We start from the raw sequence: 144,179 nt of genomic DNA, 5'->3' as shown, positions 1-144,179 counted from the left end.
AAAAAGAAAAGATAAGCGAATAATTGTGTTAATAAGTATTGTGATTGGTTTGAGAAACTTGTGGTTAAGGAAGAAGTTTAATCGAGATTTTGTTGTTTGAATCTTTGGTGGATTGATCACTCCCTTATGTTTAGGCAAGTTTTTGTTTCGATTAGCCTTAGGACATATCCCTTGTTTGTTAACCAAGCCACATTACAACCTTGAAAAGTCCTTGTGATTCTTGCTTTTGTATCTTCAATGTGATTTTTGGATGAATGCATAATTTAATCTTTTGTTTGCAAGATTGTTGGATGAGTGTTAAAAGTCATTCACCTTTGTGTGTTCTTCATCCATTGATGAAATTTTGCTAGGTGTGATTCATGAGATAACATGTATTGGTTTAGAATGTTTTGTATGATTTTTGTACTTAGGATTAGTTTCATTTACATGTTGTCGTTGTAGTATAGTGGTAAGTATTTACTTTGTATATACGTTTTTGTGTTGAGCCATACAATTGTTTTTGGTTTTTCTAAAATTGTTGATTCACAATTCTTTGGTTTATTACTTTCAATTCTTTGATTTATTAGACATTGTTTGAGGACAAACAAAGTTTCAAGTTGGGGAGAGTTTGATAAGTGCCAAAATGTACTTATTTTGTGTATGTAAATAGTGGCACTTATCGATACTTTTGTTAATACCGTTTGAATAATTCCCCGTTTTGTGTATAAATACGTATACTTTGTGAATAATTGTATTTTCATATACTTTTATACCATTTGATAGTTTTTCCTTTGTTTTTATAGGTATTCATGCTTATTGGAGTCTTGAGGAATAAAGTGTCAAAGGCACGGCTTCGATTTCGCAGTTTTGGTGCAAGCCCGCTTAGCCACCATCAAGCGGACTTCCAAAGACTCAAAATAAGGATGATCAAAATCATCAATTTGGTTTCCATTCATTCATTATTGGATAGAGCATTGAATAAGCTTTCCAACGCTTCGAACCGGGCGCAATTCGGAGTTACGGTTCTCAACTTATGGCGAAAACAAGATTTCACTTTTGCTGTCAGTCCGCTAAGCGGAGGGGGTCCGCTGAGCGGAGCTCCAGCGGAGAAAATCAGAGTCTGGATGCAATTTTGAGTCCGCTGAGCGGAGGGGGTCCGCTAAGCGGACCTGCTAAGACAGCAGCTCATTAAAAGGGGCAAAAATCACATTTTTAGGTTATGGGTTGGGTATTTTTGAGTCCCAACTCCATCATTTTCATTCTTAGATCAAAATTAGCTTAGAAAACAACTTCGGAGGTTGCATAAGGATGATCAGGGTGGACTGAGCGTCGAACGGAGCTGACAAATCGGGAGATTTTCGGTTCATTTCTCTTCTTCTTTGTGTATTTCTCTTTGGTTGGGTTTTGTTTGTATATTTACTTGAATCTTATGTATATTTACCGATTATAATGTTATGTTTAACTTGCTTTACAAATCTGTGTTGATATTATCCTGGATTTTTGCTCTATGCTGGGGATTTGGGGTGCTTTAGAGGTAAACTTCTTGAATCCTTATCTAGGATGATAATCTGTTGGTTCTGAACTCTAGAGATAGATTTAGAGCTAGCATTCACTGTGGGTATTTGTACGTAATGCTTTCGTGTTTGAGCGGCGCGCAAGAGATCGCCGACGCGAGAACACGGATGTTCTCGTGACTTTGCGTTAGAGATAACCTTAGTTGTGAGATGATCTCGTTTGTGCTCCAGAGATGGACGCTTATGTGAGAGATACGTGATGACATAGACGAGTATCGTAGGTTGAATATAATGGGTTGGTAAGTGTATGTTTGTGAAGAGTGAATATATTTACATTCCTGATAAGTTCTTTCTCTTCTAAGAATGTGTTTGTTATTCTTTCCTGTCTATATCTTTGTTTACTTTTTGCTCATTCAAACCCAAGCTCGAAACCGTAGAAACTGTTGAATGGCATCTCTCCATCTCTGTGGACAATAATTCCTGGATCAATATTTCCAAATCTTGTTTGTTGCTTGCCCTATACTGCATTCAACAGAAGGAAAGTCTCGACTTATCAAGTCAAAGGCCCTCCTAAAATAAGAATGGACTAAGATTCAAATTGGATAGAAAACCTAGTAGAGATGAAGATCATAAGAAAATAATTGTCCATTTTATAAATGCACACAATGTAGAAGATTTAGTCATTTAGAGCCTTTCTGTTTTGAAAAATTAAAAAAGTCTAAAGGAGATAACATTAAATCTTCTAGAAAAACTAATGTGTTAGAACAAGGTTTGGTTCTGCATTTAATCTTTAACTTTTGATGATGACAATACATATATTTGTATGAAACAATATTGTACTCTTATAGTTTCTTAAGTGTGCATATTCACTATTTTGGTTGATTAGCATTGTTGTCCAGATAATAATCAGAATCAGTGTCATCACACATTAGAAGAACTATTCATCTCAATTCTGACATCACCAGTTTTGAAGAATGTTCAGTTCGTTAATGATAAAAATAGAAAAATAATGTTTCAAAACCCTTTGATGTGTAATATGATATAAAGTGCACCACCAAGTAGCACCACAGAAAAATAATGTTTCAAAACCCTTTGATGTGTTTCAAGTAGCACCACCAAATCGCACCATACTGCAATGCCATAAAAAAGATCAATAAAACTTTCAATATGATAATGATAATAATATGATATAAAGTGCAAGTAAAGCACCGAATTTTACTTTCTCTTTTAATAATGGAATTAAAGTAGGGCACAACAAATTAACTAGCTACTATACTATAACCCTACTATTATTTGAGTAAGAATAAGGAATTTATATAGAAAGTAGGAATTGAGGAATAAATATGTTTTTCAAAAACTATTTTTTCACTTCATAAAAAATTAGGATACTTATCAAAATACTTTGGCTACTTTCTGTGCCAATTGTATAATCATTTAAGAGTTTAAAGGAAAATCAACTACTCGAATTTTTCCATAAGATAAAAAGTTTGGATATAACATGTAAGAAAAACATTTATTCTTATAAAATGTGTCATGGTAGCTGCCATGCATGATTGCATGACAAAAGGTTAGTATATAACATATCAGAGACAACTACTACAAGATTTAGTTTCTTTGGTACTCTCTAATTTGTGGTCCTTGATTCTCATTATGAGCTATTAAAATCTTGCACTAGTTATCCACACTTAACAAGCGTGCCATTTGCTTATATGAATAGACTTTACAATTTGTACTATTTTACAGGACCAATATATTTTTGAACAGTCACAAATTAGCAAGGGAGATCATTTGATAATGAATGCATTTAACATGATAACCTTATCACAAGGGTTGAAACTTTCACAACTATTTGACAAGCATCAGGTTTTTTTCTTTGCGTGTCTCTGGCTGTCATGTAACTTTTAGTGCTTCCACCGGCCTATCAGAAGACAACTGATTTCAAGTTAGGCTTGAGTCCCAGTACTGGAACATAATTCATTATAATATTAATATTTAGCTTTTGCAAATTGGTTCAAATTCTTTGATTTTTCAAGATCGTCTGATGTATTTCCCCTAATGATATTCTTTTGCTGTTTGAATAGGATTATGTAAAACGGAAGACTCGTTTTGTAAATATCTACCAAGTCTATAACATCAAACCAACAACATATGGACAAATAAAATCCTAAGTAGTTGTTTAACAGTGACTTCACTGAACAACATAAACAACAACAACCTCATGTTGAAACCATGCAACAATCTTACAATGCATCACAACTGTAATACCCCAATTCTACCCCGAAAATATACAGGAAAATCAGAGTGCAAAATCTCAAAACATACATCACATTTGAGGCGTCACAATTACATCGTAAAACAAATCATAAACATGCTCACACACACACACACACACACACACACACACACACACACACACACACACACACACATATATATATATATATATATATATATACATAGCAAGTAATATAGGGGAAACTCACATCTCTTCAACATCAATGCTCAAATAGTCATAATATCGCAGCGGAACAACATCAACAACATAATCCAATTCATACATGCCAAACATGGGCAACTAAAAATCCAACATATCTCTATAGGACATAACAACATAATCCAATGAGAGATAACAATATCCAAATATAATAACAAAAACGACAAGACAACAAGACATAGTCAAAACAAGCTAGACGTCCCCCGAGTGCTATGTATCAGAGCCTAGACACACTGACACGAGCTAAAAGGTAAACGACTACTCCACGTCGTTACCTGCATGTTACCAACAAAGGGTAACATTCAAACAGAAGGGGTGAGATATCGCTCATTATAAAGAAACGTATGATAATATTCAAAGCATGGTAAAGATCATACATATATCACCACTTCTCACAATATAACATGTTACCAATAATTCACATCATTCAAACATCTTACAAAACGGTAACCATGTCAATAAACAAGTATGACACCTATCCATTCACAGTTATGAGTTCAATACATCACAATAACATTTTATCATCACATCACAACAATATCTCATCATCACATCACAACAAACACACATTCAAAGCAACATCAAATGTAATTCAAATGTGACTCGACTTATGCAAATGCATGTGGTACCATTCGGAGTAAAACTCTCATCGTCTCAAAAATTGCCATTGGGCACATAGTCGCTATTTGCCATTAAGGTCGTCGTGGTTACCATAGTTTTCAGGCCGTCGTGTTTGCCACACGTTTCAGGCATGCAATATGAAATGGACGCGACTTAAAGATGCGCATCCACAAATACAACATAACAATACGTGACAGCATCGTCTAAACAACCATCGAACATCATCAATATAATATCAAACTTCAACAACAACAAAATCACCATCATTCATAAGAATGCATCATGTCATTATCACATCACCATGTTGTATTATCATACAACAACAATTCATCTCACAACAAAAATTACATCATACAACAATCAAATTCAAGAAAAGGATTCAAAATAGTTTCCAAAGATATTCAAAACATATACAATGGAAAGACATCAATTAGAGCTTCATAGAGGTTCAAATGACACATAGAAAGGAGTTACGGTTCAAAAGATACATCATTTCAAAGTTTAAACAAGTTTTGTAAAATAGGGTCCGCTTAGCGACCTTCAAGCGCGCTTATTCTCATTAAATTCAACAAGCACGCTTCAAGCGGCGTGTAGCAAAAGCTTTTTGCGAAATAGGCTCCGCTTAGCGAGCCTCTTTATTTTTCCAGATGAAACAACATCCGCTTAGCGAACCCACGTCCGCTTAGCGGGAGCGCGATTTTGCATAAAAACAATAGCAGCAACAGCCCTGCGTAATCACCCTTTTCCCACCCAAAACTCATTCTAAACAGCAATTACACATGTATAAACACGAAATCTACCATCATCTATCATCAAACATCAATCAAAACACATTTTTAATCACAAATTCATGCATTTTGTTCATAAATCCTAACATTTCTACACAAAGATAATCCATGGTTCAATCATATAATCCAACCCACCCTAAACATCATCATACATCCCTTTAGCATGAAAGAATCCCACCCTTACCTTAGGTTTTAGATTGAAGCCAACTCTATCTTCAACCTTGAGATTCTCCTCTTCTCTTCTCTCTTCTCTTCTCTCTTCTCTTCTTTCACCAAAATCCCCAAAAATGAGTTCTAATTCTATTCTTCTCTAAAACCCTTGTTTTGCTAAAACCCTCACTACTTCTCAATTGCTAATGGGCTCTAATTAACACTCCCCACTTACTAATGCTAACTTAGGCTCAATAATTCATCTAACTCATTAACTCATGTTATTTACTATTAAAACTCAATAAATAACACAAATATCACATAAGCACTTAATTAATACATAATCATTAAATAAATCACATAGCACACAATTAAACAAAATACGAAAGTAAAACAGGCGTTACAAGTTACAACAACATGCCTCTATCGATCCTATAATTGCAGTTCTTGTAATGATAATTGTGTTGGGTATAATTATTGTAAAGATTCAAAGACTATGCTCAAGAAGAAGAATTATGAGTCATGGAAAATATGATAAATTTTTTAGTTCTTGAATTTGTTATAAATTAACTACGACTTTAACTGCGGATTACTACGACTTTTTATGGGCTCAAATATGTTCTTGATCTTAATCATGTGTCATGCCATGTTAGCATATTTGACAGTTGGTACTGCCAATGTCGTGTCACATCAATTTCTATTAACAAACGAGAATAAAAAATGTAGACAAAAAATTATAGAAGAATTATTCTTAAAAAAAAAAATTTGAAGGACTAGAAACAAAATTTGAAATATCTACATCGACCATTATATTTTTCTTAAATAAAAAAGAAACCTAGTGTCAAATAAGCAAACACAACGCAAGCAGTTTTGTCTTCCATTTCCAAGTTCCTTCTCGCTTTGTTCTCCCAAATTTCTAGGGCTCCGTTGCTTCTTCGCTCGGTGAATCCACAATTCGGAACCAATTAAGCATCAACGATGTTTAGATTCTGGTAATTCTCCGTTTCAGTTCCAAAACTTCAATCATATTTCACAAATTATACTTCTCTTTAACCTTTTGAATTTTCCAAATTTCGATAAAAATTTTACTCTACCCTAGGTTCGATCCCATAATACTTTCAATACTATAATAACAATACGCAAAAATTTGTGATTTATTGCTAAGATTTGATGATAATCAACAGAAAATATGAATTTAGGGAAGAACGTTGATGTTGATGTTGATGTTGATGTTGTTGTTATTGTTGTTTATTTGCAGGGGATCACAAGATCAACAATCGCAGCAGCAGGGTTCATCGCAGTCGTGGTATCCGCCATCTGTGATGAGCTCGTCGAGTTCTTCAAGACCCGCTACACCCGCTTCCTCTTCCGGTTCGCCGAGGCCTTCTTCGCATGTTCCACCAGCTGAAGCCGCCGGGACAATTGCTTCTCTGAAGGACAAGAGGTTTAACACCAATTACATATTGATTATTGAGTTTTCTTAGTTTTTAAGGCATGACGATGATGATCTTAATGATGTGTTTTTGTACTTTATAACTTGAGCAGTGTTGATGAGTTAAGGAAGCTTTTATCTGATAAAGATGCGTATCAACAGTTTCTTCAATCACTTGAGCAGGTCAAGATTCAATCCAATGTAAGTTTATTATCTTGACTATCCAATTTATGGTGGTTTATTACCTTGGAATTTTTTTCTTTATTACTGTGCTGAGACCTAACTATAACTAGCTAGTAGTAGGTTCAATTGATGGTGGTTTATTACCTTGGAATTTTTTTCATTACTACTGTGCTGAGACCTAACTATAGCTAGCTAGTAGTAGGTGATTGGTCCTGTCAGTGTCCATATCCAGCCTAGGGAAATGCCCCTATTTAGATGGTTGGCAAAGCTATATCATTAGCTAGTAAGTGTTGTCGATGGAGGAGAGCCAAAATCCCGCTATTCCGACTGCTTTGCAGCACTGTTATAGCGGATTATAGTGGAAAAACCGGTAATATCGGCCAATATTTACCATAGTGGCCATTAGAGGTGGACAAACGGCTGGTTTTAGGCGGTTGCGGACCCAAAAGCTTAATCGAGCTAAACTACGATTGTCATCGGAAGATCCAATTTCGTCCGTCTGTAAATCGGTTTTTGTGGATTATGTTTTTTCAGATAAGTCGGTTGGTTCGGTCGGCTAGTTCGGTTTATTGGAGAGATTATCGTTTTCATCTTCTGTTCTTAGTTGCAATTCTGACCTCCACATCGAGTTTGGCATAAAACACACTTAAGGTTCATCTTCCTTGTGTCCCTCTTGGTGGTGCATTAGATCTGGTAGAGTGATGGTGGTGTAGTGAGGATGTGACCCACAATGGAGGAACAATCGTATTACATAACTGAGATTATGATTATGCACTATTGTTGGGATGGTATGTGTTGATTGATTGGTTGCTTACATACCTTGTTGTAGGAAAAGTCAAGAGAGAAAGAAAAGTTCATTTGTCTCCTTGTTTTTAGAAAACATCAATGGAACACAAAATTGATAAGATGAAATATGCTTCAAAGAACTCAGTTTCAATTTGATTTTATCTAATAGGAAATTTTTTATGTGATGATGTGTAGAAGAAAGTGAAAAAACAGGAAGTGAAAAGTGTGGGGGACCGAAAAATGTGAACCGCGGTTATACCGGTTCCTTTTTTTATCATCATCTGTTTCTTGTTTTCATTCACCGGTTAAACCAGTTTGGGTTAGATTTGGTTTTTTTGTCCACCCCTAGCAGCCATGGTGCCGCAATTTGATAACACTTACAAAGAAATTATAATTATGATTTTATTGCCCTGCTTATGAGAAATTTGGAGAGTAGAAACAGGACTTCTGCCATAGTTGGAGCAAATAGAGCTTATAAGTTTAGTTAGAAACTCACAAATACTAACTTAAATGTGAAAATTAGAAATTTGCAGAGTAGAAACAGGACTTCTGCTATTTTTGGAGCAAATAGAGCTTATAAGTTTAGTAAAAAGACACAAATACTAGCTTAAAGGTGAAAATCAGAGACTACATTATACCTCAAGTTTAATATTTTAAGAGCAACGAGTCCATCATGCTAAATAGAGGGGGTTGTCAACTACAGGATCCAGGCTAACGGATGACATGAGGGAATTCTTCAGATGTAATTTATGATAGAAAAGTACCACTGAAGCTTAAAGGAAAGTTAACTGCACAACTATGAAAGCTGTATTATTGTATAAAATTAAATGTTGGACTAATGGTAACAAGAAATTAAAGATTAGTGTTGTTGAGATGAGAATGTTACTATGGGTTCATGATCATGCAAGATAAAATATGATTAGAAGTTATATCACTTGAGAAACTTAGAGCTAGCTCCTATTATAAGAAAGATGGTAAAACCTTGCCTTTAGTAGTTTGAACATGTCTGTAGCTAGTCCATAGAAGCACTATTGAGGAGGGTTGTAGAATGGAGGATAATCCCTATTTTGAGGTAAAAGCCTTAATAGGTGACCAAGGAAATCTGTAGATCAAATCATTAAAAGGTATTTATAGTTAAAATCTATCTTTAAATATGACTCATGACAGGACATCATGGTGTCATTTGTTTCATGTACTCAACCCAACATAGTGTGGGAAAAGACTTTGGTTGTTATTGTTATAATGATAGAAGAACTAGCTCAGAATATAACCTGGTTCTTTCCTTTTATCATCTTTCAACTGATCTTAACTAACAAACTTGTTATCTTCACATCTCCTCTTATTTTTCATTATGCATGTGACTATGATAACAAACTTGGCCTATTGATATGTTCATTTGAAAGATATGTTTAATGACACAACTCAAATTGTCACAAGTAATTGTCTCTGTTCAACTGCACAGTTAGTCTCATACTAGTACGCTGGCAATTTTTTTTTTTTTTTTTGTTGTTATGCTCCAACTTTTTCAGCAGTGTTTTGCTTTTGTTACTGATAGTGGAAGTTGTATCTGCTTGTATTTTAATTATTGTATGGCCTATTGATATGTTCAGCTGAAAGATGAACTTAGCAAGGAGAATTTGCAACTTGCAGGTGAGTGAATGAATTTCATTTATTTGCAGTGCCGGTATTAAATGATTTTGCCATTAGTTAAGTATTGTAGAACTTCTCAAACTTTTGTCTTTAATACAGAGGAAAATCTACAAAAGGAACCTCGTATCATGGAACTTAGGAATCAGGTAAGATAACAACCTTAGGATTAGTTATTTTATTTGAGAAAGGAATTCTTGAAAACCGAATTATCTGCAGTTAAGGATCATCTGCATTCACATTGTCAGCCGATCGCCGAATTTAAAAATATTTAAATAGCTTGCTCAAAATCTGGTGATCAAGATTGGACAGTGCGGGACTGCTGACTGTGAATGCAGTTCACTAGCTGCCTGAAGTTAATATCCAAAATCTTATGCTGATTACAAAACTTTTCTCCTTCTTCCTATGGAAACAGTGTAGAATAATTCGCACAACCGAGTTAGCTACTGCCAGTGAGAAACTAAATGAGCTTGAGAAGCAGAAAGAGGAAATGTTAAAGTTGAATTCTCCTGCATCCCTTATCCAAAGGATTCAAGGTATGACTTGGACTGACAATTCGATACAATAGTTCTGGTAGTAACATTTTTTCACTGCTGTGACGACAACTAGGTCATACATATGATGAACTTGTAATTTGCAGAGTCCGTGAACCAGACAGATGAGGAATCTGAAAACCTGCACCAGCAACTCCTTGACAAAGAGATTGACCTTGCAGCTTTTTTGCAGAAATACAAGAAGCTACGCACCACTTATCACAAGAGAACTCTTGTACATCTTGCTGCTAAAACATCAAATATATGAGCCTTGACATAGACTTATGAACAACATTGAACTAAACCAATTATATTAGTTGTACCTGTGTGGATAGAGCTTTGGTGAATAAGAAACATTTATATGTACAGCTTGAAAATTAAGATTATTCTCTGTAGCTACTTGTATTGGTTTCAATATGGATTAGTTAAACCAATTATGTTATGCTTCATCTTTTGAAGAGGTAGAGGTACGGACTTATCTGTACATTCTTTCAGGACTTTACTACCTTCAACAGTATTTTTCTGAATTATATGTTTATCTGTGGTATCATATTTTTATGGATTTGATTGTTTAGTAAAATGTATATTCAATTCTTTACTCTTTTTTTTTTTTTCAAAAATGATGTTTGAGCATTAAAATAAGACATCAAATAGTTTGTCTGTGAGCTGTGAGCTGTTTTTGTAGTTTGTGTACGGTGCGCATGATTTGAAAATTAAGTTTGAGATAGAGATTTATAGAATCGCTTGCAATTTCAAATTAGATGTTTAACATAATTTGTATTTATTTTTAGTTAATTAAAAATTGAATACTGCTAATTTCTCAGAGCTTTGTGGACCATTGATCTTTACCAAATGTCTAGGGTAGACAGTCTGTATAGTGGTGTCCTATATGTCCCTGTCAAATACATTACAAGCAAATTCTTCAGTTTTGAAACATTCTTCTATGTTTCTCAATCCAATAAGTCCCAAATACCTTTTTTGCCCGAATCTCTACCAACCACACCCTCTTTCTCATCATCACTCACCATCACACCAATACCAAACTCTTTTCCTTGGTTGATCCCTTTATGACAATGTTTACTTTTACAAGGGGTGATGGTGCCTTCAGGTCTTTGGTGGCAACCAGAATTGTGACTTTAAGATGGTTTCTTTTGCGGTTAAATGCCGTGGAAGGGAGTTCGGTGTTTAAATTTGGACCATGGCCTGATTTCAAATTTGTCTGATTGTCCTGATTAGCATTAGTTGTTCTGCTGCCTGATTTCAACTTTGTCTGAATGTCCTGGTTAGCATTAGTTGTTATGCCCACCCACAGATAGGTGACTTTGTTTTTTCATAGCTTTATTTATGTTTTAGGAGAAAGTAAAAAAAAATTAGAGGAAAAATAGATGAATGAGAGTGATTTAGGAGAGATAGAGAGAAATTTATGGTGATCTTTTCTCTCTAAAGAGACAAAAACCCTACCCCCTCTAGAGTAGGGATGAGATGACAGTGCGTAGGGGTAGGGTTTGAGCAGGGTATTATAATACAAGTCTTTTATAAATATCTCGGAACCTATACATGTAGCTTATGTATATATAAGTATCCATATTGCATCTGTTATTTATTTTTTTAATAAAAATAAATTGATTAACTCTAAAATAATTTATCATTTTAAGTTTTTAACAATGTTAAGAAAATTCAAAAAATTTATTTTTGTACTATGAATAACAAACACTTAAATTAAAATTAAAATGTGTAATAACTTAATAATAATATATGTTTTTTAAAATTGACAGACTTAAATTTTTATATAATAATATAAATGATTATTTATAAATATGTATTGTACAATCATATCCACTTATTTTAGGAGATAATTATCAATTTTCATGCCCGTACTCATTTTACGAGTAGAGGGTGTGAAACTGCATAATTATTGATGTTTGGTTCTGCGGTGAAGAAAATTGATCTTGGATAATTGATTTATGGTGAGGAAAATTGATTTTGTTTAATTGATTCCGGTTAAAAGTGAGTTATATGTAAAATAATTTATATTTGGATACATTTATGTAAAGTGAGTTAAAAAATAAATTTCAGTGTAAAAATCACGTAACTCAAAAGTTACAAATTGTAGCTTCAAGTTGAATAAATTTAGGAAAAAAATCAAACATCTTAAAATCATTTTTGAATCAATTCTAAACCTATAAAATTGTTTTTTCCTCTTTCAAAAGCTAAACATAATTAAGAGAAACTATTTATCTGATACTACCAAATACCACTTCCCATTTCAAATTACTGGTAACAAGGAAAAACTACATGTAAACATTTTTTCTCAAATTTTAAGTAGATCCACTTTCTTGCAAAATTTCATAAATGAAAAGAAGAATAATCATAATCATTAACATTAAAGCAAGCCAACCATGAAAACATCCCATTAATAATAGCCTCCTTGTCTTTGTCCCTGACTATCTTTAGCTTCAGAACCATTAGAATTATCAGTCTCAGGCATATCACACATAGGAGTAGTATAATAAAAAGTAGCAGCCTCATATTTGATCAAACTACGATAAACTGATGTCGGGTTGCTGAGCTTGAAACCAGACTTTCCACCACCAAAATCAGTGAGAATGTTGCAAACATCATCCGGAGATGACACTAACCTCAAATAACATCCTTTTACATCCAGTTCTTTGCCGTTGACATACTTGTCCACTGTCATGTCGTATAATCCTAACACATCAGTTGTATCACTTGTATAATATACAGCCCGGTTTCTCTTGTCCCAACAAGTTAGAGACACTTTAGCTCCTGTAAGTGTTTTCATAATCATAGAAAAATTATATTCAGATGTCTCTGCACAACTATCAACTGAATTGGTTTGATTTGACAGAAGAAAAGATAATATTATTTGAAAATGTAACAAAATCATAATATAGCGTACCTTTGATTGGCTTATCACCCTTGACCCATTCATTCCAGCCCTGGCTACAATCTTGGCACATCACTTTTCCTCCCACATGAATGACTTCTTCTGCTGGTTCTTTCCAAGCTGAGACTAGTATGTTATTGGTGCAACATACTAGCATTCCGATGAACAACAATGTTATTGCGTTTGCCATTTTTTTTTCCAATTCACAAGGATATATGGCTATATTGACTTGAAAGGAGCAAATATATATGACACATAAGTGGGGAATTGGGAACAAACGTGGAGGAGCACTACTATAGCTATTGGTTCCTAACGTGCAAACCATTATTCAATTCTTTATAATAATAATAATAATAATAATAATAATAATAATAATAATAATAATAATAATAATAATAATAATAATAATAATAATAATAATAATAATAATAACAATAATAATAATAATAATAATAATAATAATAATAATAATAATAATAATAATCAATTGTGGTTAGAAAATTAATTTTAATTAAATAGAAGGAGACTTGAATCGTAACAAATCAACTTTTTTTATTGTATTTCAAATACTCTTAAATTGTCTTAGAGTTTGTACTTAAGAATACTCAGGATAATTCAGCCTATACTCGAGTTTACGCTAGATTGGTGAAAATTCGAATGTAAGAAAGATGAAACACACATAGTTGCGACCTTTGATAAAATACACTTTCTGCAACACTTTTATTAAATAGTGCACTATTTTACCTACAACAACACTTTTATCAAACAGTATACTGTTTCGCCTACAATAATGGTTCAAAAATGTTTTCTATTTCCGAATTCAAAATATAAACTGCCTACTAAAATACATCAAAAGTGTTGTCTAATTCTGATTTTAAAAAATAATCTTCACTTATTTTCTTATTTTAGAACACACCCATAATATTTTATTATTAATTACAACAATTACGAATTACAGAATTAATTTATCTCTATTTTTTAGTTATTCATGTGTAGTATATTCTTACAAGTTCATCCAGGAAAATTTTGCATCCCGCTCCCAAGCCCCAGAAAATTAAACTCTCTCTCAAATTTACATCTGATATTTAAAAAAAGGGTTAAATACTACTGTTGAGGTGGCACTGAATCTTCATTGCTTGCTTAGGTGGCGTGGATAGGTTGAAAAATCCCAATTAATTGATTTGCAAAACCTGGGATTTGAACCCAAGTCTTAATGCATATAGGGGGAGCCTCCAATCATTGCACCATTCACATTTTCTTATATATGTGTTTATTATTACTATTTATATATTATTTTATTTATTTATTAATATACTTTATTTATTTATTATTAATAGTTATATATTACTTTATTTATTTATTATTATTAATATTTAAATTTAATTTATTTATTAAATGGTTTATTATTAATATTTATATATTACTTTATTTATTATTAATAACCATATATATAAACATATATTAATAATAAAGTATATTATTAATAAATATAAAAAAATGTAATATATAAAAAAATGTAACATATATATATTACTTTTTTTAATTTACGTTTTTTTAATAATTTTTTTTAATTTACGTTTTTTTAATAATTTTTTTTAATTTACGTTTTTTAATAATTTTATTTAGTTATTTATTTATTTTTTTATTTATTTATTATTAATATTATTAATATTTATATATTATATTTATTTAATATTTTATATATTACTTTATTTATTTATTTTATTTATTTATTATTAATATTAGTTATGTATTAATTAGATATTATTAATATTATTAATATTTATTTATTACTTAATTATTTATTATTAATATTAATTTATTACTTAATTAATTTATTTATTTATGTACTTAATTATTTATTAAAAAAACGTAAATTAAATAAAATTATTAAAAAAAACATTTAAAAAAAATTATTAAAAAAACTTTTATATAAATTAAAAAAACTGAATAAAAATGTTTATGAAAATTATTAAAAAAATGTTTATATAAATTATTAAATATTACATTTAAATAAAATTATTAAAAAAACGTTTATATAAATTAAAAAAACTGAATAAAAATGTTTATGAAAATTATTAAAAAATTTTTTATATAAATTATTAAATATTACATTTAAATAAAATTATTAAAAAAACGTTTATATAAATTAAAAAAACTGAATAAAAAAAACATTTAAATAAAATTATTAAAAAAACGTTTATGTAAAATAAATAAATAAATAAATAAATAAATAATTAATACATAAAGTAATATATACATATTCATAATAAATTTATAAATAAATAATACATTATAAATATGAATATATACTTTTATTGAAAAAAAAGTAGAAAAGTAGAAAATATGTTACATATCCAGATCCTTCCATATGTAAAACATGAAAGCTTCTATAACCTGGTGGTAGAGGGAATGCATGTGAACCCCTTGGAGCTGGGTTTAAATCCTGGGTTGTGCAACTTATTTATTTCCAGCCTTTTCAAAGGAAGCCACGTCAGCAGCCAAACAAAGAAATCAGACGCCCAGTCAGCAAGATTCCACATGCCCAGTCAGCATGAATCTCGCTACTTTGTCGGGGGGTGAATAGTATTTAACCCTTATAAAAAAAGTCCCCTCACCCTTACACCCATAATATTTTTGTAAAACTCAAAATTGTTTGAAAAAAATAATTCCAAAAAATGTTCAATTTTTCAAAAGGATTTAATTCATATTTCCACCATGAATCAATCACACCTGTTAGATTATTCGGATCAAGGCAAAAATTTATCCGACTCAAATATAAATTTACTTGTAGTTCGGTAGGGTTTTAAATGATATATTAAAAAAATATAATTCGATCCGATCTAATTTAATGCGGTTTAATTTGAATTGGTTTTTAAATATCCAAATTACAAATTATATTTTTATTAATATATAACATATAGTATTATGGTTGAAATAATAAAAATAAATAGATTAAATAAAGTTATAAAATATTATTAAAAAAAATAATTATCACCTAATAATAAATTCACGTCACATATCATAATAATAAAAAATAAATAAGTATAAAAATATATACATGTGGTTCGGTTTAGTTTGAATTGGTTTTGAAAAATCAATCTAAAATCTGATCCGAACCGAACGGTTTTCACAAAATAACATCTAAACATATCTAAAAAAATTCGTTTTTTTATGGTTTTTCGATTGTTTGAATCTATTTGCGACTTTTATTTGAATTAATTTGGATTTGAACACTCCTATATATAAAATCACAATTAAAAATAATTTAACTCTTTAAAAAGATACTCAATTCTTGAGAGGAAAAAAAATCCAATTAGGTAGTTTAATTTGGATTACCTACCGTTGATCCATGACTAGTTCAAAAATTATTACGAAGTGGGCCTCAGCTTGGTCAAACACATTATAAAAGAATAAACAAATTGATCAATCCACCTCCCATAATTACTCACTCACCCCTACAAACTTTTAAAAAAAATTCAAAATTAAGATCTTAAAATCCAGGCGCACTTAATACACAACAAACTCTCTCTGAACACGCCAAATCAAAAGATAAAAAATTAAGACTTTGAAATATGTATTTGTAAGTTATTAAGATTGAACTCCGGACGCGTCTCAACCTATCACATATACTTAATATCATGACCACACAATTAAAAAATTCTCTGATTTTCTATGAAAACTTTACACCTTTTTTCTCTCCATTCCTCTTTTTATTTATGCAGATAGAGCAAAATAGAGTTTCTACTTATTTGCATTCTCAGAACTTGTTTCACAATTTTCAAGCATTCTTAGAGCTTCTACTCCATTGCACCAAAGCTTAGCACATCTTCGAAGTTCTACTCCAATGCATTGGTAAGTTGCTCATTTTTTTTATTTGACATTCATGTATTACTTAAATAGTTTATAGATATTGATACATTAGAGCTTAGGGTTCGCGCCTTATTTTTCCGAAACTGCCTGGTTTCTCTATTTTCTTCATTGGAGCTTAGGGTTCGTGCTTTGTTTCTTTGCTTCGTTCCTAATGGTTTAGTGCAGTCCAAAATTTGAAATCCGAACCTTTAGTCCGAAGAATCAAATACAAAATTACCTATTATTTATTTTTTGAATTAGTTTGTTTCTGTGCTGATTCTACTTGTTTCTATACTATGTTATGACAAGATTTTTCTTGTATTATTGTAAAAAAAAGACTAACAATTAAGTTTTTTTTCTTTAAAAAACTCAAAATTATAAAAATTACAATTAGCTAGTTTAATGTGGATTACCTCATTCATGATTAATTCTAAATTTAAAAAAACACACACACACACACACACACTCTCTCTCTCTCTCTCTCTCTCTCTCTCTCTCTCATAACACTCAATAAATGAAGAAGAAGTCAAAAAATTAATTTGAGTCTCAAGTGCCCACTTTATAGATATGAAGAGCGCAAATTAAAACGCTTGTGATTTGTTGAAATATTAAAGATCACATCCAACGAATTAGATGAATTTTCGAGATTATAATTGCATTTGAGTGCCTAAAGTAGGCTTAGGCGCTTTGCCTCCACACCACATGTGTGAGGGTGTATGTGGGGGCTTCACTCTTAGCAAGTTTTGTCTGTACGAAGTGCACAAAATGCGCATTTCTTCATGCTAACTACCCCAACTTAGTGCGACCATAAAGCTCCCTCTTCCCGGGACACGTTTTCAACGACCAATCTCCTTAGCGATCCATATTTCAAGGCCAACCTTGTTACTTCATGCATAAACAATCTTCGTTTCAAAGCTTAGAATAAAAATTTGTGGACAATTGTTCTGAGTTGGGCAAATGCCCATCATGTCCAACCTAATCTCTAGGCCCAATTTAGTAAGTGTGCGTTAACTACTATCGTACATGTGGACCCTCATTCTTTGACACCACAAAGGAGCACACCCTTTCCATCTCAACTACTGATTCCCATCCAATAGCTGCCCACACATCACGCCAGACAAACCATTGACAATTATAACCGTCTCCACCATATAAGTTTTATCTTGAGTCACACCAAATTATTCTTTTATTCATACTATTTATTTGAATATGAGAGTGCTAACTATTTTGCAGATATCCCTATGATCAAAGGAAAACAATATCCACTCCACCAAAAATCTTATCAGGGTGGTCATCCTCAATCTTACAAACTATTCAATGTTCCAATTCAAAATAATTTTGATTGTTAATTTTGGATGTTGTTTATCATCAAAAATATATGTTCGGGATGAGCAGAACAAGTGGCAGAAACGAACGGCTTGATCTTCGGTGATAGTTGAGAATAAAGGGGGTTGTACTTGTAAGATACTCCGATGCCAAAGTAAGAGAGAGAACAAATGTACCACAAAAAGTATAGTTTTTGGGCAAAGTTTGGATTACCTTGTCCTCTAGGAATAGAGGGCTATTTATAATGTTCTCCTCGAGGTGGACTAGGTCATCCAATTTTTTTTAAGCTTGGGCGTGATTTTCGGGCCCAGAATATAGGAAACAGTGGAAAAGGTCGTGATTAGCCGAGCAAGGGGAATTATTCGTTGGCGAGGACGGAGGTCCAGCGTGCTCGAATAGTCATATGTTGTGGGAGACCTGTTGATGAGTCATGCTCAGTCGAAGGGGAGGTTCATCCTTTCCTTGCTCCAAGGAGTGGGCTAACGCTTATTGGGCCTCTTTACACTAATAAGTGGATTGGGTCAATTTAGGTCAATTGGGCTAGTCCATAACAATATACATTATTATTTTTTTTGGTATAATCTACACATCTCTACATATAATTATAAAGACTAATCCATAGAATATTTAATGAAAAATGTTTTACTCAAAATATTTAATAGTGCTGCATTCGCAGGGACAATTTAAACACAAAACATTTAACTAACCTCGAAGAAATCCCTGCATTATCGAGAATATATGATGAGTGAAAATTAATCTAACATAATATAGTAGCGATTAGGGGTGGCAAAACGGGCGGTGGCTCACCGGGACGGCCCGCGCACCCGCCAAGAAATGGCGGGTTGGGTTGGCATTTTGGGCCCGCCGTCCACCAAAGCCCGCCCCCCGCCTAGGCTCGCCCTGACAAAGCTCGCCGCCCGCTAAAGTTCGCCTCACCTATTCGTTAAGCTCGTTTCGCCTTAAACCCGTCATTTTTTAGTTAATTCTAGTAATTCAAATTCTTGATGAGTTTATTTTATACATTTATTCGTAAATATATGCAATATTTTTTTAAGGTAAAATTTGTTTAAAAGATACTTTATAAAAAATTGTTCTAAAAAATAAATGAAAAATTTAATTGAAAGTTAAAAATAGACTATTAATTTATTAAAAAACTGAAAGAAAAAAAAATAGGCGGGCAAGCCTACCGGCCGCCAACCCGCCACCCTGTCTAGGAGAGCATGATTTTTATGTCCATTTTATTAGGCGGATTTGTCCGTCCCACTCTCTTTTTGACGGGTTTAAGGCGGGGTGGACGCGAGACAGGACGAACGACCCGTTTTGCTAGGGGCTCCTATTAACTCAAATCTTTTGTCAAAAAATAAATACTTTCTCCAAACTCCAAACTAAGTAAACATATAATTGAGGGACGAATCTAGCAAATGCATTCTCTAGCTTATACCCAAAATAAGGAATTGTTTTCACAATAAAATAGCACACCATCTTAATCAAAGTTAAAACAAGAACCCCAAGACTTCCATTAGGAACACAACACGCAACATCAAAGCACACACAATGTCCCATAAAAATCTTGTGAAACACCAAAATCTTCGGAACATCTCATTCTCATTTCTCACCACACTTTTCGAAATTTACTACTTTTTAAATCAATTATTAAATTAACATGAAACTCTTGGAAAAAGATTTTGCTCTAAACCAAACAGGGACCGTTAAAATAATCGCAGAAGAACCCGACGATGTGTGGCTCCTTTACAACCTCATCACCGTCGGCGACGTCGTCACCGCCGAAACCACCCGCAAAATCCACCTCGAATCAAACAAAAACACCGCAACACGTGTCAAACTCACCCTTCATCTCAAAGTCACAAGCCGCGACTTTCACAAAGACTCTTCCACCCTCCGCGTCCATGGCCGCAACCTTGAACCAAACCAACATGTAGCTGCTGGTTCGTTCCACACTTTAACTCTTGAGATAAACAAGCCCTTTGAACTTAGGAAAAAGATATGGGGTTCAACCGCCGTTGAAGCCTTATCGGATGCCACCGAGAATGAGAATTCTTCGTCTTCTTCTGAGGCCAATCTTGCTGTTGTTGTTCTTCAACAACATCAAGCTGAGATTCACTTGCTTGGAAAAGGGGTCACCACTCGTTGTTCCAAGATTGAACCCTCTTCACATTCACGTAAAAAGTCATCATCTTCTTCCTCTAGCGTGTTTCTTCGTGATGTTTTTTCAGTTTTTGTGAAGCACGTGGATTTCAAAGTTGTGAAAACCGTGGTGATAGCCGGAGATAGAGATAGAGACAGCAATGATAATACATCGATATCTCCAACTATTTTCCGTAGGTTTCTTCTGTCGGAAGCGAGGAGGTTAAGAATGAGGTGGATCGAAGAGAACAAGTCTCGTATTGTTGTTGTAGGATCACGGTGTAATACTAATAACAAGAAAGGTGATTATGACTTTGATTTGAGGGAAGTTTTCAACGACGTAGCAGTGATGAATTTAATAAAGGATAGCAATTTAGGGTTAGAGATTAGGGTTTTTAAGGAACTATGGGACATGGTGTGCAACAATTCGGATCGTGTATGTTATGGACCAAAGCATGTGGAGAGTGCACATGAGATGAAAGCAATTGAAACGCTTTTGATAAGTGATGATCTTTATAGGAATGAAGAGATTGATATGCGGAGGAAATATGTTGGTTTGGTGAAATCAGTGAAAGAGGGTGGTGGGAAGGCTTTGGTGTATTCTTCTATGCATGTTTCGACACCACAGTTGGATCAGTTGACTGGTGTTGCTGCCATACTCAGATTTCCATTGCCTGGTTTCCAAGATATGGATGATGATGATGATCATGTTTAGAATTATGATTAGAATAGTCCTCTTCTCAATTAAGTTAAATATATTACATGTCTGTTTAGTTTTATTTCTTAGTGACTAGTGACTACCATTGTTCATATGTGAAAAGTGAATCATCATTTGTACATATACAATAATGATTGTGTTATGGTAGTGATGTATATAATGTACATGTTTAGAATTGTTGAAGATTCCTGATTAATTGATCATTCACATAAACCAATATGATAAGTAAAATGTACAATAAGTTGGGATTCTTATCATAAATTCTCGTAAAACAAGTTAATAAATACTCTTATCATAAAAAATCACATAATTTAGGCACTTATCATCCACCTTCTCCAAGGATACAAGCCCTAATGAAATATATGAATAATTTTTAAAGAGAAACGCACAAAAGAGTTAACGAGTTGTTGAAAATCTTAGCAAAAGAATTACTTTGGTTGAAGATATAACAATGTCAATGCATTGCTTACATCTCATTTTGTTAATATATTTTAAACTATTTTTTAGTTATTTTTAACTATATTTACGGTAAAAGAATAAAAATAAAAATGATCTCTTTTAGGTGAAATTCAAAGCCAATAGTCATTAAGTAGACAAAATTTTTTAGTATTTATTTTATTTTTACATTTTACATTTTAGAATGTCGATGGGAGGCTGAACATGTATTCAAAAAATTACAATGAGCGATAAGAGCAAGTAAAATATCATTAAAAGAAAGAAATGATATTTTACAATAAGCTGATCACTCAACAAGCACTAAGCGCACGACCATGCGAGCTTTTACACTTCTCTATTTTGCAACTTCAAATCTTCAAGTTTCTTTGCTTATTTCATCCTTGACCAGCACTTGAATTGGAACTTGAAACGTCTAACCAATGAGCATTTGGATATCTTTGTCCATAAATGTGACCATCAGAAATGACTAGAGGTTACAAAATATTTCCCTTTTGTCAGTTTTCACCAAGGACTTCTTGAATGAACACCACATTCTTGAGAAACAGGTGTGAGTCGTATGAGTCCCACATTACATGGAAAAATGCAGGTTGAGCACTTAATAAGTGAGACGACTCATACACTCATTGCCTTAATATTTTGGCTGATTATATGGTGTCTCTATCAGTTGTTTAAGTGAGTCTTTGACTTTTAGGTTATTCTTTGACCCAATGTGGAAGCTTCCCTCTCATGATGTCTCATAAATTGTATTAGTGTATGGTTCGTGTAAGGGATTGACTTCTTGTATCTAAAGTATTCTTGACATGGTGATGGTCAGGTGGTGTGTCATGTTAAAGTGCTCATGACAAGGTGAAGATGTCAGTCAATGGCACTACAAGTATATGGATGAAAAAGCTTCCGCTTGAGGAGGGAGCATAGTGAGTAGACTCACAATTAAGGGAGAGATTGTTGAAAAACAAGTATGAGTTGTGTATATCTCACATTGCTTGAAAAAATGATGAAGGTCCTTGTGGATTAGCTCTTTGGATTGACTGCATTTTTGTAAAATAACATGGAGAAATGTACAGAGTGTTCAAGATTAATATATCTTGCTTAAGCTATATGGAGGTGTAGAAGGGAAACATGTTGGACAAGATGACCCAACATGTTGCTAAGACATTGGGACCTTGTGTAGTAGGTTATTGCTACTACGTTTTGGGAAGATTCTCTGGTAAAAAATTGGATCAAATTTTATTTCTATTGGTGTAGCAATATGTCTAGCTGATTTATTTGACAGCTGAAAAAATATTGATTCAGATTTAATTTAAATGGAGATTTAAATTTGAATTCAAATTGAATAAAATCATATCTTGTTGGAGAGATTTATGGAATAAGTAATATCCAACCGATTCTGCATTATTTTTAGACGAAATCAAATCAAATATCCATGAAGAAAAGCCTAGAATAATTATGCTATATTAGGAGCTCAAACCTGCATTAGAATTCAAGCATTTATATTGAAGATTTTAGAGTAGCAGGTTTACAAGATTCCTTGTTATTTTATGTACACCACACTATGTTTCAATAACATGACATCATTGTAGACTTTTCTAGTTTAGTTGTAAGATTCAACCTCCCTCATAGTTTTGATTGAAGTTGATCACTAGGATTTTATGGTTGAAGTCCAAACACTAGGGGTTAGTGTTTGAAATAAAGTTAGAGGGTATCTCATATTTAGGGTGAGTCCTAAATAGAAAGTTATTAGGTAGTATTAGAAAAAAGCGTTGAACAACACATGGTATATTGTTGCTTGTAAGTTTTATTGTGCTAAGCTGCTAATAGTAGATTTCCTTTCTTGGGTTGGAAGCCAACCCCCAGACGTAGGTGTAGGTTGCATCAAACTGGATTACTAGTTGATTATGTTATTTATTGTTTTTCTGCTTCATCATATTGTACAAGTAAATTATGATATTCTAGTTTAACTTGTCAAACCAGTTGGCAGGACATCCTGTGCGATATCAATCCCCTGAGGAACATAATTTTTAATTGGAATCAGAGCAGGTACCCTAGCCTGCTGGGTGAGCTCTAGGGAAGTCAAATTTTGCTCAAATATACATAATGAATGATAAAGGATCAACCAACAAACCACCTATTTTGGATTACACTAATTATGATTATTGGAAGTCAAAGAGGATTTTCTTTCTCAAATCCATGGGCAATAAAGTATTGAAATTTATGCTAAAAGGATGGAAACATCAAGTGGTTACTTCTGAATATGGTATAACTATGTTGAAACTAGAAGCTGATTGGAATGATGCTGAAGATGATGAAACTCTTGAAAATTCCAAGGCTTTGAATCCTATTTTTAATGGTGTGGACAAGAACATGTTAAGATTAATTAACACATGTTCATAGGCTAAAGAAGCATGTGAGACTCTCAAAACTACACATGAAGGCACATCCATAGTTCGTATGTCAAGGTTTCAACTCCTTACCACCAAGTTTGAGAATTTGAGGATGAATGAAGATGACTCTATCATTGAATTCCACATCAGGTTATGTGATATTGCCAACACCTTTTTTCCTTAGGAGAGAAGATGCCTAAAGAAAAGCTTGCCAAAAAAATTCTTAGATCATTACCTAAGAGGTTTGATATAAAAGTGACTGTTATTGAAGAAGCTCAAGACCTGAGCAACATCAAATTCTATGAACTTGTTGGTTTAACCTTTGAGATATCCATCAATGATAGGACTAAAAAGTAGAATAAAGGTATAACTTTTAACTCCAACACTGGGAAAAAGGAAGTCAAGATGATAAAGAAGATACTTTTTCATATGCTATAGATATTCTTGGGATAAAGTTCAATAATTCCTTAAAGTATATGGACAGAAAGTGGAGGAAAAATGTCCAAGATAAGAGATCAAACATCAGTCCCCGGAATACAAGCATGAGTGAAGAAAAATCAAATGATGGCAATGGTACTCAATTCTTTGAATGTGAAGGCTATAGACACATTAAAGTAGAATGTCCTACTTTCCTTAAGAGATAGAAAAAGGGATTACCCATCACTTGGTCTGATTTTGATAATGAAAGTGAGAGAGAAACTGCCAACATTGTGATGGCTTATTCTGGTAAATTTGAGTTTGAAGGTGAATTCAGTTGTGAAGACCTTTCTAAAGAAAAATGTGATGCATCATTCAGGTTACTTCACACTAAGTAGGAAGAAGCATACTTAACATTAGACTGCCAAAATAAAACCGTAGAAGTTCTTCAGAAGAAAATAGAGGAGCCTTAACTATCACAGGTGTAGAAAAAGAAGTTTCTTCACTAAACTCCAAACTATAAAATTTGATACAAACTAAAATTAATTTGAAAAATAGTTCAAATTTAGTTACTGGAATGATGGAGTTTATAGAGGTGGCCAAAGATTTGAAGAGAATAGGCTCTCGAACAAGCATGAAAGAGATGAAGATTCCCTCAGAGAAGTTTGTTCTACCTAAGAAGAATAGTGAGATTCTTAGGTTAAACCATGTGTCACAGCATCATGCTCAACATGTGTCACCTCATCATAGTAGTAACAATAAATAACCTCTAAAATGTCCCCATTGTGGTAAGTTTGGACATATACGACCTTATTGTTATGAACTATTATAGCTGAAGATCAGAGGACGCAAGGAATTTTATGCTAAGAAGAAATGGAAACCCAATGCTACATCAACTGGCTTCATGGCTCATACGGAACATAAAGGTTCTTCAAATAAAGGTTGGTATTGTAATAATGTGGGTACCGGGCACATGGATGGAGATAATACAACTCATGGAAATAGATCAAAGGGAAGAATCAAGGGCTCAAGGAAATTGGTTAATCCTGGTCAAGAAAAGGTTCCACTAAGAAAAGGTTTAACTACCAAAGTGAACTAAGTGTATGATCAACAGAGGAGTATGAACTTCAATAATACTAAACATTATGTCACCAACAAAGGTGGAGAAGTTCTAATGAAGAAGGTCATATCTGAATAAGACATAAGGGGTTTGAAAGACCTCAGAATCGATGAAGCTAATATGTATGAAGAGGAAATTCCAACCAATGTTTCAGAATAGATGTTCCAACATCTGTCTCAGGAGACTGGATCATCTCTTGAGAATGAGTTTAGACTTAAACAAGAAGGGTTCATTGAAGGGAATGTTGATGGTCTGGTTGGAGGTCCTTCCAAATTTGAACAACCTACCTTAGTTTAAAAGAATAAGCCAAATAAGAATGGTAGAATATCTTCTTACATGTTTGGAAGGATGTTTGGAGAAGCAGAAGTTGATGTGTAGAAGTCCAACCATGATATATATGTATTAGATAATTCTCTCAACATTCCAATTGTTCATGAGTCTGATCTTGCTGTTGGTGGAAGTATGAGTGTTGTTCCACTTAGGTTAGGGTCTGTGAGAAATCATCATGATGAAGATTCCTAGGAAACAAACTTGATAAATCTTGATGGTGATAGGGATGTGGCAGACATCGTATGCAACATGTTGACAGAGCTTAAAATGCACAAGGACCACGATGATCATGATCATGAAGATGTTGTTGCTGATACTGCTAAATTTGATGGTGGTGTTGTTAATAACCATGATCAAGCATTTGAAGATGTAAAGACACTGGGTGAAGGCTTGAATAAAAGAAATTGTAATACCAATGATGGGAGTCTCTATGATTCTATTTCCCATCTGAAGTCATCAAATTTAGGGGTGGCAAAACGGGCCGCCCTCCCCGCCCCGCCTTAACACCGCAAAAAAAAGGGTGAGTAAGCCTTCCAAATCGAAATGGAGTCCTTTTTATCGCTTGTTTAGAATAAAAGGAGTCTTGCTCTGATACTTAACATTGGGGTCGGGATCATGTTTTCGGGACTATATGTTCATTTTGAATTGTTTTAACATGATGAAGTACTTTTAAAAGTATTATGACGTTTTGATTTATGAAGTATGAACGGTGAAGTCATGAATGATGTTTTATGAAGTTTTTAATAAAGTTTTTAAACAATGAAATCCACTGCGAGAAAATTGATGATATTACTGTTGTGTTTAACGAGCAATTAAATTATAAACCTTTGAGAACCCGTGTTACGGAGCAAGACTTGTTAATATGATGCTTTTATGAAAATGTGACATCCTTGTTGGTGATTTTATTTTTATTTAATTCGTATTATATTGTGAATATTTTATGGGGGTTAGAAGGGTGTTACATCTGAGCCTTGTGAAATATATCATGACATATGCATTTTGGAAGATTCTCTGGTTAAAGATTGGATCGGATTTTATTGATATTGGTGTAGCAATATGTTTAGGTGACTTGTTAGACAGCTAGAAGAAGATTTATTCAAATTTAAATGGAGATTTGAATTCAAATTTAAATAAATCATGTCTTGTTGGAGATATTTATGAAACAAATAATATTCAACTGATTCTGCATTATTTCTGGATGAAATCAAATAAAATATCTATGAAGAAAAGTCCAAAATAATTATGCTAAATAAGGAGTTCAAACCTACATAATTCAAGCATTCACATTGAAGATTTTAGAGTGTTAGGTTCACAAGTTTCCTTGTTATTTTATGTACACCACACTATATTTCAGTAACTTGGCATAGTTGTAGGTTTATCTAGTTGAGTTGTAAGATTTAACATCACTCATCGTTTTAATTGAATTTTATCACTAGAGTTTAGTGGTTGAAGTCCAAACATTAGGGGTTAGTGTTTGAGAGAAAGTGAGAGGGTGTCTCATATTTAGGGGTGTCCTTAATAGAAAGTCATTGGGTAGTGTTGGGAAAAGGCATTGAACAATATATGGTTTGTTGTTGCTTGTAAGACTAATTGTACTAAGCTACTAATAGTGAATTTCCTTTCTTGGGTTAGAAGCAAACCCTCCAGACGTAGGTGCAGGTTACATCGAACTGTGTTACCAATTGATTGTGTTATTTATTACTTTTCTCCTTCATCATCTTGTGCAAGTAAATTATGGAGATTCCGGTTTAACTTGTCGAAGCATTTTCCAAGATATCATGTACGACATCTTTCCTCTGAGGAACAAAATTTCAAATGGAAGTTGAAAACTTTATAAGTGAGAGGACTCATACGCTCAATGCTTTAAGGTTTTGGTTTCATAAGTGATGTCTCTCTCACTTGTTTGTGCGAGCTTTTGACTTTTAGGTGAATCTTTGAACCAATATGGACGCTTCTTCCTCATGATGCTCCATCACACATGTCGATTGACTAACACATAAAATTAAAAACGTAGATCTAATCCTTGAAGTTAACCTATAAAATTTAAATTAAGAATAAAAAATTACTTCACAATTTTTTTGGTTACAAATATTTATTAACTAGATACCTAAATTGAATATTAACTTTGTTAAAGATAATGAAGAGATTGATGTAAACTAACTAGTTCATAAGATATATTAACTGAAGTGTAACTAATTTTTTCGTTAGTTATCAAGTAGTTAAATGAATGTTCAAGTTAGTTAGACATTACTTTCTATATAAGTAAGCTCCTTCCCCTGTATACAAGCAAGATGATGAGTGATAGAATTCTGCAACAATCTTTCTTCTTCATTCAGTTTTTCTACATTTCCACATGCTCAACTTGATTCTTAACATGGTATCATCGACCTATGATCAAACCTCCACCGATGCACTCAATTAACTCATATCATCCACCTTTTTTTCTTCTCATCTTTCCATTCTCTCTTTATCGATTATCTTCAGTTTTTTTTTTCTAGTTAAGCATGTGTGTTGCAAGCTCTAGAAGCAACATCAATGGAGGACCTCCATCAAATTCTAGTAACAAAGGTTATCAAACTGATACCCTCAATCCTTATTTCATGCCCCCCCAATAAAAATACAAAGTTGGTTCTTGATTCTCCTTCACATGCCCTAGTACCTACACCACAACTTGTTTCTAATCCTCGTACTTCAAACAATAATCTTTTTGATAACAATCCTGCTTATTACCTATCAGAAAATCTACCAGACATACTAAACCTCCTACATATCTACAATATTACCATTGTAATCTTGTATCCAATACAATCCCCATTTCAGAAGTAGCTCATCCCAATTCATCTTCTCAATGTAAGTACCCTTTATCATCCTTCTTATCATATAATGCCCTTTCTCTTGCACACAAACATTTCACTTTAAATTTATTTTCCATAAGTATACCTCAATCATATGAGTCAGCAATTTGTGATGCCAATTGGAAGGATTCCATCCAAACTGAGTTAACTACTCTGATTAAAACCAATAATTGGTCTTTTGTCCCTTTACATTCATGCAAGAAAGACATTGGATGTAAGTGGGTTTTTAAGTTGAAAATGCATGCCAGTGGAACTTTTAAGAGGTACAAGGCATGTTTTGTTGCCAAGGCTTTTACACAAACTAAAGGTTTAGATTACATGGATACCTTTAGCCCTGTGGTTAAAATGACAATAATTCTAGTGCTAATGGACATTGTTGCTATTCATGATTGGCCACTATTTGAACTTGAAGTAAATGCACCATTTCTTCATGGAGACCTCAATGAATTAGTCTACATAAGGCCCCCTCCTGGTATGGAATTATCACATCGTAATCTTGTGTGCAAACTGCAAAGATCCTTGTATAGACTGAAATAGGCAAGTCGACAATCAAATATCAAACTTACTGATACACTCATTTCCACTAGTTACACCAAATCAAAGGCTGATTATTCTCTCTTCACTTAGACTTCCTCAACAGGTTTGCCAATCATCCTTGTATATGTGGATGATTTATTTCTAGGAGGAACTTGTCTTGAAGAAATAAACCAGCGAAAAGCACTTCTGAACACCAAGTTTAGTATCAAAGCCCTAGGAGTTTTGAAATACTTATTAGGATTTGAAGTTGCTCGAAATGCACAAGGTATTTCTCTTTGTCAAAGGAAATATGCCTTAGATATTATACAAGATGCATACCTCCTTGGTGCAAAGCTCTGCAATACACCAATGCACCCTCACTTACAACTTTACAAGACACTTGGTACTCCTATTTCAAATCCCACTGCATACCGCAGACTCATTGGTAGACTTTTGTATATTACTTATTCGAGGCCTGAGATTGTTTATGAAGTAAGTAACCTAAGCCAATTTATTGATGCTTTAGCTAATAAACATATGTTAGTTGGCTTTCATGTCCTATGATTCCTCAAACACAATCCTGGCCAGGGATTATTCTCCAGCTCATCTTCCAATTTATACCTCAAGGGATTCTCTGATTCTGACTAGGGAGCTTGCCTAGACACACTCAGATCCACCACTGGTATTTGTTTCTTCCTCGGGAAATCACTCATAATCTGGAAAAGTAAGAATCAAGCAGTTGTGTCTTGATCATCTTCAGAGGTTGAATATCGAGCATTGGCTCATGCTACTTGTGAAGGCATCTGGCTCCTATCTCTGCTTGATAACTTCAACATTCCACATCAATCTTCAATCATTATCTACTGTGACAACAAATTGGCAATGCATATAGCTGCCAACTCAGTTTTCCATGAAATAACCAAACACATAGAAATCGATTGTCATGTGGTGCGCGACAAGGTCTTGGCTGGAGTTGTTCATCTCATGTCTATCACATCCAAAGAGCAAGTTGCTGACATACTCACCAAATCATTATACTTGGATCCTTTCTACAACCTTTAAGCCAATATAGGAATGATTGACATACATTCTAACTTAAGGGGAGTTGTTAAAGATAATGAAAAGATTAATGTAAACTAACTATGTTTATAAGATAGATTAACTTAATTGTAACTAACTTTTAGTTAATTATCAAGTAGTTAGATGATTGTTCAAGTTAATTAGACATTGCTTGCTATAATAAGTAAGCGTCTTCACTTATATATATGGATGATGCTAAATAATAGAATTCTGCAACAATCTTCTTCTTCATTCGGTTTTTCAACATTTTCACATGCTTAATTTGATTTTTAACAAACTTAACTATCTTAATAAATTCTAAACTTTTGATCCATAATTAATTAAATTACAATTAAGTTCTATAAATGACTGAAATATAATAGAAGTTTTATGTCGATTTAAAGGGACAGTTTTTAGGGACTATGGTATGTAGTGACTCATTCTAAAGAGATAAGAAATATTTTTTCATACATTGATGAACTTTATTAACACGTTTAGTATTTATTAAGAATATTATTATTGTTGTGATTTCACTTTTCTATCATGAAAGGTTATTAAATGATCAAAGTTCGAATTAGTAAAACAAAATTAACCTTTATTATTAATAAAATGTTTTTGCTTGACCTCCTTACTAAGTATTCTAAAAGGACAACCATAATATAATGATATAATTAAAAAATATTTAGTAACTGTTTACTATGTTATTATTGATTTGTGATCTTCTCTTTTTTATCACGAAAGGATTTTGGTGGTGAAAGGCTTTTCAAATGCGGATATCGTCCTTTGGTACATAAAGTCTCGTTGGCGCTATTGTTGTGCTTTTACTCTTCAAATTGAGTTCTTAATTTCGCACACTTTTCGTGAGGCTGATTTTTGTGCTGACTTATTGACTAATATAGGGTTCAAAACCAAGACTTTCACTTGGTTTAATAGTATACACCATGAAATATTTAAGGACTTTTTACTTGACAAATAAGACATTCTTAGATTTAGACTTTGTAATTAATGGGCCTTGTAGTTGATTGTTGTCCTTGTTTCCTTTTGTAATCTTTTCTTTTTATTAATGAAGTCCCTTTTTGTTAAAAAAAAAGAAGTAAAAAAATCATGAAATAACACATTAATGTATTTAACAGACATTTAAAATTATTAAAATTTTAGGAAGTTGTTTTACAATTCTACAAGTTCTGTGTAAAAAAATCTATTAATAATAAAAATCTGTTAAAAAAATTGAACCGGTGGTCAAATAGAGACCTTCAATTTAAATTAACCAGTTAAATATATGGTTATTAAATAAATTAATAATATAGAGCTACATTAGTGTATAAATAATATATAATTATAAATTCACAATTTAATAAAATATAAAAAAAAATTGACTAAAAATAAATAATATTCATCTCATTCAAATTGATAGAATACATCATTGCAATATAAATTCATAATCATCAAAAATAAAAAGAATGAATCTGCAAACAAACTCGCAGGCATTCATGTTAATAACATAAAATGACAAATTGCATAAGCCTACAAATATAATTGTATTAAAATGTCTGAAATATTGATTCTTCAAATTTGTAGTGTTAATGACATCAAAGTCATAGTTGGATATGCACTAAATTGAAACTAATCTTTCAACCTGAAACAAATGAACATCATACAAAGAAACACACTGAAATCAAAACAAACAGAACAGACACACTAAAATGACAAAATCACAAAATATTAGGAAGATCCTAAAGTTTCACATTGGTTGGAGATAGAGCATTGTAAGAGTATATATAGAGGGACACTCCTCACCTTAACAACCAGTTTTGTAAGGATGACTTAGGTCAAACTTTAATATGGTATAAGAGCCTATCGATCGGACCATGGGCCGTCCACCGCTAATATCCACTCAACAAGCCAAAAAGAGTGTTGAGCATGAGGGGTGTATTAGAAAGATCCTAAAGTATCACATTGGTTGGAGGTAAAGCTTTGAAAGAGTATATATAGAGGGACACTCCTCACCTTACCAACTAGTTTTATAAGGATGAGTTAGGTCAAACTCTAATAAAAAATACAAAAGAAATACTAAATATATGTGAAAATTACTTATTTAACTAATAGGGAAACAAAAATTGCTTCCAAAAATACCCTCCTTCCGGAGATACACATGAGGAAGTTATTCTTACTAGCGCATGGAAAAAACTAAATTTAAAAAAAAAATTTAAATATGTATCTCTGAAAATAGGGCATAAATAGACTTGTACTATCATCGGATAGATTGAGATATTGTCTAAAATATAAATTTAAAAAATTCATTTAAAGCTTAATAAAAAAAGCTGAATGGTAGAAATGATGACACAATAAAAAGGTAAAATTAATTTCTATCTAAATCAAAATTAATTTAAATATTGTCAAACATAAAATTTGATATAATCAAGATAAAATATTTAAAATAAAATTTACACAAAAAATAAGATAAAATACAAAAAAATAAACCGATTAATATATTTAATTTAAGAATAAATCAAAATATTTTAAAAATAAATAAAGATAAAATAAGAATACAAATTTAAAAGAGGAAGAAACAAAAGACTATGATGAGTAAATGTAAAGGGAAGGTCGCTTTTTTTATTAGAGATAGAGGGCCGAAGTAAAAAAAGAAAAAACTACAAAGCAATATTATTGAATCTAAGGGCGTTTTGATCCTTCGATATGATTTTTTTTATTTGAACAGTGACAAATTATTATCAGTATTGAATTGAACGATAACAAAAGAGTTATAATTGAATGATGACTCAAGGTGAATGATGACCAATATTTTAAAAATCAAACGGGTCATCAAATCGAGGATGATACTAGGTCACTGGTTCATTAATCGAACCACTAAGTTATTGGTCGAACTGCAAGGATTAAATCAAATAACTTGTTTGAATAAATCGGTCTCTATAACAAAAAATATATTTATTAAATCGGTCAACCCAGATGACTCGGTCTCCAAACAACGACACCTACAAAATTTCAAAATAGCATAATTTTACAACTTTATTCTTTAAATTTAAATGTGTAACGTAGCATCACACACAACAAACTAATATAAATATAAATCCAAATAAATTTTGAACAAAGTTTAATTATAACCGAGCGTAAATTGTTCAATAAATTTTGAATAAAGTTTACTTATATTTTAATTTATTTTATTTTTAAAATTATCAAAATAACGTCGTTTTATGTGAAAAAAATATGTATTTAATCTGTCTATTTTTTAAAAATTGTTGGTTCATCCGTTTTTATCAGTTTTGATCGATTTTTACAAGCTCAATAGCAAATTTGACCCAACAATCAGACCAAACGATAATTTTCTTTTGGTTCTCAATTCGATCGATTCGACCGATTCAGTCTAACTTTTAAAACACTGACTATGACAACTAATATTGTTTTTAAACCGAAAAAGAAATGGACAATGTGATAATATTTGAAAGAGATAGCGTGATGGTTATGGAGCATGGTTGAGAAAGACAAATTTTATATATTAACAGTTCATTCTAGTTTTGCACTGGATTTGACTCCTCAATGCTTTTGAAAGGCATGCTAACCTTACTTCAGCCCACGTTTTCGGTTGGTTGAACCGTTCAATCTGGTTTAATTTTAAAACATTATTAAAAACTATTTAATTGATGTAAGAAAAACATAATACTTATAAATATTATAAATCATAGAGTGATAAAATCATACCCTATTAGATACATATAGAGGGTGTAAAGTATGGCAAAATTTATTAACTTTGTTTATCTTATGTTAATCTTTCAAACTTTCTTTCTTTTTACACCGATCGTCAATGGTAAGCTATTTTTGTCCTTTTTAAATTTCATTCTTTGCTTAATGCATGAAACTTTTTCTCATTTTATTAACTTTCTATTTAATTTGATTTTTTAATTACAACAGGGGTTTTTAAATGTGCTACAATTGACGATTGTTCAATACATATGTGCGGACGTGGTTTAAAACCGATGTGTTATTTTGATGTTTGTATATGTGTTGGACTAAATACTCGCATATGAGTAAAAAAAATATTATTCCAATATATTTTATGAATTGTCATATAGTTATTATGTCGACAATCAATAATTTCTTTTTCTTTTAGTTTTTTTAATTTCACATATCTTGCTTTGATTTTGTACCTTAAGGTGATATTAATAAAGTAAATTAAAGAATACAAATAGTTCCCTTCTCTCTTAACTTCAAGGTATGTTGTTAATCACCATATGCTCTATGATATCAATGTACTCCCTTTATTTTACAATAGATGTCATTTTTTCTACTTTTATTTGTCTTAAATTATTTGTCTATTTTGAATATCAATATGATATTTATTATTTCTTTCCACTTACTTATCCTTATTTATTGTATTTTAATTCATTTAAGTACTATACTACCTACTATTAATAAAGTTATTATAGTAAAAGAGACTCATTTTATCATTGAAATTAACATAATTAATTATTTTCTTAAAAAATGTGAAAATCTAAAAAAAAAAACACTTATTGTGAGACGGAGGGAGTATTATTCTCTCTCTCTGCATATTCGAACTAGAGTGGACAAAACAATTCATTTATGCAGGCCATTAACAATTCATTAAAACTTCTTTAAATATATTTAATCTAATCCAATTCATCCATAAATTAAAAAATTCATTCAATCCATCAATTAACATTATTTTAATGGATAGATATTCATCTATCCAAAAAATTAATTTAAATATTTTCAATATTTTGCATAGTTTCTTTTCTTAAAAAAAAATCGTTTTTTTTATTTTTGAAAAAAAATCGATTTTTTGATTTCTAAAACAACTTGATTTTTGTATTTCTGAACAACTTGATTCTTAGAAGAAAAAAACTCGTTTTTTCTAGTTTTTAGAAAAACTCGATTTTTTAATTTTTTCAAAAAAAAATTAATTTTTTGTATTTCCGAAAAAATTCAATTTTTTTTATATTTTTGAAAAACTCGATTTTTTGTATATCTGAAAAACTCAATTTTTCATTTTTCAGAAAAAATCGACTATTGTATTTTTGAAAAACAATTTTTCGTATTTCTGAAAAACTCGATTTTTTGTATTTTTGAAAAAACTCGATTTTTAGTATTTCTAAAAATAATTTTATGGATTTAAAGTATAAGAAATAATAATTAATTAGATCATCAAAATGTGTTGGATGGATTGAATCCTTCCATGTATATAAATAGATGAATTTAATCAAATCTATTAACTTACTTTTTATGTGATGGATGAATTTGATAGATTTTTTGATGAATATACAAAGCTCCCGGTAATATTAGCGAGGATGAATTTGATAGATTTTTTGATGAATATACAAAGCTCCCGGTAATATTAGCGAGGATGAATTAGATAGATTTTTTTATGGATAGATTTGATGAATATACAAAGTCTCCGGTAATATTAGTGAGATTTGACTTTAGCCTTTGCAAAAAAAAAATTCTATTTCCCTTTTATAATGTTAAGATTCCATCAATAAGGCCCCCGAGCGCACTATTTTATTAAAGATTCCTTAATATGTCTAACTAGGACATCCACGTGACATTTTTAAATTATTTTTTTTATTTTTTTAAATCCATGTGGATTATTTTTATTAATATTTTATTTTTTCCAATTATTTTTTAAAATCCACATAAAATATTTATATTTATATTTAATTTATTTAATTATTTATCTATTTGTTTTTTAATTATTTAAAAAAAACGGACTAAAATGCTTTCATCTAAAAGTTTTGTTGAAGCCAAGATTCAAACCTGGCAGTAGTAATATATTCAAAATTCTGTAACTAATTTGAAAAAAATGTACTATTATGTATTAACTACATATTACTATTGTCAAAAAAAAAAAACTACATATTACTAAATATATTAATTTTAATTAATATATTTTTATAAATATTTTTTAGTAATATTTAGTAATACATTTTGTATTACAAATTAAATGCCTAGTAATACTAATTAAATAATTAATAATACATTTAGATCATTCTTAACTCAAAAATAATAAATATATTTATGAATAAATATTTAATTGGTAATAATTATTATTTATTTAATAAAAAAATAAAAAATAAAAGTTAATTCCATTTTTTCATCTAATAACATTCAAAATATAATTAAAAATATATATTATTTGAATAAAAATTACATTCACTAAAATCACATTTATAAATTATTCAAACACATTTAATAAAATTCATATGTATATACACTATATTTTTACGTATAAAAATCATACATTTAATTAATTTTTACATATGTTTGGATGATATTAAAAAATCACTTTTAAATCACACATATAAATAATTTGTATTTTTTAATTTAAATTTTTACTTAATGTATATTTGAATTTAAATATACATTATTATATATATTTAAATTCATATTCATTAATGGGTATATATATATATATATATATATATATATATATATATATATATATATATATATATATATATATATATATATATATATATATATATATATATATATATATATATATATATATATATATATTGTAATAAATATTTAGTATGTGTTAATATTACTAAGAATTATCTATGAAATATAATAAGCATTTAGCAACAATTTAGAAATATAAGTATGTAGTATTTATTATGTGTTAATATTACTGAGAATTATTTATGAAATATAATAAGTATTTAGTATTTATTTTGTGTTAATATATTAACCAATCTAAAATAATATAACATAAATGAGTATAGCCTAGTTGTATGGACGTTGCGCCTGTAGCTTCAGGGTACCAGGTTTGAGACCTGTCTTGCTCAAAATTTTTAAATGAACACATTTTGGTTTATTTATTAGAATAATTGAAAAATAAATAAATAAATAAATAAATAAAAAGTGGATTTAAAATTTTTTAAAATAATTTTAAAATGCCATGTAAGCAGTCAAAGGGAATCTTTGGTGCAATATGACAAATGAGGACTTTGGTATGAGAAGTGAGAACTTTTAATAATAATCATACTATTTAAAATTAATACTCATTTCACCAAAAAAAAAAAAATTTAATGCTCAGATTTATATTTATGTGATATGTATTTAAACCAGAATCTATTTATTAATTATTGTCTCTTAAAATTTAAGTGAAATCTGAGACATTGATTTTAAATCGTATAGTTATTATTAAAAGTTATCAATTCTTATAATAATCAAAGTTCTCATTTGATACGTCTTCATATAGGTGTGATCTATATGATATTGTGTTTCAATCTAACGGTTAATTTAAAAAAATATATTTATTTGAAATAAAGTTACGAACGAGTGTAATTTTTTGGATGTAAAATAGTAAAAAATATTGGTTCCAATTAAATCTTTGTTGAAATTTGTGACAAATTTCTCTCGTCACAATGCTTTTGTTATAGTTTATTTGCGAAGAAATATTACTTTTTATCCTTCATTCTATATCGATTTGGGACAAAGTGATTATTGATTTATATACAATTCTTAGCTTTTTTTTCTCTCATTATTGTGACAAAGAAGTGCATTTTCCCCTAATATGGCAACAAATTTCATATATTTGATTCAATTTAATCACAAATGAAAGGCACGTAACAAATTTCCCATGAAAAACATGAACAAATTTATGCTTCTTACATTTATAAACAAGAGTTTTTTAATTTAAAATGTATTAAAAGTAAATAATAGCCCACAAGAGAGTACAAGTGGTATTTTGGGCAAGTAAAGTTTTTAATATGAAAATTACAATTGATGAATAAAAAACAAAAGAAAAACAATAACAACCGTAAGATGTTTACTTACTGTTGCAGTGGCCAAGGGATGGGAACTTCACCTAATGAATGTAAGCAATGCATTCCTACACGGAGAAGTCATTATATGGTCTTAGGAAGGCCTCGCGCAATTGATACTCAAAAGTGTCCCAAGCATTAGTGAGGTATGGTTTCCAGGAATGTGAAGCTGACCATAGCCTGTTTACATACTCGTGTGAGTATGTTTTCATAGTTGTGCTTATTTATGTTGGTGATCTTATTGTGACTGGGAACGATGCAAAATCATGTATAAAATCTAAACATTATCTCAGTGAGTGTTTTCACATGAAAGACTTGGGAGGGATGAATTACTTCCTCGGTCTAGAACAGGTTTGTGGTTCCTCCAGATTATTCGTGCGTCAAAAAATTATACCTTGGACATCCTAAACAAATAAGGGATGCTAGCTTGCAAACCTGCACCTTTGCCACTTGCACCAAATCATAAATTAGAATTGGATTTGAGTCTTTTATATGAGGATCCTTCACAATACCGTAGATTGGTGGGGACATTGGGACGCAACAATGCTTATCTTGAGATACTTAAAGTCTGCACCAGGGAAGGGCATTATCATTCCCAAAAACAATGATCTCAAGCTGGTTGCATATTGTGATTCAGATTATGCATCATGTCCACTAACCAGGAGGTCAATATCGGGCTACCTAATGAAGTTAGGGCAACTCCAATATCATGGAACACCAAGAAACAGACTATCGTATCGAGATCCTCCAATGAGGCAGAGTATAGAGCAATGGCGCATGCCACAAGTTAAATCATATGGCTGCAAAGATTGCTCGCGCATTTGCAAGTGGAATTTGATTCTCCTATAATTCTACATTGCGACAATCAAGCTGTTATGAATTTAGCTTCCAACCCGGTCTTTCACGAAAGAACAAATCATAGGATTTTCATTTTGTTAGAGAATTCCTCAGCAAAGGAATTATATCAATTGTCCACATACCAACTAGATTTCAGCAAGCAGACATCTTCACAAAATCTTTAGGGACTAAGTAGTTCCAGGAATTATCTATCAAGTTGGGATCTCACAATCCTCAATTTCCAACTTGAGGGGGAGTAATGAAGCTGAATATTCTGTTGAATATTAGTTGATATATTCGATCCTAAATCACCCTTCCCGAAAAGATAATAAAATATGGGAATATCTTACCCAACTCTTTGGAGTTCTTGGGCACCATGTACGCTTCCAAAAATATCCTCCTGCTTTCGGAGATACACATCAAGAAGCATCTTTTTTACTGAAATAGCGTATTTCCAGAGATACACCTCCGAAAAAAATTAAATTTTGGCCAAAAGATACTTTCTGATGTGGATCTCTAGAAGCAGAAGACATAAATGAAAACACGCTATCAAAGGGTGGATAGAGAAATTGTCTAAAGTATTAGTTTAAAATATTCATTTAAAGCTTAATACAAAAAAAAATGGTATAAATCATGACACAATAAGATGGTAAAATTAGTTTCTACCTAAATAAAAATAATTATAACATAAAATTTAATATAATCAAAATAAAATACTTAAAATAATATTTACACAGCTCATACTATCTTATAAATAAAATAAAATACAAAAAATAAACCAAACAATATATTTAATTTAAGAATAAATCAAAATATATTTTTTTTAAATTAAAAATAAAATTAAAGGGGAATTCACATTTGAACAATGACAAATTACAATCAATATTGAATTGAATGATAACAAAAGAGTTACAATTGAACGATGATTCAAGGTGAATGATGAGTAATATTTTAAAAATCAAACGGGTCATCAAATTGAGGAAGATATTGGGTTATTGATTTATTGGTCGAACCACTAAATTATTGATTCATTAACAAAATTATATATTTAAAATCGGTCAAACCAGATAATTCGGTCTCCAAACAACAACACCTACAAAATTTCAAAATAACATAATTTTATATCTTTATTCTTTAAATTTAAATTTGTAACGTAGTCATCACACATAACAAACTAGTATAAATACAAATCTAAATAAATTTTGAAGAAGGTTTATTTGCAAACAAGGATAAACAGTTCAATAAATTTTGAACAAAGTTTACTAATATTTTAATTTAATTTTTAAAAAAATTATTGAAATAACATCGTTTTGTCTGAAGAAAAAAATATGTATTTAATCCGTCTGTTTTTAAAAACCGTCAGTTCACTGGTTTTTGTCAATTTTGATCGATTTCTACAAGTTCAATAGCATATTTGACCTAACATCAAACCAAACGGTAATTTTTTTTTCCGATTCTCGATTCAATCGGTTCGACCGACCGATTCGGTCTAACTTTTAAAACACTGACGAAGACAACTAATATTGTTTTTAAATTAAAAAAGAAATGGACAATGTGATAATATTTGAAGGAGATAGCGTGATGGATATGAAGCATGGTTTGAGAAAGACAAATTTTATATAAACGGTTCATTCTAGTTTTGCACTGGATTTGACTCCTCAATGCTTTTGAAAGGCATGCTAACATGAATTCAGCCCACGTTTTCGGTTGGTTGAACCGTTCAATCCGGTTTAATTTTAAAACATTATTATAAACTATTTAATTGATGTAAGAAGAACATAATACTTATAAGTATTATAAATCATATAGTGATAAAATCATAGCCTATTCGATATATTTAGAGGGTGTAAAATATGGCAAAATTTATTAACTTTGTTTATCTTATGTTAATCTTTCACTCTTTCTTTCTTTTTACACCGATCGTCAACTATGGTAAGCTATTTTTGTCCTTTTTTAATTTCATTCTTTGCTTAATGCATGAAACTTTTTCTCATTTTATTAACATTCTTTTTATTTGATTTTTTAATTACAACAGGGGTTTCTAAATGTGCTACAAATGATGAGTGTTCAATACATATGTGCGAACCTGGTTTAAAACCGATGTGTTATATTAATATTTGTATATGTGTTGGACTAAATGTTCGTATATGAGTACAAAAAATATTATTCCAATATATTCTATGAATTATCATATAGTTATTATGTCGGCAATTAATAATTTCTTTTTCTTTTAGTTTTTTTAATTTCACATATCTTGCTTTGATTTTGTACCTTAAGGTGATATTAATAAAGTGAATTAAAGAATAAAAATATATTACAAATAGTCTCATTTTCTCTCAACACCCTACCCCACCACTTTTTATTTTCATATTCTTATTTAAATTTTATTTTTATTTTTATGATTACATAAAATTACAATTATCGATTAAAATTAAATTAAAATAATAAATACTTAATAATTTATTTTTTAATTTTTTGTAATAAAAACAAAATTTATTTAAATAATTGGATACAATACAAACCATCTTAAATTAATTTAAAATACAACACACAATTAACGTAATTAGTACGTTACAAATAATTTAAAATGCAATACAACACACAAGTAACGTAATTAGTACGATACAAATAATTTAAAATGCAATACAACACACAAATAATTCAATCACGGAACATTCCAAACTTTGTCCATATGTGCTTCACTAGATCGGCTTGCAATTCTTGATGAACATTTGGATCACGGAACTCTGATCTAGCACGCACATGATTTGCAAAAGCGGGTAACACCTCGGTCGAGTATGGTTGTGGTGCACTAGATCCACTTTCCCCAGATTGCTCAAAATCGGTCCAACGTTGAGAATATGAATCTCGTTCATCCTCAACAATCATATTATGTAATATGATGCATGACCTCGTGATGATACCCAAATCAGCTATGTCCCACAAGCGAGCTGGTTCACGGATGATTTTAAATCGAGCTTGGAGCACTCCAAATGCACGTTCGATGTCCTTCCGACATCCCTCCTGAAATTTTGCAAATAATTTATCGGGTTCACTTTGAGGAAGTCTAATCGATTTGACGAAAGTTGGATAAGAAGGGTAGATACCATCAGCTAGATAGTATGCCATATTATATGGACGTTGATTCACAAAGAAATTCACACTTGGAGCCTTTCCCTGTTCCACGTCATCAAACACTGGTGACCGGTCTAGAACGTTTATATCGTTCAACGTTCCCGGACATCCAAAAAAGGCATGCCAGATCCATAGGTCATGAGATGCAACTGCTTCAAGAATAACTGTGGTGGTTCCCTTATCCCCTCTAGTAAATTGTCCTTCCCATGCTTTAGGACAATTTTTCCACTCCCAGTGCATGCAGTCAATACTCCCAATCATCCTTGGGAACCCCCGCATTTCACTAACATGTAGTATTCTTTGCAGGTCATCTTGGGTTGGTGCTCTCAGATACACTTGCTCGTACAAGCGTATGATTCCTTTACAGAATCTACGTAAGCACTCCAATGTTGTAGTACCTCCTATTTTGATGTACTCATCGACCGCATATGCTACCACACCATATGCTAACATTCGCATTGCTGTGGTACATTTTGCTAAGGGTGATATACCTTCTTTATTGGCTGCATCAACTCGCTGGGTGAAGTAGTTATCACTACTTGAAAGGTCCCCAACGATTCGAAGGAAAACATTTTTTTTCATCCGGTACCGACGACGAAACATTGCATCGTCATATGTAGGCTCATTGGCAAAGTAGTCGTCAATTAGTCTTTGGTTTGCCGCTGCATGATCTCTATTGAGATATTTTCTACTACGAGGTGCATTATCTTCCGATATTTTGTTTCTACGCTCTCTAAATCGATTGACTATATAATTTTCTTCAATTTCACGATTTTGATTGTAGGCTGCGATATCAAAATGATATTGTGATGGATCCATTTTTTTGTGATATTGGAGGTAGATTGGATGGGATTTGGGATATTGGTACATAAATGGATGTATGAGTCCCTATATATAAATGGATGTGGGTGGTGGACCACTGACGGATTCGAAATAATTTATTGTATAGAGTTAATTATCAGATAAGGAATAGATTCGAATTGGGTGGTGGACCACTGACGAATTCGAAATAATTTATTGTATAGAGTTAATTATCAGATAAGGAATAGATTCGAATTGGGTGGTGGACCACTGACAAATTCGAAATAATTTATTGTATAGAGTTAATTATCAGATAAGGAATAGATTCGAATTGGGTGGTGGACCACTGACGAATTCGAAATAATTTATTGTATAGAGTTAATTATCAGATAAGGAATAGATTCGACAATAATTAAAGCAAACACTACACTGACATATTGAAACAACAATAATTAAAGCAAACAATACACTGGCATATTGAAACAACAATAATTAAAGCAAACACTACACTGGCATATTGAAACAACAATAATTAAAGCAAACCCTACACTGGCATATTGAAACAACAATAATTAAAGCAAACACTACACTGGCATATTGAAACAACAATAATTAAAGCAAACACTACACTGACAAATACTTCATTGAAATTAATTATCAAACAGTTCTGCCTCCAACTTTTTCAACAGCTGGTTCTTCCGGTCATCTAGATGCTCTTTGGAAGTTAGCTTTAGATACATCTTCATTTTCTTGGTTTTAGTCTTTTCCAAGGCTATATTGTTAGCCTGCTGTTGCATCAAGGCTATGTTGTCCAATCGTTCAAGCTCTTTCGTCTTGAATTCTTTGTATTCAGCCCATTCTTTGTCCACCACCTCCGAGGCATATTCTTTGCTTTTCTTTTTACCCTTTTTTTTAGCTGCCTCCCTTCCTATAGGACGAGCACTGGATTCTACAGTGTTTGAGCCACATGCATCACTCTCGCGAGATCTCTTAGATCCACTACTTCCTGGGCCAATATTTCCTCCTACTTGACTACCATAACGTGGTTGATCACGGAGAGCGTGCCATTCTTCCATTAAAGTGAATCTAACATTCTTCCCACATGCATATAATTCCTGCGCTTTTGCCAAAACATCATTCTCCGACCAACCACTTCCTTGCATATGCTTAGCGCCATCATAAGCGCCAATCCATTTACCCAACACTTTGTTCATATAATTAAAACGGTTTCGGCATGCAGGTCCATCACGCGGAGGATCGAATGAGCAATACTCATTACAATACTCAGCAATTTTACCCCAATATGTTTCACCTTTCTGGTTTCTCCCGACAACACTGCTTGTTCCAAATTTAATCCACCCACTAATTAGCACCAAATTTTGTTCAGTGTTCCATGCTGGTTGCTGAGTTTTCCTGCTCTTAGGAGTTGAATCCTCTGAATTTGGACCGACTTCATTAGAAACCATCATGCCACCAATAGTTAGTTGTGTTGAAAACTCGGGAAATTCAGGTACACCACCACTTGGAAAATTTGCATTCGCCATTGTCACATAACCATTAAACGGGGGTGTTTGAGATGGATTTCTCGGCATAGATCCATAATATGGTTGAAAGTTTGGAACAGAGGATGACTGGTTGAAATTTGGTGGAAAACCAAAATTAGGTATGTTTTGAGGATGTTGGTTGGAAAATTGATTTGGATTTTGATAATAGTTGGGATTTTGAAAATTGTTGGGATTTTGGTTAAATGGAAAATTAGCAGAATTTTGAGTGTTAAAATGATTATTGGGATCCATTTCACTAAAAAAAAGACACTTAACTTCAAAATAAACACTAATAGAAAGATAATAATAAGATTAAGATAGTGAAAAATTTGGTTTTTTTTTCTGTGTCCAAATCAAATGAACCAAGTCTCTATTTATAGAGAAAAAAAAATCATGAATTTTGGTAAAAAAATAAAAAAAATAAAAAAATAATTTGCAACGAAATAATTGAGTCCAAAGTATTAAATGGATAAAAATCTGGCCAGCCAATCACAAACAGCCAAGTGGCATTAATTATCCCTTTTCTCTTTCTCTCTCCGCGTGGGATAAAGCCCACTCTCACTGCCAGCGTGTGAGAGCCACGCGCCTGCTTTGGGCCAATCAGCCACTGCCAGGTCAGCCCCTGCGTCAGTTTACATGGTGTTGAGTTTTCTCAACATCTCTCTCCTTCAACACACACTCAACACTACTTTACACACACCATTGCACATGATTTTCCCATGTTGACTTCAAATAAACCCACCATTGCACATGGTCTAAGGCAATTTATAGTGAACAAAACAAATTAAAGATGGAAAATGAATGGGATATAAGAGTAGTGTATCAGAAAAAAGTTGTCATTTTAAAGTGACGAAAATAAATACTCATTTATATAAGAAAAAGTTTAGCTCAAAGAGTCAACAATTCATTTACTTGATTGATAGTTTAGAAACAATACTCTAATTGGTTAAACCATAGAAAATCTTAATCGGATAGTAAATTACAAAGCTTTCTATTAATAAATTTTGCATTCTTATTTGATTTTTCTATTAATAAATTTTGCATTCTTATTTGATTAGAAATATTTTTTAATAGTTATACATAAATTGCTTTATATATCTAGATATGAGGAGGGAAAATGTATTTAATTTGTTATCCAAACATCTATAATATAAGAAAATTAGATGCTCTGGAAAACACCAATTTAACCTTTTGTGTTTGCCCTCCACCTCATCAATTTAGGGGCATTTTGTGTCTAAAATTTACTTTTTGCAACCAATATGTACTATTAGTTTGAACTCAATTATAGTTACTTTCATTTTAGTAGTTCATGTTGAACAATATGTTAATTGAAAAGGACAGTTTTTTGAAACTCCAAACACTTTTTGGCGTGTACAGTGTTTCGCTACCCCCAAGACCTCAATTTTCTGCTGTGGAAACCCAGCAAATACAGACCACACAATCTCTATTATCTCTCATCAGAACCACCTCTCTCATTCCTCATTCTTCAACTCAACCTTCAACTTTCTTCTTCTTCTTCTACTTTTGATTCTCAAACACCTTAAGCATTTTTGGTTTCTACCATTCTAAAATCATTTCTATTTTACGAAATTGCAACTTTATTTTTCATTCTTGCTTTTTCTTTAGATTGGACTCTACGTGTTTGATTTTAACGAATCACGTTTTTGTTTTTTTAGGTTATTCAAGTGTCATCTGTTGCTTTCTAGCTAGGTTCTTCGTGAACTAAAGATATGAAGGTTTCTAGGAATCTTGATGGAGATAACTTTATGGGTTTCAATCTTCTATTGAAAAATGTGAATAAAGGTATGAATATTGATAAATGTAAGATAATGGGTTCAATAACGGAATTTTTTTGAATGTAAGACATTGGGTTCAAGAACGGGAAAGTTAGGGTTTTGATTTTGTTGGTGTTGATAATGAAAATGAGATAATTTGTGGTTAGGGTTTTTAGAATAGAAAATTGGTTTGATGATTTTGAGTGATAATATATGATTTTCTAGGTATTATGTTTATATTGATTTTATATCTAAAAGTATGTACTGGTTTTAAATTGAAGCATTAGATGTTTTTACAATAATGCTTTAGCTGAGATTGATATTGTACCTATAATCAGTGTTATGCTTTTGTTTTGAACTTACATTGTTTGTAATATATATAATATTTAGGTTGAATATTTATTGGATTCTTTCCATTGTTTTCAGGTTCAACCATTTTGTCAAGGAACTGGTATGCAGTTTTCTAATGTACACTGCTAGATTTGTTTTCCTACAGAAACTTTTCTGGTTTGTGTTGAATGATTACTCCTTTTTTTTTCCAGGTTCAATATTGTTGGTCAGGTATTCTTATGACGATAAATACTATAGAGTATCAGCATCCTTCAGTTTTCACTAAATGGTTACCCTTGATTACCCTTGACTCACTTTAGCAAATGGTTTTCATACTCTTGATGATCCAATTCTAATCCATGTTTAACTTTCTGTGGGGCTGGATTTTCTCATTTCTAGAATTTTACTTCATCATAATATTTTTGAATTTCACTTTTTTATACAGAGACAAATTAAATAGAAACAATGTGGGTTGGTTTAATTCCTAGATAGAGAATTTCTTGTACATTTTGGTCCTCAAGCTGTAGCTTTTAGAGCAAAAGATGAGTGGGGTTCAGAAGAGGTTATTTTGTGGCTAAATCTGGTTCTGAAGCAGCTGCAGCAAGGATTGATAAGGAGAAAATATGGTCAAGACTGACAACATCTGAAATCATTGAGGTTAGTTATGTTTAGTCTTGAAGACATCATAGTTTTGACACTACTAGAAAGGATGATGTTGGATTTATTGTCTAGGAATACATATTCAATTGAAATGACCTCTTCTAAAGTTAAATTGCCAAAGTGAGACATAATCTTTTGCATGATTTGTATCATTTTACAAATTATCATTCATTAATAGGTTATGTTCTTCTGCCTGTGACTGTATAATTTATTGACATCTGAAACATATTACTTCATGAAATTTGTTTTATGGTGGACTCACTTTGAAAAACAAAAGTATTCCACTATATATAAAAATAATTTCTTATTTTATTTTTCCAGCATGGAAGAGTATGATTAAACATTGAGCTAAGTTTACTTTCTATTATAAATTTTCAAGAGAAAGCAGTTCATGTAAATGAGAAAAAAAAAAGAAAGAGATGAGTAGAGTTGAATATGGTACAATAGAGCTCAATCCTTTTCCCTTCATTTTTGTTTTTTGAATCAAAGGATGTTCACCTTAAGGTACAACTTTGACCCTCTAGGTGAAATTGTCTTTGCAACATCTATGCAAACTCATTTAACCTTGATTGTTAGCATACTAAGAAAGTCATTTTTGTTTCAGGTCCATTTGTGAAAGAACTAGGTGGTATGGGAAAAACGATTGTGATTTGCATCAGCCCGGGTCTCAATAATTTTGGAGTCGGGCGGTGTAGAAGGGATAGTTAAATTTGAGCCTTCAGTATTCGTAGATTGTGAGCAGTGTGGAATAGAATAAGACTTGTAGTTTTGCATTGTACCTTTATTTATTTGTTTGTAGATATGTTTCAGTTGTTGTCTAATGTAGAAAACAGGTTGGGGTAGCATTGCAGGAAGTTGGGTCTGATGTGGTCTTTTGGTTATTGGCTTCTAATTCCGGTTCGGATGGTGATTTTATGTCCGGAATTATGTTCGGATGGTGTATACTTTGGAAATGGAAACATCACCTGATTTCACAAGTGGTCATCAAGTCATATACAATATATATAGGTGGTAGCTTGCTTGTCGATTCTAGCGGCTCTACTCGCTGTGGTAGCCAGATTATACAGGTAGTTGGTTCTAATGTAGGAAAATGATTATTAGTGTATCGTAGCTTTGTTGAAAGGGTAGCTAAAACAACTGCATTAGAAAGTTGGTTGGAGTCACTATGTTAGTAATTGGTCTTTTGGTGTCTGTTTGGTCTTAAATTTTTACTGTTGTGATGAATTCATAAAACCAATAAATTTTGTAACTTGCAGATCACGAACGGCTATTTCTCCACTCAAGCGAATGAAAATTTTGCTACAGGTTAATTTGTTTGGTAGTTTAGATTTACATAGGTATCATTTCTTCTTGCTTTTATATGTCAGGACAAAGATTAGACTGTATATCAGCATGCTTGTTTGGATGCATCTTAATTTCTACCAATTGTGTGTCTCTTGGTCTTGCCATATGCAGGTCCAGAATCCTCTTAACATAAAATACAATGGAACAATACAAGGCCTATATATATATATATATATATATATATATATATATATATATATATATATATATATATATATATATATATATATATATATATATATATATATATAGAACTGAATGATTATGTGGACTGTTCAAGGGAAATGGTACTAATTGTGCTCGAATTGTCCCAAATTTTACTGTGGAGTTTTGCAACTCTGAGCAAGTTTCTAAGTAAATTTTACTATATAAATATAAAATGAAACACTAATTTTGTTTTTGTCTAGAATTCTCTTTACTTGTCATTCAGGTGCAGTATTATTTAAGTGATGGCAAATTGGCTTCTACAATACTACTATTTTAACATTTTTCTTTAGGGGTACTCCAGTGGCTATAATTTTTTTCAATCATTCCAAACATCATTCATACATTTATAACCCTCTCTCTCCTCTGTTTATTTGCCTGACAATTCTTTCTTATTTTTACAAATACATTATACTAACTCTATCAGCAACAAACTAGAAATGGTATGTTACCATTTTTACTCTTGGATACATTGTGTTGGCTTGAATTTTTTATTTTAAATTGAGCAAGGGCAATATCAAACTAGATTTGCTCTAGATTTTTAAAAATAGACCTCAACTTCCATGCCAATGTTTTTCATGGCTTTGCGAATTGTGACGGTAATTGCGGCCACATCATCCATTTAACAAAATGATAAATACAATGTTCAAAATTCTTTAACATTTTTCATCGAGCAAGCCAAATGCCTAAAGAGGGCATATGCCAAAGTTCTTGGGAAATAGTAGTTTGTTTCACGAAGTGGTAAATTAAAAATAAGAGAACTTGGTAGCAAGCTTTTGAATTATAGCAAGTTAACAACTTAATACAATGTGTGACTGATCACCCAAGAGTATATATTGTAAAATTTGAAAAGAAAAACAGTATTAGGTACGCAAACGTATGGTACTGTGGACGGTTAGTCACATGGCTTATATATTTAGATGAATGGTGTCCTTGATAAGTTAGTGACATAAATGAACACCAACCAACTATAAGTTTCCTTTAATAAAACTCTTTGGAGCTGGATCATTTTTCTCTTTATGTTTATCTCTTGCCAATGCTAATAATATTCAATCTCTTTCTTGGTTTTCATTTTTAATCTCTTTTGCGAATGGTATAATGCTTGCTTATGGTTTTAGACTTCATATAAACTTTGAATTTGAGTTAGTGATCAAAACAAATTTCATACTTACTATATAAAACATATTTTAATAAAATAGTAACTTATAATTTTTTAAAACACAAAATTAAAATAGTTTTAACGGGAATATAAAGTTAGTGAGCAAGATTTTAAAAAAAATAATGAAACAACTTTACTATTGGTTCAAATATTTTTTTAAATAATACAAAACAAAATTAATATTTATAAACAAAAATATGAAAATAATTATAGACACCATTTTATTATCTCTTTTAAAAATAATAAAATTTTTTGTTGAACAATTTAATTTTTCTTATATTTTATTTTTATTATATTTTAGGAACAAATGCGCGTACCATACAAATACCCGTGCGAATGCACGGTATCCCACTAGTTTATCTAAAGAAAGGTGTCTCTAACGTGGAAGAGGGGTTCATCAGTCATGAGTCAAGACATGTCCCACTCTGAAAAATTAAATAAAACACAGAAAGAAAGAAAAAACAAGAATACCGAAAATTCCATTCGCAATTGACTTGACCCAGCGTCTCTTTAACTCTTCATTCTAGTTCTTCCTTTCTAATTTCTACACTGCGTGACCGTTGCCATTGAAAAATAAAAAACACGAAATACAAAAATGCGGGGCTGTGTTTCCACACTGGCGGCCTTGGCCGCATTGGCGGTGACGGTTACGGTTGTGTACGGCAGTTCTCCGTTGAGTTTTCTTCCTCTTGAACGGACTATCCCTCTCAACCACCATGTCGAACTGGCGACTCTCAGAGCTCGCGACAGAGCTCGTCACGGGCGAATCTTGCAAGATTCTGGCATTCTCGACTTCTCAGTCCAAGGAACCTCCGATCCTTACTTAGTTGGGTAATTCTTTTTCAATCTTCATGCATTCGTGTTCAATCTTTCTTCCATTTTGTTAACATTGATTATTATTATTTTTGAGTTTGAGTGTTTTTTTGTTATGTTGTGATAATCTTGGAATGGTTGTGCAGGCTGTATTTCACGAAAGTGAAGATGGGTTCTCCTGCCAAAGAATTTTACGTTCAGATTGATACTGGAAGTGATATCTTGTGGCTTAATTGCAATACTTGCAATAATTGCCCCCAATCTAGTGGCTTAGGGGTGAGGATTTTGTGCCTTTGTTTATTAATTTTCTTGATATTGTCTTACTATCTCTGAAGCACGGACACTAAAAACATGTCACCGATAGTGATAGTGAGACTGACACGTTGACGTAGATAATAATTTGAAAAAAATGAATAAATTAAAATAATTACAAGTGTCAGTGTCAGTTTCGAAAACTGACATGGAGACACCTTTTTTCAGTGTTGCCGAGGTAACTATTTATCTATGTGTTATTTGAAAGTTTAAAGTGGCGTTTATTGTTTTTTATGTTAATTGTACTCTTACTATTTTAGGGCGGAGAGAGAAATTGATGCAATGAGAATATAAACTAACAAGGGTATAATAGAAAAAGGCTAATGATTTTATGAAAAATAACAAAATTTGTTGATTTTTTTGGTAGGGTATATGAACCTCAATTGGCGGTTAAAATGGAATGGGGAGAGTTTTGTTATTAGTGTTTAATGCTTAATGTGGTTGTTGTCTATTATGTAGATTGAGCTCAATTTCTTTGACACGGCTAGCTCGTCGACTGCTGCATTGGTTTCCTGCTCGGATCCGGTGTGTTCTTATGCGGTTCAAACTGCCTCAAGTCAGTGCTCATCTCAGGTTAATCAGTGCAGCTATACCTTTCAGTATGGGGATGGAAGTGGGACGTCCGGTTATTATGTTTATGACGCTATGTATTTTGACGTGATCATGGGACAGTCTGTGTTTTCTAACTCTTCTTCTACCGTCCTTTTTGGGTGAGTCCTCAATCCTCATGTTATTAATGGTATGGTAGGGAGGGTGTACTCAATGTAGGGTTGGGAAGATATAAAGAAAAAATCATTTTGGTGAATATTACATTTTGAATTTCATTGGTAAAAAAATATTGTGGATCAAACTGATAGTTATTGTGGATCAAACTGAATATTATATAGCAAATCTTGTTAATTGGTTAAATTTTGAAATATTGGAACTGGTAAATGGTTTTAATTGATCTTATCGGGATGGTTGTTTCGGAAACAGTTGTAGCACCTATCAGTCTGGGGATTTAGCTCGGACAGAAAAAGCGGTTGATGGAATTTTTGGGTTTGGCCCCGGTGCTTTATCTGTTATATCACAATTGTCATCAAAAGGCATGACACCCAAAGTGTTCTCTCATTGCTTAAAAGGAGAGGGCAATGGAGGAGGTATTCTGGTTCTTGGTGAAATTTTGGAGCCAAATATTGTTTATACTCCACTTGTCCCATTACAGTATGTTCTCTCTTCATTTCCTTCTTTGTTTTCTTCTCCCAACTCAGTTGGTGAACAAAATGTCCCCAAATATTGCATCACATTGACATGAAGGGAAAGTATAAGTTCTATTCATTTCTGCAAAAAAAATATTATGAAACTAGGTATTTGAATCAGTTTCAAAAATTAATTGCTTGTTTGGTAGGTATGAATGTATAATAGTTTAGATGACATGAAACATAAAATAAGCACTGTGTATAAATGTATAATAGTTTAGATGACATGAAACATAAAATAAGCACTGTTAGTTGTAAGCTTAAAACTTGAAAGTTAACTAATGAATCACCATTTTGTTTGGTAAGACATGAAAATGTTTGGCATGTAATTAAACTGTCATCTTTTAATCTCAATTGCAATTTTCTGAAAGGTAATATGGCTCTCATCAGAAAATAGAGTTCTTAAAATGCTTATCATGCCATTATTTCCTTTGTGAAATAACTTGCAGTTTATATCAGTATATTGATCTGTGCTATATCAGACATACTGCCCGGTGTTGATCGAATTTCAGGCCTCATTACAACTTAAATCTTCAAAGCATTGCTGTCAACGGACAACTTCTCCCAATCGATCAAAATGTATTTGCAACAGCTACCAACCGAGGAACTATAGTTGATTCTGGTACTACATTGGCATACCTTGTTCAAGAAGCTTATGATCCCTTTCTCAATGCTGTAAGTTCTGTTTTACCTCTTTTGAACTTTTGAAATACAACTCTTGATTGTAGCCAAGTCCCGTGATTTTATTGCCCCTGATGTTAAATATGTCAATGAATGTGTAGATAACAACCACTGTGTCACAGTTTTCCAAACCCATTATTTCCAAAGGAAATCAGTGTTATCTCGTCCCAACCAGGTTATTTCAATTCTGACTCAATATTTTAATAAAGTGTATTTTTATGCCTATTTCTCTTTGTTCATAAAAAGGATATTTTGCACTACTATGATTTCTAAGATGTCATTTGGATTTTTTCTCATTCAGCCTAGGTGATATATTTCCTCAAGTCAGTTTCAATTTCATGGGTGGAGCATCCATGGTTTTAAAACCAGAACAGTATCTTATACATTATGGTTTCCTGGTAATTATGTCTTTCTCTTTGTTGATCACATTCTTCTTCTTGCCTAAGTAAGAGTAGTTCAGTAGTTCTTGTGATTTGCATGCCGCTTATTATAGTGCACTACATTGTTTTTTATAGGATGGTGCTGCAATGTGGTGTATTGGTTTCCAAAAGGTGCAGAAGGGATTCACGATTTTAGGAGGTTAGAAGCTGGTAAAACTATTTTAACTGAATAAAATCTACAAGGAGTTTGTAGAAATAAGCCCTTTCTCTAATTCGATTATGATATGGGCTCTCAAGTTTTCCCTCCTTAAGAGCAACATAGTACCATGAAATTCCAATGGTCCACCATAGATCCCATTTGTGGGGCTATCGAATAGTAAATAACATTGCTTAATGACGTTATCAGGTCATTACTCTAGTTGTATTTTCAGTATTGGTTTTTTTTATCAACTAAGTTGTTTATTCATTTGCAGATCTTGTCCTAAAGGATAAGATATTTGTATATGACTTAGCTAATCAACGAATTGGGTGGACCGACTATGATTGTGAGCTTACCACATTATCATTTCCTTTATTGCATATATACTCCTTTACATTGTCATAATCTTTAAGTTGATGCTCACTACTCAGGTTCCTTGTCTGTAAATGTCTCTGTGGCTACAAGCAAGAGTAAGGATGCATACATCAATGCAGGACAGATGAGCGTCAGCTCCTCGCATGATGGTTTTCTCTCCAAGTTGCTACTTATAAGCATTGCGGCTTTTCTTTTGCATATAACACTTTTTATCGAGCCCCAGTTTTTGTAATAGTCTTCAAGAGTCGAAGCTCATTCTTCGAAAAGCATACTGGGGTCGGTCATTGTTTTATTTATTGTCGGCATGGCATACCCTTGATATTTTGAAACGGGAGTGGTTCTAGTTTTCCGCCCGCCCTATGTTTTATCATATTGATATCTTACCATTTCGTTAGTACGAGGCAAGTGCGGATAGGGCTATGTTGTTGAGAAATGGCAAATTTGTAGATTGAAATTCTATTACTTATATAAAGTTTACCAGAGGCCACTTCCACTCTACCGACCACTGTTCCCACTGTTGTTTTGTAACTATAATTCAGCAGTAGTTAGTGATAGTTAAAGAAGTTGTTTATGAATGTTATTTGTATACTGGCACATGGACCATATGATGTCATACTAGAGGTATATAAAACAAAATGTATATCAATGTGACCAATACATTCATCTTTTATTAGAATCATTATATTTTCCTTACTATGTTTCTGTTGTAATGTGATCAATACATTCACCTTTTATTAGAATCATTCAAAAGGTGGAAGGAAATGTGTATATTTCAAAGTCTTTCATTTCTCTCTATCTCTCTTTTTAAAGAGGTTTTTATAAGGAATTACGGGAGAAGTTAGCATAGAAGTTACTAATCTCTTGGATACAAATAAGTTTTAGTCAGTTTTATGATTTCTTTGTTTTTTAGGAGCAGTTATTTCATTTAAATTAGTCTACCATATTATTATGAAGTACTAGTAGTGGGCTGAAAATATGGTTAGTTTTTATTTTAGTTTTTCATCTGTGTAAGGCTATATATAAGCCAAGTCGTTTATTTCAATAGATAAAAAATTCTTCCCGTCAATTTCCTTATACTTTCACATATGTGTTTTGGTTCCTAACATTTGGTATCAGAGCTCCATCACGGGGCCCGATTAAAGTAGAAGGTGCAGTCTTCTAAGTGTGAAAAACTATGGCACTAGAGAGTTGCTTTGTACGGCTGGCAATACCGAAGTTTGGTGGGTATTATGACGATTGAGCGATGCTCATGGAAAACCTTTTGTGTTCAAAGGAGTATTGGGTTTGGTGGAAAATGGGGCTCCTGCGGCAGAAAAAGAGTAATTCCAACAAATGCACAAAGAAAGAACATTGATGATAAAAAATTAAAAGACTCGAAGACAAAGAACTATCTATTTCAAGCTTTAGATTGTTCAATTCTGAAGACTATTCTTAACAAAGATACAAAAAAGAATATTTGGGACTCCTTGAAGCAGAAGTATGATAGTTCAACAGGAATTAAGCGCACACAGTTGCAAGTTCTAAGAAAAGAATTTGAAACACTCCATATGAAGGAAGGAGAATCTGTGAATGATTATTTTGCTTGGACACTTACCATAGCAAACAAGTTGAATGTTAATGGTGAAAACTAGGGAGATATTGCAGTAGTTGAAATTTTGTTGAGATCCGTGATTCCCAAGTTCAATTATGTTGTGTGTTTCATTGGGGAATTTAAGGATATAAACACTTTGACTATTGATGAATTGCAAAGCAGCCTACTTGTTTATGAACAATGCATGAGTTCTCATGTTGAAGAATAACATGCTTTGAAGATTACTCATGGATATCAAGATAATCAATATGCTCAATATGTTGAAAGGGGTCAAGGTCGTGGAAAATTTGAACGACTAGGACGTGGCAAAGGCAGACAAAGATTTGACAAATCCACAGTGGAATGTTATAATTGTCATCAACTCATGCATTTTAAATGGGAATGTTTGAACCAAAGCAAGGAGGCCAACTATGTAGAGACTCAAGAAGGAATGTTGTTGATGGCCTACACAGATATGAACAAGACTAATGAGGAAGCAATTTGGTTTCTTGACTCTGGATGTAGCAATCACATGTGCGGGAAGAAGGAATACTTTTGAAATCTTGATGAGAGTTACAAAGATTTTGTCAAGTTGGGAAACAATTCCACCATGGCTGTAACGGGAATAAGTAATATAACGTTAAACATGAATAGCATAACACATACTGTTACTAAGGTCTTTCTTGTGCCAGAATTATGGAATAACTTGCTAATATTGGGTGATTTCAAGAGCCCTTGATTAGTATTTTGTTTCGTCATGGAAAATGCAAAGTTTTCCACCCTGAAAATGGTTTGATAATGGAAACCAAAATATCTTCAAGTTGAATGTTCGTGTTGCATGCCATACCTCAACCTGCAAAGTCCACTTGCTTTCACACAGTTACAGAAGATATGATACATCATTGGCACATCAGATATGAACACTTGAGTTTTAAGGGTTTAAATATGCTTCAGTAGAAGAGTATGATAAATGGATTACCAAATTGAAGTCACCAAATAGGTTGTGCAAGAAGTGTTTGGTAAGGAAGCAACTAAGAGATTCCTTCCCAAAGAAGAGCTCTCATAGGGCTACACAAAATGTGTAACTAATACATGCTGATATTTGTGGACCAATCATACCTATCTCTAACAGCAAGAAAAGGTATCTGCTCAATTTTATCGATGATTTCAATAGAAAAACATGAATTTATTTCTTAACAGAAAAATCAGAAGCATTTTCTGTTTTAAAATTTTTTAAGATTCATGTTGAATAGGAAGCAAATTCATTTATTAGAAGCTTGCGCACTGACATTGGAGAGAGTTTACAACATGCAAATTCACCAATTTTTGCTGTGAAAATGGTATATAAAGGCAACTAACAACTGCATATACGCCACAACAAAATAGGGTTGCAGAACGAAAGAAAAGAATTATTATGAACATTATTCAGAGCATGCTCTCAGAGAAGAGAATGGCCAAAATCTTCTGCCCTGAAGCTGTAAATTGGTCGGTGCATGTCTTGAATCGCGTCCAACATTAGTAGTGAGAAATAAGACACCAGAAGAAACTTGGAGCGAGGTCAAGCCTTCAATTAATTATTTTAGAGTTTTTGGATATATTTATTATTTTCATGTACCCGATGCTAAAAGAACAAAGCTAGATGATAAAATTTTGCGTTGTGTTCTGTTATTGGTCAGTGGAGTAGAAAAAGCATACATGCTTTATGATCCGATTTCACAAAAGATCATAACAAGTATGGATGCTATTTTTGAAGAAGATCAGAGATGGGATTATGATAAGAAGTGTGAAGAAGCCATCTCATGTGACTTAAATTAAGGTGATAAGGATGTGGAAGTTAATGTGGAAGAAGAAAATGAAGTCGGGCATGACTATGATCATATTACAGATACAAAATAAGAGGAAAATGTCTCCTCTGATTATATAGTAGAAGATAACACTTCTAATCCCAATCAACGAAGGTGTATAAGACCACCACTTTGGATGGAAAACTATGAAAGTGTAGAAAGAATTTTGTAAGGAAATGTTTATGTTAATTTTTCCAAGTTTGCAGGTGATGATGGTGATCCTACTCAATTTGATGATGTTATTAAAATTGAAAGATGGAGGAAAGCCATGGATGTGGAAATGGAGGCAATTAAAAGAAATGGCACATGAGAATTGATGGAATTACCTAAAGGAGCAAAGAAAATTGGAGTGCAGTGGGTTTACAAGACAAAATTCAGAGAGAATGGGGAAGTGGACAAGTACAAAGAAAGGATAGTATTGCAGGGATATGCACGAAAATATGAGGTAGACTATACATAAGTATTTGCACTGGTGGCTCGCATGGAGACAATTCGTTTTGTGGTAGCATCCACAACTCAAAATGAATGAGAAATTTATCAACTAGATGTAAAGTTTTTTTTTTTTGCATGGAGAGTTGAATGAAATAGTGTATTTGGACCAACTTTGTGGTTATGTCAAAAAGCTAATGATCATCATGTCTATAAACTGAAAAAGGCTTTTTATGGGCTTAAGCTATAACCACGTGCTTAGTACGGTCGTATAGAAGCATATTCTCTAAAGGAAGGTTTGAGAAGTGTGATTACGAGCATACCTTGTTTGTGAAGACAAAAAAAGAAGGTAAAGTATTAATTGTTAGTTTGTATGTTGATGGTTTCATTTTTACCGGAAATGACGAGCTGATGTTTCCAAAATTTAAAAGCTTTATGAAGCGTGAATTTGACATGACTGGTCTTGGTAAAATGAGATACTTTATTGGTCTTGAAGTGATGCAACAATCAGATGGCATTTTCTTATGTCATAAGAAGTATGCATTAGAGATGCTAAAAATGTTTGGAATGGATAGAAGCAATTCAGTGCACAATTCAATTGTTCCTAGTGTTAAACTCACCAAAGACGAGTCTGGTGTGAAGGTTTATAAGACCTACTATAGACAAATTATAGAAATCCTTGTGTATCTGACATCTACTCGATCTAATATGATGTTTGTGGTGAATCTAATTAGTAGGTATATGGATAATCCTACTGAATTGCATTTACAAGTCGCCAAAATGGTGATGAGATATTTAAGAGGAACAAGTTTGGAATCTTCTACATGAAGGAAGGAAGCAGTGAGCGATTGTGGAGGGGACTTGGATGATAGGAAAAGTACTCTGGGTTATATTTTCTTGTTGATTTCAGGTACTTTTTCTTGGTCATCGAGGAAACAACCAATTGTGAGTATATCGACCACAAAAGCATAGTTTAGAGGTGCAGCTTCATGTGCATGTCAAGCCATATGGCCGAAAAGATTGATGGAAAAACTGTGTGAAAATCAAAGCAAAGCCATTGTGATTTATTGTGATAGTAGTTCTACTATTAAGGTTTCAAATAATCCATAAATGCATGGTCATTATAACTATTGAACTTAAAATTCTGATATCAGATATGTGATGTCGAATGAGATGTCACGACACAAATATCTGTAATGAAACTAATAGAACAAACAACAGCAGTAACGAAAACAATAACAGTGCAGAAAGGTAAAGAACACACAAAATTGTTTACCCAGTTCGAAACAACCTTCCTACTCTGAGGGCTACCAAGCCAGGGATGAAACCAATATACGATAGTATCAATTGGAAGCTAAACTTCTCCGTTTACAACTTCTCACTTAATCACTATCCTTCCTATGACTTCTACCTAAGACTTACCTAGGTATGAGGCCCTCCTCAAATCTCCTCCGTCACAAACCCATGACAAATAACACAACCAATAAAAACATAAGACATTCTTTCATGACACACAATCCTCAATGCTTAAAAGCTTATGAGAATGAAACTACTCTCCTTGCTTAACAGCTTCGAAGATTAAACCAGCATTCAACACCTACAGGTTTGTGAATGCACACATATGAAACTTACAATACAAAGTCCTTAAAAACACACACACACACACTATAATTAGGATTAGCTGGTCTTTTATAGAACAGCAGTAGCGTGCAGACATTAGCGAGCAGACATGGGCTTGGGCCAATCTTCAAATAGGGTTCTAGAACAACCCATAACACCTCCAAGAAATCAGGTCATACTTACTCCAATATTGTTGGAGTAGCTAGAGTAAATCCATTCTGAGATTACGCAATCAAAACACACAACTAGTTAAACAATTGAAAAACAAAACCCTAAAATAGAAACTGTTGCTCAATTCAGTTTCAGAAACCAAGGATGTTAAGACATCTGCTTTGACATCTTCGTAGAACATCCTAACAATATGTTTTACCAAAATTGATGCCAACACAGAACCAACAGAACGGATACATTGTAGCACATAAGAACAATTGACAGATATCATGAAGAAACTACTCAAGATGGATGTTTTCCTAAAGCTACGCAAATCTCTAAGAGTTTGTTTAGAGAGTAATATAAACTTATTGCATATAGCATTCAATTTAAGAGAGAATTTGTTAGTCAATATTATGATTTTTCTGTTTTTTTAGGAATAGTTATTTCCTTTAAATTAGTCTACCATGTTACTAGAAATTGCTAGTAGTGGGTTGAAAACACGAATAATTTTTATTTCAATTATTCATTGTATATGGGTACATATGTGTCAAGTTATTTTTTTTAATAAATAAAAAAATTTCCTGTTAATTTCCTTATGCCTTCACATACATGTTTTGATTCCTATCAATCAGATTATAATTTTCTCAAAGTAAAAATATGACTACGGTTTCCTAACGATGATGCATATCTATCATATAAGAAAAGTCTACCATTTCCTCATCTCTTAGCTATGCCACATCAGCCCCTCTTCTCACAAAATTCCACATCATTCCTTTCCCATTGTAGGATTGAACTTTAAACCTCCAACCTCTCATGATCTCGCAGTTACAAATTATTTACTTTCTCTGGCCATTCACATTCACAACTGCTTACAGCACTAATGACCTCATATAATGCTTCTGCCTTCCAAGCCCCTTCTGCCTTCCAAGCCCTCCACTTTCCACGTTCCAAAACACTTTTATCATTACTATATATAACCATCATACTTTCACAGTATCTATCATGTTCATCAAACCTAATCGTGGAAAATTTTGGTTTATACTATTTTTGCAATTACACCCATTCCCACGACTATTCATGTGGAAAATTTTGGTTTATACTATTTTTGCAATTACAACCATTCCCACGACTATTCATGGACAAACCGGAATTTAACATTTTTTTTCTTTCTTTTCTTGATAGAAAATATCTTTCATGTTATTTGCAGGTTGAATTTGTAGTGTATCATTCTAAAGTACTAATTGGCGTTTCATGTTATTTGCAGGTTGAATTTGTAATGTATCATTCTGAAGTCCCAATTGGCGTCACTCCATAGTATATGGTTCGTTTTTTACATGGGTTGTTTCCAATCCCTATTTTCTATTTTTTTTAGTAACCATTTAAATATTGTCCTAATATGTGTTTTGGATTTTTTTTTCTGGTGCAGACAGTAGAAAACATCGTCTATACGATTCGTTTGAAATAAATATTCTTCTTTGACTGCCCCGAAAGTTTGAGCTGTAGAAGTAGAAATCAAGTTGGCTGGTGTCAATATACAATGGAGAATCTGCTTGAAATTACTGGGTTATGCTTGCGCAAGTTTTGTCAAAAATGTAGATATTATACTATGTAAATAACATGATATTTTATATTAATTCATAGAATGAACTTTAATTTTTTATATTTTAAGTGCAAATATTAATAAATAAATCTTAATTGATTGATTTTATGTTTGAGTGATATTTATATTAAATCTTAGTAATTATAGAAATTGTAGATATTATAATATGTAAATAAGATAATATTTTATATTAATTCATAGAACTAAAGAATATTTTAGTTAGGTCAAATTAAGAAATTAAGGTTATCAATATATACAAAGTTAGTTTTATAAAATATTATTGATATTTATTTATTATAAGGTCGAACAAAACAAAAAATAAAGATAAAATATTACAAATTAAAAATGTATACATAATTTTGAAATTTATAAGAAAATAGAATCAAAGAGTAAAGAAAAAAGCATTATATTTGTTTAGGTAAATAAAGAGTTTTGAAATGAAAAGACATAAATCATTTACCTATAAAAAAAATTAAATATCATAATCATTTTACTTGATTGCAAATTTAATTTTTGATTTAATATGATTGCAACTTTTGATTTATTATTTTTAATTTTTTGATTTAATGTGATTACAATTTTTAACTTCTTATCCATAATAATCCAAGCATTATGGTCGATTTGAACGTGATTTTAAAGAATGGTTTTTTGAAATAATGAAGCAGCACACCTATTTTCTTGATATGGAAATAATTGGTATATTATTGCAAATTTTAATAAATAAATTTCATTGATTAATTGATTTTATCTTTGAGTGATATTTATATTAAATCTTAGTAGCTATAAAAATTATAGATATTATAATATATAAATAACATAATATTGTATATTAATTCATATAACTAAAGAATATTTTAGTTAGGTCAAATTAAAAAAATTAAGTTTATCAATATATATATATATATATATATATATATATATATATATATATATATATATAATTTATAAAGTTAGTTTTATAAAATATTATTGATATTTATTTATTCTAAGGTTGAACAAAAAAAAATAAATATAGAATATAATAAAATATTACAAATTCAAAACATATACATAATTTTGAAATGTATAAGAAAATAGAATCAAAGAATAAAGAAAAAAACAGTATATTTTTTTAGGTAAATAAAGAGTTTAGAATGAAAAGACATAAATCATTTACTTATAAAAAAGTTAAATATCATAATTATCTTTAGTAATCATTGATCGATTGATTGCAACTTTTAATTTATGATTTAATGCATGTGATTGCAACTTTTGATTTCTTATTCTTTTAGTACTTACCATATGTATATTTAAATTATTAGATTTGAGAAAATATTGTACTTTTATATCTTACAAAATTATATTGTTTTTACAATATTGTATGATTTACCTAAAAATAATATAATTTTGAGTAAATATTGTACTTTTGTATGATTTACCTAAAATTATCTAACTTGGTAAGATATAAAAGCCTTTTTAACGACTCATACCTTAAAATCAGTACGTTGGGAATAATTTAATTGATATAGAATCAATACATTAAAATCATATCAATTACTTACCAATATCTTAATTGGTATAAAATAAATACGTTACAAATATATTTAGTACTCCAATTATATTGATGTTGTATCATCAAAAATTGAGTGAATCATATTATCATTAAAAATTAATAAATATAATTTATCTCACTTGATTTCCTTCAAAATTATTTAATAGAAACTTTCCAAAATAATGAATTTATCAACATAATTTTGAAACCAAATTTCATATGGTTAGAAGATTTTTAACCTCTCATTTAACAAAAGGATAAATATTATTAGATACATATTTTAATAAAATGTTTTAGGCATATCATTGCTTTTATATATTGTATGGAGTTTTTTGATAAAAAATTCATAGATATTATTATAAAAATAAAGTATATTTTCAAAATATTTAAAATACAACATGTGCCCTCGTCATTCTCTGTATAGAAAAACTAACTACTATTTTCTATTTTCACTTTAATAAGATTTCTTAGTAATACTACTAAATTATTTAAAATATAAAATATGAAAGTTATATATATATATATATATATATATATATATATATATATATATATATATATATATATATATATAAATGAAATTTTTTAGAGATTATTAAATAAAATAAATATATTAGATCTATTGACTTTTTTTTAAAAAAATATTTAAAAATAACTATGGGTGTTAATAAGCATAAGTAATCGAATGAAACATAAGTATTGTATGAATAAATAGTAATAGAATGAAACATAAGTAATGTATAAATAAGTAGTAATAGAATGAAACATAAGTAATACATGAATAAATAATATCAAAACTGTATGATATTTTTTATTAATCATACAATTTGTTTGTCATTTATAAAATTTAAAATTTAATTGAACAAGTTCATCAATAATCAATATATATTTATCTATATATAATATCATATAATTGAAATATTACCATTAAAACTTTAATGGGTCAATTCTATCCAAATACAAAATAATATATTACAGATACACACGGGTAATTATATGGTACGCACATATGGTACTGATATTAACACATTTAATTAAATGTAATAACGAGAATAAGTTTACAATTGATTTATCATTAGTTTTATAAATAATTCTAAAATAAAATATTTATATATAGGAATAATTAACTATTGATTCAAATATTTTATATATGGAATAATATATTTGATTTGTAAATTGAGTTTAATCAATTATATTAAATATTTATTATTAATTGTATTATATAATTTGATAGAATATTTCTTCATTTTAATTTGTCAATTTAAGATTTTTGTTATTATAAAAAAATTTAATTATCATCAAATATTTTTAAACAATGTTAAAATTAATTTATTTTTGTTTCAAAAATATCATCAAAATATTGAATATTAATAGAAACATGAAGTTACTGATAAAAAAATTGAATATTAACGGGAACATGTAGTTATTAATCAAAATATTGAATATTACTAGAATTTTTTTTAATATTAATGGGTACATGAAGTTACTAATCAAAATATTGAATATTAAAGATAATATTAAATTACTGATCAAAATATTAAATGTATTGAATATTAACGGAAATATGAAGTTACTTATAAAAAATGGCATGTTAACGAGAGCATAAAGTTACTCATCAAAATATTGAATATTAACGAGAACACGAAGTTATTGATCAAACTATTGAATATTAACGGGAAAACAAAGTTATTGATCAAACTATATTGAATATTAACGGGAACATGAAGTTATTAATCAAAATATTGAATATTAACGAGAACATGAAGTTAGTAATCAAAATATTGAATATTAACGTGAGTATTAAATTACAGAGCAAAGTATATAATATTAACGGGAACATGGAGTTACTGCTAAAAATATTGAATAATAACGGAAACATGGCGTTATTAATCAAACTATTGAATATTAACAGGAACAAATTTGAAACATTAACGGAAACACGAAGTTAGTGATCAAAATAATGAATATTAATGGGAACTTGAAGTTATTGATCAAAATATTGAATTTTAACGGGAACATGAAGTTACTGAACAAAATATTGAATATCAACGAGAACACGAAGTTACTGATCAAAATATTAAATATTAAGGGAACATGAAGTTACTGGTCAAAATATTGAATATTAATGGGAAATGAAGTTTATTGATCAAAATATTGAATATTAGTAGGAACACGGAGTTACTGATCAAAATATTGAATATTAACGGGAGCACGGAGTTATTGATTAAAATATTAAATATTAACGGGAGCACAAAGTTAATGATCAAAATTTTGAATATTATCGAAAACATTAAGTTACTATCCAAATTTTAAAAATTAACAGGAACAAATTTTGAATATTAACGGGAACACAAAGTTACTAATCAAAATAATAAATGTTGACGGGAACACGGAGTTATTGACAAAATATTGAATATTAACAGGAACATTAAGTTACTGATAATTTTTTTGAATATTAACGGAAACGAATTTGGAATATTAACGGGAACACGAACTTATTGATCAAAATATGAATATTAACGGGAACAAGGAGTTACTGATCAAAATAATGAATATTAACAAGAACATGAAGTTACTGATCAAAATTTTGAAAATTAACGGGAAGAAATTTGAAATATTAACGGGAATACGAAGTTACTTATCAAAATAATGAATATTAACGGGAACATGAAGTAACTGGTCAAAGTATTTTTCTATTAATTATGCATTTTGAATGAATCATTATTACAAATGGAGTTTGTAGTGGTTTCTCATTGGCCTACAAGACAGAGCTGATAGTTTGAGATTGGGGCTGATAGTTTGTAGTTATAATTGAGCCAAAATAATTAATTTTCTCCTTAGCTAGCAAAAAATAATCGATTCTCCTTAGCTGATAGTTTGAGGTTGAGCTAATAGTTATCACTAATTGAATTATATAATTTGATTGAATATTTCTTCATTATAATTCGTGAATTTGCGATTTTAAAACTTTTCCTTCATTATAATTTGTTAAATAAAATATTACTATTTTTATAACTTTTTCAATTTTACCCAAAACTTAATCTTTTACTAATATCTTTTATTTTTCTCAACCACAATGCGCGAAAACGACGGGTACCCGTGCGAACGCACGGGTAAGACACTAGTTAAAACAAAATGTTGTAGATAATAAGATGATAATATTTAACATCTAAAAGAAATGCCGCTTTAAATTAAAGCAACTTCAAGTTGACCTATGAAAATGTAAATTTACATTATTAATGTGTCAAAATTATATATTGTAATTATCTCTTACCAATTTCTAGAAACTCTTCATTCAATTTCCAACAACATTTACAACAACATTTAGGTTCTGTTGGACAATATTTTTTTGAACTTATTGCTTATAATTTATAAGTTGATATGACAATAAAAAATTTATTTAATAATAGGTTCTTCATTATGAACTTATAATTTATTTTATTCCTTTATAGCTTATTTTTTAGATGTTATTTGAAATAATATTTTAGCTTATATTTTATAATTTTTTTCTCCACTTTTATCCTTACTATTTTAATTAAAATCCACTACTATTCTTTATAATTTATTTTAATTTAAAATTAAATATTATATATTAAAATGTCTTTTATGTCATTTTAATTTATCAACTAATTGAATCGTTAATTTTATTAAACACTTTAATTAGCTTATCAGCTATAAGTCTTCCGTCATTAGGTCATCGGCTATAAACTATCAGTTATCAATCATCAATCATAAACTATAGATTATAAACTATTTTATCATTCAACAACTATTTTTTACCAAACAGAACCTTAATATAAATTATACAAAAGTAATTATATTTAACTACTTTTTAATTTATATAAATTTGTTAATTTTACTTAATACAAAAATATGACGGGGGGAGTAATTTTTAACAGAAATTGCATCCGGAAAATAAGTATTATTTGCGTGTAAATGTGTAATGAAATTAATTACACTCAATATTGTTTTTGTTCTCTCTTGATACTGTATCTTGGTATTTGTTTTGAAACAGATTCTTTATTCCATTTTCCCATACAAATTTCATATACACACGCGCCACTTATCCCATCATCTTAACCATTCACCAAATTTATGTCTAAATTTGAACAACATTCCTATTTTAGGGCCTTAAATAGATAATGCTATTTTCATCATAATAGTAACTATACTGCCATAAATGGATAACATTAATTGCCATAGGCAGAGCCTAAAGTTAGTAAGGTTGCAAAAACAACCTATATAATTACATTGCCATAGAAAAAAATTGCCTATTTTATCTTGCACCACATGCTTCAATGTTCTATTTTATTTGGCAATGTGTTTCTATCCATCCATAAACATAAACAAGAACAAGATAAGATAAAAACTTTCATTTAATCATTATAGTGTTAATTACATATAGATTAATTAAATAAGAACAATTTTGGAAGGACAAGTGCCACTAAGAAAATACCTCTGAAAATAAGGAAAAAATAAAAAATTAAAGAAAAACAAAAAAAAAAAAAAAAAAAAAAAAAAAAAAAAAAAAAAAAAAAAAAAAAAAAAAAACAAAAAAAAAAAAAAAAAAAAAAAAAAGAAAAAAAAAACAAAAAACAAAAAAAAAAAAAAAAAAAAAAAAATAAAAAAAAAAAAAAAAAAAAAAAAAAACAAAAAACAGAAAAAAAAAAAAAAACAAAAAACTAAAAAAAAAAAATGTTATAGATATTTTTTTATAGAAAAACTGATGAAGTCAGTGAATAATTAAGATAAAAAAAATTTAGTCATGAAAAAAATTTGAAACAGTTTATTCATTTACATACTATTATGAATAAGTCTTGAAAAAATAAAAAATAAAAAAAATAAGATAAACGTGAATTGCATATTATATAATATATAATATAATAGGGGAATGCAGGGCAATGGCATTGGGGCTTAAGCCCCCACAAGAAACACATTTTTTTTCATACTATTGACATATATTTTGTATAGCCCCATCAAATTTAATTAGTTCCACTAATTTAAAATTAACTATATACCATAACTTTATCTAAAAAAAATTAAATTTACTCTTCACATCTTTAACATTGTATTTTGGAAGCATACAATCCTCGTAGAGAAACAAATAGATAAATATATCATTTGTAAAATCTTTTTTTTCATTTAAATTTTTTTTACCATTAAAAATGCATAAAAATATTTCCATTTATTTATTAAAATATTCATTTTGATTGATTGTTATGAATTTTTGTATGTTTTTTTATATTATAATTTTTCGTTGATTGTATGGAATCATTATTATTTTATGCTTTCTATTTTTTACTTAAAGGTGTTTATATTATTTTATAAGTATATATACAGCTTTTAAATTATTATTTTTCTCATATCAAACTATTAAATAATTATTTTATTTTATTTTTCTTCTTTTCATTTTTTCTTTTACAACCAAAACAAATATCTAAAGAAGGTAAAGAATGTAAGACTAATATCAATTGGCTATGTTAGCTAAAAAAAATAGACGATAGTTAATATAAGTCAGCTAATATCTCATATTTTATAGTTGATACTTATAACATATAGGAGTAATTGATACCTTATAATTGATAATAAATAATAATTAAATTAATTGAATTATTAACCATTTCAAATAATAAATATAAAATGATATTTAATAAAATTCGTAATTAATAATTTAGCAATTCTATTATTTTTATATATTTTTATTAAATTAACTTTTATTTAATAAAATTAAATGTCACACATGTAATATTTTAAATATATATTAAAATTAAATATAAAATTAAAATAAACTCAATATATAATTTTGGAGTCACGGACGACGACGTAGTAGATGTGAAAACGACAAACAAGAGAATAAATAGTAAAATATTTATAATTTTTTTAAAGTAAATGCTAACCAGTGCCCTCAAGACAATGAATAAGACTTTAAAAATAGTAAATTTATCTCAATAATCTGCATATTTAATGCCTCAAAAATTAAAATATTAAATTTTCTATAAAATATTTTCTTTTTTTTGAATGGTTAACCATTGTCCTCAGGGCAATGATTAGCAAGACTTTTTTTAAATATCAAAAAGTTGATTTTTATTAATACTAATAAATCATAGATAGATGAAAATAAATTTTAGTTATAATAATAAAAATAAAAATAAAAGAACAAAATTAAAAATTATAAGCTCAAAAATTATTTCAAACAATATTCAGAAAAGTCTAAAAGCATAAAAACGTTATTTTTTATTGATAAAAAAATAAAAGCTGAAATCTAATTTATTGATCTTAACAAACTAAAGGGGAGGAAGACTCATGGTACTTATTTACTCGTTCGTAGAGTTCAAATTCAAGATGTTCTTTAATTAAAGCAACAAGTTTCTAAACGTTTTTATAAATGTGCATTCATTTCTAAATTAAACATAACTGTTTAGTTATGACTAACAAGATATATATTTTACCAATCAAAATATATTTTTACTAACAATATACTCCATTTATTAATATATATATATATTTTTTATTAATATTTTATTGCACTGCTCCATTTATTAATTCATATATATTTTTAATAAATTATCTTTACAAGTCTCTTTTTATTTTCATAAATTACAAAATAATATTTTAGGTGAGCTCATTAACACCTTTTCTAACTCATTAAAAAAAAATAAAAAGAGACTTGTGAAAATCATTTATTAATTCATTAATAGAACTTTCAAAATAAATAAACATGCATGCAAAAAGAAATCCTCTTTACTCATACATATTTTTTCTACATATTAGTAATAAATAAGTGTAATAATGCAGAAAAAACAGAAGTCAAATTTAACAGAAAAAAAAAAAAAGAAAAAAAAGAAAAGGCAGCGAGTGAGAAATACGGAAGGTAAAAGCGCGTGAAAAAATTTCTTGTTTTGGTAGTACCTGAACGGCCATGCATGCCGAGTCCCTCCTACACTCACTCTCCCATTTCCTCATATCATCATCTTGAATCTTCATTCTCTCTCACATCACAAACTCACATTCTCTCTCTCTTTCTCTCCAATTTCTCTCTCTCTTTTTCACCCCTCGCAAAAACGCGCTTCATCAATGGCGGTTTCTCCGTCCGTCGCCACCACTCCAGCTTCTCTTTACGTCGGCGATCTTCATCCCGATGTCTCCGACGCTCAGCTTCGTGAAGCGTTCTCCGATTTCAGTTCTCTCGCTTCCGTTCGCATTTGCAGAGACTCTTCCACCGGAAAATCACTCTGTTATGGCTACGTCAACTTCCTCTCTCTTCAAGACGGTAATTAGTAGTTACATTCATCGTTTATTACTTTCTTTTCTTGTTCTTTTTCGTTAGGTTTTCTATTCATGCATCTGTTATCATTTCTTGAATTCTTGTTGTTAATGTTTATAGTGATGATGATGATGATGATGGTGATGATTCTTGTTGTGCTTTATTTTCTTTGAATGATGAGATCTTGTTTTCAATTGCATTGTTTAGTTAGCGTTTTCTTTGATTACTGATTGAATCAACGGTAACATTTAAAATCGGTTGCATCTTTTTATGTTGTGATTAAGGTGTGATTAATAAAGAGAGAGATAGAGAGAGAAATGTAGTGATCAAGATCCGAGTGATGATATTGATGATTATAGTGACAACAATAATTATAGTGATGATATTGATGATTCTTGTTGTGCTTTATTTTCTTTGAATGATGAGATCTTGTTTTCATGAATTGCACTTTTTAATTAGCGTTTTATTTGATTATTGATTGAATAGACGGAAACATTTAAAACCGGTTTCGTTGTTTTATGTTGTGATAAAGATATGAATAATGTAGAGAGGAATGTAGTGATGCAGATCTGAGTGTGCTTGCTCTGTTAATGTTAATTAATAATCTGTTTTTTTTTTTTCTATTTGGTTTTTGTTATGAAGCAAATCGTGCGATTGAGGTGAAGAATCATTCTATCTTGAGTGGAAAAGCGATAAGAGTCATGTGGTCACGTCGTGATCCTGATGCAAGGAAAAGTAGCATAGGGAACGTGTTTGTTAAGGTATGTATCTACCACTCTTGATTTGAAATAGTTAATATGTGCTTGGTGTTGGTTATTGTTTCTGAGAGGGGGTTTCTGGTGTCATGGCAGAATTTAGCTGAATCAATAGGTAATTCTGGACTAGAAGAGATGTTTAAAAAGTATGGGAATATTTTGTCGAGCAAAGTTGTCATGTCTGAGGATGGGAAGAGCAAAGGATATGGCTTTGTTCAATTTGAAACGGAGGAATCTGCAAATACTGCTATTGAGAAGTTGAATGGCTCTACTGTTGATAATAAGCAAATGTAAGTAAAATTATGCATTGTTTTGTGGTAACTTTTTAATCTTCCTTATATATTCATGCTTTGAATTATATACTATTCTTGGGTGGGTTTACCGTTAATATGCTGTATTCAATTTCTGTACTCCTATTATTTCTTGAGATTGATTTAATCTGATTATAGATATTCTTGTCATAGATATGTTGGGAAGTTTGTCAAGAAAAGTGACCGCGTAATGTCTGGCCCTGATGCTAGATATACAAACCTGTACATGAAGAATTTGGACTTGGATATTACAGAAACACTTTTGCAGGAGAAGTTTTCCTCTTTTGGGAAAATCATTAGCTTGGCTGTTGCAAAAAACAGCAATGGGATGTCAAAGGGTTTTGGCTTTGTGAACTTCGATAAACCAGATGATGCTAAAAGGGCAATGGAAGCAATGAATGGACTGCAACTTGGTGGTTATTTATTCTATTACTGTGTAGGTTTTAGGCTTGGCAAGGTTGAAATTTCTCGATATTGATCCTGTATTTTATCTGTTTTTGTTTGTATCAACAGGTTCAAAGATTCTGTATGTATCCAGGGCACAGAAGAAGGCTGAGCGTGAGCAGATCTTGAATCAGCAATTCGAAGAGAAACGAAAGGAGCAAGTCTTGAAATATAAGGTAACTTTCTTACAACTATCATATATACAATCAGCCATTTTTCTCTTCAGTTGTCTTAGAGTGTCATCATATAACTTTCAGGGCTCAAACATTTATGTGAAGAATATCGATGACACTGTAAGTGATGAAGGACTGCGGGATCATTTTTGTGCATGCGGCACTATAACTTCTGCAAAAGTTATGCGAGATGACAGAGGGATAAGCAAAGGATTTGGTTTTGTGTGTTTTTCCACTCCTGAGGAAGCGAATAAAGCTGTGAACACTTTTCATGGTAAGTGAGTTAAGTTGTTGATGGGATGTGTTCCTAAACGATACATGTTCTAGAGTAGTTAAGTTGTCTGGTGGTGATATGAAATATAGATGAAATAGGAAAACAAATGCATGATGTTAGTTCCAATAAAAGAATGTAAGAACTGCATGCTATATTTATTGGGAGCAATTTGAGAGATTAGATATAGTTTCTTCATGCATCTTTCCATCAAGTGAATATTGACAGTGTCAAAGCTTATAGTTTTTTGTTACTATAGAACTTTCAGTATCTTATCCTGTGTCATTTACTAGGGTTCCATTCCATAACTGCATGAATTCCAGCCTAGTCCTTTTCAAGTTTTTTTTTTAGTTGGTAATTTTGTTTCATTTTTCTGTATGTGTGTGTGACTATGTATGTATGTTTTCTGGCTGGTCGTTCTTGAAGGTTCCTTGTGTACATTTTACTGTGCTGGGTTAATTTTAGACAATTGAATTCTTCTTTATTTGAATTGCAGAGAATGTCACGACTATCCATTGGGTTTATGGGATAAGGCTCCTAAAAAGAACTTGTAAATTTTACAATTATATATCAACTCTTAATCTAAAGCACATTGTGATCTTAACTTACTTAAATTGTAGGGTGAATATATTTTATCTGCATCTTTTAACAAGATCATTTTAAAGGAGCTTTTTCTAGGTCTATGATATGAGACGCGATCAACTTTATATGTTAATGGAAATAAAGGATACTCGAAAAATCTGAAAATAGATTTTTTCTTCATATTACTTTTTGTATACTAGTTTGGAATTGAAGATCTTGCAAATTTTCATATCTTCCTTTTAAAGTTTTTTTATTTGATGGTTTATAATACTGTTATGTAATTGACATTTACATTTTACACCATTTTATTGCAGGATTCATGTTCCATGGTAAACCACTATACGTGGCTCTTGCTCAGAAGAAAGAGGTCAGACAAGCTCAATTGCAGCTTCAGTACGCACAGCAAATTGCAGGACTAGCTGGGCCATCAACTGCAATTGTCCCTGGGGGATATCCTCCTTTCTACTACACAGCTACTGGTGTTGTTCCACATGCTCCTCCTCGGGCCGGGCTAATGTATCAGCCTATGTCATTGAGGCCAGGGTTGAGGGCTAATGGCTCTGCACCTCCTGCTAGGTCATTCCAACAGTCACCTGCACCTGTTGTAAGTAACAACTTTGTTAGAAACACAGTATTTCATTATTTTTTTGCAATTTTTCATTGAGGATTTAGGGAGAATGAACATGGGAACTTGAGGGAAAAATACTTACCATGGAGAAATGGCGTCATTCATTTTATTTGGAGAAACTGCTACTGTTTCAATGGGAGTTTAACAAGTCAATTGTATTAATGCTTTTCATTTACAGGTTTCTAACAATACTAGGCAGCATAGGCAAAATAGGGGCAGGATGAATGGCCATGCAGTATCTCAGGGAAAGACTCACTCTGGTACATTTATGCCACAAACCCAGCAGACTTCTCAGTCTGTGATATCTTCAAGAGACTCAAGTACTCAGCAGGTTTTTCTTTCTCTTCCCCCCCTTCCCCTAATAGAACATGATTCTAACATGTTAAAGATTTTTATGTAGTAGTAAATGCTTATGCATTGCTCATTCTCTACATAACTATCATGTCTCACGACATGCCAGTGCTACTTGTTTTTCTGAACAACGCTTTATAAAATAGGACTAGAAAATTCTGTTGTGTCTTGGATATAAAATAGTGAATATGTTAGTATTTTTATTTCAAAACTGGTGCTTTAATCCCTTTCTATACATTTGTTTCATACACGGTTCTGTTTTCTCAAGTTTGAATTCATTGCAGAAAACCAGACAGGCGAAGTATGTACCTAGTGGACGCCCCCATGAGATGGAAAAAGGATCTGGATTCTCATCTGGTGGTTCAAACTCTGGTAGAGGCTTACAAGTATCAGAAATGCTGCATCTCATGGTTGCTAATGCTACTCCAGAGCAGCAGAAAGAGATACTTGGTGAGCATCTATACATGCTTGTCCAGAAAATCAAGGTATAACTATTCACTACTCTCTTTTGTTGGGTATTTAAGATTGCTCTTTTGAACTCTTAAAGTGTATTCACTAAGCTACCTTGAACAGCCTAACTTGGCAGCAAAGATTACTGGCATGCTATTGGAGATGGATAGTGATAAACTGATGGCTCTAATGGAATCACCAGAGTCTCTTTCTGCTAAGGTGGAAGAAGCTTTCCAGCTGCTGAAGAACTCTAAAGCTAAAGTTTCTGGACAGGATGTACTTCATTCGAATTTCCTTACATCTGAGGTTGCAGTGAACTGAAGACTTTAACCTCAAGGAATGCAAAAATTGATACATGAGTTTTGACATGCATATTTCTTCATGAAAAGAACTTTTAGTTTTATGTTTTCCTACCTTAGGCTGACAAGAATTGGCAGAAATAGTAAGATTTAGGGTCAACTTTGTTTTGAATGGATAAACTTCGATGAATATTAGCTCAATATTTTCATTTTTCATTAATGTTCCGCAGCACAAACACGGAACTTTCTGCTATACACACATGCACAAATTTTCTGAATCGAGTAATTCGTCACAATTTTATATCATCTTAGCAAGTTCTTACTTTCAGTATTTACACTTTGAATGCAAGTTCTTAATCTATGGGAATTTTAGTTCTTTGCCAATTAGACCTATTATAGATGGTTGTTTTTACTTACATTTTTTTGGGTACTTACACGACCATTTATTGGAGTTGTTCATGGTTCAATTCAATAAAAAAAACTGAGTTGAAGTGAACCAAACCATAACATAAGTTTAGAATAATTGAAATGAACTACTATTGTTTTTCTAGAACCGAATCGTAATGAAGTAATGGTTTGGTGAACCAATTTTTAATTTTGAACCATTATGTAATGGTTGGTGAACCGGTTTTTAATATTAAACCAAATTGAACCATTATTAGACTTTCTTTTTCTAAATCTAACTGTTATAAGGTGATTCAAACTTGTACTTTTTTCCTAAACTTTTTTATTTTAAAAACCTTTTAGACCATTATTCTTTTTCTTCTTTTAAATGATTTGGATTAAATGCAGTAGATCAGTCAGTATTCCTTATAAAAAATTGAAATTCTATATGATTAAAGGGATATATGATTAAAGGGATTGCTAGATTTTGGGACTTTATGCTTAACTATCAAAGAGTTACTGATTAAAGAGTTTGTTATTTTAATTAGGTAGTGGTCTATTTTATTTTGTTAAAATAATTTACTATTAGCATAAGTTGAATGAAATATTTAAGATTTTTTAAATATTACATTCAAAATTTAACTATCAAAAAGAGAAGAAAAATAAAATTGTAGAGAAGAAAATTTAAAAAAGAAAACAAAATAGAGAAAAAATTTAGTCTACATATTATTAGGGGCACTATTAAATACCCAAGAGGACAAACATGAGGGGCCAAAAACAAACAATTGAAATTTGGGGGGTCAAAATCAAGCAATTACAAAACTTGGAGGATCAAAATCAAGCAATTGAAACATGGGGACCAAAATCAAACAATTGAGAAATTTGGGGGGTTAAAACTGCATTTAAGCCAAATAATTTTTTATATTTTTAGACAAATAATGCATCCATCAAATAATTTAGATTCAAATTAAGATCGATTTTAAACAAATAGAGGGAAATTATGAATTTTAATTAGCATTTGTCTTTTTCAAAATCTCAAGAAAACAGTACAATAAACAATCACTGGAATAATGACACTTGATTAAAAAAAGGGGTTAATAGTCATTTACCCTCTGCCATATAGGCGAGTTTTGATTTACCCCCTTTAAAAAAAGTTTTAGATTACCCCTTATAATTTTAAAATTCTAAGTCTTTTTCCCCCTAAGAAGAAAAATTATCCCCTGTAAAATTATAGGGGGTAATCCAAAACTTTTTTTTAAAGGGGGTAAATAAAAAATCGTGTATATGGCAGGAGGTAAATGACTATTAACCCTTAAAAAAATATAATGAGTATACTGCCAAGATATATTAAAAATTATTGGTGCCCAAGGTTGAAAATGAAAATAAGATGGAAGAAGAGAGAGAAAATAGATCTGTAACTAGAAAACGATTATAAGTGAATTCTCTCTAAAAATTGAGTTTCAGTATTCATACAATCAAGTTTAAGTGCAAAGCAAATGCAAAGCTAAAATGAAATTGAGTTTCAATATTTATAAAATCAAACTTAAATGCAAACCAAATGCAAAGCTAAAATGAAACTGAATTTGAATTACATCTAACATCATCCCTTAATTTATATTCAGCTAATTAAAATCAACAACACCAATTTTATCCCTCAAGTGGATAAAGTGTTCAGTTTTTAGAGCTTTAGTTAGAACATCTCAAAGTTATTTCTGAGTGTTATAGTGAACAACTTTTAGCATTCCATTCTAAATTTGATTATGCAGAAAATGGAGCTTTCTCTCTCTCTCTCTCTCTCTCTCTCTCTCTCTCTCTCTCTCTCTCTCTCTCTCTCTCTATATGCTTGCTTCTCTCATTCACCATTGGATTCTTTGCAAGTTTTAAGGCAGGGTTGTTGTCTATCATCAACTTCACTGACTTGCTCACCTTGATCTTCAGATCTTGCAATAATTCATCAACCAAACAACTTGACAGGTTAACAAAGCACCTGATATGTATTCAACTTCACAGGTTGACAAGGCAATTAGAGGTTGCTTCTGGGAGCACTAAGAAATAGAACTTCCCAAATACTTGAAGAAATATCCAGTAGTAGTGTTTTAAAAACCGGACCGGCCGGTCGGACCGGTCGAACCGGGAACCGGCCAGGTAACCGGTCTGGTTCAATAGTCGGATCGGGTATGCCATCAAACCGGTGGGAACCGGTGAAAACCGGCGATTTAATTGCTTTTTTTTTTGTTTTTTTTTTAAACTTTTTTTTTTAACATTTCTTTTAAACTTTTTTTTTTTAACTTTTTTTTTTTAACATTTCTTTTAAACTTTTTTTTAAAATTTTTTTTTTTAATATATTTAGTAGTGTATTACTTAAATAGCATTCTCACATAGTTTTTTCGTTAGTGACAAATTAAAAACTTTATTGTCTATTTGTTCTCTTTGCTAATAAATTTTCTTAAATAGCATAAACATATTGAATTTTATTTGATTTTCTTTTTAGGAGGATCTTATTTTGAATTAAATTTGGTACACATTGGAGTTATTTTGTTATAAACTATTCAATTAGATTATGTTGTAATTAGACTTTGTTTGCAATTAGACTTAGTAATTTTTTTACTATTTTGTTATGTGTGATACCTTTGATTAAAATTTGAATTTAAGTTATAAAATTGTGAATTTATGATATGATATTTTTTAAAAATTTAAAAGCTAGTTATATTTTTTTAGAGACTGAATCATCTGATTCGACCGGTTTTATACCTATATAATGACAGATCTATTCAACCGAGTTATCCGGTTTAATTTGGTTTGGTCGTGCGGTTCGACCAGTGACCCAGTGGTTCGACCGATAAACCAGTGACCCAGTACCCTCACCGGTTCGATGACCGGTCCGGTTTTTAAAACACTGAGTAGTACATCTTTTGTCAACTTTATCTCCACATCAATCAGAGTCTAAATAACATATCAGCTCTGAATCAAATTTAGCAGCAGAAGAGAATAAAAATTTATACCTCAAAGTCCCCTTAATATACTTCAGTTTCCTGACAACAACTTGATGATATGACCACTTTGGTTTGTTCACAAACCTACTCATAATTTCAACTGCACAACAGTGCATAGCAGATGTCAAGTCTGGTGTTACAACGATATCTCAATGAGCCAACCAATTGTTTAAAAATTGTAGTATCTACATCACCACCCTCAACACCACAATCCAGCTTGTGATTTATTTCAGTAGCTGTGATTGCAGACTTATAATTTATTAACTCAAATCTCTTCAGAAGTCATACTTCAGCATCTTGTGTCTAAGTTATGATATGTCCCTTCTCCTCGAGAGGATATGTATTTATAGAGGTCTCTATAACCTATGATTTCTTTGGAAAGGACTATCGTCTACTTAATCAATAGTGTACAGTTGAATCCATATTTCCAAGGAGTCGTGGGTTAGTTAATGACTTTGATTTTTTTTGTGCCCGAGAAATGTCTTATTCCACATTTTCGACGTAGGGGCGAGGAAAAAACTATGGGATGAGGGGATACTTCCCTTTGGACGACATTATATCGGTGTCCCTTCTAGGGTGGTCCAAGGGCATCACCTTAGGCGAGGTAGGGATGACAACGGGTAGGGTCGAATGCAGGTTTCACACTACCCACGCGCACCCGACATGACCACTCAAACTCGAACCTAAAAGGTATTCGGGTGGCAAAATAACACCCATGTCCACATCTGTTGGGTTTAGGTTTTTCCACCGAACCCACACCAAGACACATAAAATACAACAACAGCATTGAAAATTTCCATAAATCCAAACCGATGAAAAAACATTGTAGAATTAAAATATATTTAGGGGCATAAAATACAACTAACATTAAAATACAACTAAAAATTATATATATTTAAGGGCACTTATCTAATTCCAAGTTTAACCGGGTGTGGTTTTTGAGTTTCGGGTGCGGATTTCACACTCTTCAAACTTCATCCGTTAACTCGAATTCAGGTGCAGGTAAGCTCCGCGGATTTGGATCTACCTCTCTTCCCTAAAGCCTTTTACAAATATAACACTATAATTACAAATTTTAAATTTAATAAATATTTTTTTTTGACATTATTAAAATATTTTTTACAATAAGTAAAAGAAATTAATTATTAATTATATGATCATACATAATAATAATAATAAAGCAAAATGAGAACTTTGGCAAGTTTGCCACTTGTCAGCCTCTCATGCATGCTGCTGTTTTTATTTATGCTATAAAAGGAAAGTTTTAATTAATGTAATTCTATTCATTTTATTTAATTATATCTATTTATTTTAAATTAATTTAGGAAACTCAATAATCATTCAAGTGTCTATTTAACTTCTCAAAATTCGTGGGAAAACAAAAACTTTCCAACTTTCAATGTCATTTTGAAATAATCATTCAAGTGCCTATTTAACTTTTTTATAATTAACAATTTTTTAAAAAATATTTATACTAAAATCTATTTGAATTAATCATTCTATTATTTTTTTAAAAATTAAATAAAAAATAATTTTCAAAATCTATTTGAATTCTCAATAATTCATTAGCAACTCCTAAAATTAACTTTTAGTAAAAGTTTTAATTCTCCCTATCTGAAATACATATATTTATTTATTTTAGTTCATTATTTAATTTTAAAAAAATTTATATTTCTCCCTTTTAGTTAAACTTAATTTTATACATAAATTAAAATAATTAAGTTTGACAAAATATTTTTATATATAAATTAAACTACTTAATTTTATGATTGTAAAGATTTAATTGTAGTAATAAGTGTAAAAAGATTTCTTGGGCCTTCAATTAAAATTATGCCTATGATAACAACAAATCGTTTCTTTCCATATATTAAGTCTATTTTTTTTAATTTAAGTGGACTTTTAATTGGAAATTGGAAATTTTCAAATGAAGACAACAACTCAATGTTCACGTTGAGAATTGCAAAGCCACTTTATATTTTCAATGTAAATCATTCATTCTCTCTTGCCTCCATACATTCAAAGTAAACCCCTTCATCAAAAAAAAAAAAAGTAAACCCAAGAGGCAAGATTCAGACTCATTAATATTAAAGCCCTCAACCAAATCTTGCATGAAATCATTCTGAATTTCACTCCTGAATATTCCAGGGCAGCTTTCCATGTTCGAAAATTAAACGATATATCTCCATAAGCCTCCAACATGAATTTTCTTCAAACAGAATCTGCGAATGAATCATCGCTAACAACTCCTTCCTAAGTTGATCACTCAGCCCAAAAAGAAACTACAAAAACTTCCTTCCATCTTCTATTTACAAAAACAAAGGCGAAATCACCGACTGATTCAACAACATCTTCAAATCCTCAGTGCTATCATCACGTATTGTTTGTTTTCGACCTGGATTATGATAGGTTTTATAGTTTTTGTATCGATAATGTTTGAAAATTTTGAAACTCATATTGTTGATTTCTCAGGGATTTTGATACTTAGATGGTTAATTTTGATTTCTTAAACTTGATTATGTTTAATTTACTGTAAATGATTAATTAATCATAGAAGAGGAATTGATTTATAGGTGCTGTCAGCTGTGTAATTTGGAAGACTTAGCAGAATTGAAGGAAGGAAACATTAAGCGTGTTGTTATGGACTTAATCAATGGAGGGTAGGTTTAATTATGTATTAGCTATTATATTATGGATGTTTAATTAATTAGTTAATATGTTTAGTGAGAATTGTCTAATAATCAATCTTGTGTTGTTGTGCTATGTCATTGCAATTAGATAGTTGATATATATCATGTTTTATGTATATATAAAAGACAAGACTATGTTCTATTTATATGTCTTTGAGATTGTTTTTCTGGTTTATGTATGTCTATTGTTACGACTTACGAGCCTATACATGTTTATTCCTAAGAATCTATTATATTTTGTTTTTTAATCTTGAACGAATCATCTGACTGACTATTGGCCAAAAAAATTAAGTGTTTCAAATTTAAATAGACAATAATTAAAATAATATTAACTGTTGTTTTAGTTTTGAAAACCTAAACGTTCACATCATTATTACGAGACAAATCTCAATGACATTTTATTATTAAATTAAATCATTATTTTTTATTAAGATTAAATCATTATTTTTGAACTGGAAATTAAATCACTTTATAGCTTTTGATTGTACTGTAAATTAAATTTTATAAGTTATCCTTTTTAATTGTGCAGAAAATTGTCACTTTATGGCCTTTGTGCATAGATTTTGTTACTAAATTAAATTATTTAAACAATTTACTAAGAATAGTTGCATTGTGCATGAGTTATTTTATTCTTTTATTTTTAATCATAATCAATGTTATCTTTTATTATTCATCATAATTATCATTTGTTTCTCTATTTTATTTCAATGTCAAAGTTGAATTTTAACTTTTTTTAATGTAAAGTTTTTTTTTTTTTGGTAAGAATGTGAAGTTTTATTACAAATAAACATTACATGAATATATTAATAAAATCTAATCAATAATTACCAATTTACATTGAATGTTTTATTTGCCAATAATGATAATAAATAAAATAAATTATTTATGATTTATCTAATCGAAATTTGTTTGTATCATTATACATATTTACTTATAAAATCAAATCAATAATGACTAAATTATCATTTTTATTTATTAACAATAAAAAATATTTTATGCAAAATAATGTTATTATTCACTTTTGTAGTTAGAACAAAGATTTATTTTTTTATTTTAAATTTAGATCAATTTTAACATTTTCTATAACTCATTACGATACATTACGCCCTATTTTTTTTAAACAAGAAATATTTTTTTTAAATAAGAAATTTTATGGTATGTGCATCACATAACTCAAAATTTAAAATGAAAACCTCTTTAATGAGTTTAACATAAAAACAAAAAAATAATACAGTTTATTTTTTCAAGATAGTTACTTTGTAAGAAAAACTATTTATTTTGAAAAATATTTATTGAAAACATATAAATAAAAATGGATCATAATTAATGAGTTTAATTATTTATTTGAAAATTACACTTACTATTTAAAACTATTTAGTCAACTTCTTAATATTATGGTTATCATTTATAATAAGTGTACTAAACCTCTTATTATGTTTTAAATACATAATAATTTATTAGGTCATTATTATAATTTTGTATTTTTTTAAAAAATTATTATGATTTTTGATTTTTTTAGCGGTAATAATAAGTAATTTTAGTTATATTTTATGGTTTTAATTCTCTCACTCAATTTATGTTATATTTTTCTTCCATAGGTGCATATTTTGAATCATCCCAAAATAATATTAAATGATATATTAGAATCATCTTCCTCTTTAAACTTATAGTTTTTCTTTTTTTTTTTCTATCTCTAGTATTGTTTTTAAAAATTTTGGCTATATTTTTTTATGTTTTTAATTTTGTTGTTTTCTAATTCTTAATTATACTTTTTTAGGTGTATATTTTAAAGCATCAGAAATTAATATTAAAGAATTTGAGTTGTAGAAGATGATGGGTTAAAAGAAGTATTTTCATTTTTAAATATATAAATTTTAATTACTTTTTTTGGGTTAAAAAATTGTTGAAGAACTTGAATAGTATAAGAGACGAGTTTAAAAGATGGATTGAAGGTATTTGTCTCCTCAGCTTTCTAATTTATATAGCTTTATAATTAAATTTATTTATCTTCTACCATTTATAAAATTTGTGATTTTCCTATTTTAATTTCACACTTATACTTATTTTCTAATTTAATTATTAATTTGATGTTATAAATAAATGATATTTTTGTATTTATTATTTTTATCTAAATTTATTTTAAACAGCTAAACAATATTATAAAAGATCAAAATAATTAACTTATATTTTAAATTACAAATGTAACTTATATAAAAATTATTTATATTAATATATTTCTAATTATTTATTTAAAAATTATAATATGATTTACCTCGGGTAATTTTTATATGATTAAATTATTAATGAACTAAATGATTTTATATGTTTTTGTGGTATTTTTATTTAACAAGTTATTTTTTTTTAAACTTACATAAATTATTAATAATTTAGAAATGCCCGCATTGTTTTATAATTTACAAAAAAAACTAAGAAAATTAACTTTTTTTTACGTATACTATTAATAACAATGACATTGATCCGCTGTCGCACACGAATCAAAAACGAGTATTTTGTAAAGCGTAATATAGCGACAATGACTCGAGTCGTATCACAAAGATTCTTGTTTTGTTATTAACTAATATACATAAAATGGGTTTATGGTTTTAGATCGATTTATGAACAATAGAGCAAATAAGAGATTAAAATAAGTGATTATAAAATAAGGTAAAACGACAATTTGCTGATTCGGTTCCTATCTATCATTGATTATTGTAATTCCAACCTCATAAGCGGATTATCTATTCCTATTCGATCATAATATCCATTGACAAGCGCAATTGATAGTATAAGTTGTATGTTCCTATTATCCGAATTAAGCAAACGAGATTAAGTTTCATGAATTAAGCAAACATGAATTAAACGGACACGATAACGAATTAAGCAAACGATAACGATTAAAGATTAGGAATACAATCATACAAATTTAATCAACACATTCCATGAAACAACAGATTAAGCAAATGTAATTTCATAAAATAGAATTGAAAGAGAAACGAAATTGAATTAGTAAATTAAAAACCTCAAAGCGTTGGAACGCAATTACAGTAGATCAACTCAGGGAATTAGTTCTCCATCATAATCGTGAAAGAAAATAATATTTTTCATGAATAGAAGGTAAAAGTACTGTAGCGGCTGCCAACCCGTATAAAACAAAATAAGATTTTCACTAAAAATTCGAACCGGGTCGAAAATATAACCCAGACCCATAACAAATGACCCAAAACTAAATAAAACTAAGGCTGCAACTTAAAACGAAAACTTGGAAATTATGTGCTCCAAATCTGACTTTGACTCCAACACGAAAGTCGTAGCTCTCTGTCTTAGCTTTCCGGCGATTATTAGAACGCCTCAATCGGATTCCTGAAACTCCAGTTATGATCGTTTTCGTGAAAGCTGTCAAAGCTGAAAATAGAATACGAAAATCAAATAAGTATAAAAATAAACTAAATTATAAAAACACATTAAAAGGAAAAATAACCAAAATAAAACATGAAAATGTAAAAGTATAAACATAGAGAATCGTGTATCAAAATACACTGATCAACATTTTATCTATACAATAGTAATCTTAAGTAAAATTTCTAAATTATAAGTTAGTTTAAAATTTCTTTTTACTCAAAAAAAATATTTAACCCGTACCTCAGACGGATCTAAGTACTAATACTAAGTAGTTTTGCTTTTGGTTTATTTCACTCCATTGAAAAATACAAAATTATTTAAAATTTCAAGCAACTACGAAAGAAGAGTGAACGAAGAAATTTGTGTGGTGCAATTGCAGAGGTTTCAGATCAACAACACGCCGCCATACTCCACCATCATATTTCTCTTCTTCCGTCCTCACCGTCTATTCACCACCGCCACAGGTTATTCTTCCTTTTCTCCGTCATCGATTTTATCCACAACTAGTTTCCAATTTTAGATTCACATCTCGCAAAGTACGATTTAGGGTTCAACAATGAATGTTATTCTTCTAACTATAATGATTACGTTGTTTACTTTTTCTTCATAGAAAATGGCGGGAGGTAGTAGTAGAAAAAGTCGAAGACGGAGAAGATCCGATGATTCTGCATCGGAGTCGGACTCCGACGACCGGAGGCGAAGTAGTCGCCGGTCACGGCGGGATTCAGATGATTCCAGTGAAGAAGATGATAGAAGTGGAAGAAAGAAAAAGTCTTCGAGAACAATCACAGAAGAGGAAATTTCACAGTATATGGCTAAAAAAGCGCATAGAAAGGTTTCAACTAGATTCTTCATCAATAATTTCATTATTTAACTTCATATGTTGAATATTATGCTTAATTCTTTGTTGTTGTTGTTGTTCAGGCTACGAAAGTTGCTAAAAAGTTAAAGACGAATACAGTATCTGGTTATTCCAATGACTCTAATCCATTTGGTGATTCTAATCTCAATGAAAAGTATGCTCTCCTCTTTTTCTTTTTCATTGTTTTATTTTTTGTTAGTTTGTTTGATAATTGCATTAAACTTATGTTAGATTCTTTATTATAAGTGTACTTAAATATTGCAGATAAATACTGGTCGCCGATATGGAGATATATATGATTTATAAACCTACAAGAATGTTATTTGTAGGTTTGTTTGGCGCAAGAAGATTGAACGCGATGTTACTCAAGGTGTATCTATTGAATCCTTTTCAGTTAAGGCTGAGAAGAAAAGACAAGTGGATAGGATGGTATGTGTTCCATTCCCAGAAGTTTACTTTTTTTTGTAATAGAGTAATTCTTGGTATCTGGTTTGTGTTTTGAGTTTAATAGTTTTGAACTGGAGCAGCTATTTTTGTTGCTTTTTTTCTTCTTCTTCTTTTCACTTTTAGCTTTATCTTAATAGATGATATTTCGAGTAAGCATGACATGAGTAGATAGCAACAATAACACTAGGCCTGCTGTAAAAGAAAGAACAAACTAAGGCCAAGGCCCACTCTAGTAATGATATACATACCAGACGATACTCGTCTCTTTAACCTCAGCAACATGCCCCATACAGAATCTTAAAATAATAATAGTGTAAAGGTATCTAAGTTCCAATTTAAACACCTGGACCATGTAGGTGTTTAAATTTGGGTATTAATAAGATGAGGCTAGTTAGAAAAATCAATGATAGGGGAACATTAGACTTACACTATCCAGAGGATTCAATAGGTGTAACAGTCCTCAGCGGGATCTTACTTACACAACTCTGGTGGATTAAATGTTGCACCAAATTTAAGAGCCTGACCTTTTCCCTACCTATTAGGAATGTTAACCTCATCATATAACCTATCATATATAACATGCTTCACGCCTTTAACATTCCATGTAAGTTTCATGGGGAAGGGCTTGCCAGATACATCTCTGCTTTGATTTTACATTAGAACATGACAATGGTTGCTGGGTAGGAAATAATATTTACAAAAACTCGGTGCCTATTATTGTTGCATATGGGTTGACCGGTGTACACAATGGATTTTTTTTGCCACTCATTCAATCTTTTCACTTTCTGAAAATTCTGTTTTTTTATTATTATTTGAGAATTGCCATTTTTTTTCAATATCCATCCTTATCATTTTAGATTGAATGAAATTTGATGTGCACTAAACAATGTTATACTATTCTGTCTGAATCAGTAAATTGTTTTTACCTAGAGATCTTATTCCAAATTATTTATTAGTATTCATTGGGGATGATTGGGTTGGGGTTCTGGTTTTGTTAAACCATAACTAGGAATAGATTAAAAATAGTTCAGCTATTCAGTAGCCTTATTTAGGTAACTTGTGTGCTTCAGATAAGGCTTTGCATGTTTCTTCTTTGCTTTCCCAATTTGATTGGTTCTGTGATCTGTTACTACTGCCCAAACAACTAAGTATTCTTGCTGCTTACTGTTGCTATATTCACAATTATAATACAGGCAGAAATTGAAAAGGTGAAAAAGAGGAGAGAGGAAAGGGCACTTGAGAAAGCACAACATGAAGAAGAAATGGTAAGTCCTCTCATTATTTGTTGTTAGTTAATAGGTATTTTGGGAATTTAGTCATGTTGTGTTAACTATTGTAAGTCTGAGCTTGTTTAGCTGTACTAGTGGTAGTGTATTACTATGTTCTATACCTAACCAGACATATTAGTTTAAACAAGAGTCTTAGATCAGTGTTTAGTATCACAATTTTTCATTCTGTGTTAGTTAAACATTCAGTTATTTCCCTTATCTAGTCCGTAGTTTTCAGCTGTTTTCATTTTAATCTGTTGGAAGAAAATCTTTTGTCTAGTGACTGTAAATTTTTGTGGTTGTATTCTAATATGGCATACCAATTACGTAAAGGTTACATATCAGTTCATTTATTTGAGGGAAAATTGCATGGCTTCATATCGGTTATCTTTTTTAACCAGCGCTTCTATAATTCAACTTCCCTCAATATTTATTTTGAGGTTCATATATGGTGGCAATATGTTAGAGTCAGGTCAAGGCTTGACACAAATGTTAGATTAATGGTGTCATAAACTATGTAATCTTAATGTCATTTGACAAATTATTTCTTTCAGGCATTGTTAGCTAGAGAACGTGCTCGAGCTGAGTTCCAAGACTGGGAAAAAAAGGAAGAGGAGGTACAGTGCTCTGAGTTTGTTTACATTTGTTCTTGTTTACTATAATATTGTCTTTTTGTTGACTTCTTTTTAATATGCAGTTCCATTTCGATCAAAGCAAAGTTAGGTCAGAAATTAGATTGCGTGAAGGGCGTGCCAGGCCAATTGATGTCCTAACCAAGCACCTCAATGGCTCTGATGATTTGGATATAGAAATAAATGAACCATACTTGGTCTTCAAGGTTAGTATCTAGCTTTTAATTCCTTTTCATTTAATTCTTTTATTCTTTTCACTGTTTTAATTACAACTTCGAAAGTTAAAATTATTGAACAAGTTAAATAAGGATTTGATATATGGTACAGGGTTTGACTGTTAAAGAAATGAGTGAACTTCGTGATGACATCAAAATGCATCTGGATCTTGACAGGGCAACACCAACCCATGTGGAATATTGGGAGGTATCACCCTGTTTCTATTGTTTGATTTCTAGTTTGAGTTCTGCACGGGTTATATGATTAATAAGTTTTACCGTATCTGACTCAATGCATTCAAGATAATTTCCAAGTAAATATTTGAGTTGGACTGGAGACCAAAAGAACTAAAGGAATTTCATGATCTCTTCCTTTTATTGTTTTATGCAACACATTTTGGCCATTATGGTTGGCACTTTCTTCTAAGCTATTGTTCGACACCTTCATATAGGCTCTCCTTGTGGTGTGCGATTGGGAGCTAGCTGAATCTCGGAAAAAGGATGCAATTGATCGGGCTAGGGTTCGTGGAGAAGAACCTCCTGCTGAGCTGCTTGCTGAACAAAGGGGTTTGCATTCCAGTGTTGAGCCAGATGTGAAGGACCTTTTACATGGAAAGACGCGTACAGAGTTGGAAGCCCTAGAGGTTCACATTGAGTCAGAGATGCGTACTGGTACAGCAAAGGTGGTTGAGTACTGGGAGGCCATTTTAAAACAGCTCCACATATACAAGGCCAAGGTTTTCTTCATCACATTATTTTCCTATTATTCTCTTAGATGCCTTTAAATATTTGTTTTATCTAAGTCTTATTAATTTGCTTCAAATATAGGCTTGTTTAAAGGAAATCCATGCTAAAATGTTACGTAAGCATTTGCAACGTCTTGAACAACCATTGGAGGATGAAGATGAACCGGAGACTGCTCATGACATGATACCTGAGGAGGCATATACCGAGGACGATACTAAAGGTATATACTCTTTGTTGTTCAAGATTTTTTTATTGGCTTCATCTATATCTTCATCATTGTTGATATGTATTTCTCTACAGTGGTAGTCCGTTCTGCAGATGAATCATTTTCACCAGAGCCCATTAGAGAGAATCAAGAAGCTGAAGACGAGGCTGGATCATTTTCACCACAACTATTGCATGATGATGAAAATGAAGAAGCTATTGATCCTGAAGAGGACAGAGCTATACTGGTAATCTCTTTAAACATGATTATTATTTTTAATGACGATCCCATGCTTATATTATGAGTAAAGAAATTATAATTTCACTATGTTGGTACATATAGGAGCGAAAACGTATAGCTGTAATAGAAGAGCAGCAAAGACGAATTCAGGAAGCAATGGCTTCAAAGCCTGCTCCATCGGAAGATAATTTAGAGATGAAAGCCATAAAAGCTATGGGAGCTATGGAGGATGGAGATGCAGTGTTTGGATCTGGAGCTGAAGTGAGCCTTGATTCCCAGGTATTGTTTCTAGACCTTATATATGATTTTCATTCTTTGGGAAATAAAAAATATATCTTTATATAGGATAGAATAATTTGGATATTTGAAAGTTATAAATGTGGATGAGTATCATAGATGAGTCTTATGCCAACTGTTAAAATATCATTCTGCCATATCCTTCAATTGCTTCTTTCCGCCATAAAAGCCGACACTAGAGGAAGCAAATACACTCTCAATGTATTTTGATATTTTAAGGAGAAATAAAATATTGTCTAAATTCTTGTCACCCTTTTCAATTTTGAAGTTATTGACACTACTGCTTAATGTTGGAGCAGGTTTATTGGTGGCATGACAAGTACAGACCAAGGAAGCCGAAGTATTTCAACCGTGTTCACACCGGATATGAATGGAACAAATATAACCAGACTCACTATGATCATGACAACCCACCTCCAAAGATTGTGCAAGGGTACAAATTTAATATTTTCTATCCTGACCTTGTAGACAAGATAAAAGCCCCTAACTACACTATTGACAAGGATGGCAGCAATGGAGAGACTTGCATTATACGATTCCATGCAGGGCCACCATATGAAGATATAGTAAGTCCAAATGTCCAATCTTCTTGATCACTAGACAATTTGTGACTTTTAACAGTTTCCTTGCGGGATAAGGAGATCACACTAACTTCTGTAAAATTTGCCGATAAAAAATCTTATTTCCTTTATCTTCCATGACAGGCTTTCCGCATTGTAAACAAAGAATGGGAATATTCTCACAAGAAAGGTTTTAAGTGCACATTTGAACGTGGAATTCTGCATGTGTACTTCAATTTCAAACGCCACCGTTACCGCAGATAGTTCATATCAGGCATTGGTTTATTTTCTGTTGAGTTTCTTCTTCTGGTTTGAGGGAACCTGTAAGTTGCTGCCATTTTTATAGTGAAGTGGTCCTGGCACCAGAAAATAGAGATGGCCAGGAAATAGACTACTGGAGGGGAGGATTGTATTTTAAATGATTTATATGTTATATAGTTTACTAGATTTTAAGCAAAGTACTAATAGTTTTTACTATTTATACATGTGGTTGTTAGTTCCTCTTGTAATTAGTGCTGTTTGAACTTGTGTTGAACCGATTAACAGTGTTACCTCAACTTCTCTAACTCCAATAATATTTAACACTGCAAGGGTTGTACTCTTAATATGAGAAATATTTTATCCCTTGAGTTTCGGTCATTCTTATGAAGGTTCTGTATTTTCTGCTCCATGTATTTGTATGGACTGAATTCTTGTTTTCGTCGATGATCTATATCCATATTACGCTCATTTTAGACAACGACATTTTTGGTTTCTCAGCTGTGCTGTTTGCATTATATTTTCAAGAAATGGATTGTAAATGGAAACTGCATTAGAGTATTTCTATTTAGGTTCACTAAAGCTATCCTACGCCCTATTGAGTTGTATATTTTCTCTTTACCCCTGTTACTGTTTCTGCAACCAACATTTTTAGTGACAGTTGTGTATGTTAGCTTTAGTTAGATTAGCTATAGATGCAGCTTAATTTTTTCAGCACTATATATAGTTGTTGAATTGCTAGAGAGAAATTACTCTCAGCCTTGTTGCTTATAACCAAGAGATTCCAATCAAATCCACAATTAAATCCTATAAATATAGGGATAAAACCAACATACCTAATCATACTCAACAAACTACAACTTAAATACAAAACTTATATTGGCACATTGCAACCTAATTGTGGTTGAGTGGCGAGGAGTATTGGCACATTGCCCAAACTTGTTTATGTCCTGCTGAAGTTCTTACTCTAGATTTTTATTCTTATATGTATTAGTGGTGCAGACTGATATGATGGACCTGTTGGGGTCTGATTTGCCTGTGGAAAGTGATGAAGAAATGATGTTTTCTTGGTCTGGTGAGATACTACTGCAGGTTGAATTATTGATGGAAACCCCCTGGTTATCCATCCACACTTTTCTCACAGTTTATCCCCTCTACGGTGAGGTTTCGCAAGTAATGCGTAACATGGGAATTGAAATATTTATGTTACCGTCATATTTGGCTTTTGATGGTGTAAGTGGAAACTATCGAATTCAAAGATGTGAAGAGATTTTTCAAGTTGTCGGATATCCCAAATATACAGTTGATTGATTCAATGGCTAGAGCCCCTATGTATGCTAAAAGTGAAGGTTCAAAACTTTATGTATACATTACAAATCACGAACCTTCAAATTTTGATCCGATGTTCAAAACTTTATGTATACATTACAAATCACGAACCTTCAAATTTTGATCCGATGATAATTCGAGGCATTCCTTGCCAAAATATGCTGGAAAGTTTATGGATGTCTGTCCGGAAGCTGTAAAACATATTTTGGTAAGCTAAGCATAGTGTTTTATATTTTCTATTATTTTTAGAAATTAATTAACTTTTCTTCCCTTGAAATGTTGGACAAATAATTTGGAAAGATTTTCCCTTTTGAAAAAATCCTCGTTGTGGGTAGGTTCTCAGAGTTGAGTTTTTATCTTGATTCGTTTTACCTAAATAAAATTAAAAAGTAAAATCGTAAAATTTACCTCATCAAAAAATATCAAATTTATATATACGACATATATAAATATACTTATACATAATATTGTAAATGTATTAATAATTTAAAATTTAATGAAATTATAAAAAAAAACTAAATTATCATAATAAATTTTAATATTTATAAATTTGTAGTAAACTACATAAATTACCCATTAAATCATAAAATGTAACATCCAAGAGATTATCAGAGTTTCATAAATTTATCAAGTTAAAAAAAAGTGTTTTTTTCGTTTTTATCTCCAACATCATCTTCATCAGTAGTGTCTTTATTGTTAACTTGATCAAATTTATCAGATTCATCTCCAATTGATAAAGGTTATTCAATATTGAATCAAAGACTAAATTATTTAAAAGTGCGACTAGAGGATTGTTTGAAAAAACAGTTTCAAAACGTCCACTGTGCGGGAAGAAGTTTTAATAAGGTAAAATATAAAATGAACTTTTTAAAATTTAATTAAAAAGAAAAAATTGGGTCAAGGAATAGAATCTAACGATTTTACCGATTTAAGAGTGATTCAAATTGTTTAAAATCATCCTAGAATACGATTTTACATAAAAAAGTTTTTACCTGCAGTTTAACATGAAATGATGATCTAAAAACATAAAATCTATAGAGTTTAAGTTTTAAATCGCGAATTAATACGAAATAGTTATTTAAATGAGAAGTCTATAGAGTTTTAGGTTTTAAATCGTAATTTTTAACAATCTTGATGTTATTGGTCATTGGATCGAATGATTTCTTTGGTCTGAGCTCTCCATATTTTTGTATACAAATGTATATGTAATTATAGTGTTCTGTAATCTAGTCAATGTATAGATTCTACTTCTTTAAATCCCAATGAACATAACATAATATACTAAAGAAAGCAAGTTATCAAGCATTCTGACAACAGAAAAATCTCATTTGAGTAATGAACATGTAGTTGGCCCACAAGAAATGAATAACATTCAGATCAGAGAGAATGTCAACCCTTTTTCGAATGCGATTACAATAATTAAAAAACATTCATGAACTCCAACATTCGTAATTTAGTGCTGCCATTACCAAATACAAAAATAAGCTTTTTTGGAAACTATAATGAATTGGTTCTTCCACTGTGACAAAGCAATGGAAAAAATTATATTTGAATGAATTATGCAACGCATTATAGGAGCTAATTACTTACTTTTGACTTATCTTCCACTATTTTAAAGTGGGATATTTTTGCCTTAAAAAGTTGTATTTTCCACATCTAATCAAGTTTTCCACCGTAAAACCAATCCATATAAAAAATAATTTCTTTTTACACATGTTTATATCAATGTGTGTATTTTTTTAACCAGGACCAATTTTATTATAAGTTACTTTTTTTATTACTTAGAATGAGGTTTAACTTATTCCTTCTTTTGATAATTTATCAAGCCTATTATACAAGTTGTAAATTTTACGTGGGTAGTGACATGTACATAATTCATAATCACGTGCATAAGAAATTGTGACCACACGATTCTCTAAGAAGTAGGTAGTCATCAGGGTTCTCTAGTTAAGGTGGAGCAGTTATCATTTCTCAGGATTCTCTAAATTAAGACCTACAGACCTCTATAAATAGCTTAAGCCGAGGACTGAGGAGGAAATTCTGTATTCACCATGAAATACTCTTAAAATACTGAGTTTCTCACCCCCATGAGCTTGCCATCTTCTCACAGAAAACACCTCTAAATAGGGGTTTTCACCTTCGTGAACTTGCCTAAACACCCAGAAATACTGAATCCTCTAGCAACTCCTACTAGCATAGTGGTGTTATGCATATGTAATTTTTTTTAGCAAGTACACTTTCTAAAAAGATGCATTTTCACACTTGATAAACTCACCAAAATTTCCATAAGAATGAGAAGAAGAGGGAAGGGGTTTTGAATTAAAACATTTTATTTCTCTCTATGACAGTTTATTTCTTCTAATAATTTTATTTTCTTTTTTCAAGAGAAGAAATTGTTGATTAGAGAAGGAAATAAACTTTTATAGTTTACTTTACTCATTAATATAAATTTTTACAAATGGAAAACAATTCATGATAGGTAAAATAGGAAGTTGGATTGTTTACCTCATTGTCTTTATGTTTTGTCATAAGGCAGATTTTTGCTTCTTCCTTATTTTATGATTTATCCTAAGAGTCGATATCATTATCATCCCAATCTGATTATGTCTTATTTGTTTCTTTTTGAGATTTTCTGAATTTTCAACTCTTTTCTAGTTCAAAGGAAAATTCGACTTTGTATTTCAACATTGGTAGAAAATTGACACGAAGGAATATCATCCTTCATTTCTGTGTTTAAAGTCTTGCTACTTGTCATGCTTTATGTTTTTTTTTAAACTTTCGAACTAACAGATTCACATCTTCGCCATTTTTTGAATTTTGTCTTCTTCGACTTTAAGAGCAAGACTTTTTTTGTTTTTATTTCCTATTCATCTTCAACTAAATTTTTTAGTTCCATTTTGTGTTATTGCAATTTTCAAAACAAAATACCAAATTCATATATAAGACAATTCTTTATATTAAGAAATTTCAGTTACTTTAAGTTATCAATTGCGCATTAGGCATCTAAAAACTTTTTTAATCAAATTCTCATTTGGAAAAGTTTTTCTAAATTTCTCAAGTGATTCATAATAAGAATAAAACACTTTTCTCTGTCATGAATATTTTCCTAAGGTTTCGTTTTAAATAACTCGTACTCATGAGTCAATATGTTCATTTTATTCCTTTTTAGGCCGGTTGTACCCTCACATGTAACTTGAAAGATGTGTCACATTTCTTTAGTAGACTCATAGTGAAAAAGATGAGAAAACTCATCAACACTGAGAGCGGCAGTATTAATAGTTTTTTCCTTCAAATTGTGCTACATCTTTTTCTTATTTTCTTTGTTTTCCACAACACTATCAACTATATGTGTAGGAACAAAATAATCATTTTTTACATCAGCTCATATATCATAATTCATCCCTTCTATAAAGATTTCCATCTTCTCTTTCCAATAAACATGCATCGCCATTAAAAGATGACAATTTGTTTATTGAATCATTTAAACTCATTCCTAACTCTTGAGAAGATAAGTCTTATAACATGAATTTGACTCTGATACCACTTATTAACCAAGTGACTCAAACACAAAAGGGGTGAATTGTGTTAACTACTTTTTGAATTTTTTCGCAAAAGGTTCATTTTAAGTTGATTGATTTTTAGAAGAGAATAGAAACATATATTAGGCAGCAAGAAAACAAAGAACAAAAAGTAAAGAGATGGAGTTAGAGATATCACACAAAAATTATACTAGTTCAACCTTAAACTACACAACCTATTCCAATCCTCAAAAGTTTTCCATTGAGATATCCATTATCAACAACTTAAGTTTTTACATAGGATAAACCCAACAACCTTCATTACACCAAACATTTTATTAAGTTTAACTTGCAACCTCAAAAGTCAATTAAAAATGCACAAGACTACTAAGATCTTATATTACAATATCAACACAATAAAAGAATTATGCAACTCTTAATATATGTATTTTACTCTCTCATCAATAAAGAAGTGTATAGTAAATGAAAGTGATTTTAGAAGGAGAGTGATTAAAATATGAGCATAGTAAGTTCATAAAATTCGTGCTTTAAAATTTAGTACAACAATCCTTTATATAGGAAAATATTTTAGCTAAAAAATACAATAATCCATGGATCTACCCACTCTCTTATTGATTAGGATGCAACGCTAATCAATTAGACTTAATCAATAAGAACCTTAAGTCAAGTTCTCTCATTAATCAATAATTGACTTCCTAATTTATTAGTAGGATAATTGACTCCTTAATCGATTAGAAGAAAGTTTTAATCGATCAAACAACAAGTTTTTATTTTCTAAATGGGACAAATCACTTCTTAATCGATTAAGCATTTGTCACGATTTATTTTTAGAAAAGATTTGAAACAAATGAAGAGTTTGTAAATGTTTTAGTGTGTGTGTGCATCTCCTTAGTATTTCAAAATTTACTTTTTTTTTAATTTTATTTTACATACTAATGACAAAATATACAAAAGCACTTAACCGAGAGACTAGACGAGCTTCCACATCTCTAGTTTCGTTGTTGTTGATCTTTTTGAATTTGATTTAACTTGTTTTGTCTCATTATTAGAACTTGATCAATTTTTTTTTTGATAAATTGTTTTATGATGATACTTAAGATAAACTTTGCATTATTTTTTGTCATTATCAAAAGCTAAAATGCTTTAACCTATATTAGATAGAACCACATTTCACTAGCCCTTAGTCTCAATGAGAGAATGTTAATGAATCTGATTATGATTCAAGTTATACAACTTTGGTCCTAGTCTCCCTAAAATTTTGGCTCCCACTTCAATGTCTATATCTAGGTCGCCGCCTATTTTGTGTCATATTCCTGATTAAACTTCTGAAACTGTGTATTTTTTTGTTCTAGTTCCACCCATGTCACCTATTTTGAATCGCATTCCTAGTTCAACTTTAAACTCTAGTATATTTTTATTACATTTTCTCTAGTATCGTATGTGTTTCTTAAAGCAGCACTTTCTACACCAATTATAGGATATTAGTGAAAAAGTAAAACTAATATGCTCTAAAAACAATTAAAATCGTCTGAGTTGGAGATAAGTAATAAAAATAATTTTGTCATTAGTGACACTTGTATTTCTGATATTGATATGAATGATGTACTTATTGTTTTGCGAAGAGATAAAAGATCTTGTGCCTCTAAATATAAATATCATATTTTTCCATTTGTCTCCTTTAAACATCATTCTCCACATTATCAAATTTTTAATGGAGTTGTTGATTTAGAAATAATTCAATTATCTGTTCAAGAGACTTTAAAAATTAAAAATTATGTCTAAGATATTAAGGAAAAATAAAAGCACTTGAAAAAATTAGAACTTGGGAGATTTTTTAAAGATAGGAAAACAAGAAGTTAGTTGAATGTTGATGGAGTTATATAGTAAAACACAATTCAGACGATACTCTTGATTGTTATAAGGTCAGATTAGTGAAAAAAATACACTCAAACTTATGACATTAATTATGAGGAGACATTTGCTCCAGAGAAAAATATGAATTCAGTTCGTATATTATCATATCTTATTGCTCATTTTGCTTGGAAACTACAAAAGTTTGATGTTCAAAATGCATTTTTGTATGGGAACTTATAAGAAGGGGTGTATATGTATATTCCCCCAAGTTATGGTCATACATTCAACAAGGTATGTCAATTAAGGGAGACCTTATATTGACTAAATTAGTCCCCTTGAGCATGGTATGAGAAATTCACAAAAGAAATTATTCTTTGAATTATAAGCAGAGTCAAGGAAATCTCGCTCTCTTATTCAAACATTTAAAAGTAGGAAAACTAATTTTATGTGTTGTTCATGTTGATGATATTATTACGAACAATGATTTAACTAAAAGATAATTGCTAAAGAAAATATTATCAGCAAATTTTAAAATCAAGGACTTTGGTCAACTCAAGCGTCTCTTAAAAATTGAGGTATCTTATTCAAAGAAAAATATTTTTATCTCAAAGAAAATATGTGCTTGATCTTTTGCACGGAACATGAAAACTTGATGCATACCTACATGCATTCCAATTGGAAAAATTCACATGATGAGTTATGAAGAGGAAAATGTCAATTTTGACTAGATACAATATCATATATTAGTGTGAAAGTTGACTTACTTGGCACATATTAGACCAAAATTGTCTTATGTGATCAATATAGTGAGTCGATTTAATAGCAAATTATTCACAAGTTTTTGACTAAATTCTAATATCTCAAAGTCACCGTGGAAAGAGGTCTCTTGTTCAAAAGAGATGAAAATCTAACTATGGAGGCATACATAGATGTTGATTATGCAGTTTATGTAAGTGGACGAATATCTACTTTTGACTATGGTATTTTCTTGTATAAATTTCTTGTTGGAGAAGCAAGAAGCAAAGTGTAGTGACTGGATCATGTGTTGAAGTGACATTTAAAGCTTACACTAAGAATTTGTGAATTGTTGTTGATAAAACAAGTTCTAAAAGATTTGAAGATACAATGTAAAAGTCATATAGAGCATTTTGGGACAACAAATTGACCATTAATATTACACATAATTTTTGTTTAACATGACATAACGAAACACATTGATATTGACCAACATTTAAGTGGACATTTTAAATAATAAATTGAGTTAAGTTTATTTTTATTTGTTTTATTTTATCTTTAATTAGTTTTATCTTATTGGAAAGTCTGGTTAAACAAAATCATGTTAGATAACATCTGAATTTCTTTTCCTATTAAAACAAAGTGATTATTGTATTGTTAAAAAAAAAAAACTTTTAAACATTAAAAAAACTTTTTTTTAAAAAATAAATCAACCAATTATTTTATCATTGTTAAGTGTGTGACATGCATGAACAATGTCATACAATATCTAAAAAGCTAATAGTCCTCCCTAGCATCATATGTAACCTATGGGAGAAAAAAAGTCAAGAGCATGTAGTATACTCAACCTTTGGTTGACCTAATAGTTAAAACAAAAAATCACACATAATCCTTCATTGATTTAGCCTTATCATACTTTCCTAGTATAGCAAAATAAAATTTCCATTTAATAAGTTTGAGTCAAAACACTTTCCTAAGTTGCAAAAGGAAGACCACTTTAGAGAACAAGACAAAACATTCAAAATATTCCAATTCTTGTATATACTTTTGAATAATATAGTTCTTACTTTCTAAAGAATATGGCATATGATTCTAATGTTTCCTTTTCATCCAATAAAATCAAGTTTTTGAATCACTTTAGTTCCTTTCTCAATGGGCTACTCATTATCTTTTAAAGACTAGATTGCACATTGTTACATAACAATACAACTTTAAGTTTTTCAGCATAAATAGCTAATAAAATCATATTTTAACACAAAGTTGAACTAGATTTTTATGTCTATTAACCTCACTATTACACAATACACTTATTATATTATCAAACCTAAAACACATTATGTATAAGAGTCTTCACTATAAGGCTTCACTCTTGATCTTCAATCCTAATTATGCATAAGAGTCTTTCAACAATATCCCTCATACAAGGCCTTTCAACTCTCTTCTCTTTAAGACAATCATGTGCAAGTTCCCAAAAGAGTTTAATGCTTGTGATCAATTTATCACTCAAGGGTTCCATAGATAGAACAAGCCTTTGATCAACCACTTGCATGATTTCACCATTGCTTGCATATTGACTCACATGAATTACGAGGTTAACATCGTCTTGATCACGAGTAAAGTCTATCGCTTTCTTTGAAGTCAGAAGCTCTAGCAGAACTACTCCGTAGCTATAAACATCACTTTTATCGGTTAACTGATAGTTGCGATAGTATTCAGGATCCAAGTAACCGAGCGTTCCCTGAGCACAGGTGGATACATGACTAAGTCCCGGGTTAGCCAATCTGGAGAGTCCGAAATCTGAAACTTTGGCGTTGAATTCGTCGTCTAATAGTATATTTGTTGACTTAACGTCTCTATGGTAGATAGGAGTGTGTGCTGAAGAATGCAAATAAGCCAATGCTTCAGCTGTTTGAAAAGCAATCTTCAGCCGTTTATTCCAGTCGAGAAAACTCGGATACCGACCTTGAATATGATCATAGAGGGTCCCGTTCGAGATATACTCATAGATCATCAAAGGTTGCTCAGATTCCACACAGCAGCCTAAGAGTCTGACTAGGTTCTTGTGATTGACTTGAGAAAGTATTGAAACTTCATTAAGCACTTGTTGGGTGCTTTTAAGGTTGCCAACTCTAGCTTTCTTGACAGCTACTAATGTTCCGTCTTGTAGTTCGCCTTTGTAAACTTCCCCGAAGCCGCCACTTCCTAAGATCCTGTCGTGCGAAAAACATTTCGTTGCTTTCTTCAACTCTCTCAGTTGAAACATTTTGTAATGCTTATCGACTCCAATGCTTGATTTCATCGCAGTTTCTCTTTCCTTGGCGAGCTTAGATTGTTTGAAGGACTTCGCGATTACAACAAGAACTATTGCGAATGAGAAAAACGAAATAACTGCTATTGAGACAATCAAGCTGGTTTTCCATTTGGATTTTCTCTTGTATTTTTCACAGGTTGCTGCAGAAGGGTTCCAATGGAATCCTCGATTACAAATACAGCGGAAGAGTTTGTCTCTACTAGAAGATGAACACTTTGAGTCTTTAGAACAATCGGTCTGTGTCCTGCATACAGGTTCAGATGGAAGAGACCATTGAATCTCTAGACCTTCCTCCCACTGATTAGGAGGTTTGTCTTGGTCCAAATGAAGGATGCTTCTGAACGCTTGGCAACCGGAACTGTGAAGGCGAATTTTGTAAGCTGAAGGCATGCCACCAGCAACAAAAGTGCAACAGGGGCGAAGACCACTCGCACACTCGTGTGCTCGCTTTCTGTCAACGCGACCTGAATTTTCCAAGTAACGATGACAGATACTAGACGAAGTGCAGTTAAGAGGAGAAACCAAGAGGCGGGGCGAACAGTTGAAGAGGAACACTGTGTTCGACGAAGTTATGTTGAAAGGAAGTGACTGATTTAACCAAATTCCATTACTTACCGGCATGTCTTGTGTGACACATGAACCAGGTAACCACGGTGGTGCCTGCACCACCATGCGCTGGATCGTAGACATGATTCTGAGTACAACATAGGAACCTCCATTGAGAGTGTCAAAGTAAAGCTTTCGAGAATGAGGGTCACAACGAAGCCTATAGTACGGATCACCACAGTTCGATTCTATACTCAAAGGATACGGAATTTCTATAGAACCACAGTTTGGACAGGTCTTTTGCGAAGAAGTATAACAACAAAGGAAAAGGCAAAGAAGAACGACATAGCTAAAGCGACTCCTGTTTGATTCAACAATCATTTTGCACGGACTATTAGGAGAAGAAAACTGTTATGCATTGATATGAACGCAATCGAAGAAATAAAAAGGCTACGCGTAGCTACTGCAATGGAATAAAGTGGCTCCAAGAATCTACCATAAATATATAAAGATCTAAGGGACCACCAATTGATACTAGATGTATGGTGGAAGAAATGAATATCAGAAATATACTCTCTTTTATAAGGTGCAAAGAGAAAAGGCTTTGGAACTTGCTCAACTTTGCAAAGTTTTTTTACTTTCGTTTTAGTCAAGAAACGCAAATATATAAATATCATAGTGGAAAGAAATTAATGATTAAAATACAGAAAATGATTGTAGGCTAGACCTATGAGAGAGTTGTGTAATTGTGGCACTATCAGTAACGAAAGAGACAATCCAAATGTTCTCGTATGTAATGGTATGACTTCTGACAGGTGGATCATGCGTCGAGTTAGTTACAGTTACTTGTTAAATCTGTTGGTGAATTCAAGATTCAAACAACTGATAGAATCTTCTATGAATGACAAAACAAAAAAAATTCACAGAACGCTACTGACTAATGAACTTATATAACGAATTTGACAGAACGCTACTGACTAATGAACTTATATATCAAACGCTAAAACGGATTATTTTTATTGACTTAGGTAAAGCAGAAGATGGAGTCACCACTGCATCCAGTGTTGTCCATAGATATCCTTTAGTTACTGATGAAGAATCTGCAAAAAATATACAGAGAAAAAAGATGAATATACTTTTGCATAAAAAATACTTTAGAAAAAGGAAACTTTTAATTATGTGCTAATCGGAAAGTGGAAATGGCATCTGTAAATATTGTTGTTTGTTCTTGATGGAGAACAAAAAATGCTTTTGCAAAAGGATCTAAGAAATAGTTATTAATTAATAATTTCACAGTCTCTATAATATAATTTTTTTAACATTTCATTGGATAGTTGACATATATAAAAGCAGTATATAAATATTCAAACTTTGTTAGTAAAAGGTTCCATAATTTCAGCAGCACATGTTTAAGATTGAGTGGAGTGTAGATTACATATTTCCTAATCAAGAATTAACATGAATATGATTCTACATGATTTAATGGTTGGAAGAAATAAAGATTTTGAATGGAATATTTGTAACATAACTTATAAGACAAGGAAAACTGGTCCTAGAATCTGTTCTTAACTCACTACAAATATCTAATCAGTGTTTTTATGAGCACTGACATCTACATAATTTTGTTGAATCATGATTTTCTTGAAGCTCAAAAGTGCATTTTTTGACGAAATAGCTTCGGTTCGATTCGGTTCGGTTGCTCTCGATTAGAACGGATTATGTTGTCCAAAATTGATTCTACTTGAAATTTAAATTTATAGTATTTGAATTAATTGATTTTTATACTAAAATTTACTGGTCAACTTATTTTTTTAGAAATTAATTCAAACATAAAACACTTTACCTTCAATCCAGGGGTTGGCCGGCTTAGTGGTGAAGGCTGAGATCATCAGAGTATGCTTTCTCTTAAGATCACATAGTTCTCTTTACTTTGACTTTAAACGGCGCCCTTGTAAGTGGACGAAAAATTGATCCCTTTAGATTATTCGATCTCAATTTCGAATACAAAGACTTCAAAAATAGAAAAAACACTTTAGTTTCAACTCAATTTTTAGACCGCATCAATTTTACATAATAAATTTACTCAAAATTGATTTTTTTTTCACTTTAGAACCAAACACATTGCAAGATTGTTCTAGCTCAGACTAATTGGCCATTATTTCAAAATTATTCCTAGTTAATATAGCAACACAATGAAATAATCTAATTATTTCAGAATTCTTAGAAATTAACCAATATCCTCTTCAATTGAAAATGAAAAAGACGAGTAGTAATTTAGGGTTTGGTAAAAACAAAGAAAATAAACCAGCATATGTAAATTGTAAAATATAATGACAAAATAAATAAGAAAAAATAAACAATGTCACATAACATAGTAACATACCTAATTAAAGAATCAGAGAAAGAAGAAAAAAAAATCAAAATATTGATTTGGGTTATTAAAACCCCACACTTTTCTCTTTCTTCACACAAGCAAAAACAAAAACTTGAACAGCCCCTCCCTCTAGCGGCGGCGCGTGGTCTTCACATTCCGCTGTCGTCGACGAAGCTCCTCCTCTTCTTTATCCATCTCGCCGACACTTCCAAACCCGTAGGTACTCTTTTTTTCTTCGCTATGTAGTTCTCAATTTCACAAATCTCACTTTTAGGTCTTTCTAAGTTTCGATTTCAATTTCAACTTTAAGAGTGCCAAATCGCTTATGGTTTTTGAGATTGAGTTTTCAACTGAGTGTTCATTGATTTGATGCACGCATTCATCGATAAAGTGAAGCTCTCATTTTCCGATGATTTCTATTTGATTGCTTAATTTGAATGATGCTTGTTAATTACAAACATTTCTTTTAATTTGTTGATTAATTTTTAGGTAGGAGGAAGAAGAAGCCAACAAAAAAATGCCTCCTTATGATTGCATGCTTCTATTCAAGCCACATGTGAAAAAAGAAGCCCTAATTGGTTTAGTTGCAAGGATTGGAAAACATGTATGTAGAAGAAATGGGGTTGTCACTGAGGTTAAGAGTTTCGGAACTATTCAGTTGGGTTATGGTGTGAAAAAACTTGATGGCAGATTTTTTCAGGTCTGCTGCAATTCACAGCTTATTCATTTTTCCTCCTTTATCTGCTCTAGTGTAACATTAGTGCTTTACTGTGTTTTTTTATTAGGGTTGTATTGGTAATGAACAAAGCTATGCTACAAAAACTAAACAAATTAATGTGATACATAGGTAGATGTGTAAAAATGGCTTTGATAATATGTTTAAGGATTTGGGAAGATGTTTCATATAGCTTTGTTGTCAGTAGCATTCTATAGCACCGCTATAGCAGAGTAGCGCAGTGGTGGTAGGTTTGGTACTGCGCTAATGATCTGCGAGCTGCTGTCAACAGTACTGGTTGTAGCAGCCGCTATTGTGCCCGCTATTAGAATTTTAGGGATAAATTCTTCATTTTCTTTGTTTTAAACTGTTTCCCTTATTTTAAGGGTATAAATTTCAATCTGAACCCTTTGAAGAGCAATGTTACATTCTTGCTCATAAAAAATCGATCTGTTCTTTTTCCTACATTTTATTAAGTTCTATTTTTTTCCCTTCTTCTTTGGGTAAAGCTTTATTACCCTATACTTTAGGTTCTTTAACTATTAGTATAATGATCTCTTGAATTTTGTGCATTAGTTTACTTCCGAGGGTTTATGTTTACTTTGTACACTAGTTTTTAGTCTCTGCAGTAGTAGTTATCCAGCTATCTGCTATAACATTTTAGAGTGTCGACACTACAAATCACTATCCGAGATTAACAACATAAATTTTGAGGTAGAATTGGATTTACTGGAGTCTGGATGTCAAAATCGTAGATTATGGGGATGTTTGAGAAACATATTAGTTAATTGAAACTGGTAATATAACATACTATTGGCATTTAGATACATTTGTTGAATTAATTCCACCACATCATAATGGTCATAGTCACAGAGCTAGTAGTTACCTTTCTTCAAATAGGAAAACATGGGGGGTCACAGTGATAACAGAACCTAGACTCGGGGAAGATGAAGAATCATCATATCTCAGGTTGGCTGAAATAGTTTCATGAGTTCTAGCAGCAACTGCACCTGGTGGGCAACTTTTTCTAGCAGGAGAAACCACAAATCAGGAGGACAAATGGATGTCTGCAATCCCTTTCATACATTAAATGTAAGCATCTGACAGCACAATCCGTGAGGGGACTATTATGATGACCATTAACATGAGACAAGCCATTATAGACTAGGGTATAAAGCATTGAAGCAATTCTTCGTTGCTGCTTTAACTTGAATGGAACCCAACTTAACAAATTCTGAAAATGTGAACTAATTCATGAAAGGACTGAGACAAGTAAAAAAACCAAGCGGCTGTCTGTTTCTCATAAAACTCCATGTCATCTAGAACTAAAGGCAGGTGAGAATATGGTGCTCAGAAAAGATGAAGCATAGCAAACATACTTTTTGGAACCATGTGTTTTTTTTAAATCTCTGTAAAAACTCACTTTAGGTTGGATAGAATTAAACTGAGTACAAGAAATAAGCTTTGCATAGGCTTTACCTAAAATATTTTTATAAACTATCTTAAGGATGAAATCAATATATAGGTATGTACTATGAAACTCTCTTCCATTGAAACAAGTACTTCTGCATGTTATTATAATACATTCTAAACAAGCTCTTTGGAATTCCCCCTAACAATATTACTGTTCCACATTTCAATGTAGCTCAAATAACATCTTAATAAAAATTCTAAAACGAGCGTTATCAAATGTCCTGTTTTCCACATGCTGATGCTGCTGATGAATCTTTAGCAAACTGTTAGATCCGATCTGATATAAATATTTACGATTATACTTTAATATTATTGATTATACTATTACTGATTATACTCCGGGAACTTCTTCCAAATAGAGTTAGAATTCGTAGGAAATTAGGAAATACAACAATGAGATAACAAAGAGGAAATAAGTGAAGGTAACCCACTCCTGATGTTGTTGCTCGCTGCTGTCAGTCTTCCCGTGACCGGTTGTTGAGATGACGGCAACACCAGTAGTGAAACTTTTTTGTTCCTTATAATTATTGTACTAAATACCTGCTGCCCAGGCCTAATACTAACACAAACTTGCAAATATTTAGTTTGAAAGTGTGTCTTTGGTGAAGCAGTAGTGGCTGTGTTCTTCTCAATGTTTAAATAGTAATTATGTAGTTAAATAACATGTTGCATTTTCTATTTTTAATGAATGCAGGGCCAACTGATGCAAGTGAGCATGATGGCTACACCAGAAATCAACAAAGAGCTGCACTACCTAAACAAGGAAGACAAACTACTGCGTTGGCTTCTGGTTAAGCAGCGTGACACAAAGTTTGGGCTTGAGTTCATGGGAGATGAAGGTCGATTAGAGCCAAGCAGATTCTCTCAAATAAATAAACCTGATGACGACGATGAGGAGGATGAAGACGATGAAGAATATGAAGTGAATGAAGAAGAAAACATAATGAACTAAAAGGTGGTTGTATTTTGTTTGTTTCCATTAGGAGAAAGATGAAACCGTCGTGCATCATAGGTGCCAAACATATGCTTAATAATAGTGCCTACATAGCAATTAGACATGATCAATGGCTTTGAAGATTTTGATTAGTAAACAGCATGTTGTCTCTTGATTTTAGAATATAATTTTTTGTAACTGTGAATGTCAAAAATCCTGGGATTTTGAATTTGGTTTTTGCTGATAAATGACTAACAATGTACTTTGGTTAATAGAATCCAACACTTATATTTTTGGTCTTTCTTTTCAAAATTTGGATTTTTGGTTTCTCCATCTTCACGTTGTTGTAATTTTGGTCTAAAATCGGATTGGTAGTTACAAATTTTTGAGTTTAAACGGGATTGATTATGCAATTTTTTATTCAAAGTTTAATATTTGATCTCAAACCTATCCTTTGGTGTCAAAATGTATCATTTATGGGGGCAAAAGGATAGATTGAGACTAAAATGTGAAATTGGGAAGGCAAAAATTATTATTTTAGATAAATGAGAGACCAAAATGCATTTAGACTCATATTTTGTTTCATTCTATGAATCAAATCAAATAAAGAGTCGTGCTATTTAAACAACAAAAACCGGTACCTATTTCCGGAGACACACAGTATGTTTATGAACTCCATAAGTAACGTGATAAATTGTGTTTTGTTAGTTGAATTTTTCTAAAAACTTGGCCACTTTAAAAGATTTCAGTCTAACAAATCGTATTTCATTAAAATGTTTGTTTTGAGTCCATTGTGTTTTGTTAGTTGAATTTTTCTAAAAACTTGGCCACTTTAAAAGATTTCAGTCTAACAAATCGTATTTCATTAAAATGTTTGTTTTGAGTCCGAGTCTGCGCCATTTGTTACTTTCACTTTATCTTAATCTGTTATTAAAAATAGATTTGAATTAAGAATAGATTTGAGTCCGAGTTCTAGTATTGTCCGAACATTGCATGAGCTAAAGTCACTAGGAACATTGTAACAGTAATTAAAATCAAATCATTTCAATTTTCCTTTTTCTTATATTTCATTTCAAAGAAAAATAGAAATAATTTTAAAAAACTCAATAGATTTGTCAGAAAAAATTATATGTATACGTTCAGCTGATCCATACTTACACATGCCATTGCCATTCTAGTTTTGAAAACAAACCAACCATATATTTTAATGGCACAATGATCATTATTTGCATTTACACACAAACTTAAAATAAATAGTTTCCAAAATTAACAAATACAGATGGAGTAACCATCGCATAAACCAATATCTTCCCAAAGGAAAACCAGGGTGCTATTTTCTTCAATGAAAACTTAGATAGCATCTGAGAGCTTGCAACAGCGTGGTCTGGATTTGCGGTAACAAGTACTGCCTATTGGCCTCTTTGGGATATGATGGCCAGGCCCGCCAATAAACGTATGAGTCTGAAAACAGACATGTAAAAGTGGTGTGAGCAAAAAGACTTCCCAAGTTCCTTGAATTAGAACTGAAATGCAAAAGATTACAAGTAATTAGTTAGATCACCAGCAGCATTGAAATATCTGAAAATCATGTCATACACATTAAGTATAAAGGGCATATCGTGTAAGAGTACGTTGAATGTGTGAATGAGAAACAAGCCCTAATCTTGCTGAGCATGATTTATTAATGTAGATTCAACAGAAGTTGAGCAGGCTTCATTATATCATACAACGGAAAAAAATACTGACCACTTCAGCAAATCAAGAAAGTTCAAATCCGGCATTTGAATTGATAGCATATAAAAGCTTTGTTCTCAAAGTTCCTGGACGTTTGTATGTTGGAAGCTGTAATCATTGAGAGGAGGAGTATAAAAGTGTAAGCAATTCAAATGTAAGACATGGTATCAACTAAAAAAAATTAACATTTTTCTCTCAACAACTTAAATCACCAAGTGGGAGTGTTTGGTAAGTCAAGATCCAAAAGCCGATACTTATTACAAAGTTTATCTATATGATATTTTCGATTATGAGATAGTGAAAATTTCAAGATCCTCGTGTTCAATACATCCTAACTCATAATTGACATGAGAATCTTGCTTTCAAATGTCATAGTCAAATCCCTAATACCTTATTCATAGATTTTCAAAAACACTAAGGATATGTTCTCCTAGTACTTCGTTATTACCTTAAGGGTGTTGTAGCAGGTTGAAGCTGATGGAAGCCGATCTACATCTTGTCCTCCAAATGTTGCCCAAAGAGGGACATCACATGCCACCTAGGTGAACAAATAGACCCAAGCGATACTAATCAATGAAATCAAGACATTTTAGTATTCACTAAAAATGCATTATTTTTGGGGTTTCTTTAATATCCATTATGAGAACAATGAAAGTAGAAATTCTAAGAAATGAGAGAAAAAAGAAAGTACAAATTCTAGAAAACTAAAGCTGGCTAAAAGAGCCACACATAGGTCTAGTATTTTCTTCCCTTTAATAGAATAACAATTGAAAAGAATGCTGAAATAACCATTGAAAAAGAATATCACGCCCAAGAATCAAATACTGTGCTCTTTTATTCACAGTGCAAAATTCAGTACTTAAGGAGACCCTATTTAGTCTCTAAAAAATAAAAATTTTAAACTTCTTTCACGAACCACAAATTAAAAAAGGTTTGGTTGCAAAACAGTTATTGTTATGCTAAACAGTCCACAAGTAACAAAAAAATCAAGCCGTGCCTTATTTCATTACGATAAACAAAGTAAATGGGCCAACAGAGGTGCTAGTATAAATGATCTTGAATGGCTGTTGAACATAAAAATCAAGAGCATACCTTGTGGATGGTAAAAGGTGGCTGTAAGTATTTGAACCCTAGTAATGGAGCACGAGAGCAACTGGTGACAAATTTAAGAACCATACAGCGCTCTTTAGGTTCAAAGCCTTTAATCACCTGTATACAATTGGCAGAAATGTCAAATAATTTGCATAAATTCTTCATTACTATAATTCACTGAGGTTGAAAATAATGGTTAATAGTCACATTCTAAAGCAAATATGTATATGTTAGACAGGGAAAGAAACTGCAATTTAACCAAATTAACCAAACTAGCAGCCCCCCGCTTGGGGTGGGGAGGGAGAGAGCAAGGTGTAGATCTCGGATACATCAATTGAATGATAAACTTATTTGAAAGAATAACTAGGAGCAAAAACTAGCTGAACACTTGAAGCTTGAGTTTGGATTATGATAAAAATAGGTTGCTCAAGCTTGAGTCATTAATTTAAATTAGTCTAACTAAAAGTTTGAGCTTGACTTGTTAAAAGGGATAAAACTTGAGCTTTGTTAAGCTAATAATATACTTAATTTTTATTTTTTTTTGCATTTTTGAACATTTTCTTTACACTTTGAAGTTATGAATTTAGTATTTCAAAATATTTCTATAAACATACGCTTTAAATCACAAATAAAATAACATTTTTCATTATCATATATGTCAAGCATATGGGAAAATATTGAAAATAACAAAATAAGGGAGACAACTTTTAATATCAAGTCATCAATACTCCCTAACAAGCAAACTCGACAAGAAAGAAATGAAATTGTCAAATCGTACTAGACATGAGTCATATGACCACCAACTTACAAAACTGAGAGGTTTGCATATATCAAGAAAACTACACAATATTACATCAGTTTAAATAATTTGTTGTGCATGGATTGAGATTGCTATAAATGTGTGTGTGTATGTGCACGCGCGCGCGTGTGTAGTATTAAGGTTCCAATACCTCCCAAAAGATTTTGATTGTCCGGCTCCCCTCACTGTAACCACCAGTGTATCGTGTATTATTTTTAAAGTCTTCAACATCAATATCGTAATTGCCACCTGAAAGCAACTACATTCTTGTGTATCTCAGAAATTTTGCAGTAAAAAATGAACTCATCACAAATAAAATCTTCAGTATAAGTTATCATTAGTTGATTGTAGTGAATGAGTGAGCAACTGCATCTTGATTCAGATATTTTTCTCTTAAAGAAGATACCTGATTAAATTCACTAGCGTTGAATAATTTCAACCAGGATGGAGATATAAGATCTGTTAGCCCTCTATAAAATGCATTTGAAAATGGAAATATCTGCAATTTAAACACTGTTACATATATACCCGTGATACAACAGTTAATACAGTCCAGAAGTGTGTAAGTTGCATTAGACTACAGTCAATGATGATAAAACCTGTTGGTTGAGTTTGTAGTCTGCCATCGCATGTATGTACTGCATCTTGTTTTCATTTGTCACAGAAATATCTTTGCCCCCAGACTTGAGCTCAACCACATGCCTTTTACCAAATGATTCTTCAGTAACTGTGAAGTCAAAAAAGAGCTCCTTGACATCACCATCATAATTCTGCATGAATGATTATTGTGAACTTTCCAGTGAAATGTTAAATTGCAAGAACAGACATACACAGTAACCACCCATGTCAAACATGGGAAAATTAATTTAAAAATTAGGCGAAGGGCGAACATCGAACATACATGCAAACTGGATCATGTTAATGAATTATTGAATTTTTAAGGTTTTCACGAATAATACTGAGTATATAACACCCACCACCCAAGACATTAGCTCTTGAAGGACGAATATCGTAGATTGAGAAACAACACCAAACCATGTAAAATTTTGAAAACATGGATCCTAGCATAAAGCAATGTGATAATACATTGGGTATGGTCAGGAACGGATCTATGTTGTAGTATTCTGGGCAGCTGCCCCCACAAGTTTTTTGTTGTGTGCTTTGTAATTATTGGATATTTATATTTTTGCCTGCACTTAAAATAGTATCTTGACTCTAAATAGAAACTAAGGTCATGAAAGGAGTTTCTTTCATTTAAATTTTGTGAAGAATCAAAGACAAAAGTTTATAGGAGATGAACTTTTAATGGTTGTATGGTCACATGCACATAGATATATTTTTGATAGTCTTGAAAATGAAAAAAATATTACAACACTTTCAAAATAAGAATACAAGAAAAGAGTAATTATAATTTGTAAATGTGAAGGTGGGTACGATTTTTAAGATATGCATTGGTATAGTATTTATAACATATCATTTTTAGCTTAATGCATCTTTTAAAACAAATATTTATTGTATATAATATATCCCCCGCCAATTGAAATTTTTGGATCTTTCGGCGTGGATCGTCATGATTAATTGAGCAATAACATGGATATATCTCTTGGGATTACCTTGACATACATAAGACTCCTGTATAGCTCTGGATCAAGTGTTGATAATTCATCAAGAAAGCTATATCGTCCCAACAGCTTTTGTACAAAAACATGCGAGAAAGAGTAATCAAGTAATATTCCTTCATAAAGAGCTTTACCAACTATTCTTCCGAGGAACTCAATCATCTGAAGACCATTGTCCAAAAATCTTGCGGAAGCAGTGGGAATTAGGAGGCTATCTGAAGTTGAGGTTTGGGAAAAAAGCCCGTATCTACAGCCAAAAGAAAAAGTTTCAACTAAGATAGTCGCTCCTGGAAGAGGAAATAACTATGAAATAAATGCAAGAAAATAGAAAATAACATCTCAAACTTACTCAGGGGCAAATGCTTCTTTTGATATGTCAGTCAAGAACTCCTTTGATAATCCACCATAGTCCAGACCAGCCTCCATAAGGCCACATTCACTGACAAATGAGACATGGATGGATGACTTCAACTTTGACCCAAGTGAGTTTAATTGTTGAAATCCATCTTCAACAATATGACCCCGACGTACTACAATCTCAATGGCTCGTGAACCAGGTTCAGAAATTTCACCAGCCATTTTGCGTGAAGTTTTATCCATCTTGATGAATTCACGAAACATCTCCACTCTATTTCAGCAGTAAACCAAGTGATTAAGTACTTCCAATCAGAGACGGTCATGTGTTACATTGAAATATCAAATGAATACGACTTCAATGACGTATTGCAAATAAATATCTCTTCCCCTCTACTCTCACAATGAAGAAAAAACCAATTCAATTACATTGATGAATACTCTCATTGACAATTTTTCTCCCTTACAAAGTTTACATTTGTTGCTTTGCTTCACTTAAGTTTTCTTAATGATCAACATATAGAACATAATGGATAAATAAATTAAACTACCACAAAGTAACCAAATATATGAAATATCCACTATTTTACAAGATACATGATCAATAGTATTCCGCAAGTGATTCTCCATGCACATACTAAGATAGTTCAAAATATGTAGAGGATGTAATAACGGCAATATTCTAAGTTGATCATAGCTTACCATTTCTCAATTTAACCCATCGATAGTAGCAAGAAAAGACAGTATTTCTTAGAATTGTGGTTGAGCCTAACTCGACCTTACAAAACCGGCTTGTAAGGTGAGGATTTCCCCTACTTATGTTCATGTCCGATGTGGGACTCTTTAACACAACCACCGTTGAAATTCCGCTTTCATTGTGGCCCAACGGATCTTAATTCTTGAATCTGGCTCTGATAACATCTTACAATTGTGGTTTAAGTCTAACTCAACCTTACAAAACCGATATGTAAGGTGAGAACTACCCCTACTTATAAACATATGTTCAAGCCATATAATGTCTGATGTGGGACTCTTTACAGTATTACACAGTGAAGATACTCATGAAAAGTTTTGCTAAAATAGGAGAGAGTTAACACAACCAAAAAAACAAAACTAAAATTAAGTTCTTTTTTTAACTCTTGTGGTCAGTATCTCTTTTTCCCTAAGTTTTATCATTCTAATAGGCCCAGTTGATGTTACAATGAAAAATGTCAAGAGGATAGAAAGTACAGAAAGCAGAATTCAATAAAACATAATTTATGACAAGCAAGAGGCCTCATAATGGTCACAGTCACAGAGCTAGTAATTACCTTTCTTCAAATGGGAATACATGGGGAGTCACAGTGATAACAGAGCCTAGACTCGGGGAAGACGATGAATCGTCAGATCTTAGGTTGGCTAAAACAATTTCATGAGTTCTAGCAGCAACTGCAACTGGAGGCCGACTTTTTCTAGCAGGAGAAAGCCACAAATCAGGAGGACAAAATGGATGTCTGCAATCTCTTTCATACATTAAATGTAAGCATCTGACAGCACAATCCATGAGGGGCCTACTATGATGACCATTAACATGAGACAAGCCATTATAGACTAGGGTATTAAGCATTGATGCAATTCTTCGTTGCTGCTCTAACTTGAATGGAACCTAACAATGTTAACAAATTCTCTAGAAAGTAAGTTTCTGAAAATGTAAACTAATTCATAAAAGGACTGGGACAGGAAGAAACCAAGCTGCTACCTGTTTCTCATAAAACTCTATGTCATCAAGAACTAAAAGCAGGTGAGAATAGGTTGCGCAGAAAAGATGAAGCATAGCAAACACATTTTTCGGAATGCCTTGTGGGCCCTGCCTCATAGGTTTTATGTCCCATACATCTGATGGTTCTAAATTCACTTTGCTCGGTGCAGAGTGACTGTCAATGGGATCTGTGCAGTCTGTTGCGGTTTGTGACTTACCTGTAAATTTATGGAGTACGCTGACCCACTTACTGGCCCCATCTTTACTTGCCTGTTTTGGAATCTTCTCAAAAGCTTTATGCTTTCCATTTTCACTTGAGTGGTTATCCGACATATGTTTGTGTTCAGAGAAAAAGGAATCCTCAAGTTCACCCCACAATCTCACAAGAAATCCAGGAGTAAATGATAGCATGTTAAGAACTGGTAATGATCCCCGAACTGGACTCAAGACTGAAAATACTCTAAGCAAGTTAGAATAAAAAAGTGCAACATCACACAGATCTAGCTTCCCCAAATATTCCAGACTGTTTGATTTTGAAGTCTCAGCCTTGTTGGTGGCATATCTATTCACTGATGCCAAAAGATTTGTGAGATGCCATTGCTGACAGACAGGCTTAAATTGATCCATGTATGACATTATTAACGACTCGTGGGTTGAACTTTCAGCATCAGTTTGGAGAGATTTCTTCTTTTTGAGCCATTCAATATTATCAAGACAAGCCAGTAGGCTTTCTGTTAGAGTGACAATAACATGGACATACAATGCACAGTCTAAACCTTGATTGAAGGATCCGGAGTCTGCATGATTATTTTCCTTCCCTGTTGCTAGACATATAAAGTTAGCGAGAGACCAACCAACTGGTGGAATAGCCTTGAAAGAGACAAGAACTTCTGACTTTACCAACTCTGACATCTCCATTAAAACATCCTCTTTCAAAATCTGTCATCACCTGTCAGATTTTGATCAGTTCTGATATGTTTGAATCATAAAGCATAATTTATGAAGTTATACAAATCTATGATCTTATTAACTCTAGACAGATATGATGGCAGTATCTTAATACTTCAGAGAAAGGCTTCCCTTTGCAACAAAAGATAAAAGAATGAATGAAATTTCACCTTTGAGCCGCTATTTTATATCTTTTACAGATAGAGTCAATAAGTAAAGAACCATTACATATTCAAATTAAACAACTTCGAGTTTTTTCAGTTTAAGAAGTATTGTGTGTTGGGTGTGAGTATTCCTACATATAAATACTGAGAAAATATAATTAGACAGCAGTTTAAAAAGAATATTAGAGCCATTTGCATTATCATAACTCCAATACTAATAAAAGACAGATACTAACAAATACAAAACTTTGTTATTAAACAACAAAGATCCATCTCTGATGTATAAAACTTAAAACTACAATATCCAACAAATTACATAAGAATAAAGAAATAAAATGTACATGCATAATTATGAAATATCAACTCATAAAGTCACAAGTTAGAATTAATTATACATAAACATATGGGTTATATTTGCATGATACATTAGAAACATCAAAATATAAGAATGGAAATTTTTATAATGAATAAAAACTATAGAAGAGAACAAGTTCTCATTAAAACAAAAGAGACAGTTATTAATTTTGCACATGAAATTGTTCTGCTTTAAGTATGCTTACCAATAGTGCCTGAAAACATGTGAACATAATCGATTTGTGTTTTAAAGCAGGCAGAAGAACAGGTGGGATATGTTGCACTAGCCAAGGAATAGTCATTAGATATAAAATATACTGCTTAGCAGCATGGTTGCCATTCAGCATACAAGGCCTTTCTCCATCAAAGTTTGTCAGAGAAAAGGGCCGCACAGCTAAAGTTATTGCACTGGCAGTAATAAAAAACTTCTCATCGGCCTGGGTGACAACTTTCATCTGGGAAGAGTGTTTATCCAATGCTCTAATATATCTGGCAATAGAAACATAACTGCAACTTTTACTACTCCCAATGAACTCAACTAAACCTTTCACGGCTAAGTCTGCATCTAAGCAGTTGTCATCTGTAATGCCTTTCCATCCTTTTATATCAGTTAACATTACAAGAATGCGCATTGCTAGAGATGTAACAATAGTAATATCTTGAGCCCCTGAATTGCATTCACTATACTCTGAAAGAATCGAAAAACCAAGAGAAGTAAGTCGCTGTGCCTGGTAACGCCAAATTATTCTCTCTTCAGTAGTACCAATTGCCAAAAAGCAATAGTTCAGCTTTGAATCTATACAAAGAAAGGAATAGATCCATTAGACATATATTAAGTATGTGTGCAAACAAGAAAAGGGAAAATATGTCTATCGAATTCTAAAAGCTACAAAAAACAAAGCAACAGAAAGTATCTTGCCATTCATAATTTGATACAAGATGTTGTAGGCATGCCATAATGTCAAAATGAGCAACATAATTGGAACACTAACTTGAAACCTAATAAGAGGAAATTAAAATGAGGGAATATACCAGAAGAATTCAGGCTTTCCAATAAGATTGTAAAGCACATCTTCATAGAGTCTGTTTTCTTGCTATGAACCTTTTGATGCCGATTTGAGAACCGGGTCACAAAGAACAGAAATGGCCTCAACAAATTGTTTGAAATCCAATTTGCAGTCATCACCCCCGTATAACTATTCACCGATGTCTCCCACTCCTGCTGAAGCTGAAGAGCAACCATTTTTGTAACCTTGAAGCGCCTCCATACTCTCTTTCAAAATTAAGAAAAAGTTGTCATTTCACTAGTTTGATACAAACATGAGGTGCATGCAAATATGTTGTTTTTAACTTATGCGATAAACTATTATTTATTAGACTCTTAGTCAGTACAAAATCATTTCAACTTTCTATTTCCTATAACTACAGGTTCAATAATTTATCCAAACCAGGTCTCCATTAAAAAAAAAAAATAAAACTCCACTGTGTCCCAACTCAAGGATTTACTCTAACTTTTAGAATATTAATTTTTCTTCTGAGATAAGATTTGTATATTTATATTAACTAATTGAGATCAATAGTTTCTCTTATAATTTTCTAGGTCTTCCTCTATCTCTAGTTGTTTGACTTCTTTCATTCTGGTCTGTTTTCCTTACCAAAGAATCTACAGATTTTTTCTCTAACTGCCCAAACCACCTAAATAAGTGTATTTTTCATTATTTTTTCTACTATAGGTGCTACCTCGGCACTCTTTCTAATATTTTCATTTCTAATCTTATCCCGTCTAGTCTTACCATAAACTCAATCTGGAATTCACATCGAATGTCAGTGTAAAACTACTAACTAGTTCACCGGAACATGATGGAATGGAGTGGTGTATAATCAGATTTCATTGTTTAGATTTGCAAATAATGGATTGAGCGAAGTGGAACATGATGAAATTCATTTCATCCTATTTCATCCAATCCTTCAATTTTCATTCCCCCTATTTTAGATGTATGCAATGGAAAGAACTAATTTGTTCTGTTCCGTCAAATTATAAAAAAATCACAAACAATGGAATTAAATCTCTATCCCATTCTATCATGTTCCATTCTGCAACGCTCCGTTCTAGTCCATCAATCCAAATATAGCCTTAATATCAGTGTAAAACTACTAACTAGTTCACCGCAACATTACACGTCCCTTCTTTTACAATTAACAAGTCCTATATAATCTACACTTCTTAGCATGCAATCAATGAAATATCAACTTAAATCTTGAAATTTTCATATGAATCAAAAAACAAAAAACAAAAAAAGGCAAAGATATCGAACCTGAACGAAGAGAGCAGCAGCAGCAGCACGTTTTGCATAATTACGAAGTTCTCTTTCCCGCGAAACCTTCTGAAGAAGATCATCTCGCGTAATCTCCTTCGCACTCGCTCCTCGCAACGATACCTGAACAAAAGTAGCAGTAATATATAGCGATTCAATCGTTTTTTGACACAAAATTAAACGAGATTTAGGTATAACTAACAAGAGTACCTGGTGTTTTCGAGGTGCATCCATGGAAAATCAGGATCAGAAGTGAGGTTTGATGCTGAAATCCATTAACAAAACTGTGTTAAATTAATCACTTTTTTGTAATCTTCTGTTAATTTCTTCTACAGATTTACTTTATCTCTCGCCCGAATTTCTACTCTGTTAACCGCAACTGAGTTTGATTTAGAAGAAAGAACGAAGAACGAAGAAAAAAGAAAAGTTAGTTTTATTTTTATTTTTATTTTGGTAAGTTGACATTTTTATTTTTTCGAATTATCAATAACAAAAATTATTATTATTCGACAGTTTTATACTACACATAAATTATTATCAATAACATAAAGTAGTATATTTTAAGAACTAGTTTATGTGTGTATACAGTTTAGTTACTAAAGTGAACAATTAATGATTGTTTAAAAATTAAATTAATTAATTAGATTTATTAAAGGGTAATGATAACATATTAAAAGTTAAATGTAGAAACTTTTTATTAAAAATTGTAGGGTTAATAGTAATTCTCCCCCTGCAATGTTAGTGAATTTTGTTTTTCCCCTCCCCACCTTTAGGCAACGGTTTTTTCAAAAAAACTGTTGTCAAAATCTACCTTTGACAACAGTAGGGTGTAAACCGAAACACGCTCATATTACGGAGGGATAAACTACTGTTAACCCAAAATTGTATAATATTTTTATTAAAAATTTATAATTAATATTTTTATTGCTTTGTTTCAAGACAAATTTTCTATTAATGTGTATTTTAACCTATGCCCTTAGGACATATTTAGTTTTATCTTTTATTAAAATGTTATCTATTGAAGAATAATTCTAAAGATTATTTATTTAAGCAATTCTATGATATTTCGCGGAATAAGAAATAGATGGAATATTTGTTTATTTAAGCTGCGTAAATTTTAATTTTTTTTTGCTTTGCACATACTTAGGGAGAATAATTAGTGTGCAGATAAATTTGTTAATTTAAGTTTATAAGTTAATTGTTTTACTTGGTGGAATGAGGTTCCTTCAAGTGTTCGGTTGAATTTTTTTAGATATAGATAGGTTTGAGGTCAGATCATTGGCCCCTCATATTTATACCTATTTTCTTTTTATATATCATGTGATAAGTCCCTTTTTGCTTTAAAAAAATCTAAATATTATGTATGTGAGCCATTGTAATCTAAGTCGATTTTCCATTATGACTCTAATTTAATTATACAAATTAAACTTTTGATAGTGAATAGTGAAGGAGAAATGTCATAAATCATATAAAACATAATATGTAAGAGGTTGGTGAAATGCTATGAAGATAAATAGTTACATCTTCTTCTAAAGAATATGATTGAGCGATCTCAATCCTTTAAATGTGCGTTTGATTTGCAAATTAAGAAATGCTGACCAGAATAGTATTAGACGTGACAAAATAGTATAAGTCAATTTTTTCTTAGCTCATTCTATGTCGTTATAGAATTTTGCGGTAGGGACTGTAGCCAAGCGCAGGCTCTGTCCCTCAGGGAGAAAGGAAATAGGCGCAGCCAAATGACTTCAGGGCTACGCCATTGCTCTTTAACATGTCAGTGTACTGCACGAACACATAGAGGTGCAAGTTTGGGTCCTCTGCTGCATTATTTGCAATAGAGAGGATTTCAACTCAAAGTTGTTAGTCAGGATTGCGGTGTTAGCAATACTCAAGTGCAGATCGTCCTGGGATGGGACGGTAAAGTCCTTAAGAGGAAGGCTATCATTGTTCTCAACCATTTAGATAGTGTGTTGAGCATGAAGTTATTCTATTCAACGTTTAAAGAGGAGAAAACACTCAATTTCGTCTATCAGTTACTTAAATTCGTCCTTGGAGTTGCGGGTACTTGGTATACAACCGATGAAAAGAGAAGAATATGAGTGCCTTAGTCTAGACGATGTAACAACGGAGTATTATATTGGCATAATTGGTCTTCGAAAAAGACTTGATAGGTCCGCAAGTGCACGTAAACATCAATTATAGTATAAAAAGTTATCGATCCCACAAGACCTATGTCAAGTATCATATTTTATTGTTTCTTTGTTTATCTAAGGCAACACAAATGGTTTGGTACGTTTAAGCAGGTAAGAAATGCAAATAGTTATCAAATTATCAAAAAGGGAGACTGGAATGTTGATTCTCGCTGACTGTTAGTACTCACAAAGTCGTTACTTTATAATTAAAATGAGACAATATTTTCTTGTAGAAAAAGAATTAGTCTTTTACGGTACCGTTCTCTTTCATGTGACCAGTACCAAATTTTAACAAGTAATCTAACTGGCCGCTTTCGCGTGCCCAACGTGTTACATTGCAAAATTTTCATTGAAAAATAATTACTTTTAATTACACGAAAAGTTGCTTAAGGTAGTAAAATTAATATAAATGTACTGTCTACTTTCGCACGTCCAGTACCAAATTGTAAGCGTATAAACGTCCGCTTTCGTCTGTCTGTTTATACTCTTAAAACTGCCTTTTTGAAAACTGATTCTTTCCTAATTGACTAAAAAATGCTTTCTCAATGTTTGAAACCAAAAAACGAAATTTCCTACAGTCAAATAAAAGTTTCGTTCTTTCGACTCGAAACTGATATCGCTATGTTTATGCTTTCGCTGTAAACTTAAAAAATTATAAACAGAAAATAATTTTGGCCAAAAACAATTCCTAATTTAATTACAATTTGTAACTAATAATTAGAGCAACATCGGTACGATGGTCCTCACATTCCGGACTCGACATAATTAGCTAAACATATTGATTACGTGAATGCTACTACTGTAAATGATATTCATGTTCATGCTTAACATAACAAATATAATTATAATAAATAAAAACAAATGATATTCATGTTCATGCTTAACATAACAAATATAATAATAATAAATAAAAACATGCAAGTACAGTAAAGTGAAACAAGCAATAGAAAGAAATAAAGAATTTAAACATAATAATATATTAAGTGCTTCAAACTAGTACAAAAAATACTTTAAATAAATTCCAAATAAATTATGTCGGGAAGATTACAACAATAGTGATTCAAATACAAACAGATAAGCTCCAAACTATGACTAAAACATGCAATAATTCCCAGATGTGAGAAAGTTATCACTTTACAACAAGTGCTTTTTCTGGCTTAAAATTAATACTAAGCTTGGGTGATCTTTTCTAAACTTTACATCATGCAATAATTCCCTCCATTCTTGGACTTATATATTTAGCCATGCATTTATAAATTTATGTAGGTAAAATGTTGAATTTTGAAGTGTGTATTCAATGACAATTATATATTTTTAAGGTCAATGACTTGATTTTGCAGTTTGACATTAAGTAAGACATTGGACTTTATAAAATTTCATTGTTAATGGTTACAAATTTGATAAAATAAATAAATACTACTGGTCTTCATATTGCAGCACTTGACAGACAAACCACACGAATTATTACCGAATTCACGATTTCCCCAACCGCACCTCCCTTGACGAACAGAGAAAAAAACGCAATACTCAAACCAACACATAAACTATACATCAGAATAAGGCTCATACTTCTAGTCAACCAACCATACCGCTCTGATATAACAACAACATTATCGACTACAAATTTATAAATGACTAATCAACATAATGCTCGCTACCACTAATTGAACATACTGTTAGCTATACTCCAATATACTAAAACACATCATAGGGCATGGGAATCAGAATCTAGTACTATTGTTTTGAAATTAAGCTAGTTCCATGATAATAGGTTTGGAGGCTGGTTGTTGTTCCAAAAATCTAAATCAAAACACTTGCCAACAATATTTCATCACCATAGTAAAAGATTCACATTTTTAAGACATATTTATGTAAAATTCACAATTAATGTGTTTTTTTGATTAAGCAGCTTAGACCAAGCCTAAGCAAATGTTAAATTATTCTAAATTGTAGAGCCTCCAAATATTGATTTCCTATACAAAAAAGTGAACGTTAACGGATTCTTACCAAGAAGTTTAACTGTCTTTTCTCTCATAGAAACTAAGTGAAAAATCATCAGAAAGTTAACTAAAGAATAACTGTCATCACAGAATATTCATATTGCTTACCTTCATTCTGCACAAATCTGACATATCTGCCCATTCAGCTCACGAACTGACTAAATCTGAGAAGAACCAAACCAAGAAATAGATTAATCTAATTTCCAATTTTAATAGAAATATTATAGTTATAACAACATCTAAATTCATAATCATAGTACATGTGGATGAAAACTTACATGCCATGTCCATGCCTAACTTTATGTATATAGTATCGTGAGAAGAAAAACATGAGCTCATACATAAACCGTAAATGTCCAAGAATAAAAAATGCGCAAAAATGATTGATAATTCAGCATTTCGCTACCTGCACGCTGTTAGGGATGAATTTATGGTATTTTCATGGGTTATTGTAACTATGTTATGCTCTAAACTTAAGCAAATTGTAATAGTTTCATGGGTTTTTAGTGAGAATTGGACTGCATGTGTATAGTTCATGTTGTGAAGCAAATCAAATCACTTTGGGTACTATTGATGCAGGTTTGGAGCTGAAAAATAGCCTTATAAGAGCATGAAGAGGAAAGGAAACTGGAAGAATAAAAAGAAAAGCAAAAAGGAGAATTCCTAGCAAGGTCGCGTCGCGAGGGATGCAAGCGCGCCGCGCCAAACCCACTATTTTGGACCGCGAACTCCATGCCACGCTGCGAAGATGGCGTATCCAGCCCAACTCTTATAAATAGATGCCCTAGCTGCCAACTAGGAGAAGTGATTTTTGGTGAACGAAATTAAGAGAGAAATCTGATCCTGAAGCACAGAGCAACCATGGAAGAAAGATTCAATGTCAATTGAAGAGATTTTATTGATCATGATGAATTCATCAATCAACCCTTGTGTGTTCTTCATGTCTATGGAGAACTAATTCTCTTTTGTTGAGTTTAAGGGAGTAGTTAACCTATAATTATGCAATACCATTGATTAATTTCTGTGAAAAATTGTTTGAATTTATTATCAATAAGAAACCTTGTTTTTATGTTAAATTATTGTTGAATCTTTGATTGAAATAAAAGGTTTAAACTTTTGCCCTAGGTTGCTATATTGATTCAGTCATAATTTGCAGAGATGGAATTGTGAATGAGTTTTCATAATTATCGTGGTCTATTACTCTTATCGATATTGAGATTCTGAGAGATCGAATCTCATACTGGTAGAAGTTCATCTAATTTGATCTGCAGATGTGGGATCAAGTTTGAGGATAAGTGAAGATAATAATTCGAATGATGGTTTACTTATGATTTAATTGATAAATTGCATAGGAATAGATTGATGAACTCTAAATCTCAACATAAATCTTTCATTGTTAACCAATTTTCAGCATTTTAGTTTTAATAGTTGTTTAGATTTCATAGCATATTTAGAATAATAAAACAAACTCAACTATTTTTATTCACTCAAAATAATCTACTATAGAACGACAGTGATATTAAACATCCATGTGGATACGATATATATATATATATATATATATATATATATATATATATATATATATATATATATATATATATATAAAAGATATTTACCCATAAATACTTTCAACAAATTGACGTCGTTGTCGGGGATTAGTGTCAATATTGCACGCATTGCAATAGCTTTTATTTTGAGTTTTTAAATATAATTGGTTGTTTCATGCGTTTGTTAGTTTTTGCATAATTTAGTGTATGCGCAGCAAGGTTTTCAGCGATCAACTTCTTTTTGATCCCGAGATCGAGAGGACCGCTAGGAGGTTAAACAGCAAAACACGAAGGAGAACAAACATAGCAAGGGCAAGAGACAACGCAACCGCGACATCGTCACAAACCTTAGAAACAATTGACGAATCGTCAGAAGGACTTTTCTTTCACGAACTATTTGCTGAAGAAGAACAAGAAGTCATTATACAACTAACTGTTGTAAACATGGCTGCCAGAGTTCCATGTGCAAATAGTCCAAGACTTAACAAAACAATTGTTTTTCATTCTTCAAGTCAGATCTCATGATTTAAACCACCAATGAAACAATATATCAGTATATCATTATTCAAGCCATAAACTCTGTTAGCTAATTGATAAGTGCCAAAATGTAGTTATTTTGTGTATAGTTTTACGACACTTATCTTCTCTTTTTCCTCAATTTAGACGATTTTTAGTGTATATTCCACATAATACGTATACTTTGTACTGAATCGAGTTTTTGATTCATTTATGTACCGACTAATAGTTTTCATTCATTTTTGTAGGTGTTTTAGAGATAGACTTCTTGAATCCTTATCTAGGATAATTATCTGTTAGTTTCTGAACTTTAGAGATAGATTTAGAGTTAACAATCTTTATGGGTGTCGAAGCTTAATGCTTTCGTGTTGGTTGTGTCGGTTGAGAGATCGTCGATACGATTGATATGGATGTCTGTTGTGTTGTTGAGGTGTGCTGAGAGATCGTCGCCGAGATGATATAGTAGTCTTCTCTACTTTGGGTTAGAAATGACTTAGGGTGTGAGCGATGCCGGGTGACATTGATGAGTATTGTAGGTTGAGTGTAACTGATCGATAAGTTTAAGTTTGTGAGAATTAGATTATATGCAATGCCTGATAAGTCTCTTCTTTCTGAAAAATGAATTCTTTTTGTGTTGATATTTACTTTTCCGTTTTTATGCTTTAACCAATTCAAACCAAACTCATAACTGTGGAAACTATTGAACGACAGTTCAATGCATTAGTCCCTGTGGAGACAATAATTTCCCGGATAAATACTTCTAAAATTTTTGTTGCTTGTTGCTTTACCGCTTCAGCACTAATGAAGTAAATTAAAGTTTTGAAAGTTCACTTTGGTGGAAAATCATGTTAAAACTAGTCAACAATAAATATAATCATTAGAAAACATTGAAAGAGAATAAAAAGAAAGGAAAAACCTTGAAAGAGATGCAATAACGAAAACAAACGCGATCAGATCCGAACCATATCTTGAGAATGTCGGTCAACTTTAACAATTTTTCTGAAACAACAGAAACTTTTAAAGTGGTGTAACTGCAAAAAGGAAACAAAACATACCTTGAAAATTTTTTAGACTTTGTTGTGAGAAGGAAATCTGAAAAAATATGAGAACATAAACACGAAGCAATAGTTGGAAAAAGTCATACCTTTGATAAATCTCCGAGTTAGTTTTGAGAAGTGAATTTGGAAATGAAAAACATGAGGTCTGTTTTGTTGTTGTTTCACGGCTGAACCGTGCTAAAAGCTTGTTGTTGGCAGCGGAATTTTAGGTTTGAGGGAAAAAGAGGGAGAAGAGAGGAAAATTATGAGAAATAGGTGTTAGTTACGAATTTACCCTTTTGTGTTTGTAATAAAATATTAAGAAAATGGTATTTTTGGCCAATTAACGAGTAAAGGCTAGATAGTAGAGTAGATTTTGGGATGTTTGGTCAATTGATGAGCAAAGGCTAAATAGTAGATAATAGAAGACTCCATGGGTCTGTTTGATAAAAATAGCGGTTGACTGATAAGCTAGCTGATAGCTTATGACTGATGACTGATGACTTATAGCTTATAGCAGATGATTGAGACTGATAGCTTATAAGCTAATTGAAGTGTTTGGTAAAATTAGCAGTTCAATTAACTTATAAATGTAAAATGACATAAAAGATATTTAATATATATTTATTTATTTTAAATTAAAATAAATTATAAGGGTTAAAAATGGATTTTAATTAAAATAATACGAATAAAAAAGAAAGAAAAAATGACAAGCTATAAGACATAAGCTAAAATGCTATTTGAAATAGCGTCTGGAAAATAAGCTATAAGTTAGTAAAATAAGCTATAATCTCGTGATAAAAAGACCGTTACCAAATATGTCTAAATTATCATATGAGCTTATAACACATAAAACATAAGCTATAAGCTCGAAAACATGACTTACCAAACAGAGCCCATATCTACGGCCAGTCTTGTTTTTGACTATGACATAGAGTCATAAAAGAAGAGAGGATTAAAAAATTCAGCAACAACTTGGTTTGTCTTACTTTACTTATCTATCTCGAGCGGTACATTACATCACTATCGCTAGCGCCAAATAAAATGAAACCAAAACGCAATATCACACTAGAAATGCAGTTGAAAACAAAGGATACATGGAAAAATGGAGTCACTCCTCCAATTCCACCCCAATTCCATCTCCTCCATTCCTCACCACCATTCCCATTTCAAACCAAAACACCATCACCCCCTTTTCCACTTTCCCATCAAAAACTCCAAAACCCATTTCCCCCTCCATTCCATCACCCAAACCAAAACCCATTCCATTCTCCCACTCCCAATTTCCACCCCACAACAAAGCCCCATCATCGTCTCTTACTCTTCTCTCATCTCCGTTTTCTCCAAATCCAACCGTGAACCCCACGCCATTTTCCTCTTCCTTCACATGCTAACCGCTTCACCTCTTCGCCCGCATGGTTACACTTACGTTGCGGTTTTAACCGCTTGCACTCGAATCTTATACCTCCAATTCGGTCTCCAGTTACATGCTGCGGTTATTAAAACTGGGTATTTGAATTCAGTTTTTGTCTCCAACGCGCTCATGTCGTTTTATTTGAAATGTGGGTTTTATCAAACTGCTTTTAAGGTGTTTGATGAAATGGGTGAGAGGGATATTGTGTCCTGGAACACTGTAATTTCTTGTGCTGTTAATGGACTCATGTATGACACCGCGTTTCAGTTGTTTCGCGACATGCTGGTGATAACAGATTCTTTGAAAGTTGATTATTTTACACTGTCGGCGGTTTTGACTGCTTGTGCTATGACAACTGGTTTGGTGATGGAAGGGAAGCAAGTGCATGCGATTGCTGTTAAGGTTGGGTTGGAGACTGAACTGAATGTTGGGAATGCTCTTATTGGGTTTTATATGAATTGTGGAAGTCTTGATGGGGTTGTTTGTTTGTTTCAGAGGATGGGTGTTAGAGATGTTATAACTTGGACGGAGATGGTGAGGGCTTATATGGAGTTTGGTTATGTGGATTTGGGTTTGAAGATTTTTGATGAAATGCCGGAAAGGAATTGTGTGACTTATAATGCTGTTTTGTCTGGGTTTTGTCGAAATGGTGAGGGTTTAAAGGCTATGGAGTTGTTTGTTAGAATGGTGGAGGAGGGCATGGAGTTATCGGATTTCTCTTTGAGTGGTGGGATTAATGCGTGTAGTTTGCTTGCTGATTATGGGGTTTGCAAGCAGATGCATGGATTTGCAATCAAGTTTGGATTTGGATCAAATGTTTGTGTTGAAGGGGCTTTGCTTGAAATGTACACAAGGTGTGGGAGGATGGTAGATGCTAAGAAGATGTTTAGCATGTGGGAAGAATTGGAGAAAGATAGCTCTGTTGTTTGGACTTCTATGATGTGTGGCTTTGCTCGAAACGGGAAACCGAAGGAGGCGATTTCTCTTTACCATCTTGGTCATTCTAAAGGGAAATTGATTATGGATGAAGTTGTACTATCTACGATGCTTGGTCTTTGTGGAACCGTTGGCTATCATGATATGGGTAAGCAAATCCATTGTCAAGTTCTTAAATTTGGCTTTCATTCTGAAGTGCAAGTTGGAAATGCTGTTGTTAGTATGTATTTTAAATGCGGGAATGTAGATGATGCAATTAAGATGTTCAGTGGCATGTCCTCTACCGATATAGTTTCATGGAATATTTTGATTTCTGGGTATGTTATGCACAGGCAGGGCGATAAAGCATTAGAAATATGGTCGAAAATGCGGGAAGAGGGCATAACCCCTGATGAAGTTACCTTCATTTTGATAATTTCAGCCTATAGGCAAACTGACTTGAATTTGGTTGATGACTGCCGTAGTTTGTTTGATTCAATGAGAACTGTTTATCACATTGAGCCAACATCTCAACATTATGCATCCTTCATCAGTGTTTTGGGTCACTGGGGTCTCTTGGAAGAGGCGCTGGAAACTATCAATAAAATGCCTTTTAAGCCTTCTGCTTTTGTTTGGCGTGCTTTGCTCGATGGTTGCAGACTCCATAAGAATACAATGATTGAAAAATGGACTGTCAAGAATATTCTTGCCCTGGAACCCAAAGATCCATCTACTTATATACTTGTTTCAAATTTGTATTCATCTTCTGGGAGATGGGATTGCTCCGAGATGACTAGGGAAAATATGAGAAAAAAGGGATTTCACAAATACCCGGCTCAAAGTTGGATTATCTGTCAGAAGAAAATGCATTCATTCTATGCAAGAGATAGGTCTCATCCGCAAGACAAAGACATATATAGTGGGTTGGAGATTCTAATCTTTGAGTGCCTAAAAATGGGATATGAACCTGACACGCGCTTTGTTCTTCACGAAGTGGAGGAGCACCAAAAGAAAATATTTCTATTCCATCACAGTTCAAAACTAGCCGCAACTTATGGAATATTGATGACAAAGCCAGGGAAGCCCATCCGGATTGTAAAGAACATCCTTCTTTGTGGGGACTGCCATACATTCATGAAATATGTATCTATTGTCACTAAGAGGGACATTTTTCTAAGAGATTCTTCAGGATTTCACTGTTTCTCTAATGGCCAGTGCTCGTGTAAAGACCGATGGTGAGACACAGGTAAAGCGGGCTTATCTAACTGGTCATTCTCATTTGTATTAATGATATAGTTGATTATAGGCAATATTTTTTTGTATAAATTAATTTTTTGGATATTGCTGTGAAATTGATGGCACCCAAGTAAGAAAAGACACGTGCTCCTTTCAAATGCTTTCTTAAAATATTTAGAGATTAGTTTGTTTTTACGTTTATCATTTTTATTGTGAAATTTATATCTTCCAAATTAGTTTCTGCAATGAAATTGTAGTACCTCCGCCTTTTTATAAACACTATTTTTTGAAGGGTGCTTATAAAAAGGGACGGACTTTGTATTTGTTTCCATGTACACAAGAATGAAGCAGATACTTCCTTTTAGAAGCTATGTATCTTTAGTGATGAAATTCTGAAATCTAGAGTCAACTTTACTTGATAATACTTTATTTTCCTTTAATTTATTTATTATTTAGGTCTGTAATAAAGAACTCCTAAAAAGAAGTCTGATTAAGAGGGTTTTTTTTATAAAAAAAAGGTTAAATTTAGTAAATCAACTACAAGAGGCTTTTTTATAATAGAAAAAGTTAAATTTAGTAAATCAACTATGAATAGCATAAGACATGCTAGGATTAGATCAATAGTCTGTACATCATTGTCAATAGTATCCAAAACAATTGATCATCAACATCATCATACAACTACATCAAAAACACACTTTTAGTTACTTTGTTTGCTCCCTATGCTATCGCACTTAGTTGCCCCAAGGCTCCACCTCATGCTCTACACATTGCAAATTGTTGCTCCTAAATCCATTTCTCCAAGCCTTGCTTCGTATGCTTTTTTCAATACAACAAATATTCCAAACCATCATCCTGAGTAGCAGCAAGTCCGTATCAGTTGTACTCATTCTGTATCATATTCTGTGTTGCTATATTGTACTACTTATGTTTCTACACATTTTTGTATTTTCCATCTCCTTCACTGCAGGCTATTTAATCTCTCTCTCATTCCCCGTCATATTCAGTTTTGTCAATCCTTATGATTAAGAAGCTCTTAAGTTTTTTTTTCACACATAATATACTTTTTCCCTATAAATTATTATTGAAGCATTAGAACTATTTGCTTTTAGATTGCTTTTAAAGTTGTGGGAGTTAAACAACTTTTTTTCCCAAGAGAATACTCTTTTGATCTTAAATTAAATAAAAATTTCACTCATTTCATATCTCTTTTAGGCTTTGTTTGGGAGTTGTTAGTGTGACTTTCTTAATTCTTCTTCCAAACCAAGATCAATCTTCGCAATTAAGTTTTATTTTCATTTCTTTTATTTATTTTACTTAGAAATGGAGCATTCTAATTGTTAGAGCATCCTTTCAGTTTCAGCTTTGATCCTGAGTCAGTAAGTTCTTTCATTCCATTATTATTATCATCTAGCTGTGGACCTTTGTTGCTACTTCAACTTCTAGGGTTCTTTTTTCTTTTATGTTTAATGCACTACTTCAACTTCTAGGGTTCTTTTTTCTTTTATGTTTAATGCACTTGCTGTTTATTTTTGTGCGAAGGAATTGTGGGTCAAGTTTAAACATACTCCATGATAATAAATAAGATACCATTTAATAATTCAAAGTTTGTCATAATTTTTTCCTCCCAAACGAAAATTGTAGATATTTTTAAGGCCACAACCACTACATCTTCAAAAGTTATGACTAATAGATAATAGATATCATGAAAAGTCTGATAGGTCACTATGAAGAAGCATTTTCAAAAACAAATTATATTCCATCTTACTACCTCTGGTCCCATTTATAAGAAAAGATTCTTTTTCTAGATACATTAAATAAATAATGTATCTGGACAATATATTATCTAGATACATTATTTATTCAATGTATCTAAAAAGAGAATCTTTTCTTATAAATGAAACCAGAGGGAGTATTATTTATTGTACAGTCCAACAAAAGAGCCTAAAAAGCATCATGCAAGAAACCTTATCATGTTTGTGAATGTCCTAAATCATTTCAACACTTAGACATCATCATCATGATTGCCTCAATTGATGTCTATCATGTAGTGACAACCACTCTCCCATTTTATGTAGCTATGTTACTAGCTTAAGTTTGTGTTAAATGGTGGAAACTTTGTACACCTGATCAATGTGTGAGCATAAATAAACGTGTAGCAAATTTTGAAATTCCATTGATCATTTCAATTTATATCCTTCAGCAACATTTACATTACAAGTCTTAAATTCATATATGTAGATTGTGTTCATATTTTTTTTCTTTCTTTTTTAGTATTAATTGTAGTCTCTCAGCTAATTGCATTTATTAAGATTATTTAGTGATATATTAGAGGAGGTTTGAAATGGATAATAACTGATCTTTCATTGTCAACACTTCCTAATATTTTGATCCTTGGAACTTCACTCATGAAGGCTATGTATGAAGATGAATCTGATTTTCTACTACCTGGTATAATTTGCCTTTGTTACTATATGAGCTTGCAGAAAATTGTTGATTATTTGCATCTACAACTTTAGTACTACTTACTTCAGTAGCTGGTGAATTATTATAGGGCAGTTGTTTGTTAGGGGAGCTGTTCCATTGGTGAAAATAAACATAATCACTTCTATTTTATTTAGTTTAGGTTTCAATTGTTAAATGGATTATCTAACCATCAATGCATTGAGTAGATGGAGAGAAATATTTTGAATGACTATTGTTCATGTTGTATGTCTTTTAGTTCGTTACTACATAATTAAAATCTGAATTTGAAGTAAGATTGTGGATATAGTTTGAGTCTAGAGAAGGAGAGAGCAGGAGATAAGATAATGAGTGTAGTTGCAACTAGTGAAGGTTGGAAGATAATAAGAACGAGTCCTAGCGCCTTTTATGGTCTATATGTAATATACAAGGGGTGATCTTCAACCAACACAAACAGTAACTGTAGAGGAACAAGTTGCTAAGGCCCTATATATTCTAACACAATGTTTGAAATTGAGAGATTCGATTCTGGTTCTGACGCCCCGGCGAGGCTACTAGTTGTCATTTTCATCATTTGCTTTGACACTAGAGTTTGCAAGATGGAGACAATGATCAACGCATTATCACTCAATCAGGAGTAGGGTTGTGCATGGATCAATAACCAAACCAAATTGAACCATGTATATGGTTTGGTTTGGATCTTAAAACCATTTCTTTAAAACCGGTTTAGTTTTTTAAAACCGGTTTACATGTGAATCGGTTCGGTTTTAAACCGGTTTTTTTTATAAAAATCACTTTTAAAAAAAATTGGTTTAAAACCAATTTTTTTTTTTTTAAAACTCAATTTTTAAAGCAGTTTTATTATTTTATTATAATATACGTATTAATAGTATAACTTACGAATCTTGTTATGTATAGTTGTTTAATAATTTTTTGGAAAATGTTATATAAATATTTATATCTGTAGGTAAGATAAATAAATAGATATTAATATATTAATTATTTTCTGCTTCCTCATTGCCAAGTCTCGAACCGTGTTTCACAAGGTTAAGAAAACAAATTCTAACAATGTGACTTCACGTGAAACAAGCAATATATTAATTATTTTCATCAACTTGAATTGCAATGGGGGTCAATATAAGAAGAAAAAAAAATCCAAATAACCATATTTAATAATTTATTTACACCAAAAACCATGTTTTCGGCAAAATTACGCATATGACCAGGTTTCAGAGGTGGTCTCCACATAGGAGCCACCTCAGGTGGCGCCAACCCCCAATTTCTCCTAACCTATGCGCCACCCAGGGTGGCATCAATGTACATTTTTTCAATTTTAGCCACCTAGGGTGGCGCCTATGCACACTTCCCTTTTTTTTTGTTTTTTTTTTTAAATGTTTATATACTATTTTTTTTAATTTTTTTTATTTATTAATAAAATTGTTTTTAACATAAATAAATAAATTTTATTTTGTTTTTTTTATTTATTAATAAAATTGTTTTTATTTTAAAGTATTAAAAAAATATATATATTAAATTGCAACAGATAAAATCAGTGAATCAGCTAACTCGAGCGTCCACGGAAAAGAGTAGTTCATTCATTAATTAAAAGGTACATAGAAAATAACCAACAGAAAAAGATAAAGTAAAACATCTAAGAAATCACCACGGTTAAAACAATGTCATTAGGTCCATGCATCATTTGAATGACATCAATGTCGTATTCCACGTTGTCCCAAAAAGTTATCGTTGCTCCCGTCACATCATCAGCCCTTGTAAGAACGCGGTTGCCGAGAAGTGCACCTTCTATGGATGTGCGTTCCTCTTACAAGTATGGGGTTGGTGGAGAATGCCGACGCTATCCCCTACAGGCAGGAACAACTACACGTTCCCTTATGCAACAAGGTACGTCTTTTTCTCTTTTTCAACGCTATTCCTTGAACGCTAACTCTCTTTTACATAAAAATCTGAAATAACATTTTTGCTCTTTTTTCTTAGGTTCTGTGGTCCTAAATTGGATTACAGTAAGAATCCGAGGGGGAGTGTTGTTTTGTATCGGGACCTAATTGATCACCTCCGAGCTGAAGATGTATTACCCCTAAACTTTTATATGATCATATAGATGTATTACAATTCATCATGTTTTTTAATAATATGTTATTTTTTCTCCTACGCAGTTTAATTGGAGACCATACTTGTTGCTGGACCATGAGCCAAACGAGAGTGACCGGGAAGTTTGGACTGCAGTAGTACCGATAATAAGGTTCAACATCGTGGAGATGCACCAATCTGACCGTGTGAGACTGCAGTTTGGCATGCATCAACCGATCCCGGATCCCCCCACTGATTTGGGTCGCTGGCATATTAAAAGAGTTAACAATCAATGGGATCACGCAGATTATCGTACATTCGCACCTGAATTTTGTGAGATGTGGAAGCAGCGTCGCAGCCGTCTGCTACAATTCCCTGTTGCCCAACTCCCCATGTTTCCAACCGCGGGATACCTTGCTTGGTATAGAACAATCACAACCCCCGATATGTATGTGTCCGACCCCTACTACCTACACGACCCCCGCCAACAACAATACGCACAACAACCACCCCAACAACCACCCCAACAACGCCAACAACGCCGACAACGCCAAACATCCGAACAACCTGACCATGAGGAATATCAAACAACACCAACAACGCCCTACCAAAGTCAACCCATCCAACAACAATCATGGGGCTTCACCCAACAACTCCGTGACGCCGACCCCTCCACTAGGCTACCCGTCCAACAACAATCGTGGGGCTTCACCCAACAAAACTACGACGCCGGCCCCTCCTCCTCCACTAGGCAACCCATCCAGCAACAATCATGGGCCTTCACCCAACAACACGGCGACGCCGGCCCCTCCAGCTACAATAGGCAACCCAGCCCCGACATGGGTCTAGATGACAATTACGACCCAAACGAGCAAATGACCACTCAATCGTCACAGTACCAACAACATGGATACCCCACACCCCAATTTCCACAACACCAACAATATGGGTACACCGCACCCCAACAAACAATGCCATTTTTTCAAGGTCAATCAAGCGCTGGGTTTTACCGACCATGTGACGCAACTCCACCGCCAAGACAAATCTTTGAGGGCATGGGGACCCGACTATTTGACAGCAACATACAAGAATACATGTCCAACGAGCGCATGGAGGGGCTAATACGAGGCCCACCTACCCAGACACAGCAAGAACAACCAAGGAATAGGGGGGGCGTGGAGAAGTGGGTCGTCGAGATCCTTCCAATCGGATTCGAACAGTTCCAGATTGCGGAACTGGCGGTCGGAGGGGTCATGGTCCGGGTCGGGGGGGTCGTGGTCCGAGGGGTCATGATATCCATGTTTTAAAAATATTCACTTTTTTTTCGTATTTGTGATGTTTGTCCCGTACTTTCCGTATTTGTAATGTTGTTTTTGCATTTCTCGTATTTGTACTGTTTCTTCCCTAAATATATTATTAAACACTACGTGTCTAATTATTTATTTAATTGTTTTTTTCATTATGTTATAATAATTTTAAATAAATCAAAAACAAAATATAATTAATATATTTAATATATAATTATAATATATAGAAAAAAAACAAAACAAAAATTAAAAACAAAAATTAAAAAAAAAATAGTAAAGAAACAACAAAAAAAAAAAGAAAAAAAAAGGGAAAGCACCTAGGCGCCACCCTAGGTGGCTTAAAAGAGGAAAATATACATTGATGCCACCCTGGGTGGCGCATATGTTATGGACAAATGGGGGTTGGCGCCACCTGAGGTGGCTCCTATGTGGAGACCACCTCTGAAACCTGGTCATATGCGTAATTTTGCCGAAAACATGGTTTTTAGTGTAATTTATTTATTAAACATGGTTATTTGGATTTTTTTTTCCAATATAAGCATGTTTGAATTAAATAATCACTTGGCCTCAGAAGATGTGAATAGTAAGCCTGAATATGGTTCTTCTTAAAATTAAAAAGAGTTAATCATTAAACATTAATGAGTTATAATAGATTCAGAATATTAAAAAATTATAAGCGGAACTTAATCTCTAAGTCAACATATAAAATATTTTTTAAGTAAAATTGTTTAAAAATATATTTTAAACTCAGAAAAATTTAAGACATTTGACTTTCATATGTGTTGTATACGGTGAATCATGACAAAATAAAAAATTAAATGTTATTAGAGAAATTTGACTTTTCATATATGTATATGGTGAATTATGAAAAAAACAAACAAACGTTAATTTAAGACATAAAAAATTTGGGTACCCAATAACTAAACCATATCATTATTATGGGTACTGGTTTATATTTGGATAATAAAATGGATACCCGCTTTTATATTTTAGCATTTGGATTGGGTTTTAAAAAGTGGAATAATTTGGATATCAATTTGGTTATAGATAACCGGTTTTTTTGCACACCCCTAATCAGGAGTCAGAATCTGCCAGAACTAGTGAGCAGTTGATACTAGAGCTTGCAAGATGTAGACAATGCTCAAGATGTCACTTCTACTTTGATACAAAGCTGAAGTTGAAGGGATAAAATCTGCATTTTTGATCATCGCTAATAATTTTTGAGAGAATACTGTATCTCATAAGTCATGATGATTATTTTAAAGAGTGTTGCAGCTTATGAGAGAGCTAGCTTAAAACTCCAATTTTGAAAGGAGTTTGGAAATTTTTATAAGAATTGCAACTTTGCAAATGCAGAGTTACATTTTCACTCAGGTATATGCTTATCTTCTTGAATTTCTTTGCTGACCTAGAACAAAGAGACATACCTGTTGATGATAACCATTATTATTTGGCTCGGTGTTGTTATCTAATGTTATAGAAATCTAATGTTGATGATAACCATATATGAGATGGATGAAATGGTTTAATGCAAAAGGTATAGAAATCTAATGTTATCTCTAGTGATTATTCTAGTTGCCCTTTCTTGAACTTTTATAACATTGTAAGTTGAAGTTTCATATTCATTCTAACACTTTGTATTTCCTACAAACCTTGCATTGAACTCCCCTTTCACATTAATTCCAATATTAATTTTGTTAAGATATGCAAACAAAAGACGAAAGAGTCTTATTTCTCTCTCTTTTCTTAAAAAAAGAAAAAAATTAATTTCCAGTATTTTGTACTTTTTTCAAAAACTTGATGAAAAATTATCCCTGTTTTCTTACCCTACAACACTATCTTAACTCAATATTTAATACTATTGGAGCATATCTCTTTTTCTCTTTTATATATATATATATATATATATATATATATATATATATATATATATATATATATATATATATATTCGAAATAACTCAATATTTATCATTTCAACTAACCAATATAAATGAGTGTTTTCAGAGACGCACATCCGAAATAATTAATATCCTAAAATTTTTCAATTTTAATTTTTTCGATGTCTTTATCTCCGAAAAATATTTTGAGGTTTTCAGAGGTGTTTTTCACCCCTCATAAGTGTACAAAGAAATTGTCATCCTGCAATTAGGCATGACAAACACTAGGGATGACAATTAAGTTACGTGCACTTAGAAAATATATTTTTTATTTTTATATTTCAAATATGTATTGATTTTTCTTACTAATAACGAGAAAATATGTTCTTATGTGGGCAATAATCATATATTTTTATGAAACAATATAAATGTCGACAAATTATTTTGAAAAATACACAATTTCTAGCTAGCATCTCATATTCTCTCGATGACAATAATTCACTATAAATTCTTGTTTTTTTATTGTTATGTTAAATCAATTTTTTTTATTATGTAATTTGAGGTAGGAAGGTTGGCTGCGCTTATCGAAGAAAAAACCGCGCGTTGAAAAACATTTCAAAATATTTTAATAATTTTTAGTTTTATTTCTGTTTTGAATTAAAAGTTCATTATTGTCTTTTTAAATCTCTTAAAACTTTTTGTTTTTGTTTTTTGTATTTAAACAGCTTTGACGTAGCCGTAAGATTATCTTTTATTATAATAAAATTTAATTTTTTTTATCCGGTGGATTCCATAGCTCATCTGACAGGTGTTACGCTTGCAATCATGTGTTTTCATTCTAGGTTTAGCGCTTGCCAATCCTTTCGAGTTTTTGACTGCGTCAGTTGGCATTATAACAAGTTTTCTCCTGTTCTTTTTCGTAGTTTGACAACCATGGTGGATCGACTGGTGGCCAGAGAAAATCTTGAGGGAATTACCACGAATTTTATCGTGACTCTAAATGCTTTGACCGAACAAATGACGACTTTAGCAAATCAAGTGAACAATGCCAACAACAACGAGAATCGACACAGACAAGAGTGATGAACCAATTAGGGTTCCACGGGTGGAAACAACCGTGTTAAAGATTCGAGTTCTGAAGAAAAACCCTACGAGAAAGAGGTTGATTGTGGGAATCAACAGAACAACCAGGACTATCGAGTAAAACATGATATTTCATTGTTCTATAGAACGATGTGAATGTAGGAGTTTCTTGATTGGCAAATAGACGTCGACAGGTTCTTCGATGTTATGGGCGTCTCTAAGAACAAGCAAGTTAGGATGGTGACGACCAAGCTTAAAAGTATTGTTGTTGTATGGTGGGATTAACTTGTTATTCAAAGGCAAAGGTAAAAGAAGGGGCCAGTCAGAACTTGGCGAAAAATGAAACAATTGATGCTTGATCGGTTTTTATTGGAGGATTATGAACATACTCTTTATAAGATGTACATCGTGTTTGTTCAGGGAAAGAGAATAATGATTGAATACACAATGGAGTTCCTGCTTTTGTTTGAGCGTAATGACTTGGGAGAATCAGAGAGCCAGAAAGTGGCTCGATACATTAGTGGTCTAAGGGATCCTTGCAGGAGAAGATGGGTTTACAGATTGTATGGACCGTGGCTAAAGCATCTAGTTTAGTTTTGAAGGCAGAATTGATGGAGAAATCCCCTCAAAATCTATTGTCTCTTAAAATGTATTCACCCCATAATTACTTTGAATCAACAGGTGATAAGGAAAAAAGTGCAATACCCCAGAATTCCAACCATAAGAATAAGGGGGCTAGAAGCTCTAGCAATATGCAGCAGGATAAAACACGAACCAAGAGGTAGAATAATCCATATGCTAAACTCATTGGAGACACATGTTATCGTTGTAACGGTAGAGGCCACCGGTTGAATGTTCGTCCAACAAGGAGAATCGCTGCTGCTGTGGAAGAAAGTGAGGAAGATGAGGAAAGAGAAAGATCATGCAGTTGAGAACGATGAATATGCAATGTTGAGTTTGCAGAGGAAAAATCTGATGAGAGGGTAAATTTTATGTTGTAGAAAATGTTACTAGCATCCAAAGACGAAGGGCAATACAAGAATTTGTTCAAAACACATTGTTTTATCAAGAACAAAGTGTGTAATTTGATCGTGGATAATGGCAGCACGGAGAATCTGGTGTCGCAAAAATTGATAGATTATGTGAAGTTGTCCACAGAACCTCATGAGAAACTATACATACTCAATTGGGTAAGCAAGGGATCCCAAGTTTGAATAACACTATCCTGTAGAGTTTCTATCTCCATCGAAAAACATTATAGAAAAGAGATACTTTGTGATGTTCTTGATATGAATGTTTATCATATTTTACTTGGTAGACCTTGACAGTTTGATAATGATATCACTTATTGAGGACAGGATGAAGTGATGATGTGCACCTGAGGCACACATAACATTTCTATGGCTTCTGTTTTGTACTTTGATAAGAATCCAGGAGGAAAGAAGTCTAGTTTCTTGTGATGATGTAGAGTAAAAAGAGCTTGATGAGGCTGTAAAAGAAACTATCTGTTTTTGTTCAATGGTGATTAAAGGATTGATGAATGCTGTAAAGGAGGAAACAACGGTTCCAGAAAAGTGCTGAGATCCATGAGGATTTCAATGAGTTAACAGTAGAGGAATTACCAAATGACTTTCCTCCTATGAGAGATATTCAATATCAGATTGACCTCTTTCCAGGGTCTAGCTTTCCAAACTTTCCTCACTATCTTATGAGCCCTAAGGAGAACCGGATTTTAAAGGAGCAGATTGAAGATTTTTCGAAGAAGGGATTTATTCGTGAGAGCATGAGTACATGTGCATTATCAGTCATTTTAGTCCCTAAGAAAGGAAATCTGTGGCGAATGTGTGTTGAAAGCCGAGCCATCAATAAGATAACTATCAAGTATCGGTTCCTAATTCCCCGTTTGGAAGACACACTTGACAAGTTGGCCGGTTCTAAGGTGTTCTCAAAGATATATTTGCATAGTGGATATCATCATATTAGAATCAAACTTGGAGATAAATGGAAAACAACTTTCAAGAGCAAGGATGGATTGTATGAATGGTTGGTGATGCCCTTTGGTTTGTCAAACCCCCTAGCACCTCCATACGGTTGATGAATCAGGTTCTGCGCCAATTTACTGGTTATTTTGTAGTGGTTTATTTTGATGATATTCTGATTTAAAGTGAGACCAAGATAGAACATTTGCGACATGTGAGGAAAGTGTTGCAAGTCTTAAGATAAGAAACCTGTAGCCTTTTTTTCAGCGAAAAATTAAGTGATGCTTGCCAAAAATGGAGTACTTATGATCAAGCATTCTATGTAGTCTTTAGAGCTCTACGCTAGTGGGAACATTATTTGGTTCAGAAGGAGTTAATTCCATTCACTAACCATCAAGCTTTGAAGTTTCTTCATAGCTAGAAGGTGATAAACAAGATGCATGCTCGGTGAGTGAGTTTTCTTCAAAAATTTCCTTTTATTATTCAACATAAGTCGGGGGCTCTTTATAAGGTAGAGAATGCATTAAGTAGGAGGTCTTCCTTGCTAATTACCTTAGTGCAGGAGATAGTAGGTTTTGAGTGCCTGAAAGAGTTGTATGAAAGTGATGTTTAGTTCAAGGAGTTATGGGCCCTGTAACACCCGTATAATTTTAATTTTAATTTAATTCGAATATTAGATTAATAATTATAATTATTATGGATTTTATGAAAATAATAGAAAAATGATGGTTTATGGCATTTGGGCCATGTAAGAGATTAGTAAGAAGAGGGGGTGTGGTGTAGTAAAGCCCTTACTAATTTAATATTATTTTTCATAAAATAATTAGAATTGGGAAAGAAGGAACATAACGTGAAAAGAGAGAAGTTGGAACACGGAGAACGTGAAAGAGGAAGAGACCAAAGATCAAGAAATTTGGCTAAGGTAAGGGGGTACTCTTCCAATTATCATCTCTTATTGTAATTATGGATGATAGTGCATGATTAGTTGTGTTGTTGAGTCAATTTGGTTTGTATGTCAGAGTTAGGTTTTTGGGTTCTAAGAATTGATTTGGGAATTGGGTTTTTGATGTGTGAATTGATATAGGATGATAGATTAATCTGTATGAATGAAAACGTGAAAATGGACTATTTTAGACTCAAAATTGTGGACTGATATGAGTAGAAACGAGTGAGAATTGGACTGTTACGAAACTGCAGAATTCTGGGCATTTTTTTGGTTTTTCGCGTATGGAACAATGTCATACGCGTATGGGATGAGGTCATACATGTATGAGGGACAATCCCCAAGGGCTATACGCGTATGATACGCAGCTGCCCTGTCCCAAATACCATGTACTGGTGATTTGCGTATGAGGAGCGTATGAGGATGCTCATACGCGTATGAGAAATTTTAAAGAAGAAATTGATCCTGGTGATACGCGTATGGCAAGGCTGATACGCGTATGAGGTTGTTTCTAGGCAAATTCTGGTTCTGGTGAAACACGTATGATACGCGTTTGGAAAAAGGTGATACGCGTATGGGCTTGATGAAACGCGTATGGCTGCTGTGTCTAAAAAATATTCTGTTTTGTGATTTTTCTGGAAATTTCAATGATGCGTAACTTTTGATTTGAAGGCCTGTTTTGTGTGCTGTTCGAGAATGAGTAAACCTTGTGATAGGCAACTAGGGAATTTTCAGAGGAACAATCCTCCATTGTTCAGAGGCACGCATGATCCTAAAGGTGCTCAGAAATGGCTAAAGGAGATCGAGAGGATTTTCAGAGTTATCGATTGTGCTGAGAATCTCAAGGTGAGGTACGACACACATATGTTGTCGGAAGAAGCTGATGACTGGTGGATGGAAACCAGAGCTGAACTGGATGCTGATGGTATAGAAGTTACTCGGGCTGTATTCAAAAGAGAATTTTTAAGAAGGTATTTTCCTAAGGATGTTAGGGGCAGAAAAGAGATTGAATTTCTGGAGCTGGTTCAAGGTAATATGACGGTACTAGAGTATGCTGCAAAGTTTGTGGAGCTGGCAAAGTACTATGTGCACTACAACAATGATGAAGCTAGCGAGTTCTCAAAATGTGTCAAATTTGAGAATGACCTTCGTGATGAGATCAAGCAGGGCATTAGGTACCAGAGGATTCGGAGGTTTGTTGACTTAGTGGATTGTAGAAGGATTTTTGAGGAGGATAGCGTCAAGCTGAAGTCATCTCACTCTTGCGAGTTAGTTGACAGAAAGGGTAAGAAGCCTATGGATAGAGGTAAGCCATATGGTAGAGGTAAAGCTGCTGATTTGAAGAAACCTAGTGGAGGAGATTCCGGTGCTCCTATCAGATGCTATAATTGTGGTGAGATGGGACATCGTAAGAACGAGTGTAAGCTTGATCAGAAGAAGTGTTACAAGTGTGACCAAATGGGTCATATTGCTGCTGATTGTAGGAAGAAGGTTGTGACTTGCTATAACTGCGGTGAAAAGGGTCACATCAGTCCGAATTGTACCAAGCCAAAGAAGAACAAATCGGGAGGAAAGGTTTTTGCTTTGACCGGGTCAGAGACTACTCCAGAGGATAGATTGATTAAAGGTACGTGTTTTATTCATGGCACACCTTTAGTTGCGATTATTGATATTAGAGCAACTCATTCTTTTATTTCTTTGGATTGTGCTAAGAGGTTGAATCTAGAGATATCTGACATAAATGGAAGTATGGTTATTAACACTTCTGCGTCGGGTTCAGTAACTACTTCGTCTGCATGCTTGAATTGTCTGGTAGACATTTTTGGTAGAGAATTCGGGATGGACTTACTGTGACTTCCCTTGAAACAACTCGATGTAATCCTGGGAATGAACTGGTTGGAATTCAACCGTGTTCATATCAACTGTTTTGCGAAGACGGTAATTTTTCCTGAAGAGGTTAGTTCTGACGATTTGGAAATGACAGCTAGACAAGTGAATGAAGCTATCGGAGATGGTGTGATAGTGTTCATGTTGTTCGCATTAATGGATTTGAAAGAAAAAGTGTCGAGTAGCGAACTACCAGTGGCATGTGATTTTCCATAAGTTTTTCCGGAAGATGTGAATGAATTGCCACCGAAAAGAGAAGTAGAATTCGCTATTGATTTGGTTTCGGGAACTAGTCTAGTGTCGATGGCACCGTATCGTATGTCGCCGTCTGAGTTGGCGGAACTGAAGAAGCAGTTGGAAGAATTGCTTGAGAAGAAATTCATTCGTCCTAGTGTTTCTCCGTGGGGTGCGCCTGTGTTGCTAGTAAAGAAGAAAGAGGGTTCGATGAGGTTGTGTGTGGATTACAGACAATTGAATAAAGTTACTATCAAGAATCGGTATCCACTGCCGAGGATTGATGATTTGATGGATTAGCTGGTCGGAGCGTGTGTATTTAGTAAAATTGATCTGAGGTCTGGGTATCACCAAATTCGTGTGAAGGATGATGATATTCAGAAGACTGCTTTTAGAACGAGGTATTGACATTACGAGTATTCGGTAATGCCGTTTGGAGTTACTAATGCACCTGGTGTTTTTATGGAGTATATGAACATGATCTTTCATCCTTATCTCGATAAGTTCGTGGTAGTGTTTATAGATGATATCTTGATATATTTTAAGAATGAGGAAGAACATGCGGAACATCTCAGAATCGTGTTGGGACTGTTAAAAGAGAAGAAGCTTTTTGCCAAATTATCGAAGTGCTAATTCTGGTTGGAGGAAGTCAGTTTTTTAGGACATGTAATCTCTAAAGATGGTATTGTTGTTGACCCTACAAAGATAGAAGCAGTATCTCAGTGGGAAGCGCCGAAGTCAGTGTCCGAGATTCGTAGTTTCCTCGGTCTTGCAGGTTACTACAGGAAGTTCATTGAAGGTTTATCAAAGTTAGCATTGTCGTTAACTAAATTAACCAGGAAGGGTCAGGCTTTCATCTGGGATTCGAAATGTGAATAAGGATTCCAAGAGTTGATGAGGAGGCTAACTAGTGCTCCTATCTTGATTTTTCCGAATCCGACAGAATCGTTTGTGGTTTATTGTGTTGCTTCGTTTATGGGTTTAGGTGGTGTGCTGATGCAGAATCAACAAGTGGTCGCTTATGCGTCAAGACAACTCAAATTGCATGAAAGGAATTATCCAACCCATGATTTAGAGTTGGCAGCTGTGGTATTTGTTTTGAAGTTGTGGCGACATTATTTGTATGCTTCGAGATTCGAGGTGTTTAGTGATCATAAGAGTCGGAAGTATCTCTTTGATCAGAAAGAGCTGAATATGAGGCAAAAAAGGTGGTTAGAATTCCTTAAAGACTATGATTTTGGTTTGAATTACCATCCTGGTAAGGCAAACGTGGTTGCTGATGCATTGAGTAGGAAGATTTGCATATGTCTATGCTAATGGTTAGAGAATTGGATTTAATCGAACAATTCAGAGACTTGAGTTTGGTATGTGAAGGTACTCCTACTAGTGTTAAATTGGGTATGCTAAAGCTGACTAGTGGTATTCTTGAAGAGATCAGAGAAGGTCAGAAAGCTGATGTCGAGTTAATTGATAAGTTGACTTTGATTAACCAAGACAAGGGCGGTGAATTTAGAATCGACGAAAATGGTATATTGAGGTTTGGTGATCGAGTTTGTGTTCCTGATGTTGCGGAACTTCGAAAGAGTATTCTGGAAGAAGGACACCGTAGTGGATTAAGTATTCATCCTAGTGCTACCAAGATGTACCATGATTTGAAAAAGCTGTTTTGGTGGTCTGGAATGAAGAAAGAAATTGCTGAGTTTGTGTATTCTTGTTTGACGTATCAGAAGTAAAAAATTGAGCATCAGAAGCCATCTGGGTTTATGCAACCGATGTTTATTCCTGAGTGGAAGTGGGATATCATATCAATGGATTTTGTTTCTGGTTTACCGAGAACTGTCAAGAATTGTGAAGCTATCTGGGTTGTGGTGGACAGGTTGACGAAGTCTGCACACTTTATACCGATAAGAATGGATTATCCGATGGAGAAGCTGGCTCAGTTGTATATTGAGAAGATAGTTAGTCTACATGGTATTCCTTCAAGTATCGTGTCAGACAGAGATCCAAGATTTACGTCTAAGTTCTGGGAAGGTTTGCAGAAGGCTTTAGGTACTAAGCTGAGATCGAGTTATGCTTATCATCCGCAGACTGATGGATAGACTGAGAGGACGATTCAGTCATTAGAAGATTTGTTACGTGCTTGTGTGTTGGAAAAAGGAGGTACTTGGGATAGTTATCTACCTTTGATTGAATTTACCTACAATAACAGTTTTCATTCGAGTATTGGTATGGCTCCGTTCGAGGCTTTGTATGGTAGAAGATGTAGGACGCCGTTGTGTTGGTACGAATCTGGTGAGAGTGCTGTGATCGGGTCAGAAATTGTACAACAAACTACGGAAAAGATTAAGATGATACAAGAGAAGATGAAGGCTTCTCAGATTCGTCAAAAGAGTTATCATGATAAGAGGAGGAAAACACTTGAGTTCCAAGAGGGAGATCATGTATTTATGAGAGTTACTCCTATGATAGGTACTGGTCGGGCATTGAAGTCAAAGAAGTTGACTCCGCGTTTTATTGGGCCATTCCAAATTTCTGAAAGAGTGGGAAAAGTAGCTTATCGTATTGCTTTACCACCGATGCTTTCCAATTTGCATGATGTATTTCATGTGTCTCAGTTGAGGAAATACATTTCGGATCCGTCCCATGTGATCCAAGTGGATGATGTGCAGATGAAAGACAACTTAACAGTTGAGACGTTGCCTGTGAGAATTGAAGATCGAAGACTGAAGCAATTGCGTGGCAAGGAAATAGCTTTGGCCAGAGTAGCTTGGGGAGGACCGGCTGAAGGAAATGTTACCTGGGAGCTAGAGAGCCAGATGAAGGATTCTTATCCGGAACTCTTTACCTGAGGTACATTTTCGAGGACGAAAACTCTTTTAGTGGGGGAGAGTTGTAACACCCGTGTAATTTTAATTTTAATTTAATTTGAATATTAGATTAATAATTATAATTATTATGGATTTTATGAAAGTAATGGAAAAATGATGGTTTATGGCATTTGGGCCATGTAAGAGATTAGTAAGAAGAGGGGGTGTGGTGTAGTAAAGCCCTTACTAATTTAATAATATTTTCATAAAATAATTAGAATTGGGAAAGAAGGAACAGAACGTGAAAAGAGAGAAGTTGGAACACGAAGAACGTGAAAGAGGAACAAAGAGGAAGAGACCAAAGATCAAGAAATTTGGCTAAGGTAAGGGGGGACTCTTCCAATTATCATCTCTTATTGTAATTATGGATGATAGTGCATGATTAGTTGTGTT

General features: G+C 32.2%; 11 protein-coding genes and 3 long non-coding RNA genes across 21 annotated transcripts; 10 read left to right on the top strand and 4 right to left on the bottom strand.

The window, feature by feature from the left end:
- The first annotated feature begins 6,380 nt into the window (after positions 1-6,380).
- LOC131611022 (vacuolar protein-sorting-associated protein 37 homolog 1-like) lies at positions 6,381-10,585 on the top strand. The gene is made up of 7 exons (XM_058883148.1): positions 6,381-6,538; positions 6,805-6,990; positions 7,092-7,179; positions 9,558-9,597; positions 9,697-9,743; positions 10,010-10,130; positions 10,235-10,585. Exons 1-7 carry the CDS (start codon positions 6,525-6,527, stop codon positions 10,393-10,395), a joined length of 657 nt encoding a protein of 218 aa, XP_058739131.1. The 5' UTR covers positions 6,381-6,524; the 3' UTR covers positions 10,396-10,585.
- A 1,792-nt stretch (positions 10,586-12,377) lies between these two features.
- Positions 12,378-13,232, bottom strand: LOC131611023 (non-classical arabinogalactan protein 30-like). The gene is made up of 2 exons (XM_058883149.1): positions 13,048-13,232; positions 12,378-12,914 (listed from the first exon to the last, which is right to left on the bottom strand). The coding sequence occupies exons 1-2, from the start codon at positions 13,223-13,225 to the stop codon at positions 12,541-12,543; spliced, it is 552 nt and encodes a 183-aa protein (XP_058739132.1). The 5' UTR covers positions 13,226-13,232; the 3' UTR covers positions 12,378-12,540.
- A 6,591-nt stretch (positions 13,233-19,823) lies between these two features.
- Positions 19,824-21,235, top strand: LOC131613132 (protein PELOTA 1-like). Its single transcript, XM_058884832.1, has one exon. The coding sequence runs from the start codon at positions 19,877-19,879 to the stop codon at positions 21,071-21,073; it is 1,197 nt and encodes a 398-aa protein (XP_058740815.1). The 5' UTR covers positions 19,824-19,876; the 3' UTR covers positions 21,074-21,235.
- Positions 21,236-33,781: 12,546 nt separating this feature from the next.
- On the top strand, positions 33,782-34,513 carry LOC131613131 (uncharacterized). The gene is made up of 2 exons (XR_009287579.1): positions 33,782-34,033; positions 34,138-34,513. It is a non-coding gene; the product is annotated as an uncharacterized LOC131613131 (long non-coding RNA).
- Positions 34,514-40,462: 5,949 nt separating this feature from the next.
- Positions 40,463-41,189, top strand: LOC131613130 (uncharacterized). The gene is made up of 2 exons (XR_009287578.1): positions 40,463-40,781; positions 40,885-41,189. It is a non-coding gene; the product is annotated as an uncharacterized LOC131613130 (long non-coding RNA).
- A 258-nt stretch (positions 41,190-41,447) lies between these two features.
- LOC131613129 (uncharacterized) lies at positions 41,448-44,581 on the bottom strand. The gene is made up of 5 exons (XM_058884831.1): positions 43,671-44,581; positions 43,458-43,544; positions 42,365-42,771; positions 42,132-42,319; positions 41,448-42,026 (listed from the first exon to the last, which is right to left on the bottom strand). The coding sequence occupies exons 1-5, from the start codon at positions 44,579-44,581 to the stop codon at positions 41,511-41,513; spliced, it is 2,109 nt and encodes a 702-aa protein (XP_058740814.1). The 3' UTR covers positions 41,448-41,510.
- Positions 44,582-45,725: 1,144 nt separating this feature from the next.
- On the top strand, positions 45,726-48,487 carry LOC131613128 (uncharacterized). The gene is made up of 6 exons (XR_009287577.1): positions 45,726-46,132; positions 46,531-46,555; positions 46,647-46,665; positions 46,880-47,091; positions 47,699-48,161; positions 48,351-48,487. It is a non-coding gene; the product is annotated as an uncharacterized LOC131613128 (long non-coding RNA).
- A 1,739-nt stretch (positions 48,488-50,226) lies between these two features.
- On the top strand, positions 50,227-54,475 carry LOC131613127 (aspartic proteinase 36-like). 2 transcript variants are annotated; one of them, XR_009287576.1, is made up of 10 exons: positions 50,227-50,632; positions 50,761-50,890; positions 51,386-51,636; positions 51,902-52,129; positions 52,677-52,839; positions 52,947-53,020; positions 53,147-53,243; positions 53,361-53,435; positions 53,699-53,770; positions 53,856-53,921. XR_009287576.1 is itself a non-coding variant. In XM_058884829.1 (10 exons), the coding sequence occupies exons 1-10, from the start codon at positions 50,397-50,399 to the stop codon at positions 54,029-54,031; spliced, it is 1,491 nt and encodes a 496-aa protein (XP_058740812.1). In that variant the 5' UTR covers positions 50,229-50,396; the 3' UTR covers positions 54,032-54,475. The 2 variants fall into 2 exon arrangements, 1 of the variants encoding a protein (XP_058740812.1); XM_058884829.1 differs by having other exon boundaries at positions 50,229-50,632; positions 53,361-53,424; positions 53,856-54,475.
- A 15,030-nt stretch (positions 54,476-69,505) lies between these two features.
- LOC131613126 (polyadenylate-binding protein 7-like) lies at positions 69,506-74,377 on the top strand. Its single transcript, XM_058884828.1, has 10 exons — positions 69,506-69,816; positions 70,453-70,571; positions 70,662-70,855; positions 71,030-71,289; positions 71,390-71,496; positions 71,578-71,767; positions 72,661-72,950; positions 73,153-73,305; positions 73,610-73,810; positions 73,899-74,377. Exons 1-10 carry the CDS (start codon positions 69,621-69,623, stop codon positions 74,094-74,096), a joined length of 1,908 nt encoding a protein of 635 aa, XP_058740811.1. The 5' UTR covers positions 69,506-69,620; the 3' UTR covers positions 74,097-74,377.
- Positions 74,378-83,828: 9,451 nt separating this feature from the next.
- On the top strand, positions 83,829-89,491 carry LOC131611021 (splicing factor Cactin-like). Of its 2 annotated transcripts, none has more exons than XM_058883147.1 (14): positions 83,829-84,001; positions 84,148-84,372; positions 84,462-84,553; positions 84,729-84,828; positions 86,040-86,111; positions 86,669-86,731; positions 86,812-86,952; positions 87,074-87,169; positions 87,414-87,698; positions 87,790-87,928; positions 88,015-88,160; positions 88,256-88,432; positions 88,750-89,016; positions 89,155-89,491. In XM_058883147.1, exons 2-14 carry the CDS (start codon positions 84,151-84,153, stop codon positions 89,272-89,274), a joined length of 1,920 nt encoding a protein of 639 aa, XP_058739130.1. In that variant the 5' UTR covers positions 83,829-84,001; positions 84,148-84,150; the 3' UTR covers positions 89,275-89,491. The 2 variants fall into 2 exon arrangements, with proteins under 2 accessions (XP_058739130.1, XP_058739129.1); XM_058883146.1 differs by having other exon boundaries at positions 83,830-84,001; positions 88,009-88,160.
- An 8,421-nt stretch (positions 89,492-97,912) lies between these two features.
- On the bottom strand, positions 97,913-100,189 carry LOC131611019 (wall-associated receptor kinase-like 20). The gene has a single exon (XM_058883142.1). It carries the CDS (start codon positions 99,961-99,963, stop codon positions 98,089-98,091), a length of 1,875 nt encoding a protein of 624 aa, XP_058739125.1. The 5' UTR covers positions 99,964-100,189; the 3' UTR covers positions 97,913-98,088.
- A 1,812-nt stretch (positions 100,190-102,001) lies between these two features.
- LOC131611020 (uncharacterized) lies at positions 102,002-105,411 on the top strand. 2 transcript variants are annotated; one of them, XM_058883145.1, is made up of 3 exons: positions 102,002-102,176; positions 102,450-102,656; positions 104,839-105,411. In XM_058883145.1, exons 2-3 carry the CDS (start codon positions 102,474-102,476, stop codon positions 105,094-105,096), a joined length of 441 nt encoding a protein of 146 aa, XP_058739128.1. In that variant the 5' UTR covers positions 102,002-102,176; positions 102,450-102,473; the 3' UTR covers positions 105,097-105,411. The 2 variants fall into 2 exon arrangements, with proteins under 2 accessions (XP_058739128.1, XP_058739126.1); XM_058883143.1 differs by having other exon boundaries at positions 102,003-102,176; positions 102,446-102,656.
- Positions 105,412-106,280: 869 nt separating this feature from the next.
- Positions 106,281-116,618, bottom strand: LOC131611018 (E3 ubiquitin-protein ligase UPL7-like). 3 transcript variants are annotated; one of them, XM_058883140.1, is made up of 15 exons: positions 116,406-116,617; positions 116,196-116,318; positions 114,913-115,153; positions 114,087-114,676; positions 112,415-113,353; positions 111,987-112,321; positions 110,672-110,950; positions 110,317-110,569; positions 109,303-109,473; positions 109,110-109,202; positions 108,855-108,962; positions 107,905-108,021; positions 107,261-107,350; positions 106,825-106,920; positions 106,281-106,601 (listed from the first exon to the last, which is right to left on the bottom strand). In XM_058883140.1, the coding sequence occupies exons 1-14, from the start codon at positions 116,427-116,429 to the stop codon at positions 106,837-106,839; spliced, it is 3,447 nt and encodes a 1,148-aa protein (XP_058739123.1). In that variant the 5' UTR covers positions 116,430-116,617; the 3' UTR covers positions 106,281-106,601; positions 106,825-106,836. The 3 variants fall into 3 exon arrangements, 2 of the variants coding, with proteins under 2 accessions (XP_058739123.1, XP_058739124.1); XM_058883141.1 differs by having other exon boundaries at positions 106,281-106,539; XR_009286741.1 differs by lacking the exons at positions 106,281-106,601; positions 106,825-106,920 and having other exon boundaries at positions 107,329-107,350; positions 108,855-108,952; positions 116,406-116,618.
- A 7,924-nt stretch (positions 116,619-124,542) lies between these two features.
- On the top strand, positions 124,543-130,167 carry LOC131611017 (pentatricopeptide repeat-containing protein At5g03800-like). Of its 3 annotated transcripts, none has more exons than XM_058883137.1 (2): positions 124,543-127,065; positions 129,778-130,167. In XM_058883137.1, exon 1 carries the CDS (start codon positions 124,596-124,598, stop codon positions 127,056-127,058), a length of 2,463 nt encoding a protein of 820 aa, XP_058739120.1. In that variant the 5' UTR covers positions 124,543-124,595; the 3' UTR covers positions 127,059-127,065; positions 129,778-130,167. The 3 variants fall into 3 exon arrangements, with proteins under 3 accessions (XP_058739120.1, XP_058739122.1, XP_058739121.1); XM_058883139.1 differs by having other exon boundaries at positions 129,950-130,166; XM_058883138.1 differs by lacking the exon at positions 129,778-130,167 and adding an exon at positions 128,377-128,878.
- Positions 130,168-144,179: the final 14,012 nt, after the last annotated feature.

Source organism: Vicia villosa, linkage group LG6 (genome assembly GCF_029867415.1).
Source record: "Vicia villosa cultivar HV-30 ecotype Madison, WI linkage group LG6, Vvil1.0, whole genome shotgun sequence".
Lineage (NCBI taxonomy): Eukaryota > Viridiplantae > Streptophyta > Magnoliopsida > Fabales > Fabaceae > Vicia > Vicia villosa.
The sequence above is the reverse complement of the archived record's forward strand: the minus strand, read 5'-3'. Positions and strand labels throughout refer to the sequence as shown.

Bases quoted from the DNA above. Each gene is read 5' to 3' on its own strand.
- LOC131611018 (XM_058883140.1), bottom strand. From the start codon at position 116,429: ATGGATGCACCTCGAAAACACCAG. The intron at 110,951-111,986 runs GTAATTACTAGC...CTGCTGAAATAG, and splicing joins GTATTCCCATTTGAAGAAAG to AGTGGAGATGTTTCGTGAAT. The intron at 109,203-109,302 runs GTTTTATCATCA...TTTAAATTGCAG, and splicing joins ACTACAAACTCAACCAACAG to ATATTTCCATTTTCAAATGC.
- LOC131613127 (XM_058884829.1), top strand. From the start codon at position 50,397: ATGCGGGGCTGTGTTTCCACACTGGCGGCCTTGGCCGCATTGGCGGTG. The intron at 50,633-50,760 runs GTAATTCTTTTT...ATGGTTGTGCAG, and splicing joins TCCGATCCTTACTTAGTTGG to GCTGTATTTCACGAAAGTGA. The intron at 53,244-53,360 runs GTAATTATGTCT...TGTTTTTTATAG, and splicing joins TTATACATTATGGTTTCCTG to GATGGTGCTGCAATGTGGTG.
- LOC131611021 (XM_058883146.1), top strand. From the start codon at position 84,151: ATGGCGGGAGGTAGTAGTAGAAAAAGTCGAAGACGGAGAAGATCCGAT. The intron at 87,929-88,008 runs GTATATACTCTT...ATTTCTCTACAG, and splicing joins TACCGAGGACGATACTAAAG to TGGTAGTCCGTTCTGCAGAT. The intron at 88,161-88,255 runs GTAATCTCTTTA...TGGTACATATAG, and splicing joins AAGAGGACAGAGCTATACTG to GAGCGAAAACGTATAGCTGT.
- LOC131611023 (XM_058883149.1), bottom strand. From the start codon at position 13,225: ATGGCAAACGCAATAACATTGTTGTTCATCGGAATGCTAGTATGTTGC. The intron at 12,915-13,047 runs GTACGCTATATT...AAACACTTACAG, and splicing joins GGGTGATAAGCCAATCAAAG to GAGCTAAAGTGTCTCTAACT.
- LOC131611020 (XM_058883145.1), top strand. From the start codon at position 102,474: ATGCCTCCTTATGATTGCATGCTTCTATTCAAGCCACATGTGAAAAAA. The intron at 102,657-104,838 runs GTCTGCTGCAAT...TAATGAATGCAG, and splicing joins TTGATGGCAGATTTTTTCAG to GGCCAACTGATGCAAGTGAG.
- LOC131611022 (XM_058883148.1), top strand. The intron at 6,991-7,091 runs GTTTAACACCAA...TAACTTGAGCAG, and splicing joins GCTTCTCTGAAGGACAAGAG to TGTTGATGAGTTAAGGAAGC. The intron at 7,180-9,557 runs GTAAGTTTATTA...TGATATGTTCAG, and splicing joins AGGTCAAGATTCAATCCAAT to CTGAAAGATGAACTTAGCAA.
- LOC131611017 (XM_058883137.1), top strand. From the start codon at position 124,596: ATGGAGTCACTCCTCCAATTCCACCCCAATTCCATCTCCTCCATTCCT.
- LOC131613126 (XM_058884828.1), top strand. From the start codon at position 69,621: ATGGCGGTTTCTCCGTCCGTCGCCACCACTCCAGCTTCTCTTTACGTC. The intron at 69,817-70,452 runs GTAATTAGTAGT...TTTGTTATGAAG, and splicing joins CTTCCTCTCTCTTCAAGACG to CAAATCGTGCGATTGAGGTG. The intron at 73,306-73,609 runs GTTTTTCTTTCT...AATTCATTGCAG, and splicing joins GAGACTCAAGTACTCAGCAG to AAAACCAGACAGGCGAAGTA.
- LOC131613129 (XM_058884831.1), bottom strand. From the start codon at position 44,581: ATGGATCCCAATAATCATTTTAACACTCAAAATTCTGCTAATTTTCCA. The intron at 42,772-43,457 runs GGCAGAACTGTT...TTTTGATATCGC, and splicing joins CAGCTGTTGAAAAAGTTGGA to AGCCTACAATCAAAATCGTG. The intron at 42,027-42,131 runs GCATCTCATGAC...GACGTGGAACAG, and splicing joins CAGTTATTCTTGAAGCAGTT to GGAAAGGCTCCAAGTGTGAA.
- LOC131613132 (XM_058884832.1), top strand. From the start codon at position 19,877: ATGAAACTCTTGGAAAAAGATTTTGCTCTAAACCAAACAGGGACCGTT.
- LOC131611019 (XM_058883142.1), bottom strand. From the start codon at position 99,963: ATGATTGTTGAATCAAACAGGAGTCGCTTTAGCTATGTCGTTCTTCTT.